The sequence below is a fragment of the Hippopotamus amphibius genome, chromosome 2 (genome assembly GCF_030028045.1).
Source record: "Hippopotamus amphibius kiboko isolate mHipAmp2 chromosome 2, mHipAmp2.hap2, whole genome shotgun sequence".
Classification (NCBI taxonomy): domain Eukaryota; kingdom Metazoa; phylum Chordata; class Mammalia; order Artiodactyla; family Hippopotamidae; genus Hippopotamus; species Hippopotamus amphibius.
Genome location: NC_080187.1, coordinates 118,554,325 through 118,698,503, shown reverse-complemented (window position 1 = coordinate 118,698,503; position 144,179 = coordinate 118,554,325). Strand labels below are relative to the sequence as shown.

General features: G+C 38.4%; 2 pseudogenes; one reads left to right on the top strand and one right to left on the bottom strand.

Annotated features, from left to right (window-relative positions):
• Window positions 1-10,150: 10,150 nt before the first annotated feature.
• On the top strand, window positions 10,151-28,543 carry LOC130844467 (F-box/WD repeat-containing protein 12-like; annotated as a pseudogene).
• Window positions 28,544-37,950: 9,407 nt separating this feature from the next.
• LOC130844466 (elongation factor 1-alpha 1-like) lies at window positions 37,951-118,734 on the bottom strand (annotated as a pseudogene).
• Window positions 118,735-144,179: the final 25,445 nt, after the last annotated feature.

Genomic DNA, 144,179 nt, shown 5'->3' with positions numbered 1-144,179 from the left:
TCTAATGTCCATAAAGGGTAGGATAGGTTGTTTATTTGACATTTTTCTTGTTTCTTGAGAAGGCCTGAATTCCTATAATCTTCCCTCTAAATACTGCCTTTGCTGTGTCCCATAGGTTTTGGGAGGTTTGGCCTTATTTACATTTGTCTCAAGTTATTTTCTGATTTCCTCTTTGATTTCTTCATTGACCCGTTGGTTTCAAAGTAGTGTGTTGTTTAGTCTCCATGTGTTTGTTTTTTCTATTTTTTCTTGTAATTAATTTCTAGTTGTATACTGTTGTGGTAAAAAAAAGATATAATTTCAATCTTGAAATTGAAATCTTGTGCCCTTGAAAAGAATGTTCTGCTGTTTTGGATGGAATGTTCTATAGCTATCAAGTCCAGGTGGTATATGTGGTTTAAGACCACAATTTCCCTACTGATTTTCTGTCTGAATTATCTGTCCATTCATGTGAGTGGGGTGTTAAAGTCCTCTGCTGTTATTCCATTATTATCAATTTCTTTTTCTATGTCCGTTAATATTTGCTGTATATATTTAGGTCCTCTTATGTTCGGTGCATGTATGTTAACAAATGCTATATCCTCTTTTAGTATTGATCTTTTTATCATTATATAATACAATTATTTGGCTTTTGTTTCAGACTTTATTTTAAAGGCTATTTTGATTCTTCTGTTTGATGTGAGTATTGCAACCCCAGCTTTCCTGTTGTTTCCATTTGCATGAAACATTTTTTCCATCTCTTTAGCTCTGAAGTAAGTCAACGGCAAGCAGCATATAGATCGGTCCTTTTTGAAATACAGGCACCCTAAATCTTTTGATTGGAACATTTACTCTATTTACATTTAAAATGATTATTAATAGGTACGTACTTATTGTGATTTTATTACTTGTTTTCTGGTCATTTTGTAAATCTTCTCTGTTCTTTTCTTTTTCTTTGAGCTTCTTCACTGTGATTTGATCATTTTCTTCAATGGGATACTTGCATTCTTTTTTCTCTGGTTTTTGTGTCTACTGTCAGTTTTTGATTTGTAATTGCTGTGGAATTACCATGTTCATCTATACCTACATCTTCCTGTTTTAATCTGGTAGTCATTTAAGTTCAAATACATTCTAAAAGATCTACATTATTTTCCTTCCCTCCCCTGGTTTGTTTTGTTCCTTTACTATATGATTTATGTAAAGAAAAGTGTTAATCCATGATAATATTTGTGAAAATATTAAACTTTCTTTTAATGATATTGCTTGAAATAGTTATTCCATTAGATGCACAGCAGTGAATTTATAATTCAGTCATTGTTTCTAGTTTTAGTTTTTATGTATACAAAAGAGCAGTTATTCATCAATTTGATCTCTGTAGTTACTCTCTTATGCAGTTATTAATAGCTATAATTAATATATATAATTCTATTAATATATTAATATGTTAACATTAAAACAACGTTCTATATATATTAACACTGACATATGTTAACATATTATATACTAATAATATATCAATTATATATTTATTAACATATCAATAGCCAATAATAATCACTATATTAATAATTAATTATTAATAATTACTAAATTAATTATATATAATTAATAATATTATATTATTAAAATTATTAATATATATTAAATTTATATGTAAATATATGTTATATATACATTAAAATTAAATATATTAATACATGATATATTATTATAAATATAATATATATTTGTATATATTAATAATATATAATAATTTATATATTAATAATAGTAATTATATATGATAATAATATAATAAAATATATTATATTATATATAGATAACTAATAATATGTGAAATATATAATATATATTCTATAACTATATAATTGTAATTATATAATTATATAATTACAATTATAATTAATAGGTATAAAAGCTTAATAATTCCCTTAACATTTTGTGGGGAACAATTTTAGATTCATAGAAAAGTTGCACAGATAGTACAAAGTGTTCCCTTCACGCAGTTACCCCTAAAGTTAGCATCTTTCATAGCTAGGGTACATTTGTCAAAACTATGAAATTAACCTTGGTGCAATGTTGTTAAGTAAAGTATAGGTTTTATTTAGGTTTCACAATTTTTTCACTGATGTCCTTTTTCTGTTTCAGGATTCTATCCAGTACACCACATTATATTTAGTCACCATATTTCTTTAGCCTCCTCTGATCTGTAACATTGTTCCAGTCTTTCCTTTTTTTCTCATAAACTTTAGACTCCACCTTGAAGAGTACTAATGACGTATTTTGTAGAAAGTCCTTAAATTTGGGTTTGCATGGTACTTTATTATGATTATATTTGAGTTATGAGCTTGGCGGAAGAATTCCACAGAAGTATAGTCCCCTTTTAATCACACATGAGGAATACGTGATAGCAACATGCCATTGCTGGTGATGTTAACTTTGAACATTTGGGTAAGCTTTCTCCCACCAAGTTTCTCCACTGTAAATTTGCTATTTTCCTCTTTCCATACTCTCTGGAATTGAGTTACTAAGTCAAACCTACACATAAGGGGAAGGGAATTAAATTCCATCTCCTAGACATAGGAATATCCATCCATTATTTGGAATCCTTTTTTAAGGAAAATTGGCCCCTTCTCACACGTTGAACTCTAACCATCTCATTGTGACATATTTAAAATTAGGCTTAGGGCTAGACTTAGGCTTAGAGTTAGGTATGTGTTTGAAGTTAAGGTTATGGTTAAGATTAAGATAAGGTCTGAGGCTAAACCTAGCACTAGGATAGAAGCCAATGTTAGGGTTAAGGTTAACATTAGTGTTATTGGTAGCGCTGGGACTAGGGCTAGAGTTAGGGTTATTTGAACCTCAAGTTTGGAAGTTCAAGATCTAGATCTATATGGCTGACCAGTTTTCTTTTGTTTTTGTTTTTTTTTTTTTGGGGGGGGTACACCAGGTTCAATCATCTGTTTTTATACACATATCCCCATATTCCCTCCCTTCCTTGACTCCCCCCTCCTCGAGTCCCCCCCACCCTCCCCGCCCCAGTCCTCTAAGGCATCTTCCATCCTCGAGTTGGAATCCCTTTGTTATACAACAACTTCCCACTGACTATTTTACAGTTGGTAGTATATATATGTCTGTGCTACTCTCTCGCTTCGTCTCATGGCTGACCAGTTTTTGAGGTACACCAGACTCACTCAGTTCTATTTATATATATATCACCATATCCCCTTCCTCCCATGACTCCCTCCCTCCCTCCCCATCCCGGCCCTCTAAGGCATCATCCATCATCGAGTTGATCTCACTTTCTTATATAGCAACTTTCCAATGGCTATCTATTTTACAGTTGGTAGTATATATATGTCTATGCTACTTTATCACTTCATCCCAGCTTCCCCTTCACCCCCTCCCCCCCCAACCTCATGTCCTCCAGTCCATTCTCTGCATCTGCATCCTTATTCTTGTCTTGTCACTGGGTTCATCACTACCATTTTTTTTTTCTTTTTTTTAGATTCCATATATATGAGTTAGCAAGCAATGTTTGTTTTTCTCTTTCTGGCTTACTTTACTCTGTCTGACAGACTCTAGGTCTATCCACCTCATTACATAGAGCTCCATCTCATTCTCTTTTTTAGCTGAGTAATATTCCATTGTATATATATGACACATCTTCTTCATCCATTCATTTGTTGATGGGCATTTAAGCTGCTTCCATGTCCTGGCTATTGTAAATAGTGCTGCAGTGAACATTATGGTAGATGTTTCTTTTTGGATTATGGTTTTCTCTGGGTATATGCCCAATAGTGGGATTACTGGGTCATATGGTAGTTCTATTTTTATTTTTTTAAGGAACCTCCAAACTGTTTTCCATAGTGGCTGTGCCAACTTACATTCCCACCAACAGTGCAAGAGAGTTCCCTTTTCTCCACATCCTCTCTAGCATTTTTTGTTTCTAGATTTTTGATGATGGTCATTCTGACTGGTGTGAGGTGATACCTCATTGTGGATTTGACTTGCATTTCTCTGATGATTAGTGATGTTGAGCATCTTTTCATGTGTTTGTTGGCCATCTGTATGTCTTCTTTGGAGAAATGTCTATTTAGGTCTTCTGCCCATTTGTGGATTGGGTTATTTGCTTTTTTGGTATTAAGCTGCATGAGCTGCTTGTATATTTTGGAGGTTAATCCTTTGTCCGTTGCTTCGATGGCAACTGTTTTCTCCCATTCTGAGGGTTGCCTTCCTGTCTTGTTTATGGTTTCTTTGGCTGTGCAAAAGATTTTAAGTTTCCTGAGGTCCCATTTGTTTATTCTTGATTTTATTTCTGTTATTCTAGGAGGTGGGTCAAAGAGGATCTTGCTTTGATGGATGTCATAGAGTGTTCTGCCTATGTTTTCCTCTAGGAGTTTGATAGTGTCTGGCCTTACATGTAGGTCTTTAATCCATTTTGAGTTTATTTTTGTGTATGGTGTTAGGAAGTGTTCTAATTGCATTCTTTTCCATGTAGCTGTCCAATTTTCCCAGCACCACTTATTGAAGAGGCTGTCTTTTTTCCATTGTATATTCTTGCCTCCTTTGTCAAAGATAAGGTGCCCATATGTGTTTGGGATTACCTCTGAGATGTCTATTCTGTTCCATTGATCTTCATTTCTATTTTTCTGCCAATACCATACACTCTTGTTCACTATGGACTTGTAGTATAGTTTGAAGTCAGGAAGCCTAATTCCACCAACTCCATCTTTCCTTCTCAAGATTGCTTTGGCTATTTGGGGTCTGTTGCATTTCCATACAAATCGTAAGATTTCCTGCTCTAGTTCTGTGAAAAATGCCATTGGTAAATTGATCAGAATTGCATTGAATCTGTAAATTGCTTTGGGTAGTACACTCATTTTCACGATGTTGATTCTTCTAATCCAGGAACATGTTATGTCCCTCCATCTGTTTGTGTCATCTTTGATTTCTTTCACCAATGTCTTAAAGATTTCTGCATACAGATCTTTTGCCTTCTTAGGCAGGTTTATTCCTAGGTATTTTATTCTTTTTGTTGCAATGGTGAATGGGAGAGTTTCCTTAATTTCTCTTTCTGCTCTTTTGTTGTTAGTGTGTAGTAGTGCAAGAGATTTCTGCGCATTAATTTTCTATCCTGCTACTTTATTAAACTCATCAATTAGTGCTAGCAGTTTTCTGGTGGAGTCTTTCGGGTTTTCTATGTAAAATATAATGTCACCTGCAAAGAGTGATAATTTTACTTCTTTTCCAATTTGGATTCCTTTTATTTCTTTTTCTTCTCTGATTGCCGTGGCTAAAACTTCCAAAATTATGTTGAATAATAATGGTGAGAGTGGACACCCTTGTCTTGTTCCTGTTCTTAGAGGGAATTCTTTCAGTTTTTCCCCATGTAGAATGATGTTGGATTTTGGTTTCTCATATATGGCTGTTATTGTGTTGAGGTAATTTCCTTCTATGCCCAATTTCTGGAGAGTTTTTGTCATAAATGGATGTTGAATTTTGTCAAAAGATTTTTCTGCATCTATTGAGATGATCATATGGTTTTTGTCCTTCAATTTGTTGATACGATGTATCACATTGATTGATTTGTGTATATTGAAGAATCCTTGCATCCCAGGGATAAACCCCACTCGATCATGGTGTATGATCTTTTTAATGTGCTGTTGGATTCTGTTAGCTAGTATTTTGTTGAGGATTTTTGCATCTATATTCATCAGTGGTATTGGTCTGTAATTTTCTTTTTTTGTGACATCTTTGCCTGGTTTTGGTATCAGGGTGATGGTGGCCTTGTAGAATGAGTATGGGGGTGTTCCTCCTTCTGCTATACTCTGGAAGAATTTGAGAAGGATAGGTGTTAGCTCTTCTCTAAATGTTTGATAGAATTCGCCCGTGATTCCATCTGGCCCTGGGCTTTTTTTTGTTGGGAGATTGTTAATCACAGCCTCAATTTCCATACTTGTGATTGCTCTGTTCATAGTTTATATTTCTTCCTGGTTCAGTCTTGGAAGCTTGTATTTTTCTAAGAATGTATCCATTTCTTCCAGGTTATCCAATTTATTGGCATATAGTTGCTTGTAGTAGTCTCTCATGATCTTTTGTATTTCTGCAGTGTCTGTTACTTCTCCCTTTTCAATTCTAATTCTGTGGAATTGCATCTTCTCCCTTTTTTACTTGATAAGTCTGGCTAATGGTTTATCAATTTTGTTTATCTTCTCAAAGAAACACATTTTAGTTTCATTAATTTTTGCAATTTGTTTCCTTCCATTATTTTTCATTTATTTCTGATCTGATCTTTACAATTTCTTTCCTTCTGCTCACTTTGAGGTTTCTTTATTCTTCTTTCTCTAATTGTTTTAGGTGTAAGGTTAGGTTGTTTATTTGATATTTTTCTTGTTTATTAAGGTAGAACTGTATTGCTATAAACTTCCCTCTTAGAACTGCTTTTGCTGCATCCCATAGGTTTTGGGTTGTTGTGTTTTCACTGTCATTTGTTTCTAGATATTTTTTGATTTCCTCCTTGATTTCTTTAATGATTTCTTGGTTGTTTAATAGTGAATTGTTTAGCCTTCATGTGTTTGCATTTTTTGCAGTTTTTTCCTGTCATTGATATCTAGTCTCATGGTGTTGTGGTCTGAGAAGATGCATGATATAATTTCATTTTTCTTGAATTTACCGAGGTTTAATTTGTGACCCAAGAAGTGATCTCTCCTGGAAAATGTTGTGTGTGCACTTGAGAAGAAAGTGTATTCTGTCATTTTTGGATGGAATATGCTATAAATATCCATTAAGTTGAGATGGTCTAATGTGTCATTTAAAGCTTGTGTGTCTTTATTTTCTGTTTGGATGATCTGTCCATTGATGTAAGTGGGGTGTTCAAGTCTCCCACTGTTATTGTGTTACTGTCAATTTCCCATTTTATGGCTGTTAGCATTCGCCCTATGTATTGAGGTGTTCCTGTGTTGGGTGCATAGATATTTTCCATTGTGATATGTTCTTCTTGGATGGATTCCTTGATCATTATACAGTGTCCTTCCTTGTCTCTTGTAATAGTCTTTACTTTAAAGTCTAATTTGTCTGATATGAGTAGTGCTATGCCAGCTTTCTTTTGACTTCCATTTGCATGGAATATCTTTTTCCATCCCTTTCCTTTCAGTCTATATGTATCCCTTGGTCTGAAGTGGGTTTTTTGTAGGCAGCATATAGAAGGGTCTTGTTTTTGTATCCATTCAGCCAGCCTGTGTCTTTTGGTTGGAGTATTTAATCCATTTACATTTAAGGTGATTATTGACATGTGTGTTCCAATTACCATTTTCTTAATTGTTTTGGGTTTGTATTTGTAGGTGTTTTCCTTTTCTTGTGTTTCCTACTTAGAGAAGTTCCTTTAGCACTTGTTGTAAGGCTGGTTTGGTGGTGCTGAATTCTCTTAACTTTTGCTTGTCTGGAAAGCTTTTGATTTCTCCCTCAAATCTGAATGAGATTCTTGCTGGGTAGAGTCTTCTTGGCTGTAGGTTTCTCTCTCTCAGGACTTTCAGTATATCCTGCCATTCCCTTCTGGCCTGCAGAGTTTCTGTAGAGAGGTCAGCTGTTATCCTTATGGATTTTCCTTTATATGTTATTTGTTGCTTTTCTCTTGCTGCTTTTAATAGTTTTTCTTTGTGTTTAATTGTCGTTAGCTTGATTAATATGTGCCTTGGTGTATTTCTGCTTGGGTTTATTCTGTATGGGACTCTCCGTGCTTCTTGAACTTTGTTAATTAATTCCTTTCCCATGTTGGGGAAGTTTTCCAGCATAACCTCTTCAAATATTTTCTCAGACCCTTTCTTGTTTTCTTCTTCTTCTGGGATGCCTATAATTCGAATGTTGGTGCACTTAATGTTATCACTGAGGTCTCTGAGACTGTCTTCTATTCTTTTTATTCTTTTTTCGTTTTCCTGCTCTGTGGCGTTTATTTCTCCCATTGTATCTTCCAACTCACTTGTTCGTTCTTCAGCCCCAGTCATTCTGCTGGTTATACCATCTAGAGTGTTTTTAATTTCAGTTATTTTGTTATCCATTGCTCTTTGTTTTTCTGAGTTCTTATGAACTGTTTCTTGTACTTTATTTTGTTATCGAGATTTTGTATCATTTTTACTATCATTACTCTGAATTCTTTTTCAGGCATTTTTCGTATTTCCTCTTCATTTATTTGGTCTTGTGGGTTTTTTTTCCTGCTCCTTTGTCTGCATGGTGTTTCTTTGTTTCCTCATGGTAGTCCAAACTTTTAGAGTTGCTTGTCCCGGCAATAGAGGGGTTTATAGAAGACTGTTCATGCCCCAAACTAATGTCCGAGTGTTGGATTAAACAAATACTAAGTCTAGGAAACACATACATGTATAAAACACATAATTACTGAATCCATTAGGACAGAAGTCTCTGGAAAGACCTGACAGAAGAATCCCAGTACGCTACCAGATATTCAAAGAGAAACCCCACGGAAATTCAAAACCAAAACAGAACAAAACAGAAACAAAAGCAAAAACAAACAAACAAATAACACCTTACACATACAAACGCTAATCCAGGGAGATTTTGTAGGCTAGGATCAAATATAAAAAAGAGCTAGAGTACCACCAGTCAGAATGGAGATTCTTAGAATGAAATTAGACAATTGTACTAAGAGCTAAGATAAAGACAAAAACCTAACATGAAACACCAAGGCGGTGTGTCATCTGGAAAATAGAGCAAGGAGTCTGAGCAGATTGATAGTGTTGCTTATAAGTATGTTAAGATAAAATAAACTAAAAATGGATGGAAGACAGGGGAACAGAAGAGCGTAGTGTGACTGGAAATATGCAAATAAAAAGAAAGGAATAGAAATGTATAAAAGATAGGATGAAAGGAAGCTATGAGAGATATGTTGTCCGTACTACCAAAAACTTAGCTAGAAATAGAAGTATATAAAAAGGCAAAAAATATAAAAATAGAATAAAAAATAGAATTAAGAAAATATGTTGTAAAACTTGTAGATCCCTTAGGACTAAGATTGTAATTATTAATGGAAAAATAAAAAAGGGAGAGAAAAAGAAAAAAAAAATCCAGAACTCATCCCAGAATGGACCAGTTCAGTAGAATTGATACTAATATTTCTGTTTCTTTAGAGTCTCAGCTGTAAGTGTCCTCCTACTCGCCTTGGGTTTTTTGTATTATTCTGTGACCAGCAGAGGTTCCTTTATTGTTCGTCTGTAAGTATTGGTGTGTGGGGAGGGAGAGGGTACAGTAGTGGCTCCTTCCCCTGGGAGTGAGTGAGCAGTGGCGCACTGTTGTTTCAGTAGGGCTTGGAAGTGGCTGTTGCAGACGGACGCCGGTGGCTCAGGTGTAAACAGAAAGTCTCAGAGTTGGGCCTTTCTCAGGGTTTTTTTGTTTGTTTATTTCTCGGCAGCCTCCCTGCTGCCAGTGCTCCAAGGGGTTTTAATCTAGCCCCGCCCGAGTGCCTGAGGGTGCTTGTTATTCCTGAGCGCCTTAGGTGGCCCACAGGGGGTCCCTCCACTGCTGCTGCAGGTGCCGAAAGAGAAAGAGAGGCTATGCCCATGGCTCCTCCCCTCCGCCCATGAGCCTGCAGCATCCAGCAGCCATAGTGGCCAGGCAGCTCTCAGGGGCAAGCACTCCTCGCTGTGGGCCTCTTCCCTCCTGTCCTCTCAGTCCGTCACCTTACTGGTAACAATTTTTCTCACTCTGAATCAGCTCTCCAGTTCCCACATTCCTACTCCTGGACCCTCTGTTCAGCTGTGAATCAACGTCTCAGTCCAGGAACGCTGAGCTGCGGTGTGGACCCTCCATGTGTTTCTCACTCCCTCCCATCTGCCACAGCTCTGCCGCTTCACCCTCTTTGAGCCATCATAGATGCCTCCCTACCGGTTATGTCAGGATCCTTACAATCCTTTCTGGTGTCCGAGGTCGTGTGCTGGTGTTCAGTTGGTTCTCTATGGGAATTATTGTGTCTTTTGGTACATTCCCAATGCATCTGTGGAGAGGGATGCATTCCACACCCTCTACTTCACTGCCATCTTTTTTTTTCTTCCTAATCTACCTCATTGTTCTAACTATCAGAATCCTGAGAGAGACTGTGTATCTGGGAATCAGCCCATCTTGGACCAGTTGTTTTCCTCTGTGCTAATGGCCGTGACAGGGCATGGACCTTGGCCAGGCCTGGCCCGTGGTGGCACTGCTGGGCGCACTGCTGGGAAGGGTGTGTTCTGAGCAGGCAGCTGCAGATATGCAACAGAAGCTGTTTACATCCACAGGCCCGAATGTGCTTATCTGTAAACCTGGGCTCCTTGGGGACCAAGTGAGATGCTCCAAGTGGGAGTTCTCTGTATGCAGCCCTGCACAGCCCTGGTTCTGAATACAGCCCAGGTCCCAAGCAGGGTGGGTAGTATTGGGTCCTGCCTCCCTGTGCAGCCTTCTTCAGTTGAGCTGTAGGTAACCACCAGGAATGCTTCAGACATGCTGTGCCCATGCTCACAAAAGACCCCACCGTCAGTCCCCCTGCAATGGCACAATGCCAGGCAGTGTCCACACCCATGCTCAGCAACTGCTTTCCTCCCAGATGCACCTGTCTCCTCTGTGGTGGAACATTTCTTCTGTGTTGTGTTCCCCACCATGCTGTGCATCCTGTGAGGATGGGGATCACACCCTTTCCACCTACACTTCCCCAGTGTGAGCTGGGTGATGGTTGAATGAATGAAAATAATACATGTTTAGGAAATGAATGGGGTCTATGTGAGTTGTTACGTTAATCTTGCTGTTGTCCAGGGCACGGAGATCTGGTCGAGCCCTCTGCAGCCTGTGGCTCTGCTGAATTTGGTGACCTACCCTCAGCTGCAACTGGTTGTCACCGTGGACAAGTGGGGACTGATCAAAGTATGGAAAGCAGAGGAAGGATGTGAGCAAGCCTCTTTCTCCCTGCCTACGTACTCGTCTTCATTGGAGGCCTGTGACATTCCAGAGGGCCCCCTCCTGCTGGTGAGTGACCCGGCTCCCAGGAGTCTCTGCTGTTTCCCAGGGTCTGTGGACCTGGCACCAGACCACTGTGCCGGGTGGCACCTTGCCCTGGGGGCTGGCTGTGATTTTTTATCCACGGGCTCCTGCTTTCCTGTTTCCTGGTCCTGCTCATAGTCATTCTTCCCCTTGCAGTTCCTTCTCCCTACTGCATTCTCACCCTTCTTTCCCCCTTTTCAAGTCTCTGTGAGGGCCCAACTCAAAGGAAAATTGAGGCATGTTTGACAGAATGCAAGCATTTGCCTGAGATGATGCAGGCCTCCTGTTGTCAGGACATTTGGTTTAGAGGTGATTCTTAGGCATTGGGAGGGAGCATTTGACCACAGAGAAATAGTGAAAGTGGGTATAAGCTGTCAGATGGAGGAAGTGGCCTCCATCCTGGAGGGAAGGAGGTCTTTGAAAGTATGGGCAAGCTGGCATCCCAAATATCAAGATGAACAGACATCCAGGAAAAGTTTCATATGTAAACAGAACTAACTCTGTAAATGAACTAAGCTTGTAAACAAGAAAAGTAAGACCTGATGAAACAGATTTCATATAAACAACTCTATAGTTGTTTAAAGAAGACTTTGGAATAAGTGTAATTAACATCTCCACAGCAATTTGCGAATATATTGTACAGATGAAGAGGAAGCCACTATGATTCTCTCCTGGGAATGGTAGAGCACATGATTCACACTTACTTGTTGGTAAAGGACAATTAGAAAAATTAGAATATATATCAGGTCAGAGAGTTAAAAAGAACAAATGGTTTCTAAGCCAAGATTCAGAAGGTGGCAGAAATCAAAGTGTTGAGCTTAACACTGGGGCTGCCTTTGTTCTGGAGATGTTTACTTCAAGGCTAAGGGGATGAGCAGAGCTTTAATAGCCAAGTAGAGAAAAGTTGGAGTGCAGGGCCACCAAGGTTTGGGGCCCTGTGAAGTCTCTTACTTTGGGCAGGTTATCAAGTTGCAACCTAAGGGTGAGGGTGGTCTGAAAGTAAACGGTCCCTGCACTGGCTGCAGCTGCCCAGTTACCAGGTAGGAGTGAGTGAAAATCCTTTCTGGAGGTTAACACCTCCCAAGGCCTCTCTGTTCAAATACAGTGTTCAGCACTCAGAGCTGAGTAGGCATGTGAGATGAGATAATGTGAACTACCCAAGGCAATCTGCAGATTCAGTGCAATCCCTATCAAACTACCGATGGCATTTTTCACAGAACTAGAGCAAAAGTTTTAAAATTTATATGGAAACACAAAAGATCCTGAATAGCCAAAGCAATCTTGAGAAAGAAAAACAGAGCTGAAGGAATCAGACACCCTGACTTCAGACTATACTATAAAGCTACCGTCATCAAAACAGTATGGTACTGGCACAAAAACAGAAATACATATCAATGGAAGTGGATAGAAAGCCCAGAAATAAACCCATGCACCTGTGGTCAATTAATCTATGACAAGGGAGACAAGAATATACAATGGAGAAAAGACAGTCTCTTTGATAAGTGGTGCTGGGAAAACTGGACAGCTATGTGTAAAAGAATGAAATTAGAACATTCTCTAACACCATACACAAAAATAAACTCAAAATAGATCAAAGACTTAAATGTAAGGCCAGGCACTATAAAACTCAGAGAGAAAAATATAGGAAGAACACTCTGTGACATAAATCGCATGATCCATCTGCTAGAGTAATGGAAATAAAAACAAAATAAACATGTGGGACCTATTAAACTTTTGTTTATAATAAAATGAAAAGACAACCCACAGAATGGGAGAAAATTTTTGCAAGTGATGCAACTGACAAGGGATTAATCTCCAAAATATACAAACAGCTTATGGAATTCTCTGTCAAAAAAACCACAAACAACCCAATCAAAATATGGGCAGAAGATCTAAATAGACAATTCTCCAAAGAAGGCATACAGATGGCCAAAAACCACATGAAAAGATGCTCAGCATCACTAGTTATCGGAGAAATGCAAATCATGATGCTAAAACATCAATGAGATATCACTTCATGCTCGTCAGAATGGCCATCATCAAAAAGTCTACAAACAGTAAATGCTGTAGTGGCTGTGGAGAAGAGAACCCTCCTACTGTTGGTGGTAATGTAAATTGGTACAACCACTATGGAAAACAGAATGGAGCTTCCTTAAAAAACTTAAAATAGAGCTACCATATGACTCAGCAATCCCACTCCTGGGCATATATCTGGAGAAAACCATAATCCGAGAGGATGCACACACCCCTATGTTCATTGCAGCACTATTTACAATAGCCAAGATATGGAAGCAGCCTAAATGTCCATTGACAGAGGAGTGGATAAAGAAGATGTGGTACATGTATACAAGGAAATATTACTCAGCCATAAAAAAGAATGAAATAATGCCATTTGCGGCAACATGAATAGACCTAGAGATTATCATACTAAATGAAATGTGTCAGACAGAGAAGGACATATACCATATGATGTCACTCATATGTGGAATCTAATTAAAAAAAAAAGATACAAGTGAACTTAGTTACAAAACAGAAGCAGGCTTAATAGATATCAAAAACAAACTTATGGTTACCAAAGGGGGAAAATGGTGGGGAGGGATAAATCAGGAGCTTGGGATGAACACATGCAACTGCTATATATATGATAGATAACCAACAAGGACCTACTGTATAGCACAGGGAACTCTACCCAATATTCTGTAATAACATATATGAGAAAGAATCTAAAAAAGAATGAATATATGTATATGTATAACTGAATCACTTTGCTCTACACCTGAAACTAACACAACATTGTAAATCAACTATACTCCAATAGAAATTTAAAAAAAAAGGAGATAATGTGAACTAGGACCTGCAGGATAAGCAGCAGACAATGTCAGTAGAGCCCCAGGGGCTTCAGATATTGCAGTTAGTAGCTCTAAACACTAGCAAGCATATAGTTGCTCTGCTCAGGGAGAGAAATTTCAACAGAGAACTTAAAGCCATGAAAAATGATGTTGTAGATTTGGAAAAGAACCAAGTAGAAGGAAATTCTAGCATAGCAGAACTGAATAACAAAGGTTAGGACTCAGTGGATGAATTTAATAGCAGGACAGTTGAATCACACAAAAGCCCGGGGAGGGTGAGGGGAGCTTGTGGGCCACTGGCAGTGTTCTACTTCTTTACTTTGGTAGCAACATGAACATTTATTTTGTAATAAGTTACTGAGCTTTTTTACGTTTATGTTTTGTGCAAGTTTCCATGTGTATTATATATATCAATTAAGAAGTTAAGAATATAAAAGAATAGTGAACTGGACTATCAAAGTAATTTTCTGGAATGGAATGGGGATACCAAGAGTGGTAAATGTAGAAGAGAGGCTGAGAGATGGAGACCACTGTTTCTCAGACTTGAATGGGACGTGAATCAGTGGGGGGTCTTGTTTAAATGAAGATTCTGATTCGGTGGGTCCCTGGGGATGCCTGAGATTTTTGAGTTTTTTAGAAGCTTCTTGAGAATATTGATGCTATCAGGTCACAGAACACACTTTGAGTGGTGAGGCCATAAAGGATCCATGAAAAATTCTACTATTCGTTTCTTTGATGTCCTAAGAGTAGGTGAGGCAGGGAGGCATGAGAAACATTTGAAGAGATGATGGTACATATGTTTCCAAACTAGACTAAGGACGTTAATCCATGGAATCAGGAAGTCCCCGCAAACCCCAAGCAGGGTAAATAAAAATAAATCTGCATAGAGACCCATCAGAGTGAACTGAGATCATTGAAGACTAAGAAAAATCTATTTAGTAGCAGCAAGAGGAAATAAAACTACCTTCAGTGTAATACTAATGAAACTGCTTCAATCAAAGGGAAAGTGACCACAGATGAAATTTCAGAGAAGCAGGAAAGATTTATGAGCAAAAACTGTGGGAAATATGAGGAAATCTAAATGAGTATCAACTGTATAAAACAGCAACAACAATCCCTTATGGACTTTTAACTATATATAGAAGTAAAATGTGTGACTTTAGCATTTAGGTTAGGAGCAGTTTATGAAGAATTGAACGGTCTAAGCTCCTTAAATTGTCCAAGAAGATTAAACATACCAATTAGCCTGCGTTAAATTGGCAGATGAAGGGAAGTTCTTTGGGGTGACTTGCTCAGGAGCTCAGTATTGTGTGAAATGAGAGTCTTGGTCACTGTAGGTAATGCCTGGGTCTGCAAAGTGGATAGAGGTGCCTGGTATATGTGGAGACATGTGTGACCGTCATTAATATTTGGGATGTCTGGGGGGCAGGAGGTCCTGAGGTCTTCATCCCAAAGGGGGAAACCTTGGATAAGAATTTAGTTTCTGCATTCACTGGCCACATGGCCACACCACATGGCCTGAGAGTGTAAACATGCATGTTCAGGGCTGGTTGTTGGCTGGGCATTGAGGGCTAAGCTGACTGCCTGGAGGTTAACCATTTGTGTGGACTGTTGGGTCCTTCCTCTATCAGGGATACCTGGTTAAGGTACAGGCAGCAGCACTGCTCTGGTGGACCACATGGCATGGGGTGGTGGCAGTGCTATCTATACAGTGTGAGAATTCCTTTTCTTATCTACTCAAAGCGTGGCCTACTCTAGTGTCATTGCCTGTGGCAAGGGTCTGAGGACAATGGGAAGCTGCTTCCTCCTGCACCAGATGACCAGGCCTGCCTTCACCCTGAAGGTGTCATTTCTGTCTTAGCAAGGAGGCTTTAGTGGCTTTGCAGAGCCTGCAGGATGCTACCTCCACCTCCTGAGGCACAATACCTACCTGACAACAAAGAGTCATGGGTTCTGGACCTGTGATCACCTCTGTCACCACAAGAGCCCAGATATAACTATAACTTTCACTTTGATCGTGTGTTGTGCATGGCCGAGGTTGGCAGATTTTATACCAGAATGACTGATTTTCTTGAGGTTGCCCTGTTGGAGGATGGGGCAGGATCAATCCCTAACCAAAATTTGGCTCAAATTTTGGAGACTGCTGACTACACATGTACCAACAGCGTACGGAAAAGAGTATTCCCCCAAAATTCAGGTCTGCCCAGGGCCTCAAAATGTGACCTTCTTCGTCCTTCCTTGGAAATGGTGCATTTGCCATATATTTAAGGATCTCAAGATGAAATCATCCTAGATTTAGTTTGGGCCCTTAATCTAACAAGTGGTATCTTTATAAGAAGAGGAGAGGACACACACACACACACACACACACACACACACACACACACACACACACACACACAGAAGCCATGTGTAGACACTACAGACATTGGGATGTGCTGTTACAAGCCAAGGAAAGCCCTAGAGCCTTCAGAGGAAGCATAGCCCTGCTGGCACCTTGATTTCAGACCTATAGCCTCCAGAACTGTGAGAGAATAAATTTTTGTTTTTATAAGTCACCTTGTTTTGTTACTGCACTCCTAGGAAACTAATGCAAGACTCATCTAAAAGAGAACACTTAAGGATGTCTGGAATTAAAAGAATGAGAAAATGATGGGCGTTGGAGATGCTAATCAGAAGCTAGCTAACACAGCTAGTAATGTTAGATGAGAAGACGAGATGATAAAAGTCTTTACTATATCTTAGCAGTCATTTCAGAATAATAATTAGATCAACCTCCCAGGAAGATACAGCAAGGCTAATTTTTGCTTTGTAGGTTTTTTTGTTTATTTTGGTTTTGGTTTTGGTTTTGTTTTTTGTTTTTTGCGTTTTGTTGTTGTTGTTGTGTTTTGTTTTTTTGTGTGTGTATGTTTTTGTTGGTGGTGGTTTTATTTATTTATTTATTTTGGCCACGCCATGCAGCACGTGGGATCTTAGTTCCCTGACCAGGGATTGAACCTGCGCTCCCTGCAGTGGAAGCTCAGAGTCCTAACCACTGGACTGCCAGGGAAGTCCCTGGCAAGGCTAATTTTTAATGCACCTCCAAAATATAGCCTAAAATATATATCAAGCAAAAATGTGTGGAATTTCAAACAGAAATGGCCAAAGCTATGAGCAGAGGAGAAATTTCTGTTACCTGGCTAAAGAGAGATGATCTGGGTGGACCCACACGCATTCCATGAGCACTTTAAAAGCAGACAGTTTTCTCTGGCTGGTCACAGAAGGGGAAGTCAGAGAAGCGAGGGCACAGGGGCCTTACGTGCTAGCTGCCAGGCTGTTAGTGGGCCTGGGAATGAGAATAATCTCTGCCAACAGCTAGCGGGCGGGGAAACCTCAGTTCTGCAGCCACAATGTCCTGAACTGCCAACAACCTGAATGGGCCCCCAAATGAGAAGCCAGCACCCTGCCACCTTGACTCGGCTTTGTGTGACTTTTTCTCTGTCCCAAGGGTTATTTGGAAGTTGTTCTACATGTAGGTCAGTGGCTCATTTCAAGTTAAATTCTATTTGTGTACAAGGTCCATTTACCAAACCCAGGCGGCAGTGGGAGTCAGGGGGACAAGATTGTAAAGTCGGAAAGAGTGTGATTTTATGCTGTGGTTTAAAATTAGAATTTTGGAATGACATGTTTTTTCTTGTCAGAGTAAGTCCTACAAAGTAAGGACAGGGCTGACAGATTTTATATTCCTCCTGGGTTATGGTGAGACCGCCGACCTCACAGCTGTCAGTTACTTCTCACGAGGTATGCAGTAAATTCAACCTCCTGTGACAGACATCTTACAATGAAAGAATACAATGCACCAAACTAATTATTTTGTTTTTTGAAAATTTTTTAAAGAAATTTTCTCTGTTTATTTACTGACTGCATTGGGTCTTTGTTGCTGCATGTGGGCTTTCTCTAGTTGTGGTGAGTGGGGGCTGTTCTTTGTTGTGGTGCACAGGCTTCTCATTGTGGTGGCTTCTCTTGTGGAGCACCGGCTCTAGGCATGAGGGCTCAGTAGATGTGGCTAGTGGGCTCTAGAGTGCAGGCTTAGTAGTTGTGGCGCATGGGCTTAGTTGCTCCGTGGCATGTGAGATCTTCCCGGACCAGGGCTCGAACCTGTGTCCCCTGCATTGGTAGGTGGATTCTTAACCACTGCGCCACCAGAGAAGTCCCTTAATATTAGTTTTTAAAATCAGGATTGAATGTTGAATTTTGTGAAAGGCTTTTTCAGCATGGAGATATAGGATTTTCTCCTTAGTTCTATTGTTATGGTGAAATATTGGATTTTTAAAATATGTCATCCATGCATTTCCTTTTAATGTACTGATGTATTTTAAATGCTGATATTTTATTAGGATTTTGGATCTGTGTATGTGAGATTGTTCTGTAGTTCTTCTTTGGGGACTTTCCTTTATCAGGGTTACATATAAAGGCTCTGCTTTCTTCATGAAAGAAATCTGAACATTTTTCTTCTTTTTTAATGCTTTGGAACAATTTAAGTTACATTGAAATTACATACTTTTCAGTTTGGTAGAATTAATCTTTGACATCATCTGGTGCTGGATACTTTTTTGTCTGGTAGTTTTCTCTCTCTCATCTATGGAAATTGGTCTGCTCAAGCCTTTCTGTCTCTGCTGGGATCAATTTTGATATATTGTATTTTTCTAGGGAACTGCCCAATATATCCAAGTTTTCAATTTTTTATGCACACAATTGTCTAGGATATTCTCTTAAGGTTTTTTTTTCTTTAAATTTCCTCTATTTGAACATTTGTTTCCCTCTTGTCATTTCTTCTTGTATATAAGACCTTTCTCCCATTTTTTTGTGATTATATTAGCTAGTGCCTTGTCTGTTTTATTTAATATTGCTATTGATTTCTAGTTTTATATCACTGTGATTAGAGAATATTGTTTGTATTACTTTGCCATACATAACTTATTAAGTTTTCTTTGTGACTCTATATTCAGTTTTTGTAAATGTCCGTGTGTGCTTGCAAGGGCAGTGTGTTCTCCATTATTGGGTGCAAAGGTCCAAATATAGTCATTTTTTTTTATTAGAGTATTATTGGTTTACACTGTTGTGCCAGTTTCTGCTGTACAACAAAGTGAGTCAGCTGTATTTATACATATGTCGCCATATCCCCTCCCTTTTGAGTCTCCCTCCCACCCTCCTCATCCCACCCCTCTAGGTCATCACCAAGCATCAAGTTGATCTCCCTGTGTTAGGCAGCAGCTTCCCACTAGCTACCTATTTTACATTTGGTAGTGTATATATGTCATTGCTATTCTCTCACCTCGTCCCAGCTTCCCCTCCCCGCCATGTCCTCAAGTCCATTCTCTACATCTGCATCTTTATTCTTGCCCTGCCACTGGGTTCATCAGTACCATTTTTTTTAGATTCCATATATATGAGTTAGCATACAGTATTTCTTTTTCTCTTTCGGCTTACACACTCTGTGTGACAGGCTCTAGGTCCAGCCACCTCACTACAAATAACTCAGTTTCATTCGTTTTTATGGCTGAGTAATATTCCATTGTATATATGTGCCACATCTTCTTTATCCATTCATCTGTTGATGGGCATTTAGGTTGCTTCCATGTCCTGGCTATTGTAAATAGTGCTGCAATGAACATTATGGTACATGTATCTTTTTGAATTATGGTTTTCTCAGGGTATATGCCCAGTAGTGGGATTGTTGGGTCATTTGGTAGTTCTATTTTTAGCTTTTTAAGGACCCTCCAAACTGTTTTCCATAGTGGCTGTACCAGTTTACATTCCCACTAACAGTGCAGGAGGGTTCTCTTTTCTCCACACCCTCTCCAGCATTTATTGTTTCTAGATTTCTTGATGATGGCCATTCTGACTGATGTGTGGTGATACCTCATTGTGGCTTTGACTTGCATTTCTCTGATGAGAAGTGATGTTGAGCATCTTTTCACATGCCTCTTGGCCATCTGCATGTCTTCTTTGGAGAAATGTCTATTTAGGTTTCCCGCCCATTTTTTGATTGGGTTGTTTTTTCAATATTGAGCTGCATGAGCTGCTTGTATATTTTGGAGATTAATCCTTTGTCAGTTGTTTCATTGATGAATATTTTCTCCCATTCTGAGGGTTGTATTCTTGTCTTGTTTATGGTTTCTTTTGCTGTGCAAAATCAATGAAGAAATAAAAAAATACCTAGAAAACAATAACAATGAAAACACAATGACCCAAAACCTATGGGATGCAGCAAAAGCAGTTCTAAGAGGGAAGTTTATAGCAATACAATCCTACCTCAAGAAACAAGAAAAATATCGAATTAGCAACCTAACCTTACACCTAAAACAATTAGAGAGAGAAGAACAAAAAACCCCCAAAGTGAGCAGAAGGAAACAAATCATAAAGATTAGATCAGAAATAAATGAAAAGGAAATGAAGGAAACAATAGCAAAGATCAATAAAACTAAAAGCTGGTTCTTTGAGAAGATTAACAAAATTGATAAACCATTAGCCAGACTCATCAGGAAAAAAAGAGAGAAGACACAAAACAACAGAATTAGAAATGAAAAAGGAGAAGTAACAACCGACACCACAGAAATACAGAAGATCATGAGAGACTACCACAAGCAACTATACGCCAATAAATTGGACAACCTGGAAGAAATGGGTAAATTCTTAGAAAAGTACAATCTTCCAAGACTGAACCAGGAAGAAATAGAAAATATGAGCAGACCAATCACAAGCACTGAAATTGAAACTGTGATTAAAAATCTTCCAACAAACAAAAGCCCAGGGCCAGATGGCTTCACAGGCGAATTCTATCAAACATTTAGAGAAAAGCTAACAAGTATTCTTCTCAAACTCTTCCAAAATATAGCAGAAGGAGAGACACTCCCAAACTCATTCTATGAGGCCACCATCATTCTGATACGAAAACCAGACAAAGATGTCACAAAAAAAGAAAATATAGATAGTTGTGTTTTCTTTTGTTCATCAATCTGAAAATCATTTTATTTGAATAAGTGAATTAAGCCATTTACACTGCACGATATCGCCTTGCGTTTTATCTCACATTTGCTATGTGATGTGGTTCATTACCAGGCTCCTTTCTCCACATCTGTTTTCTTCCTGTTTAATCTGTGTGTTGGGTTAGGGGGTGATATCTTTTGTCATATAGGCGGGTTTGTATTTTTGTTGTAGTGGTTTTCTTTATCTTAACATTGTCTCTCTCCTTTTTCCTTGGTATGGCCTGTCTCCTATTATATTTGTTAACTTTCGATGACACTCCTTTACTCCTACGGTAGTTGAATTATTCTATTTTGATCTTTCTTCTCATTTTTTAAGATGTATATTTCCAACTTTTTTGAGACCATACAGTATTTATACACTGTTCTTCCCTTGTGTCCACTTTTTTATTTAATAGCTCTTTGATCTACAGTTTAATATATTTCATAACCACAGCAGTTCTTTGGTGACCTTTTCCTTGTATCTTGTGGTTTGATGAAGCCCATCCCCTAGTCAGTTCCCGAGGAAGTGCTCAGGAATGCAGTTCTTGCATGTTTAACGCTGCTGTTCTGTAGCCTTGATGCTTGAAGGATGGCCTGGCTGGGCACTAAATCCCTGGCTCATGCTTTCCTTGAATTTTGTGGAAATATCATTCCACAGTGTATATTTCTGTTGAAAAGTCTACAGCCATCCTTATTTCTTTTGTTAGACACTGGACTTTTTAAATCAAAGGCCTAAAAGACTTTTTTGAAATATTTAAAGCGTAGTAGTTGTATTGTGACATGTCTGTGATGACCATCCCAGCTCAAATTCCCAGGATTTCTTTTATTTCCAAAAAAGTTTCATTGCACATGAATTTTAAATGTCTGTTAATTATTTAACTTTTCCTTTGTACGAAACTCACTTATGTGTTTATTAGATCTTTGCTTCTCTTCTTGGACACCTTCTCTTCGATTCTTTTTGGTTCTTGATTCCATTTTTGTTCTCTTGCTTGCAGGCCGCCTGTGCCGAAGGGGCACTCTACACGCTGATGGTGCCGCAGCTGCAGCCACTCTCCAGAGTGAACGTGTTTCCCAACAACCCCACCAGTCTCCTCTGCTCTCCTGACCGGCAGTGGGTGTTTGCATCAACCCAGAACTCAGACCTGGGCCCGAAGGTCAGTGGTGGGCTGTGTCCCTTGCCTGAGGGAGGGGCCTGGCTCTATGTATACAGGGTGACGGGTCCTGTGCCCTAGGCTTGTGGGGTGCATCTGGGGGCAGCTTCTCACGTAGGACCAAGTCCCATAGCCGTGAGGATGATGACGATGAGTCATCCGTGGCTGTTCACAGCAGTGAACCCCTTCTCAGGGCCACCAGCTGGGTTGATGGCTGTGCTGGCCTCTCCCAGGAGCCTCTACTCTTTCTAGGCTCCCATGTTGCCCACAGGTTGGAAGGGGTCAGCTGCCCAGCTGGAGACGGCAGAGTTTAGTTCTGAAGAGGTTTGGGGCCTTAGGGCCCTCCTGGTGGAAATGATCATGAGGTATTTGGTGGCCTGAGAACAGGCTTCCACAGGAGTGAGGAAGAGAGTTTCCAGGTCAGGCACAGAGGAGGTGCTGACAGCGTGGGGATAGTGTCCGTCACCTGCAGGCCCGCACACAGCTGGCCTGGGAGAGTGGCTGCCTCTGTGAGAGATTCTTGGACTCAGAGATGCTCAGCCTGGGTGCCAGGCTGAAAATTAGACCAGAGTAAAAAGTGGGCAGCTGGAGAGGGTCTTGAGACAAGGAAGGATAGAGAAAGAGAAGCAGTGGCAGAGCTGGACAGGATGGGCAGTGCTGGGACCTGGTAGCCAGGGGAGGCCAGTGGTCAGGGGGCAGCCAGAGGAGAGAGGCCACTGGATCAACAGGCAGCAACAGAGCAGTTCTGGGGGCTGAGAAGGGGTGTTTGGAGCCAGACTGCAAGGAGATAGGAAAGGAAGACAGAGGAAGACATGGGAAACAGAAGCAAGATGGTGAAATGCAGCTGCTCAAAAACAGAAAATCTGTTTATTTGATTCCCCCATTACACTGACCTCACTGGGACTGGTGTGCCAAGATGTTTCCAGCGGGGCCAGATGTGAGCTGGGGTTGACCTTGCTCCCTCTTGGCCAGATGTGAGCTGGGGTTGACCTTGCTCCCTCTTGGTCATTGTGGTCAGGAAAGGAGGGTCCACATGGGCCATCCTGTAAGACCCAGTAAGGTCACTGTGGGTGTGGGTCTGTGGAAGGGGCTTTCAGAGTGCTCCTGGGTTGAAGAAGTGCCCTCCCTCACTGGCAATGAGGAGACTTGCGGTGCTATTTTGCCAGGTGCTCCACACTCACTCCTTGCTCTGCCCGTCAGAAGACAAGCCTCCCGTCTCCGCCACTCTTCCCACCCGTCTGACACGCAGAGGCAGCCAGGCTAATGGTGATATACATAAGTGACAACGGTGTGCAGTTGGCTGTTATCACCTATGAGCTGGGGGCCAAGAAGTCCAGGGATAGAGCGGATGTTCTGGGTGAGGATGCCCATATCAGGATGGTCACCACCACTGCCTTATAGTGCTTCAAGCACAGGTTCCTCATGTTTCCTTTGGGGTACTTTTGCTTTCTTCTCAGTGAATCATAGTGACCCCACAGATGTTTTCTTGTGATTTTGTGTACTGGTGGAGTGGTTGAGTACTTGCTGTGTGTTGGGTCCTCTGCATGGCCCTGGGATTCAGACATTAGCTACTGTCCACTCTCCTCCCTTCTCTGCTTCCATTCATCCCTATCTCTTCTTTCACAATTTTATGTCAGAGTCACAGTTCTCAGCACTGAGTGCATACAGAGATGAATAAAAGCCACAACTCTCTCTTCCCTAAGGAGCTCCTAGTCTAGTAGGAAAGTAAGACCCACATCCCTCTCCTTTCCTACCACCTCTGTTTCCCAAACCCCAAATCACCCTGATAGGCCTTTCCTATGGTCCTTATCATTTTTTTCTTTTGTATTATATTCATTTGTTTTTGTGTCATCATTTGACCATAAATTTTACACTGAGCTTCCCAGCAGCCGAGGAAAAAAGGGAAATGGGATGGGTACTGTAACCCCTTGTCTGATATGAGAAAATGCATGAATTCTTCAGAAGAAGTAATTTTATTTTCCTGCTGCTAAACTCCATGAGGAAATGATCAATTTTTTTTTTAACAGGGAATGCTATACAGTATAAAAGACAGTATCTTCAACAGTAGTTTTGTCATAAATGTCACAGTTCTCATGTGGCCATTTCTTACATCAACGTGTTTTAGATGAGGAAGGGTAGAACACAGGGTGGAAGCCTCATCCCTGGATAGCGCTGTGTGCCAGATACTGTCACTTTCACATGCATATGGCCTTGAACCTTTACAGCCCCTGTGAGGCTGTAATCAGCATCAAAATCAGCAGTTTAGAGCCGATGACCGGGAGGCGATGACCGGGAGGCAATGACCGGGAGGCGTAGGGGAGTAAATGCATGGGTCCGGACTGAATGCAGGTGGGACCACAAAGTTGTTGTTGTTTTCATTATGCCACATCATCTTATGTGAGGCGTGTCTATTCCAGACCCCAGCTGCTCCTAAGAAATGACAGTCTGTGTGTTTTTATTTCAAAAAGTACAACAGATCGCAAGTTTCCTGCTGCCAGACACCATGATGCCTCCTCACCTCATGAAGGGCCATGGCTTTCAGGTGATCCTGCTCGTGTCCAGATCGGAGCTGGTTCTCTTCACCATACACAGCCTGCAGCTGGCAGCCTTTCAGGACCACCAGAGGCCTATCACGTCCACGTGGGTGGTGAGTGTGGTGCCCTGCCCGCCTGCCTGCCTCTCAGCTCCATGCTTTGGAGCCCACGTCCCTGCCTCACTTGGTTTTCCATTTCAAGGACCAGAGTCGAGTCGTCACCTCTTCCTTCGACCTCTCCTTGCGAGTCTACGTGTGGAAAAAGGAAAATAAATTTCCTGTCCTCAAGAGCTGCTATCATTTGCTTGGTGGGTCGCACAGATGGGCCAGGTAATTGCTTCTGATTTTTAAAATGTTACGTGTATGATGGCCTCTCCTGGCCTCCCAGCAGGAGGATGCCATTGGAAAGGATGTGAATGGGACTTGGCGTCTTGGCCCAGCCTGCCCCTCACTATCTGGGGACCTGAGGCAAGTCATTGCTGATATTCATCCACTGTTTTATAGAAAGAAGCTACGCTGTGCATCATCTACATTATCTCCTTTAATGTACAAAACCACCACCTGCAGTTAGCGTCACCCACATTTCCCAGATGAAACAGAGGCTCAGAGATGTAGCTGTTTTGCCCAAAGACCCACAGGGATGCATAGTGGAGCCCAGGGTGGGCTTTGATGCAGCCCTGCAGCCCGGCTCTTACCTCCCCTCCGTAACCCGCACAATCCCAGAGCCATTTACCATACCCAGGGGGAGTCAGTGGGGGCAAGATTGTAAAAGTGAGAAAGAATGCGCTTTTGTGTTGTGGTTTAAAATTAGAATTTTGGAATGACTTATGTTCCTTCTTGTCAGAGTAAGTCCTACAAAGTAAGGACAGGGCTGACAGATGTTATACTCCCCCTGGGTTATGGTGAGACCACTGACCTCACAGCTGTCAGTTACTTGTCACGAGGTATGGGGTAAATTCAGCTTCCCGTAACAAACATCTCACAGTGTTAAATGAAAAAATACAATGCCCCAAACTAAATATTTTTAAAATTAAAGATTTCTATAACAAACCTACCTAGTTTCTGAGTTTGCGAGCCCTAATGCTCCACCTCCACACTGCAGGCCGTGAAGTGCTGTATTTTTCCTACTTATCACCCCGATATGTTGCTACTTACTCTCCCCTGCACTCGGGATAGGTGGCCTTGCTGGGCTGTTTCTGCGTTTGGCCACAGGCCAGCCTTTGTGAAGCAAAGCCCTCAGGCCAGTGGCTACACTCCCCACAAGCACTCATGACTCCTCAGTAATGATTTTCTCCCTCCAGTGGCAGGAAAACCTTTCCTCTTCTAAGGGAGACATCCGTGCAGATACTTGTTGCCGCTGGAAAGAGGCCACTGAAGAGGTTGCCAGGGCCCTGGCCAGCTCACCCTTCACGGGTTTGTGTGCTGATGTTGGCCTCCAAGATGTGATTTTTTTTTCTTTCCTTTTTTATACATGTCTTTAAAGAATTCTTACATCATTACTGAATGGTTAGAATATCTTTTCACTGAAGTAACACTTGTCAACTTAACAAGGAAGGAGCACTTCTAGAAACTTCTTTCTTACATGTTGTTTTTTTTTTAAAGGTCTTTATTGGAATATAATTGCTTTACACTGCTGTGCCACCCTTTGAGGTACACCAGAGTGAAGCAGCTGTACTTATACATGTTATCCCCATATCCCCTCCCTTCTGCGACTCCCTCCTACCCTCCCCACCCCGGCCCTCTGGGTTATCACCCATCATCAAGTTTCTCTCCCTATGTTATGCAGCAGCCCGCTATCTGTTTTACATTTGGTAGTGTATATATGTCAATGCTACTCTATCACTTTGTCCCAGCTTCCCCTTCACCCTCCACCCCATGTCCTCAAGTCCTTTCTTCACATCTGCATCTTCATTCTTGCCCTGTCACTGGGTTCATCAGTACCATTTTTTTAGGTTCCATATATATGAGTTAGCATATGTTTACATGTGTTTTTAAACACTGCACTACATGCATTACGCAAAGCAAAACTTTCATTCACTGAAATTATACTCGTGGTGAGCATGTAGCAGAGTTAGAAACTTCTTTTTTACAGGTATTTGTAAACTGCACTACCTGCACTATAGGATGGTAAACTCATCCATTCACTGAAATGACTGTTCTCGATGTGAGTAGCACACTTAGAAGCATCTTCTGAGAAATGTGCTTTAATCAGAACCCTAGAATGGATTACAGTCTTGAATTACACTTTCCTGATTCATCACAGAGTCCTCGAGAAATCCTTAGTTGATTGAATGAGTGGTAATTTCTCTTTGGGAGTTTCATTTGGCAATCATAGACCCAGTGGTCTTGCTTCTTGCTGTTCCCTGCAAGACAGGCAGCCATGGACTGCATTTCCTCTCTCTTTTCCAGCACCTTATTGAATGCTGTAGGAGATAACGAGTACTTTTTAGGAGCTTTTCGGTTTCCTAAAGTGTTATCATCTGTGAACATGTATTCTGATTCTCCAAAGAAAACGGGTGTGTTAAACATAAATTTAACAACAACCTCGCAGCGTACCCCTGGGAGAAATAAAACATATGTCTGCATGTGGCTACAAAGACTTGACTGTTCTTAGCAGCTCTGTTCAGAATACCCCGAAAGTGCAGACAGTGCAAATGTCCATCAGCAGGTGAATGGATAAACCCACAGGGGAATGTTATTCAGCCATAAAGAGGAACGGTGCATTGACACACACTTGACATGGGTGAACTGCAAAAGCATGGTGCCAGTGAAAGAAGTCAAAGGTATAAGATCACGTATTGAATGATTCCATTAATGTGGTACATCCAGAAAATCTGTGGGAACAGAAGGTAAGTTACTGGCTGCCCGGGGTTGGGAGCCATTATTGCAAATGACTATGACAGATCTTTTTGGGCTGATGGAAATATTCTTAAACTGGTTTTTGGTGATAGTTACACAGTTCTGCAAATTTAGTAAAAATCAGTTGAGGGGGGAGAAAGACTAAGACGAAGTCTCTAAAGAGAAAAAGAAAGAAGACAGGTGCTAGTTCAACCTTCTGTGCTAACAAACCACAGAGACTTCTGGCTGCCGTACCATCTCAGGGAGCACCTGTCACCCTGCTTCTTGCTCAGCCCCACATAGACCAGCCAATGCTGCAGTTTTCTGACGTAGTCTGGAAACTGTCGTATTCCAGTCTTGATGTTAAATTCTAAATTGAATAGAACTTCAGTTGCTGCTTAAAGACACTCAGTAAATCAGCATAGAATTTACGTTGAAAGATATTTCATGAAAGCCAAAGCAGAAATATTTCAGAAGCAACCTATAGACAAAAACTGGGCTTCTGTAGGGAACTCAGGAAGTTCCTTCTCTAGTTTTTTTGTTTGTTGGTTTGATTCAGTTCTCTATACACTTGCTTCATTTTTCTCTTGTGCAATAGAACAGCATTGTATGTTTGTGGAAAAATGAGGGCCCCATTGGCTCCTGCATTTACGTCTCCTTCACTGAGACTGGTTAGGAAATGATAGTACTTCTAAATTCTGGAGAAATGACTCTGACTTGCCCAGATTGGATGAGGTGCCTTCCACTCCTGTATCAGGAGACGTTTCTAGAGTAGCTGGAATCATTGTGATTCAGGCAGCTACTATCAGGAGGACCTAGAACTGATCACGCTCAAGTACGTGGTGATTTTTGCTAATTCATACAAATGAACGTAAGTCCTCAAGTCAGAGCCCAGAGTAAACACGGATGGGGTGGACTGGGTGGAAAAGGTACGAGGTTACACTCCATCTTCCTGTAAAAGCTTTGACACTTAAACATTTGTCCTTTTCTCAAGTTAACACACAGCATGTCCCTTCCCTTCGCAGTGGATCTACTCATGTGGAAAGCAACAGTATGAGCATTGTAGGCGTGGAAGCCAGAAACATCGGAACGAGTATTCTAAGATCATATTACTTCAAAGTGCAGTGTGGCTGAGATGACTGCATCAACTGAAGATGATCAGGACATCTGATGAGGAACTTGTCTGCATACAAAGCCTAAAGTAATTAATGCATGAACATTGGGAAAGGAAGTAGTAATCCTCAAATACTATGGGCCACACACTGTGTGATGTGACTTTATTTTTAAATCCTGGCAAGAAGGCAACGAAATGGGTATTATTGTCTCTATTTTTCAGACAAAGAGCATGAAATATAACAGAAGAGTAGTTAACCCATTGTTATTCCATTTTCCAGCTATCAAGCAAGCTGCCCGGAGGTTATTCAGATATCAAGTAGCCACGAGGGGTGAGTGCAAGACTTTGGGTGCTAGAAAGCCCAGGTTTAAAGTACTGGGATTGCAACATAATTGTTTTTTGTTGTCCTAATATGTAACTAAGGAAACCTTTTTTATCTTCCTCGTCCCTGTTGTGCCCTAGACACACACTAGTGAACGGTTCTCACTGTCATACACGTGAGTGGTGTGGCGCCACGTTGCATAGCTGCAGGGATGCCGCTTTGTGTTTTGTGACAGTGGCGCCCCTGGATTTGGTCCACAAGGAAGCCCTGGCTAGTTTAGTGCATGTATCTTTAGAGTTCTTAATTGCAGGCAGCAGGAACAGCAAGCTGGCTCACTAACACCAAAAATGGAATTTATTGGAAAGAAATAGAGTACAGCACTGGGTCAGTGTGCAGGCTTGAGAAACAGACTTGACACCAAGGGAAGCCGGGCAGCAGGCAGCCACCAGGGCCTGCTTCAGCGAGGCCTGGCCTAGGCCGTCCCTGGCTCTGCCGCTCGCAGCACCATTTCCCCTCTGGCTCCACCGTGTTGCTGCCACTGTCCTCCCATCGCTGTCACTGAACAGGCATCACTGCCACCAGCTGGAAACTTCCCAGCTGCCCCTGAGGAAGTGTGATTCTTTGACACTGTAGCGGGGCGGGGTGTGTGTGTGTGTGTGTGTGTGTGTGATTTGCTGACCTGGGTCACATGCCCACATCATCAAGTCCAGGATGGGAGAGTCTGCCCCTTCAGCTCTAATAGTAGTTACTGCCAACCAAGACTCACACAATGAAAAATTCCTCAAAAATAGGAAATAAGGATTAAAAACCTCTTTATTACATTCTAATACTGTGGCTGCCCAATACCCAATATATGCTATTTCCTGTATTTGCCTTTTAACAACAGTTTTTTGGCCTAACAGTATCTATATCCTACGTAGCCAACTCCAGATGCAGTCATTTCCCCCAAAGGAGAAAATCTAAGGCTTTTTTCTTTCTTTCTTTCCTTTTTTTTTTTTAGTCTGAGGTGAGGTTTATTTTGGAGTTATTTTATTTTATAAATTTATTTCCTTATTTATTGGCTGCATTGGGTCTTCATTGCTGCACACGGGCTTTCTCTAGTTGCGGCGAGTCAGGGCTGCTCTTCATTGTGGTGCATGGGCTTTCTCATTGTGGTGGCTTCTTTTGTTGTAGAGCACAGGCTCTAGGCTCTTGGGCTTCAGTAGTTGGGGCACGTGGGCTCAATAGTTGTGGTGCATGGGCTTAGTTGCTCCTCAGCATCTTCCTGGAGCAGGGATCAAACCTGTGTCCCCTACATTGGAAGGCAGATTCTTAACCACTGCGCCACCTAGGAAGTCCTTGGAGTAATTTTAGATTTACAGAAAAGTTGCAAAGACAGTACAGAGGATTCCCATATGCCTTTTACCCGTAATGTATTAACCTTGCATGACCGTGATACATTTGAAAACTCAAGGTCTTTGTTAGCTCTGGAAACTGGCATCAAGTCAGAACTCTTAGGGGTGTGTGTCTCTCTTTTAGTTCTATCATAGTTTTGCTTACTGTTCCAAAGCAGTGGGGAAAGGGGAAGGAGATGAGAAATTAGCTGAAATAAATGCACACACACACACACACACACGACACAGCAAGAAAGGATATAGCTGTTCAGAAGGTGAAGGGAAAATTCAGGTAAATTGAGATATAGGGAGGTTTGCTGAAGACACAGGGGGAGGAGTTGGGGTGTCGGCAAGAGATTGGGGACCAGACAAGGGAATGTTGAGTGTATGGGTCCACCTGAGAAGCTTGGAGACACAATGGCTAGGAAAGCAGTTCTGGTCATTTCTTAGGGGAAGGCAACTAATCAGGTCCAGGCACTCTGTCCTCAGCTGCAACATTAGAGGGGTGTCATGTCTGGGGATGGCAGCCCTACCCAAGAACATGTGCAACTCTAGGGATCCCTGTTTTGGGTGTGTGGAGAGTCTTGGTAAGGGAGTCTTTATGGGAACACAGGAAGCTCTGGGGGATTTTGTGAATCTTGCTGAGGGTGAGTCCTGAGTCTGGCAGATGGGCTGTCATTAGGAAAACATGACCTGCTGAGGTGTGGTGCCATGGCTGCAGGAAGAGGCCCTTAGAAAGTACGCCATGCTTTCAAGCCTCTAGATCCAAGCCCTGAAGGCTTGTTCTCCAGCATGCAGGGGGCACTGTGCCACTGGAGGAGCGTGAGGACCTAAGTGGTCCTCCTTGAGTCCTTCAGAAGCAGGCACATCTCTGTGAGATCTTCCATGCATTCCTGGTGTAGCCCAAGATAGTCTGTATTAATTGGAAAAAAAGTTCCCTAGTATTTGGCCACAAGTCAAGTCTTAACAATTTGCAAAATACTAATTGCTAACCATAATTCAATAATTCCTTTTTAATCGAGTCCCTTTGAATACACACACACACACACACACACACGTGTGTGCACACACACGATTTAAAATAATTGACAAATTAAGTAGAAATTATAAAAATCTCAATAAAATAGAGATAGAAGATAGTTTTCTTAACTCAATAAAGGAATCTAAAAAAATTACAGCAAACATGCATAATGATCATGGGGAACACTTTCGCTGGTGTTAGGAGCACGGTAAGGGTGATATCACCAGCATAATTAAGTATCGCCCTGAAAGTGCTAATAAATATAATACTTTTAGAAAACAAAACTGAGTTCTAAAAGGATAAGAGGTTTATTTACCATAATTTCTAAACAGTACAACCTCCTTTAGAAAACTAAGAAAATCAGTAGAATTAGTAAGCACGGTTCTGCATGACTGGTGAAGAGGTTATCTACCTCTTAAAATCAGTGTACTAACAATTAGAAAATATGATAGGAACAGTATTCCATTCACAATAACAGCAGAAACTATAATATCCCAGAGTAATTTTTAACAAACTTTATGGAGAAAAAACAAAGCTTTTCTAAAGAATAAAGAGATACATCCATGTTGACAGCAACTGCCAAGAAATGTGATTTACAGAACAAACCAAACCAGATCCTGAAGTATGAGATAAAATGTTCAAAATCATTAATAATCACAAGCAAATAAAACAATAATGACCCATCACTTTATTAGGCTGGTTAGAAAAGGTTGGCGGCAGGGGATGGGGGCGGGGGAGAGGAAGATGCATGATGCCAAGTGTTTGCAGGCATATGGGGATACAGGACCCTAATGACGGAGGCTGTGTCAACCCTGTTCACAGTCTGAAGGTCTTTGGCCATTCCAGTAGTGCACATCCATCCAGTGCATGTTCATGGTCACAGTTTTTCAGCTCCCCACTCTGCCCCCACCCAGTTTCCTGCTCTGGTCAACACCAAGGTTGCCTATCTGTTACTCCCTGCAATTGGCCGGAGTAGGTTTAGATGCTAAACGCCTTTATTCTGAGAGGGTCCTTCTTTGAGGTCCTAGCTCATTGTGGGACTGACTCCTGTGCACTTCCAGTTTGCAGCATCCAACACTTCGATGGCTGAGGGAAGACCGTATCTGCCCTGCAGTGTGCCTCAACCAACTGCAGAAGTGGGAATAGCTTGGTGCAGGTGAGGTGCCAACCAAGGGAGAGAGGAGAATGGCTGAGGGAATTTGAGAAAGTGTACAAGTTTGTGTCCCAACTTAGTCCACGCTTTGTACCACTCACGTCCTCCCATTATATACAACCCTCCTACTGTAATGAGGCCTGCTGTCCCCCAGGCCCCCTCTATTGAGAATGGAGACATCCTTACGCTACAAGTCGGATTAGAGACCCCAAGCTGGTGACCATTTCTGATCCGGAAGCCTATGACAAGAGTGTTAGTGCAACAAGGTAGAGTCCCCTCTGCTGGATTTCCTCCACCCAAATGAGTGCTTTGGACAGTCTGGGTTGTTTGCTTGGTGTGGTGCCCCAGCCCTTCATCCCCAAGGTGTTGGTTGTGGTTGTTTCCCGTGCTCATTGAAAGTCATTTCTGGGTATAAGAAAGATAGCCCAGCTACTTACCTCAGTTCCAGACGCACGCCACCCTACTCACATTACACACCAGCAATCTAGTCCCTGATGTTTGTCAGTTATAACCCTAATCATGATAGTCATTCCTTTCTTTGCCTGTTGGGCCATGGAAAAAGAACAGAAAGTACTCAGGTGGTAATCACAGCTTCCACTGAAGGGGAACAATTTCAGTGACTCCTGAAAGAACCGTCTCCACTCCTACCTCCAGAGGAACTAGGGCCTACAACACTGAGAGCCTAAGGTGGCATGAATGGGAAACAAAAAATAAACAAGTGGGCTGCTGGGTGTAATAACAAAAGGGCCCACCGCTATACCTGTTGGTTCTCAGACTCGTGTATTCTAGCTATAGTCACACTGTCGATCATTGGTCATTGGTTCAGAGTACATACCACATCCTGCATTGGAAGATTGTGTCCAGACGTCACTGAGTGCTGTCTCCCCCAGCCAGCACCTTAGCTGAGCCTTCAGTAAGGCCATCCCACCATTGTATCAGGCAGTTACTTGATGATGGACAAGTGACAAAGTCAATGCATTCCATAGTCATGGGCTCATTGTCACACCTCTGATGTAAAATGGGTCCTTTTGTTCTGAGGCAGTACTGTGCAAGATAGCTGGATAAGGCATTCTGCAGGTTTGGGGGGTGATGCTGGCAGAAGTATGGGCAGGGTTCATGAGGCCAGAACACTGCCCTGTGGTTAATGGTGCCAAGTCAAGAGCTCAGCATCAGTCAGCAACTACGTCAGTGTTGACAGAGGAAGACGTTGTTGGGTCCATGCTGAGCTGTGACCCTTTACACTGTCCATGGTCCCTTTGCTCAAGGACTGGGTTGGTAAGAAGAGTCTGCCTAGCAGCCAGAGGACCACCATCCCATCCTCCTGACTACTGAGAGCTTTCTCTGAAATGCATTGGTCTCTGTTGATCTTTTAGGTAAAATAGATCTGCGTACTGTTCACCCACTTACATACCTCTTCCTCAGACCTTCAGTTTTGATCCTTGCAAGCCCTTGAGAAGCCAAAGCCATTAGCCACTGCCAAAAGCATATATCTGTACCTCCAACCACTTTTCTTTCCATATGAATGAATGACTGAGCCACTCTGATTTTGGCCCATGTGAAGGACCTCCTTTTATATGTCTTTCAGGGATATCCCCAAGTGGTGCTGAGATGAGGCAGCAGTGCAGCGGGCAACCATTTTCAGCAAAAGCCCACATAATGAGGCAACCTAGTTAGGATCTGCACCTGAGTCCTTTCCTCATGTGCTGGCTAGTTGTAGGGCCATGAGGCCTGGTGCTGGTCGAGGGAGAGGCAGCAGTGCAGCAGAGGCAGGTGATGTGGGAGTCTGGGTAATTTACTTGGGCCGTGTGGTCCTGTCCAAGCTCAGCTCCAAATGGGCCACTACTTTTGCACAATAGATCACTGCGGTGCACACCAAATCTTATGATTCATTGGAATAGATCACATCCAGCTCATGAGGTATAACTCGTATCAACTGTCACTTTGTGTCATGTGACGGGGTGGTTTGTTGCTACCAGGGCACAAGAGATGTTCTGTAAATGAAGACTGGTTTTCTTCTGTGGAGGGTGTAGATTTACTCCCAAATTATAATGGTCTTTTTTGTGGCTCCCTACTGAAACTTTCCCCTATTGGAACTTTCTAGATTCCTTCCCATTAGATATCTCTAGCATCATCTGACCTGCTGGGTTATATGACCAAGAAAGAGGGAAACTTGTGCCACAACGAGGATCTGGTTGTGGATCTGATTGTACAGCCGTCTCTTGCTTTAGGCCCCTAAAAATTTGGCAGCCTTTGGGGTTATTCAATAACTGAATCAGAGAAGTATTTCAAAATTTGGTACTTGTTTCCTCCAAATTCAAATGCCCAAGAGGCCCACCAGGTGCCTTCTGTTGTTTTTGTTTTACTGTTCAGATATTTGAGGTGCAGGAGCGTGTCCTTCACCTGAGGGGAAACATCCTGACATGCCCTAGACCTTGCTTGGGGCATGGTTACTCTGGCATATGGTCACAGGTTGTTCCTGTGAGAAAGGATTGCGGGGATATTCACTGCATATATTTGTGACGGAGTTACAGGCACTTGACTCAAGTGGAACTGACCTTTTCAATCAGGTGCTCTGGATCTGTACATTTAGGTCTGGAAACTGGGTGTGGGGCCTTAATTTTCCATTGAGGTGGAAGACAGTTCACACATTCTCACTTTTCTCTGTTTATGTAAGTATACTAGTGCCCTAGTTGGCTCTCCATTTAGGGAATTGTGATGTATCAACCACCACTTCAGATCCTGCAGGTCAAACCACCTTGATTGCCACTCCAAGCCTGCTGGTCCTTAGCTTGCCAGGATGGCTTCAGGTGTTTTTACCCCAGTAAGAATCCTCAAAGATGAGTGCCCTATGTCAGTGTCGTCTCCAGTCTTAAATTCTGCCTTCCATTGTCCTACACCAAGATCCACTTTTACGCATGCTCCCAGGTCCTATTATTAGGCAGGTCCTATAATTATTTTGCTATGAAGGCATTTTTTTTTTTCTGAGGCAGGGTTTGTATTTCTCAGTCTGGGCTTTGCTGGTACCTGGCTCTTGATATAACCCTAGAAGTAATGAGGAGTAGGCCCTGAGAAGAACCAACATCATCTTGCAAGGCATCCACCTCAGGTAAGGCTGATCATCCCTGATAATGTGGAAGGGGCTGTTTCTGCCATCAGGAAGAGCTCAGGGAAATTTGGGGGTGGGTTCAAGATTCTCAGATTGTTCACTCAAATATCCCAACTCCAAATCTTAGGGTCTTATTCTTTCCATGTCTGAGCCTAATTTTTATATGAGACCTGCTGAGACTGTACATTTAGTCTCTTTTGCAGCTCTGCCACTTTTATAATCAGATCCTGAGCCCGATTTTCAGCAACCTGCCCTGTGGCTGCAGAAGATAAGGTTCTCTGGTTTTCAGAGAATAGCTTAAGTTGAAAGGTGGCTGTCATCTACTTTTTGTAAAATGACAAGATATTGTATTTCATCCAAGTACTAGAGGGGAAATTAATCTCAGGTACGTCGTTGACCAAGAGAGAAAGAAGCAGGAGTTATAGAGAATCTAAGAAGGTACACAGAGTTTCCATCCCAACATGGACATCACTTCTACAGCTACAGAATATATTTTCTTTGCAAGTACACAGGAAAACAAGAAAGAAAGGAAAAAAGAAAAGAAAGAAAAAGAAAATATATACTTGGAAATAAACTCTCAATAAATGTCAAGGAACTAATATTACATGAATTATGTTCTCTGGCCATAATAAAATTATTTTAGAAGTAAATGACAAAAATATAATCAGAAGTTCCCATATGTTTTGAAATTAAGAAGCATACAACAAAATAACCATGTCTAAGAATACACTGAAAGAGAAATTTGATAATTTTTGAACTAAATGATGAAAAAGTATTATCAAAATCTGCAGAATGCAGCTAAACTAGTATTATGTAAATTTTATAGTCTTATGTGTCTATATTCAGAGGGAAAAAAAGGCTGAAAATTAATGAGCCTCCATCCATCTAAAACTGTTAAAAAGAAAGAAAAGGAAAATAAATAATAAAAGAACAGGAAATGAAATCATAAAAACAATAAGTTCATAAAATAGAAAAAGTACATAATAAAATGAACAACAAAGGTTAAAATTTTGTTCTTTGACAAGACTAACAAATTGACAACTCCCTAGCAAGATTAATGAACATGTTTTTAAAAAATCACAAAAAGCCAATTTTCGGAAAGTAAGGGACATCATTAAAGATACTATAATAATAGGAAAAACAGAAAATATGAATAATTATATGCTAGTAAATTTTTAGTTTGGATGACATGGATAAATTCTTAGGAAAGGATTACCCACCAAAAGGAACAGGGAACTTGAATAGTCCTATATTCATTAAAAACAGAATTGAACAGAGTTGAGAGTTTCCACAAAAATTAGCAGAGAAGATATATAGATGGCAAATAAGCACATGAAAAATGCTCAGGATCACTAGTCACTGGGCAAATGAAAATTAAAACCACAACTACTAATATAGGTAAACATTTTAAAGGAAAAAAAAATCCCCAAAATGACAAACGTTGACAAGGACGTAGAACAACAGGAACTCTCATACACTGCTGGTGTGGATGCAAAATGGTACATCCACTTTGGAAAAGAGTTTGCTAGTTTCTTATGAAGTTATACATGCACTGTAGGAGTCTAACTTTTTGTTGTTGTTCTTTTGATGTTTGATAGCTTTTAAGCCTAACACCTCTCTCCTCCCCTCTGTCCACATCTGAGCAAGAAGACAAGACCTCAGCTCAGGTGCTCTCTCCCTTGATCATGGGAGGCTTAAACCACAAAAGCCCCTGCCCATGCTTGGAACTCTCACCCTTGCCCCACCCAACAACCACCATAAAAACTCCAAGCTTGGCTCCTTTCCTTCGTCTTTCAAGCCATTTTTAGAATGGTTTCGTAGCTATCCTGCTCTCCCCAGGAAACCTCATAATGTACTCAGTCTTTCCTTGGTGTATGGGTGGCATTATCAGTCTCGACATCCAAAGCAAACTTGGCAAATATACCTTTGCAGGGTGACCACCATATCCACCCAAAGGCTTGAGCAAGGATGTTTATAGAAACTTTACTGATAATAGAGACTAGGAACAACCCAAATGTGTATCAACTGGGGAGTGGATAAACAAATTGTGGTTCATCTACACAGTGGAATACTACTGAACAATAAAAAGGAACAAAATTCTGATACACGCAAGCATGAATGAATCTTAAAAGTATTAAGTATTATGCTAAGTGAAAGAAGCCAGTCACAAAGGCTACATATCTATGATCCCACGTATAGGACATTATTGAAAACACAAAACTATAGGAACAGAAATGAAACCAGTGGTTTCTTGAGTCTGAGGGCAAGGAGAGGGGATCAAATACATGGTGGCATGAGGGAACCTTATGGGTTGAAAACAAATGGTCCACAAAACATTCTCTTTTCCTTCTGAAGGCTTTACAATGCATTGTTATCATTAACCAGTCTTTTACTATTAAACTTAAATGGCCAATTGAGACAAACAGTTCTGGGACCATTCTTTCACCTCTGATTAAGACTGAAGTAGCAGTATTGAGGGTAATATTCATTTAGCCTTCTGACCTTTCTGGGCACAACTGGTGACCTTGCCAGCTCCAGCTGCCTTCTTGTCCGCTTCTTTGATGACACACACAGCAATCGTCTGTCTCATGTTACAAACAACAAAACAGCCTGGGGGCGGGGAATAGTCAGAGAAGCTCTCAACACACATGGGCTTGCCAGGAACCATATCAACAATGACAGCGTCACCACATTTCAAGAATTTGGGGCTATCTTCCAACTTTTCTCCAGATCAATGATCTATCTTCTCCTTCAGCTTGGCAAACCTGCAAGCAATGTGAGCTGTGTGGCAAGCCAGCACAGATGCATATCCAGCACTGATTTGACCTGGATGGTTTAGGATAATCACCTGAGCTGCCTTCATTGGCGGGTCATTTTTGGTGTCATCAGCCGCACCACCATGATGAACATCTTTAACACACATCTCCTTGGCATTGAAATCCACACTGTCCCCGGGAAGAGCTTCACTCAAATCTTCATGGTGCATTTCAACAGACTTGACTTTAGTTGTTATTTTGATTGGAGCAAAGGTGACCACCGTTGCCAGATTTGAGAACACCAGTCTCCACTCAGCCTGCAGGAACGGTATCAATACCACCAATTTTGTAGACATCCTGGAGGGGCAGAAGCAAGGGCTTGTCTGTTGGACGAGTTGGTGACAGTGCAATCCAGAGCTTTAAGTAGTGTGGTTCCACTGGTATTGCCATCTTTACATGTGAGTGTCTATCCTTTGAACTAAGGCATGTTAGCATTTGTCTCCAGCATCCTGTCACCATTCCAACCAGAAATTAGGACAAATGCTGCTGTATCAGGATTGTAGCCAGTTTTCTTTATGTAGGTGCTGACATCTTTAATGATTTCCTCATATCTCTTCTGGTTGTAGGGTGGCTCAGTGGAAGCCCATTTTGTTAACACCAACAATTAATTGTTTCTCACTCAGTGTGTAAGCCAGAAGTGCATGCTCATGGGTCTGCCCATTCTTGGAGATACTTGCTTCAACTTCACCATCACCAGCAGCAACTATCAGGACAGCACACTCAGCCTGAGATGTGCCTGTAATCATGCTTTTCATAAAGTCTCTGTGTTCTGGGACGTCAGTGGTGGTCACGTAACACTTGCTGGTCTCAAATTTCCACAGGGAAATATCAATAGTAACACCATGCTCACATTCAGCTTTCAGTTTATCCAAGTCCCAGGAATACGTGAAGGAGCACTTCTCTATCTCAGCAGCCTCCTTCTCAAATTTTCTGATAGTTCTTTTGTCAATCCCACATTTGTAGATCAGATGGCCAGTAGCAGTAGACTTGCCCAAATCTATGTGCCCAATGATGATGATGTTGGTATGTCTTTCTCATTCCCATTTTAGTTTAGGTTTATCAGTGGTTTTCATGACACCGGTGCAAAATTATTGTGAAAGTCCAATAATATAGTTTAAAAATAGACAATATATCATAGTCAAGACAAATTTATCCTAAGAATATAAGGTTGGTATAAGATTAGAAAATCTATCAATGTAAGTCACCACTTTAATGGATAAAAGGATAAAAATCATATGACCTCAAAGGATCCAGAAAAATGACTTACTAGAATTCATATCCATTTATGTTGATAGAAAGTCTTAGCAAACAAGAAATAAAAGGTAACTGTTAATTTCATAAATGTTCCTATAAAAAAAGCTACCACAAAGCATCCTTACTGATGCAACATTGAAATCTTCCCCTTTGCAACCAGGAACAAAACAATCCACTATTACTTCTGTTGTTTAACATTTTTATTGGAAAACTGAGCCTGAGCAATAAGGTAAATAAAAATAAATGCATAGTGATTGGACAAATGAGAGAACAGTATATCCTTTCTGGAAATAAGATGACAATGTATGTACTAAATTCAAAATGAGCTTACAATAAACTACAACATTGATAAGATATTTTAGCAACTTTGCTGGATAAAAAAATGAAAAGATAAAAGTCTGTGTTTCTACATACCAGCAATTTATAAAATAAAATAGATATTAATTATAATGGAATAACAAAGTTAAAAGTACCTGGAAATAAGTGTACCAAAGTGTGTACAATCTTTTCAGGTAAAATTATAAATCTTTACTTAGATCTATTAAAGAAGACCTAAGTAAATACAGAATTTGTTTTGTTTTTGATCGAAAGGCTCAATGGTGAAGATAAATAACTATATTTAATGTAATCCCAACAAAATCTCAACATACTTTTTCTCTGGAACTTGACAATCTGATTCTAAAATTTATATGCCAATACAAAGAGCTAAGACCGGAGTGATGTCAGCACAATGGCTGAATAAGATATCTCTTACACATACCCCCTCCCACAACAAAAACTTGACATCCATTCATGGATGAAAGTACCCTTGTTGTTGCTGTGGGATCCAGCACCATGTGCAAAGGACCTGAGAGGAGTCTTGCTCACTGTGGTCTCAGGTAACAGGAGTACAGAACTCAGAACCACCTATGGATCTTGCAGTGGCCCATAAACTGGCTCCAGCTCCATCTTGGCCATAATACAGAAGGCCTTGGAGAACCCTAATGACCTTGCAGAGGTCCAGGAGTCCAATGGAGAAGTTGTAGCACACCATTGGAGCAAGAGAAATCTGAGACTGGGTGCATCGGAGAGAGTAAGAGGAACCAATTGATTTTACTCACATAAACCTTCTCCCAAGACAGCACAGCTCAGTTTCGAGACAGATTTTCTCAGCCCATGATTTCTTCTATGGGGAAAGTGGGAGCATATGAGTGAGCACCTGGCTTCTCCAGCTATGCAGGATGCTGCTAAAGAGGTCCATTTCTCTCTGGCCCCATTCAGGGTACTGAATAGTGAGCTACATAACTTGGGGGCTAGTAGAGGAAAACTGGACTTTCAGTGGGCAGTAAAGGGATGTAGATCCTATTAACTGCATTGTGAACTCCAGCAAGAAACCTGCCCTGAGCCACTGAGAATGCCTTGCCCATGGATCCCCCAGACTGGCCCACAAGTATCCCCAGCACACCATGCATCTCACCCATACCCTGTGGCTTGCTCCCTGTGTGAGCTTCCAATGGCAACAAGCAAACTTTGACAGGCAGCTGGTAAGCATGTGCAGAAAGCCAGCCCAAATCTGTGGGCAAGGGAGAGATCACAAATTAGAGCTTTAGCACTGCTTTTGGGAAACAAAAGAGAAGCCATCAACACCCAGCCTGGTGTGTTGCAGGATCAAAGGAAGTCACCCAAGTTGAGAATTCTGCCACAATGAGGGAGCAAGAAGTGCAGAGCAGCTATATCCTAGAAGGTCTGAGAAAACCTCAGTACACTAGCAGGGCTGATGGAAGTTATTTATCTTCCAAAGTCAAACAATAAAGACTGGAGGCATGGCTGCTACTTTAAATGTGAAGACAGTAATACAAGACTTCAAGGAACATGAAAAATCAAAGAAACATGATATCAACAAAGGATCAAAATAATCTTCCAGTGACTGACTCTAAAAATGTGGAGATCTGTAACTTACCTTATAAATAATTTTAAATAGCTGTTTTCAGGAAGCTCTATGAGCTACAAGAAAACACAGAAAGACAATTCAGTGAAATCAAGAAAACAACATGAACAAAACGAGAAGTTTAACAAGGAGCTAGAAATCAATTTTTTTTAAAATTCTGGGGCTAAAGAATACAATAAATGAAATGAAACATGAAATTGAGAACACTGACAACAAAATAGATCAAGCAGAAGAAAGAATCTGATTTGTGAAGGAGAAGACAGGATCTTTGAAATTATTCAATCAGAGGAGAACAAGTAAAAGTAAAAGATAAAAAAGAGTGAAGAAAGCACACATGAATTCTAGGATACCATCAGGAGAAGCATCTGAGCATTACTGGAATCCCAGAAGGAGAAAAGAAGGAGAAAGGGTCAGAATGCTTATTTAAAAATATAATGGCTGAGAACTTCCCAAATCTTGGGAAGAGATTTGGCCATTCAAGTCCATGAATATCATAGGTCCCCAAACAAATTCAACTCGAAAAGGTCTCCAAACACATTATAATAAAACTGTCAAAAATCAAAGACAAAGAGAATTTTAACAGAAGAAAGAGAAAAGAAGTGTATCACCTACAAAGGAACTCCTATAAAGCTACTAGCAGATTTTTCAGAAACCTACAGGCCAGTAAAGAGTAGGACAGTATATTCAAAGCATTGAAAGAAAAAAACCTACCAATCAACACTACTTTATACAGCAAAATTATCCTTCAGATATGAAGGATAAAGATGTTCCCAAACAAGAGCTAAGTGAGTTCATCACCACTAGACCTGCCTTACAAGAAATACTAAAAGGAGTTCTTCAAGCTGAAATGAAAGGATGTTAGTGAATAATAAGAAAACATATGAATATATGAACACGCTGGTAAAAATAAGAGTATAGTCAAATACAGAATACTCTAATACTGTATTATGGTAATGTGTTAACAACCACTTAAATCTAGTATAATGGTTAAAGGATAAGAATATTAAAAGTAACTAGAGGGACTTCCCTGGTGGTGCAGTGGGTAAGACTCCATGCTCCCAGTGCAGAGGGCCTGGGTGCGATCCCTGGTCGGGGAACGAGATGCTGCATGCATGCCGCAACTAAGAGTTCACATGCCGTAACTAAAGATCCTGCACATTGCAACAAATATCCCGCATATTGCAACTAAAAAAAAGATCCCACATGCTGCAACTGAGACCTGGTGCAGCCAAATAAATAAATATTTTTTTAAAATAAATAAAAATAACTATAACTACAACAATTTGTTAATGAATACACAATATAAAAATGGGTAAATTGTGACATCAAAAACAAAAGAGGGGAAATAAAAGGTAGAGTTTTTCTATGTGCTTGAACTTAAGTTGTTACCAGCTGAAAGTATATTGTTACATCTATAAGATGTTTTATGTAGGCCTTCATGATAATCACAAAGCAAATACCTGCAGAGATATACATAAGCTAAAGAGAAGAAAATCAAAGCTTATGCAGGACTTCCCTGGTTGTCCAGGGAACTAGAAAATCACAAATATGTGGAAATGAAAAAACATAATAATGAACAACCAGTGGATCAAAGACAAAGTCAAAAGGAGCATGAAAATGTATCTTGAAACAAATGAGAATGGAAACAGCATACCAAAACTTGTGGGATACAGCATAAGTAGTTCTAAGAGTGAGATTTATGAGGTTATGGTTTACACTTACATTAAGAAAAAAGAAATAGCTCAAACAACCCAACTTTACACCTCAAGGACCTGGAAAAAGAACAAACCAGCCCAAAGTTAGCAGAAGGAAGGAAATAACAGAGGTTGGAGCAAAGATAAATGAAATAGAGAGCAAGAAAATAATACAAAAAATTAATAAAACTAAGAGGTGATTTTTAAAGATAAAATTTACAAACCTTTAACTAGATTAAAAAATTTCAAGGAAAGGACAACTTTTTAAATAAATAGTGCAAGGATAATCAGGTATCCTTATAGAAGAAAAACTGTATTCCTTCCTCAAACCATAGGCAAGAATTAATTCCATGACATGTGTGAAGTAAACTATAAAACATTTAGAAGAGGGAACATATAGAGTAATATAATTTTATTTTATGTTTTTCACTTTGTGGTATGATTGCTTAAATCAGTAATAAAATAACTACCCATAAAGAACAGATTTATAATTTACATTAAAATATAAAAGTTCTGTACATTAAAACGCTTTAAAAATTGAAAAGATAAAGTAAGGAGTGTCAGAAAATATTTTCTAAGGATATAAACAACAAAAGATTAAAATGTATATACATATATATATTCTAAATTTAAACATACAATTTTAAATCTCTGATTCAATAAGAAGGCAGGCAACGAATAGAAAATAGGTGGTACTTCATAATAGAAGAAATAAAAATAGCCAAAATGATATGAAAATTTACTTAAAATCATTATTATTCAAGGAAGTCCATATTAAACCATGGGGAGATACCACTCTATCCCCTCAGATTGGCAAACATTCAAAACCTTTAGAGTTATGAGTGTTGTTGAGGATATGTCACAACAAGAACTCATTCAGCATTGGAGGCAGTGCATATTAATCCATCCCTTTGGAAAACAAGTTGTTATTAAATGGTAAAGTGGTGATATCCATATCATTACTCCCAGGAATATATAACTTTGAGAAGCTCTTGCACGTGAGAACCATGACAATATGAACAAGATTGGTCATGAAAGAAAGCAGAGTAGTCCCAAATTAGAAAACACCCCAAGTATTCATAGTAGTAGAATGGATAAATATACTGCAGTAGAGTCATACAGCAGAAATGTTCTACAGCAATGCAAATAAACTACAGTTACGTGTAACAACACTGATGAATGTTACAAAAGGTTGAATAGAAGAAGCAAGACATAAAAAAGTAAATCTATGATTCCAGAGATTCCATTTTCTGAGATATAGTTGACATAGAGTATTTATTTATAAAATTGTATTTATTGAGATATAGTTGACATACAATAAGCTGCATATATTTAAAGTGTACAATTTGATATTTTTTTTCTTATTAGTAATGTATATATGGCAATCCCAATCCCCCAATTCATCCTGCCCCAACCCACCCCCCTGCTTTCCCCCCTTGCTGTCCATATGTTGGCTCTCTACATCTGTGTCTCTATTTCTGCCTTGCAAACCAGTTGATCTGTACCATTTTTCTAGATTCTGCATATATGCGTTAATATATATTTGTTTTTCTCTTTCTGACTTACTTCAGTCTGTATGACAGTCTCTATGTCCATCCATGTCTCTACAAATGTCCCAATTTCATTCATTTTTATGGCTGAGTAATATTCCATTATATATATGTACCACATTTTCTTTATCCATTCATCTGTTGATGGACATTTAGGTTGCTTCCATGACCTGGCTATTGTAAATAGTGCTGCAATGAACATTTAGTGCATGTATCTTTTTGAATTATGGTTTTCTCTGGGATTTAATGCCAGTAATGGGATTGTTGGGTCATATGGTAATTCCATTTTTAGTTTTTTAAGGAACCTCCATACTGTTCTCCATAGTGGCTGTATCAATTTACATTTCCACCAACATTGCAAGAGGGTTCCCTTTTCTCCACATGCTCTCCAGCATTTATGGTTTGTAGATTTTCTGATGATGCCCATTCTAACTGGTGTCAGGTGATACCTCACTGTAGTTTGATTTGCATTTCTCTAATAATTAGTGATGTTGAGCTGCTTTTCATGTGCCTCTTGGCTACCTGTATGTCTTCTTTGGAGAAATGCCTATTTAGGTCTTTAGCCCATCTTTTGGTTGGGTTGTTTGTTTCTTTGATATTGAGCTGAATGAACTGTTTATGTATTCTGGAGATTAATCCTTTGCCTGTTGATTTGTTTGCAAATATTTTCTCCCATTCTGAGGATTGTCTTTTCATCTTGTTTGTAGTTTCCTTTGCTGTGTAAAAGCTTTTAAGTTTCATTAGGTCCCACTTGTTTATTTTTATTTTTATTTCCATTACTCTAGGAGGTGGAAAGATCTTGCTGAGTGTTCTTCCTATGTTTTCCTCTAAGAGGTTTTATAAACTCTTACATTTAGGTCTTACATTTAGGTCTTTAATCCATTTTGAGTTTATTTTTGTGTATGGTGTTAGGGCATAGATTCCATTTATATGCAGCTCAGAAATAAGCAAAACTAAAATGTATTGTTTAGAGATGTAAACATAGGAGACAAAATCATAAAGCTAAGCAGAGAGATGATCATCATGAAGATCAAGATTGTGATTGCACATAAACTGGAACAAGAGGGTTTTAATCATGAAAGAACATTCATGTGCTTTTCGGGGATCTGTAACTTTTTATTTCTTAAACTGGGTAGTAATTACATCAATGCTTGCTTTATAATAATTTGTTAAATTGTACATCTATGTTTTGTTTACCTCTTTGCACATATTGTGTTTAACAATGAAAATTTTTAAAATGTGTATTACTTACCTGTTATAAAAATATTTACCACAACATTCAAAAGTTTAAGTAGGCAAGTATTTATCTCACATATCTTCTGAAGGCCAGGTTTTGGGAGTGTCTTAGCTGGGTGGCCTTGAGGTCAAGCCATTGGCCAGGACTATAGTCACATGGCTTGACTGGGGTCAGAAAATCCACTTCCATGAAAGTTGACACACAAGCTTGTTGGCTGGGGGCCTCAGCTCCTTACCATGTGGACCTCTTCACAGGGCTGCTTGAGTTTCCTTACCACATGATAGCTGACTTCCTCCAGTGTGAAGGATTAAAGAGAGGAAGAGAAGGGTGCAATGCCTTTCATAACCTAGTATCAGAAGTCATACACTGTCACTTTGCCACATTCTATTCATTAAAAGGAAGTCATTAAAGTCCAGTCCATGCTGAAGGATAGAGGAATTAAACTCCATCTCTTCAAGGGAATCGTACTGGAGTATTTGTGGACATATTTTAAATCACCATAAATTTTATCAGAAGTCTAACTATAAACAAATTCAATGTAGAGTAGCTATATTAGGAAAAGTATTTGCAACATATAGGAAAGCAAAATGACAATCAATTGTAAGTGAAGATAAGAACTCAATATACAAACTGAAAAAAAGACACAAAAAATTCTAATAAGAATATAAGAGGAAAAATATAAACATTGCTAGTGAAAATGAAAATCTGAGTTTTTACAGCTTTTTTTGAAAGAAATATCACAATATATATTAATGTGGAGACTTCAACCACTGAATATATGAAGGATTTATTTTTTAAAAGGAGACCAATATGTATAAAACATATGGAGATGTTTATTTAACATTATTTATAGATGAAAAAAGCTGAAACAAATTGAATGACCAATAAATACACAAATGTTTGAATAAATTATGACACATCCATGCTGTGAAAACATTTTTTTTAACTTTCTATTGACAACTAGTGTACATACAGAAAAGTGCAATATTGCATGCATAAAACCTAAAGAAATACCAAGATCTGGTCATACTCATGAAATCAGGATTCCAATCAAGAAAGAGAACAATGCCGGGACCCCCAAAGCCCTCTCAGCTTCATTATAGTCTTGAACCTTTCAGGGTAATCACTATCCTGACATCTGAGAACATAGATTAGTGTTGCTTTTTTTTTTTTTTTTTGTACTTTGCATGCATGAAATCATATAGTATGTTATATGGTGTATTATACAGTTGACCCTTGAACAACACTGATTTGAACTATGGGTTAACTTATATGCAGATATTTTCCAATAGTAAATAGTATAGTACTACACAGTCCGTGGTTGGTTGAATCTGCAGATGCAGAGGAACCATGGATATAGAGGGTCACCTATAAGTTATACATGGGTTAACCCCCATGTTGTTCATGGGTCAACTATAGTTTTATTTTCCTTTATATTGTATTTGTCAGATTCATCCATACTACATATAGTTATAGGTAATTGATTCTCATTGTTGCACAGTATTTTATTGTGTCTCATCTTATTTAGCCACACCACTTTTTTGCATTATTCTGTGACCAGCAGAGGTTCCTTTATTGTTTGTCTGTAAGCGTCAGTGTGTGGGGAGGGAGAGGGTACAATAGTGGCTCCTTCTCCTGGGAGTGAGTGAGCAGTGGCGCACTGTTGTTTCAGTCAGGCTTGGAGGTGCCTGTTGTAGAGGGACACTAGTGGCTCAGGCATAAACAGAAAGTCTTAGAGTTGGGCCTCTCTCGGGGTTTTTTGTTGTTGTTGCTGTTGTTGTTGTTGTTGTTGTTTTCTCTCGGCAGCCTCCTTGCTGCTGGCGTTGCAAGGGGTTTTAATCTAGCCCCACCCGAGTGCCTAAGGGTGCTTGTTATCCCTGAGCGCCTTAGTTGGCCCACAGAGCATCTCTCCACTGCCTGTTGCAGAGGCACCGAAAGAGAGAGAGAGGCTATGCGTGCGGCTCCTCCCCCCCCTGCCTGTGAGCCTGCAGCCTCCAGCCGCCATCATGGCCGGGCAGCTCTCTGGGACGGGCACTCCTCTCCGCGGACCTCCTCCCTCCTGTCCTCTCGGTCCGTCACCCTACCGGCAAAAATGTTTCTCACCCTGAACCAGCTCTCTGGTTCCCACACTCCCGCTCCCGGACCCTCCGTTCAGCCACGGATCGATGTCTCGGTCTGGGAACGCTGAGCTGTGCTGCGGACCCTCCGTATGTTTCTCACTCCCTCCCATCTGCCACAGCTCCGCCGCTTCACCCTCTTTGAGCCTTCGTAGATGCCTCCCTACCGGCTGTGTCGGGCTCCCCTCGGTCCTTTCTGGTGTCTGAGGCCGTCTGCTGGTGTTCAGCTGGTTCTCTGTGGTTATTACTGCGTCCTTCTGTGCATTCCCAATGCATCTGTGGAGAGGGATGCACTCCACGTCTCTCTACTTCGCCGCCATCTTTTCTCTCCAGTCCTCCATGCTCCGCCACACCACTTTTAACAGGTATTTAGTTTCCAGCTTGGGACTATTATGATTAGCGCTATGAATATTCTAGCATGTGTTTTTTGGTGAGTATATCTACACATTTCTCACAGATATATATGTAGGAGTAGAATTGCTGGGTCATAGGATATGCATGTGTTTGGCTTTAGTAGACTCTGCCAAACAGTATTCGAAACAAAGTGGTTGGACCAGTTTATGCTAACATCAAGAATGTATGAGATTTGCTGTTGCTCCACATTCATGCCAACACATGCTTTTTCCATCTTTTTTTGCATGGGTCATGAAATGGTTCTCATGTTTCTTCTAGAAGGCTAATTGTTTTTTCTTCACATTTAGGTATGCAATTCATATGGAATTAATTTTTATGTATGGTATGAGGTAAGTGTCAAGTCACATTATTTTCTCATATGGATATTCAATTGACCTGGAACAATTTATTGAAAAGATCATCCTTTACTATACTGTTTTGATGATGGTAGCTTTTTAGTATAGTTTGAAATCAGGGACCATGATACCTCCAACTTTGCTCTTCTTTATCAGGATTGTTTTGGCTATTCAGCTCTTTTGTGTGGAAAGATACACTGTGTTCATGAACTGGAAGAATTAATGTTGTTAAAAATGACCATACTACCCAAGGCAATCTGCAGATTCAGTGCAATCTCTTTCAAAATACCAAAGACATTTTTCACAGAACTGCAATAGATAGTTCTAAAATAAAAAACACAGAAGACACAGAATAGTCAAAACAATCTTGATAAAGAAGAACAAACAGCTGGAGGTATCATGCTCCCTGATCTCAAACTATACTATTACAAAGCTACAGTCATCGAAACAGTATGGTACTGGCACAAAAACAGACACATAAATCATTAGAACAGAATAGAGATCCCAGAACTAAACACACACTTTTATGAGCAGTTACTCTATGACAAAGTAGGCAAGAACATACAGTGGGGAAAAGATAGTGTTTCCAATAATTTGTGTTGGATAAACTAGAGAGTTCCATGCAAAAGAATCAAACTGGACTACTTTCTCACACCATAAAAAAAAACTCAAAATGGATTAAATGTAAGATCTGAAAACATAAAACTTCTAGAAAAACGTAGTCAGTACACTCTTTGGTCTTAGCAATATTATTTTGGATGTGTGTCTTCAGGCAAGGAAAACAAAGGTAAAAATAAACACACAGGACTACATCAAACCAAAAAGCTTTTGTATAGCAAAGGAAACTTTTAACAAAATGAAAAAACAGCATGCTGAATAGGAGAAGGTATTTGCAAATAATATCCAATAAGGGGTTAATATCTAGTATATACAAAGAACTCATATAACCCAACACCAAAAAAAACTAACAATCCAATTGAAAAATTGGCAGAGGATCTGAATGGACATTTTCCCAAAGACATACACACAGCCAATAGATACATGAAAAGACTAAATATCAGGGAAATGTAAATCAAAACCACAATGAGATATCACCTCACACCTGTCAGAATGGCTATTACAAAAAGACAAGAAATAACAAATGTTGGTAAGGATGTGGAGAAAAGGGAACCCTTGTGCACTGTTTGATGGTACAAACTGGAAAACAATGCGGAGTTTCCTCAAAAAATTAAAAATAGAACTACCATATGATCCAGCAATTCCACTTTGGGTATTTTTCTAAAAACAAAAACACTAATTAGAAAAGATATATGCATCCTTGTGTTTACTGCAGCATTACTTACAAGAGGTAAGATATGGAAACAACCTAAGTGTCTGCTGATAGATAAATGGATAAAGATGTGGTATAGTATACACAGTGGAATATTACTTAGCCATAAAAAAGAATGAAATCTTTTGAGATTTTGATGTGACAACATGGATTGACCTAGAGGTTATTATGCTAAATGAAATAAGTCAGGCAGAGAAAGAAAAATGATGTAAGATTTTAACTTATATGTAGAATCTAAAAAGCAAAGCAAATGAAAAAATGGACAAAATAGAAACAGACTCAGATACAAAGAAGAAATAGTGAGAAGAAATAAGGTAGGGAGTGGTAGTTTGAGTGAAATAGGTAAAGGAGATCAAGAGGTATAAACTTCCAGTTACAATATAAATGAGTCATGAGGATGAAATGTACAGCATGAGGAATATAACCAGTAATATTGTAATATCTTTGTATGGTGATATATCATAACTAGACATATCATAGTAAACATTTTCTAATGTACAAAGATATCAAATCACTATGTTGTGCACCTGGAACTAATATAGTGTTGTAGGTCAATTATGCTTCAATTAAAAAAAAAAAAACTAGTTCTTTGAAAAGATCAATGGAGTTGATAAGCCTCTAGCCAGTCTAACTAAGAACAAAAGATAGAAAACACAAATTAGTAAGACCCAAAATAAAAGAGGGACATTACTACAGATCCCATGGATATTAGAAGTAGAGTCAAGGAATACTATGAACAACCCTATGTCCACAAATTTGATAACCTAGATTAAATGGAGTAATTCCTTGAAAGACACATCTGCCAAAACTCACACAAACAGAAAAAGACTCTGAATAGGCCTGTATCTATTAAAGAAATTGAATCAATAATTAATAACATTTCAAAACAGAAAGCAGCACGTCCAGATAGTTTCACTGGTGAATTCAAACATTTAAGGAAGAAATTAGGCCAATTCTATACAATCTCTTCCAGAAGATACGTGCAGAGGGGAAACCTCCTAACTCATTATATGAGGCCAGTACTACCCTAAAACCAAAACCAGATGGTCTTTAAAAGAAAACTACAGACTAATATCTCTCATGAGCACAAACGCAAAAATCCTCAACAAAATATTAGCAAATCAAAACCAAAAGTGTGTAAAAATAATTATACACCATGACCATGTGAACTTTATCCCAGGTATGCAAAGTTGGTTTACCATTTGGAAATCCATTAATGTAATCTATCACATCAACAGGCTAAAGTAGAAAAATCACATAATCGTAATCAATAGATACAGAAAAAGTATTTGACAAAATCCAATACTCATTCTGATCAAAACTTCTGGCAGACTAGGAATAGAGGGGAACACTCGCAACTTGATAAAGAACATCTACACAACATCGACAGCTAAACCTTATACTTAAGGATGAGAAACTAAGCTTTTCCACTAAAAGCAGCAACAGGGCAGATGTCCTCTCTCACCGCTCCTTTTCAACATCATACCAGAAGATCTAGATAATTCAATAACACCAAAAAAGGGAAGTAAAAGTTATACAGAATGGAAAAGAAGAAATAAAACTATCTTTGTTCATAGATGACATGATTGTCTATACAGAAAATTCAAAAGAATTAACAAAAAAATTTCTGGAACTAAGGTATTACAGCAAGTTTGCAAGATATGAGGTTAATGTACAAAGGGTTAACACTTTCCTTATCCCAGCAATAAACAAGTAGAATTTTAAATTAAAAAGATATTACCATTTACACTAACACTCAAAAAATTTAAATCCTTAGGTGTAAATCTAACAAAATACATACAAGATCTATATGAGGAAAACTACAAAACTCTGATGAAACAAATAAAAAAGAACTAAAGTGTAGAGATATTTCATGTTCATTGATGGGAAAAACTCAATTTTGTCAAGATGTTGGTTCTTCGTAACTTGATCTATAGTTTCAATGCAATCCCTGTTAAAATGCCAGCATGTTATTTTGTGGATGTCAACTGAGAGATTCTAAAGTATATCTGGTTTCTTTCATTGTGCAAAAGCTTTTAAGGTTCATTAGGTCCCATTTGTTTATTCTTGATTTGATTTCCATAATTCTAGGAGGTGGGTGAAAAGGATCTTGCTTTGATGGATGTCATAGAGTGTTCTGCCTATGTTTTCCTCTAGGAGTTTTATAGTGTCTGGCCTTACATTTAGGTCTATAATCCATTTTGAGTTTATTTTTGTGTATGGTGTTAAGAAGTGTTCTAATTTCATTGTTTTACATGTTGCTGTCCAACTTTCCCAGCACCACTTATTGAAGAGGCTATCTTTTTTCCATTGTATATTCTTGCCTCCTTTGTCAAAGATAAGGTGCCCATTAAAAGCTTTTGCACAGTGAAAGAAACCATAAACAAGACTAAAAGGCAACCCTCAGAATGGGAGAAAATACTTGCCAACGAAGCAACAGACAAAGGATTAATCTCTAAAATATACACACAGCTCACAGCTTAATACCAAAAAAGCAAATTACCCAATCCACAAATGGGCAGACGACCTAAATAGACATTTCTCCAAAGAAGACATACAGATGGCCAACAAACACATGAAAAGATGCTCAACATCACTAATCATTAGAGAAATGCAAGTCAAAGCCACAATGAGGTATCACCTCACACCGGTCAGAATGGCCATCATCAAAAAATCTAGAAACAACAAATGTTGGAGAGGGTGTGGAGAAAAGGGAAGTCTCCTGCACTGTTGGTGGGAATGTAAGTTGGTACAGCCACTGTGGAAAACAGTTTGGAGGTTCCTTAAAAAACGAAAAATAGAACTACCATATGACCCAACAATCCCACTACTGGGCATATACCCTGAGAAAACCATAATTCAAAAAGATACATGTACCACAATGTTCACTGCAGCACTATTTACAATAGCCAGGATGTGGAAGCAACCTAAATCCCCATCAGCAGAGGAATGGATAAAGAAGATGTGGCACATATATACAATGGAATATTACTTAGCCATAAAAAGGAATGAAACTGAGTTATTTGTAGTGAGGTGGATGGACCTAGAGTCTGTCATACAGAGTGAAGTAAGCGAGAAAGAGAAAAACAAATACCATATGCTAACTTATATATATGGAATCTAAAAAAATGGTACTGATGAACCCAGTGACAGGGCAAGAATAAAGATGCAGATGTAGAGAATGGACTTGAGGACATGGGGTGGGACGTGAAGTGGGAAGCTGCTGCATAACACAGGGAGATCAACTCGATGATTGATAATGACTTAGAGGGGTGGGATAGGGAAGGTGCGAAGGAGTTGACGGAGGGAGGGGATATGGGGATATATGTGTAAATACAGCTGATTCACTTTGTTGTACAGCAGAAACTGGCACAACAGTGCAAAGCAATTATGCTCCAAAAAATAGCTTAAAAAATGCTCATCATTATATGTCATTAGGAAATTGCAAATTAAAACAATAGTAAGAGTATGGTACTGGCACAAAAATAGAAAAGAAGATCAATGGAATAGAATAGAGAACTCAGAAGTAAGCCCAAACACATATGGGCACCTTATCTTTGACAAAGGAGGCACGAATATACAATGGAAAAAAGACAGCCTCTTCAATAAGTGGTGCTGGGAAAATTGGACAGCTACATGGAAAAGAATGAAATTAGAACACTTCCTAACACCATACACAAAAATAAACTCCAAATGGATTAAAGACCTAAATGTAAGGCCAGACACTATAAAACTCCTAGAGGAAAACACAGGCAGAACACTCTATGACATCCATCAAAGCAAGATCCTTTTTGACCCACCTCCTAGAATCATGGAAATAAAATCAAGAATAAACGAATGGGACCTCATGAAACTTAAAAGCTTTTGCACAGCGAAAGAAACCATAAACAAGACTAAAAGGCAACCCTCAGAATGGGAAAAAATAATTGCCTATGAAACAATGGACAAAGGATTAACCTCCAAAATATACAAGCAGCTCATGCAGCTTAATACCAAAAAAGAAAATAACCCAATCCACAAATGGGCAGAAGACCTAAATAGACATTTCTCCAAAGAAGACATACAGATGGCCAACAAACACATGAAAAGATGCTCAACATCACTCATCATCAGAGAAATGCAAGTCAAAGCCACAATGAGGTATCACCTCACACCAATCAGAATGGCCATCATCACAAAATCTGGAAACAACAAATGTTGGAGAGGGTGTGGAGAAAAGGGAAGTCTCCTGCACTGTTGGTGGGAGTGTAAGTTGGTACAGCCACTATGGAAAACAATTTGGAGGTTCCTTAAAAAACTACAAATAGAACTACCCTATGATCCAGTAATCCCACTCCTGGGCATATACCCAAAGAAAACCATAATCCCAAAAGAAACTTGCACCATAATGTTTATTGCAGCACTATTTACAATAGCCAGGACATGGAAGCAACCTAAATGCCCATCAACAAATGAATGGATACAGAAGATGTGGCATATATATACAATGGAATATTACTCAGCTATAAAAAGGGATGAGATCGAGCTATATGTAATGAGGTGGATAGAACTACAGTCTGTCATACAGAGTGAAGTAAGTCAGAAAGAGAAAGACAAATATTGTATGCTAACTCACATATACGGAATCTAAAAATGGTACTAATGAACTCAGTGACAAGAACAAGGATGCAGATACAGAGAATGGACTGGAGAACTCGAGGTTTGGGAGGGGGCAGGGGGTGAAGGGGAAGCTGAGATGAAGCAAGAGAGTAGCATAGACATATATATACTACCAACTGTAAAATAGATAGTCAGTGGGAAGTTGTTGTATAACAAAGGGAGTCCAACTCGAGGATGGAAGATGCCTTAGAGGACTGGGGTGGGGAGGTTGGGGGGGACGCGAGGAGGGGGGAGTCAAGGAAGGGAGGGAATACGGGGATATGTGTATAAAAACAGATGATTGAACTTGGTGTACCCCCCAAAAAATAATAAATAAATAAATAAAAGTTAAAAAAAAAAAAAAACAATAGTAAGGTACCACTACACACCTATCGGAATGACCAAAATCTATAACACTGACAACACAAGTGCTGACAAGGATGTCGCGCAAGAGGAGCTCTTATTCATTGCTGGTGAGAATGCAAAATGGTATCGCCACTTTGGAAGACAGTTAAGCACTGTCTTACAAAATTAAACATAGTCCTACCATATGATCCAGCAATTGCACTCCTTGGTGTTTACTCAAAGGAATGAAAATTTATGTACCTGCACATGGATACAAAAACCTGCACACGGATGTTTACAGCAGCTTTATTCATAATTGCAAAAACTTAAAAGCAACAAAGTTGTCCTTCATTAGGTGAATAAATAAATAAACTGAAACATCCCAGCAGTGGCATATTGTTCAGCACTAAAAAGAAATGATTTTTCAAGCCATGAAAGGACATAGAAAAATTTAAATGCTAAGTGAAAGAGAATCTGAAACGGTGACACACTGTATGGTTCCAACATATGAAATTCTAGATAAGGTAAAATTATGCAAACAGGACTTCCCTGGTGGCGCAGTGGTTAAGAATCCACCTGCCAATGCAGGGGACACGGGTTCGATCCCAGATCTGGGAAGATCCCACTTGCCAAAGAGCAACTAAGCCCATGTGCCATAACTACTAAGCCTGCACTCTAGAGCCCACAAGCCACAACTACTGAGCCCATGCGCCTAGAGCCCATGCTCTACAACAAGAGAAGCCACCAAAATGGGAAGCCTGCACGCCACAACTAGAGAAAGCCCGCATGTAGCAACAAAGACCCAATGCAGCCAATAAATTAATTAATTAATTAATTAATTAAAAAATATGCAGACAGTAAAAGAACAGTGGCTTCCAGGGGTTCAGAAGGAGGGAGGAATAAATAAATTTGTAGAGCACAGAGGACTTCTAGGGCAGTATAACTGTCCTGTATAGATACTGTAATGGTGATACATGTCATTATACATTTGTCAAGACCATTGAGTGAACCTTGATGAACTTTTGGTTATAATGACTTGTCAATGTAGGTTGATTATCAAATAACCTACAAATGTACTCTCTGGTATGAGACATTGGTAGTGGGGGAAGGTGTGCATGTGTTGGGGCAGGGGGTAACTTTTATACTGTCTGCCCAATTTTACTATGACTATAAAATAAATAAATAAAGCTTCTTATGAAAGTATTTTCAAATTAAAAAATAGAAAAGATTTCCTAACTCATTTCTGAGGCTAATATTAATCTTAAAAGGCCTTGTAAGAAAATTACAAATCAATATCCCTTATGAAAATAGACATAAAATTTTCTAATAAAATTATAGCAAATTAAATCCAGAAATTTATAAAAGGAATAATACATCCTAACCAAGTGGGGGTTTTCTTGTGATGCAAAGCTAGTTAAACAGACAGAAAGCATTGATGCAATCCCCTATAGTAATTGACTAAAGGATGATTTGGCAATTGTTTTTTAGTAAAGAACCAGATAGTAAATATTTTAGGCTTTGCTGGTGACAGTTTTTAAAGCACATTCTTCTTCTTTTTACAATACTTTAAATGTATGCAAAAACTACTTTTTAGCTTGTGGCCTCTATAGAAACAGTCAATGGGCAGGATTTGGCCTGTGAGTCAAAGTATGCTGACCCCTGGACTAAAAAAATCAAAACCACATAATTGTACCAAATGATACAGAAAAGGAATTTGAAAAATTGAACATCCATTCATCATAAAAACCCTAGTAGATTAGGAATAGAAGGGCATCTGCAAAAAATCTATAGCTAACATCATAGTTAGTGGCAGAAGATTTAATGTTTTACCCCAAGATCAAGAACAAAGCAAGGATATACATTTTTTAACCACTCCTATCCAACACCATAGGTTGACTAGCCAGTACAATAAAGCAAGGGCAAAAAAGCTTAGAGATTGGAAAGGATGACATGATTGTTAAAGTAGAAACCTCCAGAATCTATTTTAAAAGCTACTGGAATGAATAAATGAATGTAGCGAAGTTGCATAATAAAAGGTCAACACACAAAAATTAAAATGTAATTTATATAATATTAATGAAAATTAGAAAACCAAGTCTTTAATGTTTAAAATAGCTTTTTTTAAAAAAGGAAATACTTTAAATCTAACAAACATGTGCCAGAGCTGTATGCTTAAAACTAAAAAAAGCTAATGAAAGAAATCAAAGGATGTCTAAAAAATCTAAATAAATGGAGAGATATATCATGCTTATGGATTGAAAGACTCAATATAGTTAAAATGTCAATTCTTTGACATTGTCAAAAATGATCTATAGATTAACACAATTCCAACAAAAATCCCAGCATCACTCATTGTATATATTGACAGTTTAACTTTAAACTCTTTATAGAAAGTCATAGGAATTGGAGTAGCCAAAATAAATTTGAAAACAAAAAAATTTGATTTTAGGACTTACTATAAAGTCACAGTTATCAAGACACTGTGATAATTCTGAGAGGATAGACACATAGATCAATGGAACAGAACAGAGTCCACACAAATATAGGAAAATTTACATGACATGAAGTTCATCATTTTAGCCATTTTTATTTATTTATTTACTTATTTATTTATTTATTTATTTTATTGGCTGTGTTGGGTCTTTTCTTTTTTGCTGTGCATGGGCTTTCTTTTAGTTGCAGTGAGTGGGGGCTACTCTTTGTTGTGGTGTGCAGGCTCCTCCTTGCCACGGCTTCTCCTGTTGTGGAGCACAGGGGTCTAGGCACACAGGCTCTAGGCGCACGGGCTTCAGTAGTTGTGGCACATGGACTCAATAGTTGTGGCTCACGGGCTCTAAAGCGCAGGCTCAATAGTTGTGGTGCATGGGCTTAGTTGCTCTGAGGCATGTGGGATCTTCCTGGAGCAGGGATCAAACCCATGTCCCCTGAATTGGCAGGCGGATTCTTAACCACTGCACCACCTAGGAAGCCCCATTTTAGCCATTTTTAAGAGTACAATTCAGTGCTATCTTTAGCACTAGGGTCTGTAGTAACTTCCTCACTTTCATTTCTGGTTTTAGTAATCTGTCTTTTTTTTGGTCACTCTAGCTAAAGGTTTGTCAATTTTGTTGCTCTCTTAAAATAACTTTGGTTCATTTATTTTCTCTTGTTTTTCTATTCTCTATTTACCTCCCCTCTAATTTTTATTATTTCCTTCCTTCTACTAGTTTAGTGTTAGTTTGCTCTTCTTTTTCCAATGCTTTGAGATGCAAAGTTAGGTGACTGATTTGAGTTACTTTTTAATGTAGGCATTTAAAGCCATAAGTTTCCCTCTGGGCTTACCCCACTGCATTACATAAAGTTTTGGGATAGCATACTTATGCTTTTGTTTTCATTTGTTTTAAGGTATTTTCTAACTTCTCTTGTGATCTCTTCTTTGGTCCATTGGTTGTTTAAGAGTGTGTTGTTAACATGTGCATATTTGTGAACTTTCCAGTTTTCCTTTCATTAGTGTCAGAGCAATTTCATAGGAATTTCTTTACTTACTTGGGCAAGGGAAGAAATTCATGAGTAGACCAGAAGATGCAGAACTTTTGTGGAATGGATTCTGGCAATCTACTTTTCACAGGGCGGCTTTTTTCAACATTTACTAAAATAAGGTTATATTTTATTGAAATGAACTCCAGCACTGACAGTGACAACTACAGGGAAACTTAAGTTCTGATCCTGAGATGGGGGGAGGAGAAAAGTTGAGTAGAGGCCTGCCTTCTTCCACAAGAATGAGAGACGATAATAAAGATGCTCATTCCTTCTACTCCAGCAATAAGATTTAAACCTCACATTTGGTATGGTCTGGAAATAAAGCACTTTGTTTCGTCAAATATTTCTGTTGGGAGAAAGTTACTTTCTTTTAAGATGCCAACGTTTCTACATTTCACAATAGTAAAGGCACACTTAAATTGATTTTATTTATAACAGTCATGAGATAATGATAGATTCACAGTTCATTTCACTGCATTTTTAATTCCTAGAAATTCCACTTCATAGAAATGCCCAGTGAACAACTGACTTGTAGCAGTTTAATGATTCTCCTGTGAAACCTCTTAGAACTGATTTCCAGATTGGAAGTATTGCTACAGTGAGAAGTGAATTATTGTAATACCACCCTTTTTTTTTTTTTTTTTTTTTTTTTGGCTAACATTTTCTCAACTTTACAGATTCTTCTCTGAAGGGTTTCACAGATGTGACTTCAGGATGGAGTTGGAAAAGTAAGAGTCCACTGCTGCGGAAGAAACAAAAAGACAGGTTCCTTTCCAGGTATATGATACCATAAATAAATGAGCACATTCATCACTTTTTGAAATTACAATGACTGTCCTCAAGGAGAAATTGGAAGAGATGAATTTCAAATTGCCAAAATATCTTGGCCTCTTTAGTTTCCTGAACAAGGTGCTGAGCTAGATGATCTCTGAAGTCCATTTCATCTCAAGGTTTTTATTCTCCCTGACCACAGAGCACAAGGGAAGCTGGCAGCCATTTCAGGACTGATGGAGGTGCGCTCTGTTTACAGATGCCAAGCTGGCAAGCCCCAAGTTGGCTCCATGGGGTCAGCCTCTACTCTCAGGATATGCTGGAAGCTACCCCCAATTAGGAAATAACCTGCACTGAGGTTAATGACTGAAGATATGGGTACCCTGTGGATATTTTCAGAAATGCCAAAGTTCACACACTGTGGTTGGTAGACTATAATGGCTAATAAACTTTAACAATAATGTTTTTGCAAGGAACTTGATGACAAATATCATATGAGGTGCTGATTGTATGGTATGGTTGATGGTGTCTTCGTGAAATTTATTACATATGTTATTTACTCATGAACTGTTAATAATTCATGGAACATCATATTTGCTTTGTAATCTTAGTGATATTCTTTCCTACCAGAACAAAAAATTAATTCTATGTCAAAGAAGCCTTGGTTCAATTAGATTCCTGTGGAAATACTCAATATTGATAATCCTCTAACAGGTGTATTCTCACCAATTTTTCTTCTGTTATGAAAATATTTGTCACATTTTATATTGATATATGTGTATATGGTGTGTGTGTGTGCACGCGCACATGTGTGTGAGTGTGAGTGAAGAGAGAGAGAGAACTTGGCTTTCAACTTTCAGAAGTGACCTAAATTTGTTTTTATTCTCTTGTTTTGTGTTATACAGCTCCAAGCCATTATTAATATTTTACTTCATTTTAAAGTAAAAATAAAATGATGGTGTTGGTTTTGAGGCTTCAGGTTGTTTCAAGGATGATGATGTTTTATCAAACATTCTTTTCACATTAACAGGTTTAAAAAATTGCTCAATGTCAAAATATTTCTTCAAATCAGTCTTTAAGAAATTAGTTTTCTGCACAAATGCAGAGCTTTCAATTCCAGTATATAATTTATTAAATTCTCTTTTCATACTTGAAATAATCACAAGAGTTGGTGGATGCCACATTTCTGAAGCCCCAACATTAACTTAAGGAATTAAGCTGGAAGGATATTTCCTAGGCTTATGGTTTCAGGGAATTGAAGGTGAAGTAATGTCAACAATTCACAGGACTCTCATATAGATCACCAAAATAGAAAAACTTGCTATGTGGCCCTTCGTTGGTTGCTCTAGTAAAGCAATTTAAGTTTTGCTGACCTAAAGTAGGTGAATGGTTTATACAAGCTTTAAGTATTGGTCATTTGAAAGACTTCTCTTGTTTCTGAGTATTGTGCCTTTTATGTTTCTGATGATACTTGCTTGGAATTCCTAAAAAATACAATTATTTTTACTTTTGAATGTGTTAAAATATAGGCTACAGTATAGGATAGATATGTGGTATGAAGTTTGTTATTTAATTTCCTTCATTTAGGGTTGTTAATAATTTTCCTGAATCAAACCATTTCATTTGTACACTGCCTTTGTCATGATTTTGGAAATACACTAGGTCTTATTGTTATTATTATTCATGAAATTCTTTAGGAATTTACATTCTTTCTTAGATTGGGCTGTGCAAATGGAAGCCACTTTTCTTCCTGCCATATACAAATTTATCCAGCCCACCATAGATATATAAAATTGCATGAGATTTTTTCAAAGCAAAATAGTTAATACACATCTTTCTTTTTTCTTTTTTGAAGGATGATTAGCGGACTGAAGGAGAGTGATGTGATAACTGCTTTTCTTGCTGAACTTCAGAAAATAAAAAAAACAAAGAGGTGAAGAACAGGTTAGTGAGGTAAGATTATATTTTTGTTATTTCCATGCTATCGAACCTCGGTATTAAAAATACTTCAAGTTAAACATTATCTTCCTTAGGATAGCAATTATACTGCCCTTGTGAATGTTTTATTATACCATTAGGGCTATGAATCTGAGATTATAAGTCTCCATGTCATGATACCTGTTACTCATCGGTACTTTTATCCAACTCTTTCCCATTTTTCTGCCATGTTGCCTGTTTTTCATTAATTTGCCAGAGTTATTTACATATTCTTGCAATGAGCCATTTGATACTGACAGTGTAAACTGATCACTTTTTTAATGGTGGTTTTTGATAAACAAGGTATTCCATTTTAACTTCTTTAAATATTCTCTTTTAAAGCTTAGAGCTATCCATTTTTTTGTGACACATTACGATTTTATTTCATTTTCTTACTTTTTACAGTTGAGGTAAAATTCATATAAGTTACATAAAATTCACAAAAAACAAACCATTTTAAAGCAAACAATTCAGGGACATTTAGTATTTTCACAATGTTGGGCAAACACTATTTCTATCTAGTTTCAAAACATTTTCATCACCCCAAAAGAAAACCCCATATTCATTGAGCAGTTGCTCCCCACCCCCCTTATTATTATGCCTGAATAACATTCCATTGTATGTATACACCACAAATTGTGTATCCATTCATGTGTTGATGGACATTTGGGTTGTTTCACTTTTTGATTACTGTGAATAGTGCTGCTATGAACATTCAAGTACAAGTTTTTGCGTAGACAAATGTTTTAAATTCTCTTGGGTATACACATAAGAGTGGTCATGTGGTAACTTCATACTTTCCAAGTTGGCTGCACTATTCTACATTTCCACTAGCAATGAATGAGGATTCCAATTTCCCCACATTTTTGCCAACACTCGATACTGTCTGCCTTTTTAATATATCCATCCATATAGATGTAAGGTGTTATCACATTAGTTTTTTAAATTTGTATTTCCTTAATGTTTGCTGTTGTTGAGAATCTTTTCACGTGCTTTTTGGCCATTATTTAGGAGGAATGTTTACTCAGATCTTTAGCCCATTTTAGATTGGATTATTTATTTATTATTGATTTGTAAGAGTTCTCTATATATTCCAGATACACATTCCAAAAGATAAAAGATTTGAAAAAAATTCCTATTGTGTGCATTTTCTTTTATCCTTCTTGATAGTGTCTTTTGAAACCCAAAGCTTTTACTTTTGTTTGATGAAGTACAATTTATCAATTCTTTTCTTTGGTTGCTTGTGCTTTAGTTGTCATATTTAAAAGAACATTGCCCAATCCAAAGATTTACACTTGTTTTCTCAAAGCTTTATAGTTTTACTTCTTACATTTATGCCTATGATCTATTTTGACTTAATTTGTGTGTATGCTGTGAATTAAGGGTCCAACTTCATTCTTTTGCATGTGTCTATCCAACTGCTCTTAGCACTATTTATAGAAAAAGACTATTCCTCCATTGAATTTTCTTGGCACCCTTCTTGAAAATCAACTGACCATAAATGTATGACCTTTTTTCTGGATATTTAATTCTATTTCACTTACCTCTATGTCTGTTCTTATGCCAGTACCACAGAAACTTCATTACTGTAGCTTTATGATATGTTTTGAAATGTGGCAGTGTGAGTCCCCCAACTTCTTGGGTCCTTAAGACTTTCCTCAACAGCACGAAGAGCCTTGGCACTCTTGCCAAAAATCATTTGACCCTGTACCCTATGTGTGAGTTGTCTATTCTGTTCTATATATGTATATGTGTATACACACACACACACACACACACACTCTAGTACCACACTGTTTTGATTATTGTAACTTTCTAGTATATTTTGAAACAGGGATGGTGATTTATCTAGTTCTGTTCTTCTTTTTTAAGATTGTTTTGGCTATTTGGGATCCCTTGAGATTCCATATGAGTTTTATTTCTGCAAAATCTCTGTTGGGTTTTTGACAGGGATTGCATTAAATCTATACATCTCTTTAGCAAGTATTGATACATTAACAACATTAAGTTTTTCAAGTCATGAACATAGCATGTCTTTCTATTTATTTTGTCTTCTTTAATTTCCTTCATCAATGTCTTATAGTTTTCAGTGTACTAGTCTTTCACTTCATTAATTAGGTTTATCTCTAAATATTTTGCTATTTTTGTTGCTATTGTAAGTGGATTTGTTTCTCAATTATCTTTTCAAATTGTTCATTGTTTGTCTTCTTTGACCTCTCTTGGATACTACCTGGAAGATTGATAGAAGGTGCTTGTCTCTTTCACCTAATTTGGAATTCTCTCAGGCCAAAAAATTCGCTACACAGATGGCATTCCTCAAAAACATTGCAAGGGAAATGAACAAATTTCTTCAGCTTAAGGCAAAGGATTACAGTTGAGGAAAATAATAAACATGCCAAAAGCCTGGGAAGAAAAGTTAAGGAAAGAGTTTCTTTAGGAAATTCAGGCATTCAAAATTACCTGTGTATAGTGGGTAATTTGGAAAGATATACATATAACCTAGGCATGACACATGCTCAGAGAAGACCTGAGAAGATTCTGACCTTTCATCTCTGGCTGATCTCTAGACTCAGCACAAACAAGAAGTGAAGGTGAAGGCAAAGTTGTAAATGGCCTGGCTATGCAATAAGGAGTGCATAAACACAAAATAAATCTGAGAAAACTGGGAGGGGGTCTAATTTTCCTTTTTTTATTCTTAGGCATTAGTGGACTTTCAGCTTCCAAGCAACTTTTCAAAGGCCCTATGAACATCTCATTACCCAGTTATTCCTTTTACACTATTTGGCTGCTCTGTTGTTTGCCCCCACTATTATTCACTGCCTCAGATCACTGCAAATTTAAACAATTGCCTGTAATTGTTCTTGACAAACACCCCCAAAGAAGGCTTTTCACACTGAACTCTCTCTAAAGGTCAAATAATATTAGCCCTCAAAGCAGGGTTGCCAGGGAACCACTGGTCAGATCAAATAATGATAATTCTCTGGTAATGGAGCTTTGAAAAAATCTCCAACCTTGTTCTGACCCTTCTAGTGGCTGGCAGGCTGCTTGTTTTTACTGTGATTGGGGGCTATTAGTTTTCAAAGCTACCATGGATCTGGAGAGTGGAGGATGGAACAAGTGCAAGTTAAAGCATAAGGAAACAAACTTAAGAGTTTTTGCACAGGAGGAAAAATATGGCGGCGAAGTAGAGGGACGTGGAATGCATCCCTCTCCACAGATGCATTGGGAATGCACCGAAGAACACAATAATTCCCACAGAGAACCAGCTGAACACCAGCAGACAGCCTCGGACACCAGAAAGGACTGCAAGGAGCCCGACATAACCGGTAGGGAGGCATCGGCGAGGGCTCAAGGAGGGTGAAGCGGCAGAGCCGTGGCAGATGGGAGGGAGTGAGAAACATACGGAGGGTCCGCAGCGCAGCTTAGCATTCCCGGACCGAGACGTCGATCCACAGCTAAACAGAGGGTCCGGGAGCAGGAGCGTGGGAACCGGAGAGCTGGTTCAGGGTGAGAAACATTGTTGCCAGTAAGGTGACGGACCGAGAGGACAGGAGGGAGGGGGTCCACGGAGAGGATTGCCCGCCCCTGAGAGCTGCCAGGCCATGATGGCTGGAGGCTGCAGGCTCACAGGTGGGGGGGGGGGGGAGGAGCCGCAGGCATAGCCTCTCTCTCTCTTTCAGTGCCTCTGCAACAGGCAGTGGAGAGATGCCCTTGGGCCACCTAAGACACTCAGGGATAAAAGCACCCTCAGGCACTCGGGTGGGGCTAGATTAAAACCCCTTGGAATGCCAGCAGCAGGGAGGCTGCTGAGGAAAAACAACAACAACAACAACAACAAAAAAAAAATCAAAAAACCCTAGAGAGGCCCAACTCTAAGACTTTCTGCTTACGCCTGAGCCACCGGTGTCCCTCTGCAACAGGCACCTCCAAGCCCGACTGAAACAAGAGTGTGCCACTGCTCACTCACTCCCAGGAGAAGGAGCCACTATTGTACCCTCTCCCTCCCCACACACCAACACTTACAGATGAACAATAAAGGAACCTCTGCTGATTACAGAATAATGCAAAAAAACCCAAGGCGAGGAGAAGGACACTTACAGCTGAGATGCTAAGGAAACAGAAATAGTAGTATCAATTCCTATTGAACTGGTTCGTTCTGGGATCAGTTCTGGATTTTTTTTTTCTTCTCTTTTTCTCTTTCTTTTTTTTTCTTTATTAAGTATGATCTTAGCCCTAAGGGATCTACAAGTTTTATAACATAATTTTTTAAAGATATTTTTATTTTATTTTTTATTTATTTATTTTTGCCTTTTTATATACTTCTATCTCCAGCTAAGTTTTTGGTAGTACGGACAATATATCTCTCATACTTTCCTTTCATCCCTATCTTTTATACATTTCTATTCCTTTTTTTTTATTTGCATATTTCCAACCACACTATGCTCTTCTGTTCCCCTTTCTTCCAGCCATTTTAACTTTATTTTATCTTAACATACTTATAAGCAACACTATCGATCTGCTCAGACTCCTTGCTCTATTCTCCAGATCACGCACCGCCTTGGTATTTAATATTAGGTTTTTGTCTTTATCTTACTTCTTAGTACAGTTGTCTAATTACATTCTGAGAATCTCCATTCTCTCTGGTGGTACTCTGGCTCTTTTCTATATTTGATCCTAGCTTACAAAATCTCACTGGATTAATGTTTGTATGTGTAAGGTGTTATTTGTTTGTTTGTTTGCTTTTGCTTCTGTCTCTGATTTGTTCTGTTTCAGTTGTCAATTTCTGTTGGGTTTCTCTTTGAATATCTGATAGCACACTGGGGTTCTGTCAGGTCTTTCTAGAGCCTTATGTCCTAATGGATTCAGTAATCGTGTGTCTTATACATGTATGTGTTTCCTAGACTTAATATTCGTTTAATCCAATACTTGGACATTAGTCTGAGGCTTGGACAGTTTTCTATAACACCTCTATCGCCAGGACAAGCAACCCCAAAAGTTTGGACAACCATGAGGAAACAAAGAAACACCATGCAGGCAAAGGAGCAGGAAAAAAAAACCCACAAGACCAAATAAATGAGGAGGAAATAGGAAAAATGCCTGAAAAAGAATTTAGAGTAATGATAGTAAAAATGATACAAAATCTCGATAACAAAATAGAGAAAGTACAAGAAACAGTTCATAAGAACTCAGAAAAACAAACAGCAATGGATAACAAAATAGCTGAAATTAAAAATACTCTAGATGCTATAACCAGCAGAATGACTGAGGCAGAAGAAGGAATAAGTGAGTTGGAAGATAGAATGGGGGAAATAAATGCCACGGAGCAGGAAAAAGTAAAAAGAATAAAAAGAATAGAAGACATTCTCAGAGACTTCAGTGACAACATTAAGCGTACCAACATTCGAATTTTAGGCATCCCAGAAGAAGAAGAAAACAAGAAAGGGTCTGAGAAAATATTTGAAGAGGTTATAGTGGAAAACTTCCCCAACATGGGAAAGGAAATAATTAACCAAGTCCAAGAAGCACGGAGAGTCCCATACAGAATAAACCCAAGGAGAAATACACCAAGACACCTATTAATCAAACTAACGTCAATTAAACACAAAGAAAAACTATTAAAAGCAGCAAGAGAAAAGCAACAAACAACATATAAGGGAAAACCCATAAGGATAACAGCTGACCTCTCTACAGAAACTCTGCAGGCCAGAAGGGAATGGCAGGATATACTGAAAGTCCTGAGAGAGAGAAACCTACAGCCAAGAATACTCTACCCAGCAAGAATCTCATTCAGATTTGAGGGAGAAATCAAAAGCTTTCCAGACAAGCAAAAGTTAAGAGAATTCAGCACCACCAAACCAGCCTTACAACAAGTGCTAAAGGAACTTCTCTAGGTAGGAAACACAAGAAAAGGAAAACACCTACAAATACAAACCCAAAACAATTAAGAAAATGGTAATTGGAACACACATGTCAATAATCACTTTAAATGTAAATGGATGAAATGCTCCAACCAAAAGACACAGACTGGCTGAATGGATACAAAAACAAGACCCTTCTATATGCTGCCTACAAGAAACCCACTTCAGACCAAGGGATACATATAGACTGAAAGGAAAGGGATGGAAAAAGATATTCTATGCAAATGGAAGTCAAAAGAAAGCTGGAATAGCAATACTCATATCAGACAAATTAGACTTGAAAGTAAAGACTATTATAAGAGACAAGGAAGGACACTACATAATGATCAAGGGATCCATTCAAGAAGAACATATCACAATGGTAAATATCTATGCCCCCAATATAGGAGCACCTCAATACATAAGGCAAATGCTAACAGGTATAAAAGGGGACATCGACAGTAACACAATAATAGTGGGAGACTTGAACACCCCACTTACATCAATGGACAGATCATCCAAACAGAAAATCAACAAAGACACACAAGCTTTAAATGACACATTAGACCATCTTGACTTAATTGATATTTATAGGACATTCCATCCAAAAACGACAGACTACACTTTCTTCTCAACAGAACATTTTCCAGGATAGATCACATCTTGGGTCACAAATCAAACCTCAGCAAATTCAAGAAAATTGAAATCATATCAAGCATCTTCTCAGACCACAATGCCATGAGACTAGATATCATTTACAGGAAAAAAACTGCAAAAAATACAAACACATGGAGGCTAAACAATATGCTATTAAACAACCAAGAAATCACTAAAGAAATCAAAGAGGAAATCAAAAAATACCTAGAAACAAACGACAATGAAAACACAACAACCCAAAACCTATGGGACGCAGCAAAAGCAGTTCTAAGAGGGAAGTTTATAGCAATACAGTCCTACCTTAAGAAACAAGAAAATTATCAAATAAACAACCTAACCTTACACCTAAAACAACTAGAGAAAGAAGAACAAAGAAACCCCAAAGTGAGCAGAAGGAAAGAAATCATAAAGATCAGAGCAGAAATAAATGAAAAAGAAAGGAAAGAAACCATAAGAAAAATAAATAAAACTAAAAGCTGGTTTTTTGAGAAGATTAACAAAATTGATAAACCACTAGCCAGACTCATCAAGAAAAGAAGGGAGAAGATGCAAATCAACAGAATTAGAAATGAAAAAGGAGAAGTCACAACGGACACCTCAGAAATACAAAAGATCATGAGACTACTACAAGCAACTATATGCCAATCAATTGGATAACCTGGAAGAAATGGATACATTCTTAGAAAAATACAGTCTTCCAAGACTAAACCAGGAAGAAATAGAAACCATGAACAGACCAATCACAAGTACAGAAATCGAGGCAGTGATTTAAAATCTCCCAACACACAAAAGCCCAGGACCAGATGGGTTCACGGGCAAATTCTATCAAACATTTATAGAAGAGCTAACACCTATCCTTCTCAAACTCTTCCAAAATATTGCAGAAGGCGGAACACTCCCAAACTCATTCTATGAGACTACCATCACCCTGATACCAAAACCAGGCAAAGATGTCACAAAAAAAGAAAACTACAGACCAATATCACTGATGAATATAGATGCAAAAATCCTCAACAAAATACTAGCTAACAGACTCCAACAGCACATTAAAAAAATCATTCACCATGATCAAGTGGGGTTTATCCCTGGAATGCAAGGATTCATCAATATATACAAATCAATCAATGTGATACATCATATCAACAAAATGAAGGATAAAAACCATATGATCATCTCAATAGATGCAGCAAAAAGCTTTTGACAAAGTTCAACATCCATTTATGATAAAAGCTCTCCAGAAAATGGGCATAGAAGGAAATTACCTCAAGATAATAAAAGCCATGTATGAAAAAACCAAAAGCCAACATTGTTCTCAGTGGGGAAAACTGGAAGAATTCCCTCTAAGAACAGGAACAAGACAAGGGTGTCCACTCTCACCATTATTATTCAACATAGTTTTGGACGTTTTAGCCACAGCAATCACAGAAGAAAAAGAAATAAAAGGAATCCAAAATCGAAAAGAAGAAGTAAAATTGTCACTCTTTGCAGATGACATGATATTATACATAGAAAACCTGAAAGAATCTACCAGAAAACTGCTAGCACTAATTGATGAGTTTAGTACAGTAGCAGGATACAAAATCAATGCACAGAAATCTCTTGCATTCCTATACACTAACAACGAAAGAGCAGAAGAGAAATTAAGGAAACTCTCCCATTCACCATTGCAACAAAAAGAATCAAATACCTAGGAATAAACCTGCCTAAGGAGGCAAAAGATCTGTATGCAGAAAACTTTAAGACACTGATGAAAGAAATCAAAGGTGACAAACAGATGGAGGGACATACCATATTTCTGGATTGGAAGAATCAACACAGTGAAAATGACTGTACTACCCAAAGCAATTTACAGATTCAATGCAATCCCAATCAAATTACCAATGGCATTTTTCACAGAACTAGAGCAAGAAATCTTATGATTTTTATGGAAACGCAAAAGACCCCGAACAGTCAAAGCAATCTTGAGAAGGAAAAATGGAGTTGGCGGAATCAGGCTTCCTGACTTCAAACTATACTACAAGGCCATAGTGATCAAGACAGTATGGTACTGGCACAAAAATAGAAAGGAAGATCAATGGAATAGAATAGAGAACTCAGAAGTAAGCCCAAACACATATGGGCACCTTATCTTTGACAAAGGAGGCACGAATATACAATGGCAAAAAGACAGCCTCTTCAATAAGTGGTGCTGGGAAAATTGGACAGCAACATGTAAAAGAATGAAATTAGAACACTTCCTAACACCATACACAAAAATAAACTCCAAATGGATTAAAGACCTAAATGTAAGGCCAGACACTATAAAACTCCTAGAGGAAAACATAGGCAGAACACTCTATGACATCCATCAAAGCAAGATCCTTTGTGACCCACCTCCTAGAATCATGGAAATCAAATCAAGAATAAACAAATGGGACCTTATGAAACTTAAAAGCTTCTGCACAGCGAAAGAAACCATAAACAAGACTAAAAGGCAACCCTCAGAATGGGAAAAAATAATTGCCTATGAAACAACGGACAAAGGATTAACCTCCAAAATATACAAGCAGCTCATGAAGCTTAATACCAGAAAAGCAAATAACCCAATCCACAAATGGGCAGAAGACCTAAATAGACATTTCTCCAAAGAAGACATACAGATGGCCAACAAACACATGAAAAGATGCTCAACATCACTCATCATCAGAGAAATGCAAGTCAAAGCCACAATGAGGTATCACCTCACACCAATCAGAATGGCCATCATCACAAAATCTGGAAACAACAAATGTTGGAGAGGGTGTGGAGAAAAGGGAAGTCTCCTGCACTGTTGGTGGGAGTGTAAGTTGGTACAGCCACTATGGAAAACAATTTGGAGGTTCCTTAAAAAACTACAAATAGAACTACCCTATGATCCAGTAATCCCACTCCTGGGCATATACCCAAAGAAAACCATAATCCCAAAAGAAACTTGCACCATAATGTTTATTGCAGCACTATTTACAATAGCCAGGACATGGAAGCAACCTAAATGCCCATCAACAAATGAATGGATACAGAAGATGTGGCATATATATACAATGGAATATTACTCAGCTATAAAAAGGGATGAGATCGAGCTATATGTAATGAGGTGGATAGAACTACAGTCTGTCATACAGAGTGAAGTAAGTCAGAAAGAGAAAGACAAATATTGTATGCTAACTCACATATACAGAATCTAAAAATGGTACTGATGAACTCAGTGACAAGAACAAGGACGCAGATACAGAGAATGGACTGGAGAACTCGAGGTTTGGGAGGGGGCAGGGGGTGAAGGGGAAGCTGAGACGAAGTGAGAGAGTAGCACAGACATATATATACTACCAACTGTAAAATAGATAGTCAGTGGGAAGTTGTATAACAAAGGGAATCCAACTCGAGGATGGAAGATGCCTTAGAGGACTGGGGCCCGAGGGGGGGGACTCGGGGTGGGGGAGTCAAGGAAGGGAGGGAATACGGGGATATGTGTATAAAAACAGATGATTGAACTTGGTGTACCCCCAAATAAATAATAAATTTAAAAAAAGAGTTTTTGCATAGCAATGAAACCATAAACAAAACAAAAAGACAACCTATGGACTAGGAGAAAATATTTGCAAATGATGAGACTGACAAGGGCTTAATTTCCAAAATACACAAACAGCTCATACAACTCATTAACAAAAAAAACAAACAACCCAATTAAAAACTGGACAGAAGATCTAAATAGACATTTCTCCAGTGAAGACATACAGATGGCCAGTAGGCACAAGAAAAGATCCTCAGCATTATTTATTATTAGAGAAATGCAAATCAAAACTACAATGAGGAATCACCTCACACCAGTCATAATGGCCATCATTAAAAACTCTACAAATCGGGACTTCCTCGGTGGCACAGTGGGTAAGACTCCTCCTGCCAATGCAGGGGACATGGGTTCCATCCCTGACCCAGGAAGATACCACATGCCGCAGAGCAACTAAGCCCATGCGCCGCAACTATTGAGCCTGCGCTCTAGAGCCCATGAACCACAACTATTGAGCCCATGTGCCGCAACTACTGAAGCCCACGCACCTAGAGCCCGTGCTCTGCAACGAGAGGCCACTGCAATGAGAAGCCCATGCACCACAATGAAGAGTAGCCCCTGCTCTCAGCAACTAGAGAAAGCCCGTGTGCAGCAATGAAGACACAATGCAGCCAATAAATAAATAAAATAAATTTATAAAAAACAAAACAAACAAACAAAAAAACTCTACAAATAATAAATGCTGGAAAGGTTGTGGAGAAAAGGGAATCCTCCTATACTGTTGGTGGGAATGTAAATTGGTGCAGCCACTGTAAAACAGTATGGAGGTTCCCTAAAATAGTAAAAATAGAATTACCATATGATCTGGCAATCCCATTCTTGGGCAAATATCCAGAGAAAACTCTAATTTAAAAAGATGCATGTAACACAGGGAGATCAACTCGATGATGGGTGATGACTTAGAGGGCTGGTATAGGGAGGGTGGGATGGAGTCAAGGGAGGGATGGGATATGGGGATATATGTATAAATACAGCTGATTCACTTTGGTGTACAGCAAAAACTGGCACAATAGTGTAAAGCAATTATATTCCAATAAAGAGCTTAAAAAAAGTAACAAATTAAAAATTTTTAAAAAGCATGCACCTCAACATTCACAGCAGTGCTATTTACAATAGCTGCAACATGGGAGCAACCTAAAGGCCCATTGATGGGTGAATGGATAAAGATGTGGTATGTACATATACAATGGAATATCACTCAGCCATAGAAAAAGAATGAAATAATGCCATTTCCAGCAACACGGATGGGTAGGGCAAAAGGGGAAAAAAAAGAATAATACCCACACTTCTCAAACTCTTCCAAAATATTGCAGAAGGAGGAACACACCCAAATTCATTCTACGAGGCCACCATCACCGTGATACCAAAACCAAACAAAGATGTCACAAAAAAATAAAATTACAGGCCAATATCACTGATGAATATAGATGCAAAAATCCTCAATAAAATACTAGCTAACAGAATCCAACAGCACATTAAAAAGACCATACACCATGATCAAGTGGGGTTTACCCCTGTAATGCAAGGATTCTACAATATATGCAAGTTAATCAATGTGATACATCATATTAAAAAACTGAAGGATAAAACCATATGATATCTGAATACATGCAGAAAAAACTTTTGACAAATTTCAACATCCATTTATCATAAAAACTCTCCAGAAAGTGGACATAGAAGGAAATTACCTCAACATAATAAAGGTCATATATGACAAATCAACAGCCAATATCATTCTAAATGGTGAAAAACTGAAAGCATTCCCCCTAAGAACAGAAACAAGACAAGGGTGCCCACTCTTACCACTATTATTCAACATAATTTTTGGAAGTTTTAGCCACAGCAACCAGAGAAGAAAAAGCAATGAAAGGAATCTAAATTGGAAAAGAAGAAGTAAAATTGTCACTCTTTGCAGATGACATGATATTATACATAGAAAACCCGAAAGACTCTACCAGAAAACTGCTAGCACTAATCCATGAATTTAGTAAAGTAGCAGGATACAAAATTAATACACAGAAATCTCTTGCATTCCTATACACTAACAAAGAAAAATCAGAAAGAGAAATTAAGGAAACACTCCCATTCACCACTGCAACAAAAAGAATAAAATACCTAGGAATAAACCTGCCTAAGGAGGCAAAAGAGCTATATGCAGAAAACTATAAGACACTGATGAAAGAAATCAAAGACGATACAAACAGATGGAGGGACATACCATGTTCTTGGACTGGCAAAATAAACATTGTGAAAATTTACAGATTCAATGCAATCCCTATCCAATTACCAATGGCATTTTTTGCAGAACCAGAACAAGAAATCTTACGATTTGTATGGAAACGCAACAGACCCTGAATAGCCAAAGCAATCTTGAGAAAGAAAAACAGAGCTGAAGGAATCAGGCTGCCTGACTTCAGACTAACTTCCCTGGGAGAATGCATGGCATGCCTCAGGCTGTTGCATCTTCATGCCATCCTCTGCCTCTGTAGGCACTCCCAGCTCATCCCAGTTGTGACTGCCATATCCCTCCATCTTCCCGGCCTGAGCAAGCAAGTGAGCACTAATCAGCCGCTGCTTTCACCCCCTCTTGTCTGGGTGGGGAGCAGACGCAGAGGGTGGCCTACACACAGAGACAGGGCCAAAACGAAAGCTGAGCTCCAGGGGGCAGTGTGAACAAAGAAGAGAAAGAGAAATCTCTGCGCAGCTGCAGGAGCAGTGGATGAAATCCCTGCAATTGGCTTGATAAACACTGCATCTGTCAAATACCTGAATACACGGTGAGCATTCTCACAATCGAGGCTGTGGACTTTGCAGGCAACTGTGGACTTTGGAGGAAAGTACTTGTAGTAGTAAGGTCAGATCAGAGTCTGAGCTGGCCCCACAGTGCCCACAGCAGGTCCAGAGACTGACCTAGAAGTATTGGAGGATTTTCTTGGTAGGCAGGGACTGGCTGTGACTCACTGTGGGGGCAAGGACACTGACAGCTGAGGCCACAGGAAAGAATTATTACTAATATATATATATATATTCTGTTTTGTTCTATTTTTTTATTATTCTTGGAATGTTTATTTTTTATTTACTTTTTCTCTTCTATGCTTTCATTTTTTAAATATTTTAAATTTTTCCTGTTTATACTGTATTTTTTAATAAATTTATTTATTTGTTCATTTATTTATTTATTTATTGGCTGTGTTGAGTTCGTTGCTGTGCATGGGCTTTCTCTAGTTGTGATGAGCAAGGGCTACTCTTCATTGTGGTGCATGGGCTTCTCATTGCGACGGCTTCTCTTGCTGCGGAGCACAGGCTCTAGGTTCATGGGCTTCAGTAGTTGTGGCACATGGGCTCAGTAGTTGTGGCTCACGGGCTCTACAGCACAGGCTCAGTAGTTGTGGTGCACGAGCTTAGTTGCTCCCTGGCATGTGGGATCTTCCCAGCCCAGGGATCGAACCTGTGTCCCCTGCATTGGCAGGTGGATACTTAACCACTGCACCACGCAGGGAAGACCCTTTAATGTACGTTTCCATTATATTGTGTTTTTTCCTTGTTTTTGCTTTTTTGCTTCTTTGCTTTGTTTTTATTTTTAGCTGTATTTAATATTTTTCTATTTTAACTTTACTTCTTTGTTGTTTTGTAGTTTTTCCTTTTTTCTTCTTTGTTTTTACATTTTTTATCATTTTTTTTTGTTTGTTTCATGCTTTCTCTGCCTTTTTTTCATTTGCTTTCTGCATTTAATTTGTTTTTAGTTTTTTGTTTTTGTTAGATTAGTTGGTAGTATTTGTTTTCATTTTGGGGTTTGTTTATTGGTTTGGTTGCTCTCTTTTTTTTCTATCTTTTTTCTCTTTTCTTTTTGTGATTGTGTGTGTGAGCTTCTTTGTGTGTTATCTGTTTTGTTTTGTTTTTACCAATTTGTCTTGGGCTTTTGTTTGTTTTCCTTCTTTTTTTCCCCTCCTTTTCGTCTATTCCCTGTGGCTTGTGGGATCTTGGTGCTCTGGCCAGGGGTCAGGCCTGAGCCTACAAGATGGGAGAGACAAGTCCAGGATGTTGGACCACCAGATAACTCCTGACCCCATGGAATATTGATCAGCAAGCGATCTCCCAGAGGTCTCCATCTCAACACTAAGACCTGGCCTCTACCCAAAAGCCAGCAAGCTCCAGTGCTGGATGCCTCATGCCAAAGAACTAGCAAGACAGAAACACAATCCCACCCATTAGCAGATAAGCTGCTTAAAGTCATACTAAATTCACAGACACCCCAAAGCATACCACCAGACGTGGCCCTGCCCATTAGTGGAATAAGATCCAGCTCCACCCACCAGAACACAAGCACCAGTCCCCCCACCAGGAAGTCTACAAACACCATTGGACCAATCCCACCCACTGGAGGCAGACACCAGAAGTAAGAGGGACTATGACACTACAGCCTGTGGCACGGAGCTCCCACAGGAAGTTAAACAAAATGAGAAGACTGAGAGATATACAGCAGGTGAAAGAGCAAGGTAAAAACCCACAAGACCAAAAAAATGAAGAGGAAATAGCAGTGTACCTGAAAAAGAACTCAGAGTGATAATAGTAAAAATGATCCAAAATCTCAGAAATAGAATGGAGAAAATACAAGAAATGTTTAACAAGGACCTAGAAGAACCAAAGAACAAACAGTGATGAACAATACAATAACTGAAATTAAAAGTACTCTAGAGGGAATCAATAGTAGAAGAACTGAGGCAGAAGAATAGATAAGTGAGCTGGAAGACACAATGGTGGAAATAACTGCTGCAGAGCAGAGTAAAGAGAAAAAAATGAAAAGAATTGAGGACAGTCTAAGAGACCTCTGGGATAATATTAAACACATGAACATTCAAATTATAGGGTACCCAGAAGAAGAAGAGAAAGAGAAAGAGTCTGAGAAAGTATTTGAAGAGGTTATAGTCAGAAACTTCCCTAACATGGAAAAAGAAATAGTCATTCAAGTCCAGGATGTTCAGAGAGTCCCATACAGGATAAACCCAAGGAGAAACACACTGAGACACATATTAATCAAACTAACAAAAATTAAACACAAAGAAAAAATATTAAAAGCAGCAAGGGAAAAGCAACAAATAACATATAAGGGAATCCTCATAAGCTTATCAGCTGATTTTTCAGCAGAAACTCTGCAGGCCAGAAAGGAGTGGCAGGATATATTTAAAGTGATGAAAGAGAAAAACCTACAACCAAGAATACTCCACCAAGCAAGGATCTCATTCAGATTCGATGGAGAAATCAAAAGCTTTACAGAGAAGCAAAAGCTAAGAGAATTCAGCACCACCAAGCCATCTCTACAACAAATGCTAAAGGAAATTCTCTAAGCAGAAAACACAAGAAAAGAAAAGTACCTACTAGAACAAACCCCAAACAATTAAGAAAATGGTAATAGGAATATACATATCAATAATTACCTTATATGTGAATGGATTAAATGATCCAACCAAAAGACACAGACTGGCTAAATGGATTTAAAATGACCCATATATATGCTGTCTACTAGAGACCAACTTCAGACCTAAGGACACATACAGACTGAAAGTAGGAGGTGGAAAAAGATATTCCATGCAAATGGAAATCAAAACAAAGCTGGAGTAGCAATATTCATATCAGATCAAATAGACTTTAAAATAAAGAATGTTACAAGAGGCGAGGAAGGACACTACATAATGATCAAGGGCTCAATCCAAGAAGAAGATATAACAATTATAAATATATATGCACTCAACATAGGAGCACATGAATACATAAGACAAATGCTAACTGCTATAAAATGGGAAATCAATAGCAACACAATAATCGTGGGGGATTTTAACACCTCACTCACACCAATGGACTGATCATCCAGACAGAAAATTAATACGGAAAAATGAGCTTTAAATGGCACAATAGATCAAATAGATTTAATTGATATTTATAGGACATTCTACCCCAAAACAGCAGATTACATTTTCTTCTCAAGTGCACATGGAACATTCTCCAGGATAGATCACATCTTGGGTCACAAATCAAGCCTCAGTAAATTTAAGAAAATTTAAATTGTATCAAACATCTTTTCCAACCACAACACTATGAGATTAGAAACCAATTACAGAAAAAAAAAAACTGTGAAAAAACACAAACACACAGAGGCTAAACAATATAATACTAAATAATTAAGAGATCACTGAAGAAATCAAAAAGGCCATCAAAAAATACCTACAGGCAAATAACAATGAAAACACAATGACCCAAAACCTATGGGATGCAGCAAAAGCAGTTCTAAGAGGGAAGTGTATAGCAATACAATCCTACCTCAAGAAACAAGAAAAATCCCAAATAAACAACCTAACCTTACAGCTAAAGGAACTAGAGAAAAGAACAACAACAAAAAAACCAAAGTTAATAGAAGGAAAGAAATAATAAAAATCAGAGCAGAAAGAAATGAAATAGAAACAAAGAAAACAAAAGCAAAGATCAATAAAACTAAAAGCTGGTTCTTTGAGAAGATAAAATTGATAAACCTTTAGCCAGACTTATGAAGAAAAAGAGGGAGAGGACTCAAATCAATAAAATCAGAAATGAAACAGAAGAAGTAACAATGAACACCACAGAAATAAAAAGCATCGTAAGAGACTACGACAAGCAACTATATGCCAATAAAATGGACAACCTGGAAGAAATTCACACATTCTTAGAAAGGCATAACCTTCCAAGACTGAAGCAGGAAGAAATAGAAAATATAAACAGACCAATCACATGTAATGAAATTGAAACCATGATTAAAAATCTTCCAACAAAAAAAGTCCAGGACCAGATGGATTCACAGGTGCATTCTATCACACTTTCAGAGAAGAGCTAACACCCATCATTCTCAAACTCTTCCAAAAATTTGCAGAGGAAAGAACACTCCCAAACTATACCAAAACCAGACAAAGACATTACAAAAAAAGAAAATTATAGATCAATATCACTGATGAATATAGATGCAAAAATTCTCAATAAAATACTAGCAAACAGAATCCAACAACACATTAAAAGGATCAAACACCATGATCAGGTAGGATTTATCCCAGGGATGCAAGGATTCTTCAATATATGCAAATCGATCAATGTGGTACACCATATTAACAAATTGAAGAATAAAAACCATATGATCATCTCAATAGGTCCAGAAGAAGCTTTTGATAAAATTCAACACTGATTTACAATAAAAAAATACTCTCCAGAAAGTGGGAATAGAGAGAACTTACCTGAACACAATAAAGGCCATGTATGACAAACCCACAGCAAACATCATTCTCAATGGTGAAAAACTGATAGCATTTCCTCTAAGATCAGGGACAAGACAAGGATGTCCACTTTCACCACTATTATTCAACATAGTTTTGGAAGTCCTAGCCACAGCAATCAGACAAGAAAAAGAAAGAAATGGAATCCAAATTGGAAAAGATAAAGCAAAACTCACTGTTTGCAGATGACATGATACTATACATAGAAAATCCTAAAGATGCCACCAGAAAATTAATTGAGCTAATCAATGAATTTGGTAATGTTGCAGGATACAAAATTTACACACAGAAATCTCTTGCATTTCTATACACTAACAATGAAAGATCAGAAAGAGAAATTAAGGAAACAATTCCATTCACCATTGCAACAAAGAGAGTAAAATACCTTGGAATAAACCTACCTAAGGAGGTAAAGGACCTGTACTCAGAAAACTATAAGACACTGATGAAAGAAATCAATGATGCCACCAACAGATGGAGAGATATACCAGGCCCTACATTAGGGCTCAAAACAGCCTGGCAGATCATCCGTGGAAGATGTTAGCTGAGGTCAAAGATCTTCTCTGCCAGTTGGAGACACTGGAGTGGGTCTGTCAGGCAACAGATGATGGTGTATCATGTTGATTTGGCAAGTCAAAGAGGCTGAATTGAGTCCTGAGTCCATCCAGTTGTTTCTTAAGTGGCCCCCTCACAAATAAAAGTCCTCTTTATACTCTTTGCTGACATGGCAGTAAATGCTGAAACAATTCAAGAGGCCATACCAGTCCTGGACTTAATAGAAACTTTTGAAAGGCAAACTCAGAGTCAAGTGCCTGTTAATTCTACAATATCCTGCCTGGCCTAAATCAAAATTGCACGAACCGTGAAGCTGCCCTGCTTCCAGGCCAAACAAGCCACCTACAACCATACCTAAATGTGAACCACAAGATGACAAGAAATGTTGTGTTGGAACTTAAGGGACAGGGTTGTCAGTTCAGATGATCTCTAGAAAATCAGTAAGCAGGTACAATACTAAGTTTAGGTTACAGTCCATGACAGGCATCACCTTTGGGGTCATCCCAACCTTCTGTGCCTGTCCCTAATCTCTACCAATGGCAGGGACCTACCCCACATAGGGATCCCACCATCATGGAAGCAGGCCCCTCTGCCAAACAAACACCTTTTTACATTAACCATGGTTTGGGCTCAAAAATGAACAATGCTTATGGCTCTGTTGGACAGAGATGTCCAAATCTCCCTAATCCCAGGAGGCACTCTTGCCTAAAGGGACACCTTGAGGAGGTGACAGCCTTGGGAGGGGGAATGATAATGGTTAATTACCAACTTTATTAAAATTGGCTCAGTTTTGCTAAAAAGATATTCCTGTTCTTGTTGTTTCCTCTGAGACTCTCCATTTTCCCATTATTAGCATACACCTCCTCAGCAGCAGGTAACCTCAGGAAACAAGCCTAAGGCTTTTATGCTATTGGTTGGTATCATTCAGTGGGAAAAATTAATCTTCCCTACCAGTATAGGTGGTAAATATGCCACAGTACTAGCTAGCTAAGGTAAGGAACTGAAGGACTAGGGCCTATCAGAGCTGACCTAGGTACGAAGGGATATTGATTCTTACCATCTCATTTTTCAATTACGGCTTGTATGGCCTGTGCTTAAAGCCAGTACTGATGACTGGAGGTGAAGTATAGGTTATAGAAAGTTAAACAAGGCTATTCTCTTTATTAGACTAACTCTACCATCCTGGCCTTGATGACATTCATAACAATATGGGTAAATTGTTTGGAGTTATAGACTTGGGGAACAGTCTATCAGTAAAAATTTTGCAGGAGAGTCAACCACAATTCACCTTCACCTTTGAGGGTCAAGAATATACCTTTACCTGATTACCGGTCAAGTTCTTAAGTAGCCCTGTAATTATACAAGGGGTTTGCAGCCAGGGCTTGGATGCCTGCCCCATACTTCCAACAGAAACTCAGCTTTGGCAGTTTATGGATGGCATCCTCCTCACTGGACCTGACCAAGGCTATGTCTCATAGGCCAGTACAGCCATGACTGAACAACTCACTGAGAGGGGATGGACCATTATCCCCCTAAGGTACAAGGCCACTCCCAGTCTGTTAAAATATTTGGTTACAATTCAGAAGAATAAACTATCCCCAATCCAGTAAGAAATAAGCTCCTAGCACTTTAATTTCTCACACTGGTAAAGGGATCCAACCAACATTTGATAGGAATGTTCATTCTGGCACCAATGCATTATTTCCTCCAGTATTTACTGTCCCCTGACTGTAAGGTTTTCACTTTTCAATGATCAAAGCTGAAGTGCTTACTGGGGCAAAGCAAATTGCCCTATGAACCAAGACTTCTGTTATGAGCTGTGTAGTGGAAAAAGCTCCCTGTAGAAGTGGATCTTTATCAGAAGCCTCCTTGTTAAAATGGAAATGGTATCTAGGGTATTTGGCTAAACTCAGACCTACTGTAGTGTCATAATCCACGAGGAAACAGCCATATATTCTGCCACTCAGTTTAACTTGCCAAAATTGCAGAAATGCCTCCACTCTACCCAAGGAGAGCTAGAGGGAAGATGGTCAGCACTCTCAAAACAAGAAAACCAATGGTCTTTCTTTACCAGTGGAGTGAACAGGGGATTTAAGGGAGCCAGACAATGGACAGCTCCAGCCTATTTCCCCTATTCAAATACTCCAATTTCCATATATGCAATACTCCTAGCAATGGAGTATTCCCTTGACAAACATTTTCCTAAGGTTTGTATTTTCACAGATATATTTCTGGTTGGTGGCTAATGGGCTAAGTACTTGATTGGGACTTGGGACTTTGGAAAAATCAGGGCTGGAAAATACAAGGCCAAGACATTTGGGGTAAAGAGATATGAGGGGGAAATAGCTGCACTGGTTCCCATTCTACCCAGCTGGGTGCCCCGTACCTTGGCTCATACCAAACAAGACATGAAAGAGGCACAATACAACAGCAAACCTCACAAACTAACCAATTCACCAAAACAGAAGGGAGAGTTCTGGAATGTTGTCCCTTCTACCAGTGGGGACATGAGAGATCAGGGCATTTGGGCATCATGGAGTGAGAAAAATGGATTGTTAACAGAAAAGCTGACTCAAAAGAGAGGCATTTATAAAAAAAAAATTGGATGTTGTACCATATTCCAGTAATCTAAATCCTGGGCCTATCACGTCAGAGGAAAAGTTTGCAGAGAAGGGCCACACCAGAACCTGCAAATCAATTTCATTGTGCCTCTCTCAGCAGCATCAGGGGCCATTTAATTTGCCTTAACAATGGTAGTTACCTACACAGGCCTTCTATTGCCTTACCCATGCAAGGCATCAACCTCTGTTAATGTCATGGAGGTGTGAACAAAGCAGCTTTTACAACCTTCGGGAGTGCCACAAGCTAAAAAGTCAGATCAAGGCTCCCACTTCACCACAAAGCAAATGCAATAATGAGCATTATGAAATGACATTACAAAATAACAGTGGTAGGTATCACATACATACATAATGGGCTTTTAAAACAAGGGCTATTGAGAGAACAGTTGTCCCCCAGGTGGTCAAAAAAGCTACCCATCGTCCTCATTACATTACATTAAATCCACACTCTCTGATTACATTAAATTCATGGAAGCTATGGCATAACTATACCATATTTAAACTCACAACAACTGACAGAGCCACCAACAGACACACTGCAACCTCTGCTGGTGTATATACATCCATACCAGACACAACACAATGACCATTTTTCATGGATATGGTAGCTCTAACATTTCTGCCCACTGCAAAGAAACATCCCACTCAGTACCTTTACTGTTTCCTTCTCCCTCATAGAAAATACAGCGCCTCACCACTACCCCCTTGATCTTGATAAGGGACTGAGGTGGACCACTGGCTCTGGGGCCATCCTCAGCCTGCATTTGCTTATCATCAGTGAAAGCCAAGCAAACCACCCACACCACTTGGATAGGCTGCCTACATACTTTGTGGAACCAACATGGACCTGATCCTGACACCCAGGAGATGGAACTCATCATCCTCAGACTGGATACTAGCATTTGGGCAATACTCAGGGGACCGTCACTATCCTATAGCTAGCTGGCTGCAGACGACCTCTGACTTTAATCCCTACTCTAGTGCTGTGTCCCTTCCTTACCTGAGAAGTTCCTACCCAAACCCACTCCATGTCCTTGGCATGCACATTACAGAAAGACACACAACATGGGCTAGACTAGGGGAACTATGCCATTGGCTCGTTGGGTTGGTCAGTCAGCACTGAGGCTGGCACTCCTCCTCCTGTCTCTACTACTGCTGGCAATACTTCTCTAGGTAAGCTAGACTCTGTGTGTGATACCACTTGTGAATTATAGGTGCCACTAAGCCCTATAGGCCAACTTTAACTTCAAATCAGATGAAACCCATTATTAATTTTTAAGAACTTTTATTGAGATACAGTTAACAGACAGTAAACAGCATATATTTAGAGTGTACAATTTGGTATCCCAATCTCCCAATTCATCCCCCCCCCAACCCTCCCCTCTTTCCCCACTTGGTGTCCATGTGTTTGTTCTCTACATCTGTGTCTCTGTTTCTGCCTTGCATTTCCTCTTTCATAGTTGTTAGCATTTGCCTTATGTATTGAGATGCTCCTATATTGGGTGCATATATATTTAAATTGTTATCTCCTCTTCTTGGATGGATCCCTTGATCTTTATGTAATGTCCTTTCTTGCCTCTTGTAACATTTTTTATTTTAAAGTCTATTTTATCTGATATGACTATTGCTACTCCAGCTTTCTTTTGTTTCCATTTGCATGGAATATCTTTTTCCATCCCCTCACTTTCAGTCTGTATGTGTCCCTAGGTCTGAAGTGGGTCTCTTGGAGACAGCATATATATGGGTCTTGTTTTTGTGTCCATTCAGCCAGTCTGTGTCTTTTGGTTGGCGCATTTAGTCCATTTACATTCAAGGTAGTTATTGATATGTATTTTCCTATTACCATTTTCTTAATTGTTTTGTTGTTGTTTTTGTAGGTGCTTCTCTTGTCTTATGTTTCCCGCTTAGAGAAGTTCCTTTAGCATTTGTTGTAGGGCTGGTTTGGTGGTGCTGAATTCTCTTAGCTGTTGCTTGTCTGTAAAGCTTTTGATTTCTCCACTGAATCTGAATGAGATCCTTGCTGGGTAGAGTATTCTTGGTTATAGGTTCTTCCCTGTCATCACTTTAAATATATCGTGCCACTCCCTTCTGGCTTGCAGAGTTTCTGCTGAGAAATCAGCTGTTACCCTTATGGGAGTTCCCTTGTATGTTATTTGTTGTTTTTCCCTTGTTGCTTTTAATAACTTTTCTCTGTCTTTAATTTTTGTCAGTTTGACTACTATATGTCTTGGAGTGTTTCTTCTTGGGTTTAGGCTGCCTGGGACTCTCTGCACTTTCTGGACTTGGGTGGCTATTTCCTTTCCCATGGTAGGGAAGTTTTCAACTATAATCTCTTCCAGTATTTCCTCAGGTCCTTTCTCTCTCTCTTCTCCTTTGGGGACCCCTATAATGCGAATGTTGGTGCATTTAACATTGTCCCAGAGGTATCTTAGGCTGTCTTCAGTTCTTTTCATTCTTTTTTCCTTATTCTTTTCCACATCAGTGATTTTCAACATTCTGTCTTCCAGGTCACTTATTTGCCCCTCTGCCTCAGTTAATCTGCTATTGGTTCCTTCTAGTGTATTTTTCATTTCCGTTCTTGTGTTACATATCTGTTTGTTTGCTCTTTAATTCTCCTAGGTCTTTGGTAAACTTTTCGATCTTTGCATCCAGTCTTTTTTCAAAGTCCTGGATCACCTTCACCATCATTATTCTGAATTCTTATTCTGGAAGGGTGCCTATCTCCTCTTCATTTAGTTGTTTTTCTGGGGTTTTATCCTGTCCCTTCATCTGGTACAAAGTCCTCTGCTTTTTCATTTTCTCTTTCTTTCTGTGGCTGTGGTTTTCAGTTCCACAAGACAAAATACTGCTGATACTGCTTGATACTGCTGTCTGCCCTCTTGTGGAGGAAGCTATCTAGGAGGCTCATGCATGCTTCCTGATGAGAGGGACTGATGGTGGGTAGGGCTGGGTGGGCAGAGCTCAGTAAGACTTCAATCTGATTTGGTGGGCAGAGCTCAGTAAAACTTGAATCTGCTTGTCTGCTTATGGGTGGGGCTGTGTTCACACCTTGTTGGCTGTTTGGCCTGAGGCTACTTAGCACTGGAGCTTACAGGCCCTTCGGTGGGGCTAATGGTGGACTCTGGGAGGGTTCACACCAATGAACACTTCCCAGAACCCTTGCTGCCAGTGCCCCTGTCTCCTCAGTGAGCCACAGCTACCCCCCACCTCTGCAGGCCACCCTCCAACACCAGCACCTAGGTCTGGTTCAGTCTCCTGTGGGGTCACTGCACCTTCCCCCTGGGTCCTGGTGAGTACACTTTTTTCTGTGCCTTCCAAGAGTGGAGTCTCTGTTTCCCCCAGTCCTGTGGGGGTCCTACAGTCAAATCCTGCTGGCTTTCAAAGTCTGATTCTCTGGGGATTCCTCCTCCTGGTGCTGGACTCCAGGTTGCGAAGCACGACGTGAGGTTCAGAACCCTCCTTTAGTGGGTGGACTTCTGCAGTATAACTGTTCTCCAGCTTGTGAGTCACCCACCCAGCATTTATGGGATTTGATTTTAACACGATTGCACCCCTCCTACCATCTCATTGTGGCTTCTCCTTTGTCTCTGGATGTGGGGGTGTCTTTTTTGGTGAGTTCCAGTGTCTTTCTGTCAATGATTGTTCAGCATTTAGCTGTAATTCCGGTGCTCTTGCAAGAGGGAGTCTGAAACCCATTATTATTAACTAGCGCCATTGAAAAATAGAGCAATGGCCATTACCTATCAAGTCTCATCTAAGGAATGACAAGATATAGCACGCACTCAAATTACAAACAAGGATGCTCATGACTGGTACAATCAAATGAAAAGCTCTGTAATTCAGAGACTATACTAACAAACCTTATGGGATTGTGGAGATAAAAGTGTACCTCCTGCTAATCCCTGAGATGATGATGATAAATATAAACCCTGCCAACAACGTACACCCGAACAATTGCTGGCCTCTCTTCCTATTCTTTACAATGCTCTCTCTTCCTTTCCAGTGTGAGCCTCACTTGTTGAGCTGGAAAGAAATTGCACTAACCAAGTGACCATGGGCACATTACCACAGACCTCTTGCCTGGATACTAATCACTATATTCAACGAAGGCAATGTGTACAACATGTTACCTAAGCTAAGGCATGTCTAAGCGATTAGGAGCTGGCTTGAGGATTCTCCCTAACGTAACCTCCTCACATACCAACTGCAAATTTTATATAACACTCAGTAGGGATGGGCTCTACAATAATTGCAACACTGCCTTACCACAGTGAATAATCATAACTCTTGGGCATTATAGCAGAAAATTCTTATGGAAAACATATTTGATCATATTGATGGAGAAATCTAACTGCTCTCTGCACGGGAGTTTCTCCACCCAACATATTTCTATCCAACTACCTGCTTACAGCTATTACAAAATTTTCTAGACTGATCAAAACCATCATTAATAAGGACTTGGGAAACATTTGAGGGTGATTGCCACCCAATGTTATTGTTCTGGGAGCTTATTTAAAAAACCTACATAAAGGCTTCCAGTCAGACAAGAAGTAAAACTGTTTCTATTTGCAGATGACATGACATTATGTTTAGAAAACCTAAAGACCCCACCAAAACACTGTTAGAATGAACAAATTCAATAAAGTTGCAGGATACAAAATCAACATACAAAAATCAGTTGCATTTCCATACACTAATAATTAGCTATCAGAAAGAGAAATTAAGAAAACAATCCCATTTATAATTGCATCAAAAAGAATAAAATACTTAGGAATAAATATATTCAAGGAGATAAGAAATCTGTACATGGAAAACTATAAGAAACTGATGAAAGAAACTGAAGAAGACACAAATAAATGGGAGCATATATACTCATGGATTGTAAGAATTAATATTGTTAAAATGCCCATACTACCCAAAGAAATCTATAGACTCAATGCAACCCAATCAAAATCCAATGGTCCTTTTTTCACAGAAAGAGAACAAACAATGCTAAAATTTGTATGAAATCAAAAAGACTGACTATCCAAAGCAATCCTGAGAAGAAATAACAGAGGTAGGGACATCACACTTTCTGATTTCAAACTAAATTACAAAGCTATGGTAATCAAGACAGTGTGATATTTGCAAAAAAAAAAGATAGATGCATGCACCAATAGAACAGAATAGAGAGCCTAGAAATAAACCCACATATATATGATCAGTTAACTTATGAGAGATGAGCCAAGAATATACAGTGGGGAAAGTATAGTCTCTGCAGTAAATGGTATTGGGAAAACTGGACAACCACAGGCAAAAGGATGAAACTGGACCACACTATCTTATGCCATACACAAAAAATAACTCAAAATGAATTAAAGACTTGAATATCAGACCTGAAACCATAAAAATCCTAGAAAAAAGCATAGGTGGGAGGTAACTTCCTTCATATAGGTCAGCATTTTTTGTGGATCTGAATGGAACTAAAAATAAAAATAAACAAATGGGACTACATCAAACTAAGACCCTTCTGCACAGCAAAGGAAACCAACAACAAAATGAAAAGGCAACCTAACGAATGGAAGAAAATATTTGCAAATCATATCTACAAAGGGATTAATATTCAAAATATATAAAGAACTCATATAACACTATGAAATAATATGAAACAAGAACAAAACAAAAAAATCCAATTTAAAAAAATGGGCAGAGGACCTGAATAGACAGTTTTCCAAAGAACACATACAACTGGCCAACAGATACATGAAAAAGTGCCCAACATCATTAATCATCAGGGAAATGCAAATAAAAACCACAAAGAGAAGAGTTAAGATGGTGGTGGAGAAGAAGTATGTGGATTTCATCTCTCTCCATGGATGCATCAGAAATACATCTATAGATGCACGATTCTCACAAAAAACTGGCTGAACACTAACAGGTGACCTTGGACACTGGAAAGGACTATAAAGATCCATGTATAACTGGGTAGCACAAAAAAAGAAGGGAGAAAGAGGAGGAGAGGAAAAGGAATGGGACCTGCACCCCGGGATGGGGGAGCTGAAGGAAAAGAGAGATACCTGAATTCATGGAAACCCCAATCTGATGGGAAAATCCTCTCTCTGATGGGAATTCAATTGGAACAGAAGGGAGGCATTTGGGGCTGTCAGAAGAGGGCAAAGTGGCCAATCTGTAGCAGACAGGACGGAGTGAGAAATACGCAGAAGGTCCATACAGTGGCCCTGCATGCCCCACATTGAGACAGGTGTTCACAGATGTACAAGTGGGCTGGGAGCTGGAGCATGGGGACTGAAGAACAGGCCAAGGATGAGAACTGCTGTTGGCTGCAGGGAGACGGACTAAGGGGCCAGGAGGGAAGAAATTCTCAGCAGGGAATGTTTACCAGGAAAGACTGGGCTGCCATGGAAGCAGGGCAATACTGCTGAGTCACATGCAGGGGGAGGAGACACTACTGTAGTCTCTTTCTTGGCACCTGTGACATACGATAAAGGAAGACCTCCCTAGGGCTGGCTGTCATGCACTGGTTGACAAGTAATAGAAAAAGCCTCAAGGACTGGCCCTATCATGCCTGCTGCCGAGTGCCAAAAGAAGACTGGCCAGGGCTGGGCATCACTAGGACCACATCTCTTACACCCATGGCCGCTGGCTTCCCTGTGCATTTGGTGCTACTGCCTGTGCTCCCGCAATCCAAGCAGGGTCCTACTGCTGATTCACATGCAGGGGGAGGAGTCACTATTGTACCCTCTCTCTCCCCACATGCCAGCACCTGCAGACCAACAATAAAGGAAGCCATCTCCAGGGCTGGCTGTCGTGCGCCAGTCACAGAGTACTACAAAAAGCCCCCTGAGGGCTGGCCCTCATGCGCCTTAAGCCAGGCACCAGAAAAGGCCCTCACTAGGGCCATAGTTCTTATTCCCATGGCCACCGGCTTCCCTGTGCATTTGGTGCTGCCAAGGTTCCCACGATCCAAGCAGTCATACTACCTATGCACCCTGTCCTCACTGAGGCAGACCCAAGAGCTCCAAGGCAGCCTCAGAACCAGACTCCTGTGGGTGGACCACACGCAGAGGGGGTGATAAAACCAAAGCTAAATGCCATGGACAGAGAGACTAAGGAAGAGGATCAAAAATCTTTCCATCAGCTGTACAAGCTGCAGATTAAATCCCTGTGATCAGCAAGGTAGACCCTGTGTCTGTGGAATCTCTCAGTAGATGATGAGTGTTCCCAGAAATGGAAATGTCTAGCTCTGGCAGCTGTGGACTTTGGGGTCAAGCACACACAGGAATTAGGCCAGATCAGAACCTAAGTGGATGCCACAGGGCCCACAGCAAGTCCAGAGTACAACCCAGAGGCAGAAGAAGGCCTCTTGTGGAGGTGGTAGTACAGATCAACCGGTTTGCAAGGCAGAAATAGAGACACAGATATAGAGAACAAACATACGGACACTAAGGGGGGAAATTAAGGGTGGGGGTTTGGGTGGGATGAATTGGGAGATTGGGATTGCCATATACATTACTAATAAGAAAAAAATATCAAATTGTACACTTTAAATATGTGCAGTTTATTGCATGTCAATTATATCTCAATAAAAGTTCTTTAAAATTTTTTTTTAAAAAGGCAGCCACAGTGAAATGAACAGCAACAACAAAAAAGATTATACACCATAATCAAGTGGGATTTATCCAGGAATGCAAGGATTCTTCAATATATGCAACTCAACCAATGTGATACAACATATTAACAAATTGAAGGATAAAAACCATATGATCATCTCAATAGATGCAGAAAAAGCTTTTGACAAAATTCAACACCCATTTATGATAAAAACTCTCCAGAAAGTGGATATAGAAGGAAACTACCTCATCATAATAAAAGCCATATATGACAAACCAACAGCCAACATCATTCTCGATGGTGAAAAACTGAAAGCATTCCCTCTAAGAACAGGAACGAGACAAGGCTGCCCGCTCTTACCACCGTTATTCAACATAGTTTTGGAAGTTTTAGCCACAGCAATCAGAGAAGAAAAAGAAATAAAAGGAATCCAAACTGGAAAAGAAGAAGTAAAATTTAAAGATGCCACCAGAAAACTAGAGCTAATCAATGAATTTAGTACCAGGATACCAAGTTAATGCACAGAAATCTCTTGCATTCCTATACACTAACAAAGAAAAATCAGAAAGAGAAATTAAGGAACACTCCCATTTACCATTGTAACAAAAAGAATAAAATAGCTAGGAATAAACCTACCAAAGGAGGCAAAAGACCTGTTTGCAGAAAACCGTAAAACATTGATGAAAGAAATCAAAGACGATACAAACAGATGGAGAGATATACCATGTTCTTGGACTAGAAGAATCAACATTGTGAAAATGACTATACTACCCAAAGCAATCTACAGATTCAATGCAATCCCTATCAAATTACTAATGGCATTTTTCACAGAACCAGAACAAGAAATTTTACGATTTGTATGGAAACACAACAGACCCCAAATAGGCAAAGCAATCTTGAGAAGGAAAAATGGAGCTGGAGGAATCAGGCTCCCTAACTTCAGACTATACTACAAGTCTACAGTGATCAAGACAGTACGTTATACTGGCACAAAAACAGAAATGTAGATCAATGGAGCAGGATAGAGAGCCTAGAGATAAACCAACACACATATGGTCACCTTATCTTTGACAAATGAGGCAAGAATATACAATGGAGAAAAGACAGGCTCTTCATTAAATGGTGCTGGGAAAATTGGGCAGCTACATGTAAGAGAATGAAATTAGAACACTTCCTAACACCATACACAAAAATAAACTCAAAATGGATTAAAGATCTAAATGTAAGGCCAGACACTATAAAACTCTTAGAGGAAAACATAGGCAGAACACTCTATGACATAAATCAAAGCAAGATCCTTTTTGTCCCACCTCCTAGAATCATGGAAATAAAAACAAAAATAAACAAATGGGACCTAATGAACCTTAAAAGCTTTTGCACAGCAAAAGAAACCACAAACAAGACAAAAACAACCCTCAGAATGGGAGAAAATATTTGCCAGCGAAGCAACTGACAAAGGATTAATCTCCAAAATATATAAGCACCTCATGCAGCTCAATATCAAAAGAGCAAATAACCCAATCCAAAAATGGGCGGAAGACCTAAAAATACATTTCTCCAAAGAAGACATACCAATACCTAACAAACACATGAAAAGATGCTCAACATAACTAATCATTAGAGAAATGCAAATCAAAGCCACAATGAGGTATCACCTGATACCAGTCAGAAGAGCCATCATCAAAAAACCTAGAAACAATAAATGCTGGAGTACATGTGGAGAAAAGGGAATCCTCTTGCACTGTTGGTGGGAATGTAAATTGATACAGCCACTATGGAGAACAGTTTGTAGGTTCCTTAAAAAACTAAAAATAGAACTACCATATGAGCTAGCAATCCCACTACTGGGCATATACCCTGAGAAACCATAATTCAAAAAGATACATGTACTACAATGTTCATTGTAGCTCTATTTGCAATAGCCAGGACATGGAAGCAACCTAAATGTTCATCACAGATGAAAGGATAAAGAAGACGGGGCACATATATAAATGGAATATTACTCAGCCATAAAAAGGAATGAAATTGAGTTATTTGTAGTGAGGTAGATGGACCTGGAGTCTGTCATACAGAATGAAGTAAGCCAGAAAGAGAAAAACAAATACTGTATGCTAACACATATATATGGAATCTAAGAAAATGGTACTGATGAACCCAATGGCAGGGCAAGAATAAAGATGATGCAGATGTAGAGAACGGACTTGAGGACATGGAGGTGGGGGAGGGGAAGCTGGGATGAGGTGAGAGAATAGCTTTGACATATATACACTACCAAATGTAAAATAGATAGCATAAATAAAATAGATAGCATAAAACAGATAACATATATACGGTGGAATATTACTCAGCCATAAAAGGGAATGAAATTGAGTTGTTTGTAGTAAGGTGGACGGACCAAGAGTCTGTCATACAGAGTGAAGTAAGCCAGAAAGAGAAAAGCAAATACTGTATGCTCGTGCATACATATGGAATCTAAAAAACACCAAAAAACAAAAACAAAAAACAGTACTGACGAAACTAGTGGCAGGACAGAAATAAAGACGCAGACATAGAGAATGGTCTTGAGGACACAGGGAGGAAGCTGGCATGAAGTGAGAGAGTAGCATTGACATATATACACTACCAAATGTAAAACAGAAAGATAGTGGGAAGTTGCTGCATAACATAGGGAGATCAACTTGACCCTTGTGATGACCTAGAGGGGTGGGATAGAGAGGGGAGGGAGGCTCAAGAGGGAGAGGATATGGGGATATATGAATAAATACAGCTGATTCACTTTTGTTGTACAGCAGAAACTGCACAACATTGTAAAGCAATTATACTCCAATAAAGTTTTGAGAAAGAAAAAAAACACAAAGAGATAGCACATCACACCTGTTAGCATGTCTATTATCAAAAAGACAAGAAATAACAAATGTTGGTGAGGATGTGGAGGAAAAGGAAAACTTGTGCACTGTTAATGGGAATGTAAATTGGTACAGCCACTGTGGGAAAAAAGTATGGAGGTTCCTCAAAAAGTTAAAAATAGAACTGCCATATGATCCAGCAATCACACACTTCAGGGTATTTATCTGAAGGAAATGAAATCACTAATGAAATCACTATCTCAACGAGATAGCTTCACCCCCACGTTCACTGCAGCATTATTCACAATAGCCAGGATGTGGAAACAATCTTAGTGTCTATTCAAGGATGACTGGATAAAGAAAATGTGATATATATATATATATATATATATATATATATATATATATATATAATATATATAAAATGTGATATATATATATACACACACATATATATGAAATGTAATATAAATATATATGTATATATATCTATAATGGAATATTATTCAGTCATAAAAAAGGAAGGAAATTCTGCTATTTGCAACAATGTGATTGGACCTTGAGAGCATTATGCTAAGTGAAATAAGTCAGAGAAAGATAAATACTATATAATCTCAATTACATGTGGAATCTAAAACAAAAACAAAAACCAAAAACCCCCCAGAACTCATAGATAACAGAAAACAGATTGGCAGTTGCCTGAGGTGGGGCGTGGGGGTGGGAGTAGGGAACCTGGGTGAATGTGGTCGAAAAGTACAAACTGGAAAGTTATAAATAAAGTCCTTGGAATGTAATTTACAGCATGATGAGTTAGATTACAATAGTCTCTTGTATATTTGAAAGTTGCAAAGACAGTAAATCTTAAAATTTCTTATCACAAGGAACAAAAAACTGTTGTTTGATGTTAAGTAAATTTGTTGTGACTATCATTTTGTAATATATACATATATCAAATCATTATGTTGTACATCAGAAATGAATACAATATTATTGTCAATTATATGTAAATTAAAAAAAAAACCTACAAATCCCACCTTACAGAATATAGAAACAATAATGAAAAGACAAGTAGCAAAACTAACCTGGGAGGAAATTTATTGCTGTAGTCACAACACCACCTGCCAAGGGGCCACCCCTAAGGCTTTGAAAGCTGGTTTAATGCCCTAGAAAAGTTTGCATATCATGGAGCAGAGGATCCCACAGTGAAACACAGCAACCTTGTAGTAAATAGGGATAGAAACGGGACAAATGTATAATAAAATTGATGTCTGTTTTAGAAATAATTTGGCCCACCTGGGAGGATCCCACCTGGGAGTGCCCCATGGTTCAGGAACTAATTTGGTGCATGTCTAAGTTAACTTTTTATCAAACTGCTGAGAGTATCTGTGAAACCCATCCCACATCCATGGGCGCACACTGATACTATTGACAGTCAGCAGGAAACTCAGTCACTAATGCTTACCAATCTGAATGAGAAGAAATATACAATTGCCCACCAAACCAAACCTGCATATAGCCTTAACCACAGCAATACATATCTATGCAGATGTAACTGCATGCTGGGCTAGATTCCTACAACTTGATTTTAGTACACAGCTTAATGGCCAAACTCTCCTATAAACCTCACTCATCAAGATGAGTCTCTTCCCTCCACCATTGACACCCAACAACAGCATCAACATCCAACATATTTACATGAGGCTTGCCATACAAATGTGTGGACAATGGTGGGCTGAGCATATAATTCATTAGTTGACCCAGGTGCTGAATGCAAGGTGGAGACCATCCAAGCCTGTTGACTATAACATTATGTGCTCCTATTTACACCACTTGGAATTTCACTACGCCACACAAATGTACCTTTCCTACAAACACAGAGCATATAGGCAGCAGAGGGAGACTGAAGGACCTCAAAGAGCATCAAATGGCCTCCCCTATCACAAGCATCCTCCAACCCAACAATGCAGTTTTCCCTGCACTTGGATTTGGCTCAAAATTCCAATAGATTTTTACTCAGCAGCAGGACAACCCAAGTCCTTGTTTTCACAAACCACACTAGCCACAGCTCTCCAATGACACAAATGAGCTCTCCTAATAGTCCCCCTGGCACTAATCACTCTAGGGTCACTAACTCTTAGAAATAGAACAGCATATATGTGGGACGCTTCACAAAGAAACACAGATAGCCATGCCCAAGGAATTATCCACAGAAATGAAACAAACAACCTTGGGGACTAGAACTCTTGGCTGAATCTCAGTACTTTAGGGACCATGGTGTTAGATTAACTGCCTAGGTTACTTATTAGCTGTTAAAGTGGGGGGGGAGGGGTGCACTTGTTCACATATCTTGCTGCATGTGAGTCAATAACACTCACCAAGTTTTAAAGATAGTCAGGGGGACTTCCCTGGTGGTGCAGTGGTAAAGCATCCGCTGGCCAGTGCAGGGAACATGGGTTAGATACTTGGTCCGGGAAGACCCCACATGCCATGGAGCAACTAAGCCGGTGCACCACAACTACTGAGCCTGTGCTCTAGAGCCTGTGAGCCACAACTACTGAGCCCACACGCCACAGCTATTAAAGCTTGTGTGCCTAAAGCCCATGCTCAGCAACAAGAGAAGCCACCACACTGAGAAGCCCATGCACCACAATGAAGAGTATCCCCCGCTCACTACAACTAGAGAAAGCACGTGCACAGCAATGAAGATCCAACACAGCCAAAAGTAAATAAATAAAAATTTAAAAATAAAAAAGATAAACTCACATAAAAAAAGAGCAATTGCGAAATAAAACATTAAGAAAAAATAAAATAAAGGTAGCCAGGGACATGTATCAAAGGAATCATGGCACTCTATTAACTAAATTGACTGAACAAGTCAAAATCTTCTTTTCTGATCTATTCTCCTGATTGCCCCCCACTAAGTAGGCCAAGTGGCAGCAAATGGGCTTTGAAATGGGCTTTATGCCTTTGTAGGATTTGGGGCATTTAGAATGATTTATCACTATCTCCAAACTCAGGCATTACAGAGGAACATACAATTTAGATTATAAAACAGCGTGAAGCCAGGGGATATTGTATAAGTGAGCCAAAGATGTCCCTGTATATTGATCCCTATGCTGTTTACTTCTTAACAGCAGGCTGAGACCTCTAGCTCAAAGAGTGATGGTATCAAACTCAAAGTTTTACAAATTGAATTGCTTAATTTGTTTTTTGTTTTTGTTTTTTGTTTTTGTTTTTGGCCACGCCGCATGTCTTGCAGGATGCTAGTTTACTAACCAGGGATCTAACCCAGGCCCTCAGCAGTGAAAGCGCCAAGTCCTAACCACTGGACCGCAAGGGAATTCCCCCAACGGCTTTAAATATAGTCCAAATAAGCCCATTCTTAGCTACTTACAGTCTGCCTTCTTCATAAAACCCGTGAAAATACACCCAACATGTGCTAGCCATAGATAAGATAAGTCTTGGGACTGTAAAAGACGCCAAGCTGCTGCTGCTCTTCAGAGCTCTCTGATCCAGAAACTCCCTGTTATGAGCTGAGTCCTGACCCCTCAGATTTCTGTGTTGAAGTCCTAACCCTCAGCATCTCAGAATGTGACTGTGTTTGGAGATAGGGCCTTTTAAGAGGCGATTAAGTTAAAAGGAGGTCCATATGTGTGGGTCCTAATCCAATCTGACTGTTGTCTTTGCAAGAAGAGGAAATAAGGACACAGACATGCACAGAGGGAAGCCCATGTGAAGACACACAGAGATGTCCACCTGCAAGCCAGAGAGGCCTGAGGAGAAACCAGCCTGCTGACACACGTGGATCTCACACTTCAAGCCTCCAAAACTGAGAGAATGAATGTCTGTTGTTTAGCCACCCAGCCTGTGGAATGTTGTCACAGTAGCCCAAGCAAACCAATACACTCCTCATCTTGCTGCTGAGCAACATCACCTACACACATAAGCCCCTCTCCAATTCCCCTCTCCCCCAGGAGTTCATTGGCCCTGTTTCTCTCCTGGGTGGTGGTCCCATGCCACTGCCTCCAGCAGGCCTCCTGCTGTGAGGAACTTTCCCTTCTCATGCAACCCATCAAGCACTGCCCAAATAAAGCTCATTGTGTGCTACTGCTATCCTGTGGTCATGTCTTTCATCATCCTCTAAATCTCTGAGTTGACCTCTATCTCTACCTGTCTCTATCTCTCTATCAGCTTTCTTGAATACACAAATATACATTTCTACTGCAGGTGGTTGAAATCTAGCTAAGCAGATCATCACACCTGGGAACCAAGAGTAATGACTCATCCTACGAGTGTTGAGATACTCCAAACAGTCATTTCTTAGCCCAGAAGCTCCACCTGTTGCCTATTCCCAGTAATAGTAACCACAGCAATTGCATGTAATGAATGCCTACAGTGTATTAGATATTGTGCTAACAGATTTACATGTGATATCACTGGAAGACATCACAACAGTCTTCTGAGTTAAGTACTATTATTTCCATTGTATAATTTAAAAATCTGAGCAACTTAACATATACATGAAGGTATACAAATGTTAGCTACCTTGCCTAGTATTAAACAGAAATATCTGGCAGAATCCATGTCTGTTTGACTGTAGAGCCTAAACAAGTAATAAAGACACGCAACTTAATCCCAAGGGCTTTCAAGAAGTGAGTTGTAAAACAAAACAAAACAAAACAAAACAAAACAAAAAAACAGTGAGTTGCATTTGCTCTGCAGTCACCCAGCAAATATATCATGAGAGGCTGCTAAGAATATATCATATTTAAAATAGCATGTGTCTTTAAACATGAGATTTGTAGGTTAGTCATGGCCACATAGGAATATATAGCCAACCCATAAAGTCACCTTGATATGTATTCTGATTCCGGGATCCTTTCTCTGTCCTTGCAAGCACATTTCAAAGTAGAATTATGGAGTTTTAGTTTCAAAGAATTTAAAGCTGTAAGGGGCCTTAGAGATGATCTAGTCCAGTTCTCACATTATAGCCTTGCAAAAATCAAGGCCTAGGAATGGAAACAGACTTGCCTAGAGACCTAGAACATTAGTAGAAGAGCTAGAAACAGAATCTGAGCTCCATTACATAGTAATAAAAATAATAATTAAAACAAAATTGATTACAATACTAGCTATTACCATTTGGGGGTGCCTGCAATATGCCCTGTACATATATTGTTTTATTTGATCCTTAAAGTAATCTTTTGATATAGGTGTTTTTATCTCTATCTTGATTCAGAGAAAAGAGTTTCTAAATCCAGGATCACACAGGTAATACATGGTAAAACCTAGATCTGAATTAAGTTCCCTTATAAAATCAAGATTCTAAGTTTTTCCTACTATAACATTCTTTTCAAACTAACTTTTGCCTCAACTTTTATTCATGTTATTAAAACTATAGAAAAATTAACTGAAAATGACATCAATGAGAAAAGAACAGGATTAATATATATATATATATATATATATATATATATATATATATATATACACATCATCAATATCAGATATCAGAAAGATCTCTACAAATGGGTAAGCTTTATTCTGGTCTCAAGGAAAATTCGAATGGAAATAATGTATGCACTGCATATTACCATTTCAAGGTGTAAAGATATGGAATCATCCAGAAAAAACTACGCCTTAGTCTCTCTTTTGTAGGAGCTATCTGTTGATTATCTTCTCGACATTTCATTTTTATCTTCAATTGTACAGTATTTTTTCTTTTTTGACTTGTCCCAGTGATTTTTGTAATAATGCTTTCTTGGATCATATAGAGATAAAGAAGGAAACACAGATGTGTTTTGTATTGAAACTTTTCCAGGAACTCCTCACCTACGATGGTGTTGGCCACCAGAAGGACATTTGAGGAAAATAGCCAGTTGTCTTCTGAAGCTTTACCAAAAAGTTCCTCAAGGCTGCTTTCTCTTTATCAATCTCCCTGAACCAGATGTTTAAACCCTTCTGGAGTTTTTGAATGTGGAGCCTGGTCCTCTTCTCCTCTCCAAGGTTTTACACAAGAGCCTTCCGCAGGTATACAGGATCTCCTGCTTTTATGGTGCTCTTCTTCATTGTGTAGCTCATTCCTCCCATGTTCAGTCGCTGGCAGAGAAGGTTCAGGACAGGAGAGTGGAACTGCCTGTAAATGGCTCAGTAAAATGATTCGCCTGTGGTTTGGAATATTAGAACCATGGCACCACAGGAACAGAGACTCACAGAATCTTGGAGCTGAATGGCATCAGAGATCCACTTTAGCTCAAACCATTATATTTATTGACCAGAAGAAGTTTTTAAGCTTGCATATATTCTTAGTTTAGAAATAGAAATGAATATTTCAATAGACCAGAATGGCATCAGGATGACTGACTGCTGCCATTTTGTGTTTATACTTCAGTTGAACGGTAAGTGGCTTTAGGTGCTCATAATCAAGACCACAATGTTTATGGACAAAGAAAAAAAGTAGATTCAATAGTTCACTTTAGTTTTTGAAGCTTTTCTTCATTTCTTTATATATCCACTTGAAGTTGCTATATAACTGAGATTTTGTCATTTGTCTAGGTGTTAAGTTAGACTTAAAGATCAGAACTTCCTCATGAAGTATCTACTTTTCATTAAAGAAAGGACAGGAAACAGGAAAATATACATGTGTGCCAAAAAAAAAACACAGAAAATATAAACTAATAACTAATGAGATGACAGAGATAGGAAGGGGCAAGGAGAAAGAATGGGGAAATGAGAACAGAGGAAAAGGAATAGGAATAGGAAAAGGAACAGGAATACTTCTTTGAGTATAACATTTCATTGTTCTTACATTTAGAAATATGTTAATTTTTATGTGTTCAAGAATAATTAAAATCAAAAAGGATTGGGGGTGGTACCCCCCACTTTTCTATGTGTATTCTAGGGTTGAGTAAGGAGTGAGTACATTATAGATAGTGAGACCCACATTCTCTCTGTTGGAGAAAGAAACTACAAATAAAGGAAGAAGGCCCTCATGTACTCTGTGGTGCTGGATTACAGTTAGAGATGACAGTATAAATTATGGTTCTATCAATCAGTGTGGATTAATGGTTCTATGAATCAGATGAATCCATGGTTCTGTGAATCAATATGAACTCTTATGAAGAATGACCCATTAGAAATTCTGGTCTCCAAACATGTCTTAGAGAGTTGGGACTTTGCGACTCTCCCCAACATGACTTGAGCCACATTTATTCCTGGCCTCAAAATTCTGGAATTTGCAGATCATAGGTTTAATGTCCCCCTCTTTCAGTTTTACCTATGGTTTTCACCTACGCCTTGATTATTTTATTCCTTTTAACCTCATTATGAGTAAACACATATATAATTCTTCCAGACCTCTTTAGTCAGCAGCAGAAAACCTGAACAATGTGGAATGTTCCTAAGTAGCACATTTTTTTCCTAATAGGAGAATTTTACTAATTTTCTTTTTTAAATTGAGGTATAATTGACATATAACATTATATTAGTTTTAGATGTACAACATAATGATTCTATATTTGTATATATTGTGAAATAACCACAAGTCTGGTTAATATCCATGTCCATACATAGTTACAATATTTTTTTCTTGTGATGAGGACTTTTAAGATCTACTCTCTTATCAACTTTCAAATATGCAAAACAGTATTATTAACTATGTCACCATGCTGTACATTACATCTCCATGATTTATTTATTTAATAACTGGAAGTTTGTACCTTCTGACCCCCTTCACCAATTTCACCCCCCCCGAACCCCCTGCCTTTGCCAACCACCAACCTGTTCTCTGTATTTATGAGCTCAGTTTTTTGTTATTGTTTTTTGTGTTGTTTTGTCTTGTTTTTAGATCCCATATATAAGCAACATTATATAGTATTTGTCTTTCTCTCCCTGGCTTATTTCACTTAGCATAATGCCTTCAAGGTCCATCCAGTTGTCTCAAAGGGCAGGATTTCCTTCTTTTTATGTCTGAATAATATTTCATTGTATATACATACCACATTTTCTTTACCCATCCGTTGATGGACACTTGTTTCCATGTCCTGGCAATTATGAATAATGCTGCAATGAACATGGGTGTGCAGATATCTCTTTGAGATAGTGATTTCATTTTCTTTAGATAAATACCCTGAAGTAGGATTGTTGAATCATATGGTAGTTCTAGTTTTAATTTTTTGAGGAACCTCTAGATTGTTTTCTATAGTGGTTATACCAATTTACATTCCCACCAACAGTGCACAAGGGTTCCTTTTTCTCCACATCCTCACTAACACTTGTTACTTCTTATTTTTTAATTAAAAAATTTAAATTGAAGTATAATTGACTTACAACATTATGTTAGTTCCAAGTGCACAAAACAGTGATTCAATATTTCTATATATTACAGAAAGATTACCATAATAAATCTAGCTATCATCTGTCACCAAAGATATTACAACATACTAACTATATTCCCCATGCTGTATATTTCATCATCATGACATTTATTTCATAACTGAAAGTTTGAATCTCTTAATCTCCCTCAGCTATTTCACTCATCCCCCACCCCCTGCCACGTCCCCCCTCTGGGGGACAAACCACCTGTTTGTTCTCTGTATCTATAACTCTGTTTCTGTTTTATGTTTGTTCATTTGTTTTATTTTATAGATTCCACATACGAGTGTAATCATTACAGTATGTCTTCCTCTGTCTGACTTATTTCACTTAACATAATACCCTCTAGGTCCATCTATGTTGTCACAAATGACAAGATTTCATTCTTTTTATGGTTGAGGAATATTCCACTGTGTATATATACCACATCTTCTTTATCTATTCATCCATTGATGGACATTTTGGTTGTTTCCATACCTTGGCTATTGTAAATAATGCAGCAATGAACACAGGGTGCATATGTCTTTTTGAATTAATGTTTTTGTTTTCTTCAGAAAAATACCCAGAAGTGGTATTGCTGGATCATATGATAGTTCTGTATTTAAATTTTTTGAGGAAACTCCATACTGTTTTCCATAGTTGTTTTACCAGTTTACATTCCCATGAAGGTTCCTTTTTCTCCACATTCTTGCCAACACTTCATATTAGCCATTCTAATAGATATGAGGTGATATCTTGTGGGGTTTTGTTTTGTTTTGTTTTGTTTTTGTATTTCCCTACTAATTAGTGATGTTGAGCACCTTTTCATGTATCTGTTGGCCATTTATATGTCTTCTTTGGAAAATTGTCTATTTGGGTCTCTGTACATTTTTAAATCAGATTATTTCTTTTTTGCTATGCATAGTTGTAGGAGTCCCTTATATATTTTGGATATTAACTCCTTATTGGAAAGATGGTTTGCAAATATTTTCTCCCATTGTATAAGCTGCGCTTTCATTTTGTTGATTGTTTATTTGGCTGTGCAGAAGCTTTTTAGTTTGATGCAGTCCCATTTATTTATTTTTGTTTTTGTTGCCTCTGCTTTTGGTGTCAAATCAAAAAAATCATCACCAAGACCAATGTCAAGGAGCTTACTTACCACCTATGTTTTTTTCTTAGGAGTTGTTATGGTTTCAGATCTTACTTCAAGTTTTTAATCCATTTTGAGTTAAATTTATGTTATGGTGTAAGAAAGAGGTCCAGTTTCACTTTTTTGCATGAGGCTATTTGTGCTATCCAACACCATTTATTGAAGAGACTGTTGTTTCCACATAGTATGTTCTTATATCCCTTGTCATAAATTAATTGACTACATAAGGGTGGGTTTATTTCCGGGTTCTATTTTGTTCCATTGATATATGCATCTGTTTTGATGCCAGTATCATACTGTTTTGGTTACTATAGGTTTGTGATAAAGTTTGAAATCGGAACATGTGAGTCCTCCAACTTTGTTCTTCTTCCTCAGGGTTGCTTTGGCTATTCAGGGCCTTTTGTGGTTCCAAACAAATTTTAGAATTGTTTTTTCTAATTATGTGGAAAGTACCATTGGAATTTTGAGAGGGCTGACACACAATCTATAAATGGCTTTGGGTAGTATAAAAATTTTAACAATTTTATTTCTTTCCATTAGAGGAAGAGATTTTAAACTTTCACCATTGAGGATGATGTGGGCTTTTCATATATGATCCTTATTATGTCTATACTCAATTTGTAGAGAGTATTTTTTTAATCATGAAACGGTGTCAGATTTTCTCAAATGTTTTGTCTGTATCTATTGATATAGTCACTAACTTTATCTTTCATTCTAGTAAGGTGACGTATTACATTAACTGATTTCCATAGGTTGAACCATCCTTGCATCCCAGGCAAAAATCACACTTGATCATATGGTATGATCCTCTTAATGTGTTGCTGAATTTGATTTGCTAATTTATTTTGAGAATTTTTGTATCTATATTCATCAGGGAAATTGGCCTATAATTTTCTTTTCTTGTAGTATCTATGACTAGTTTTGGTATCAGGGTAATGGTGGGCTTGTAAAATGAGTTTGGGTTGTATCCTCCTCTTTAAATTTTTTGGAAGAGTTTGAGAAGTACTGGCATTAATTCTTTAAATTATTGGTAAAATTCACCAGGGGAATCTGAGCCTTTATTTTGGAGGAGGTTTTGGATTACTGATTTAGTCTCCTTACTTGTTATTGGTCTGTTCAGATTTTCTATGTCTTCATCATTCATTCAAAATGGCTTCATCTTAGTTGGCTGTATGTTTCTAGGAATTTATTTCTTCTGGGATATACAAAACATTGGCATATATTTATCCATGGTAATCTCTTTTGATCCTTTGATTTTCTGTGTTATCTGATTTTCTGTTTTATTATCTGTATTATAATATGTTATAATGTCTCCTGTTTCATTTCTAACTCTTTGTGTCTTTTATTTTCTTAGTCTAGCTAAAGGTTTGTCAATTTTATTTTTAAAAAACATTTCTTAGTTTTATTGAGCTTCCTATTGTTTTACTGGTCTACATGTCATTTATTTCTGCCCTAAACCTTGTTATTTCCGTCCTTTTGCTAACTTTAGACTTGGCTTGTTCTTTTTGTAATTCCTTGAGATGTAAAGTTAAGTTGAGATATTTTTATTTGAGAAGCAAGTATATTCTGTCGCTGTTGGATGGAATGTTCTGTATATGTCTATCACATCTAAAGTATAGTTCAAGTCTAATATTTCTTTATTGACTCTGTCTGGACGATCTATCCATTGTTGAAAGTGGTGTATTGACATACTCTACTATTATTGTATTGTCTGTTTCTCCCTTCTGATCTGTATTATTTACTGTATATATTTATGTTGGGTGCATATATATTTGTGATTGTTATACCCTCTTGATGAGTTGGCCTCTATGTTTATACAATGACCTTCTTTGTCTCTTGTTACAGCTTTTTTTTTCTTATTGAAGTATAGTTGATTTACAATATTGTGTTTCAGGTGTACAGCAAAGTAATTCAGATAATAAGTTTTTTCAATTATTTTCCATTATACATTACTATGAGATATTGAATATAGTTCCCTGTGCTATATAGTAAGTCCTTGTTGTTTCTTGTTATAGCTTTTAAACTTTGTTTCATGTTACAGTCTATTTAGTCTAATGCAATTATAGCTATCCTGCTTTCTTTTGCTTTCCATTTGCATGGAGTATCTTTTTCCATCACTTCAATTTCAGTATATATGTATCCCCCCCTTTTTTTTTAACCAATCACAAGGGCGTTTTATTTTTTATTTTTTTATTTTTTAATAATTTTATTGAGATAAAATTGACTTAATTGCATATATTTAAAGTGTACAATTTGATTTTTCTTATTACTAATGTATATACACCAATTCCAATCTCCCAATTCACCCCACCCCAACCTCCCCACTTTCCCCTCTTGGTGTCCATATGTTTGTTCTCTACATCTGTGTTTCTATTTCTGCCTTGCAAACCAGTTGATCGGTACCATTTTTATAGATTCCACATATATGTGTTAATATACTATATTTGTTTTCTCTTTCTGACTTACTTCACTCTGTATGACAGACTCTAGATCCATCCATGTCTATGAATGACACAATTTCTTTCCTTTTTATGGCTGAGTAATATTCCATTGTATATATGTACACATCTTCTTTATCCATTCGTCTGTTGATGGACATTTAGGTTGTTTCCAGGACCTGGCTATTGTAAATAGTGCTGCAATGAACATTGGGGTGCATGTGTCTTTTTGAATTATGGTTTTCTCTGGGTATATGCCCAGTAGTGGGATTGCTGGTAATTCCAATTTTAGTTTTTCAAGAAACCTCCATACTGTTCTCCATAGTAGCTCTGTCAATTTACGTTCCCACCAATAGTGCAAGAGGGTTCTCTTTTCTCCACACCCTCTCCAGCATTTACTGTGTGTAGATTTTATGATGATACCCATTCTAATTGGTGTGAGGTGACACCTCACTCTCGTTTTGATTTGCATTTCTCTAATAATTGGTGATGTTGAGCAGTTTTCAAGTGCCTCTTGGCCATCTGTGTGTCTTCTTTGGAGAAATGCCTATTTAGGTCTTCTGCCCATTTTTGGATTGGGTTGTTTGTTTTTTGATATTGATCTGCATGAGCTGTTTATATATTTTTGGAGATTAATCCTTTGTGTGTTGATTCATTGGCAAATATTTTCTCCCATTCTGAGGGTTGTCTTTTTGTCTTACTTATAGTTTCCTTTGCTGTGCAAAAGCATTTAAGTTTCATTAGGTCCCATTTGTTTATTTTTGTTTTTATTTCCATTACTCTACGAGGTGGGTCAAAAAAGATCTTGCTGTAATTTTTATCAAAGAATGTTCTCCCTATGTTTTCCTCTAAGAGTCTTATACTGTCTGGCCTTACATTTAGGTCTTTAATCCATTTTGAGTTTATTTTTATGTATGGTGTTAGGGAGTGTTCTAATTTCATTCTTTTACATGTAGCTGTCCAGTTTTCCAAGCACCATTTATTGAGGAGGCTGTCTTCTCTCCGTTGTATATCCTTGCTTCCTTTGTCATAGATTAGTTGACCATAGGTGCATGGGTTTATCTCTGGGCTTTCTATCCTGTTCCACTGATCTATATTTCTGTTTTTGCACCAGTACCATATTATCTTGATTACTGTAGCTTTGTAGTATAGTCCAAAGTCAGGGAGTCTGATTCTTCCAGCTGTTTTTTTTCCCTCAAGATTGCTTTGGCTATTTGGAGTCTTTTGTGTCTCCATGAAAATTTTAGGATTTTTAGTTCTAGTTCTGTGAAAAATTGCATTGGTAATTTGATAGGGATTGCACTGAATCTGTAGATTGCTTCAGGTACTATCATCATTTTCACAATATTTATTCTTCCAATCCAAGAACATGGTACATCTATCCATCTGTTTGTGTCATCTTTGATTTCTTTCATCAGTGTCTTATAGTATTCTGAGTAAAGATTTTAAACTTCTTTAGGTAGGTTTATTCCCAGTTATTTTATTCTTTTTGTTGCAGTGGTGAATGGAACTGTTTCCTTACTTTTGCTTTCTGATCTTTCATTGTTAGTGTATGGGAATGCAAGAGATTTCTCTGTGTTAATTTTGTATCCTGAAACATTACCAGATTCATTGATTAGCTCTAGTAGTTTTCTGGTGGCATCTTTAGGATTTTCTATATATAGTATCATGTCATCTGCAAACAGTGACAGTTTTACTTCTTTGAGAATTTGGATTCCTTTTATTTCTTTTTCTTCTCTGATTGCTGCAGCAAGGATTTCCAAAATTAAGTTGAATAGTAGTGGCAAGAGTGGTCATCCTTGTCTTGTTTCTGATCTTAGAGGGAATGCTTTGTTTTTCACCATTGAAAATGATGTTTTCTGTAGGTTTCATATATGGCCTTTATTATGTTGAGGTAGTTTCCCTCTGTGCTCACTTTCTGGAGAGTTTTTAATCATAAATCGGTGTTGAACTTTGTCAAAAGCTTTTTCTGCATCTATTGAGATGATCATATGGTTTTCATTCTTCAATTTGTTAATATGTTGTATCACATTGATTGATTTACATATAATGAAAAATCCTTGCATCCCTGTGATAAATCCCTTAACCATAGTGTATGATCCTTTCAATGTATTGTTGGATTCTGTTTGCTAGTATTTTGTTGAGGATTTTTGCTTGTATATTCATCAGTGACATTGCTCTGTAATTTTCTTTTTTTGTAATATCTTTGTCTGGTTTTGGTATCAGGGTGATGGTGGCCTCGTAGAATGAATTTGGGAGTGTTCCTTCTTCTGCAATTTTTTGGAAGAGTTTGAGAAAGATAGGTGTTAGCTCTTCTCTACATGTTGATAGAAGTCACCTGTGAAGCCATCTGGTCCCGGACCTTTTGTTGGAACAATTTTAATCACAGTTTCAATTTCATTACTTGTGATTGGTCTGTTCATATTTTCCATTTCTTCCTGATTTAGTCTTAGAAGGTTATACTTTTCTAAGAATTTGTCCATGTCTTCCAGGTTGTTCATTTTTTTGGCATATATTTGCTGGTAGTAATCTCTTATGATGCTTTTTATTTCTGTGGTGTCCATTATAACTTCTCTTGATTCATTTCTAATTTTATTGATTTGAGTCCTCTCCTTTTTCTTGACAAGTCTGGCTAAAGATTTATAAACTTTATCCTCTTAAAGATCCAGCTTTTAGTTTTATTGATCCTTGCTATTGTTTTCTTTGTTTCTATTTCATATATTTCTGCTCTGATCCTTACCATTTCTTTGCTTCTAGTAACTTTGGGTTTTGATTGTTCTTATTTCTCTTGTTTCTTTAGGTGTAAGGTTAGATTGTTTATTTGTGATTTTTCTTGTTCCTTGAGGTAGGATTTTATTGCTATAAACTTCCCTCCTAAAAATGCTTTTGCTGCATATCATAGGTTTTGGATCATTATATTTTTTTTTGTTGTGTGTCTCTAGGTATTTTTTTATTTCCTCTTTGATTTCTTCAGTGATCTCTTGGGTGTTTAGTAGTTTATTGCTTAGCCTCCATGTGTTTGCGTTTTTTATGGGTTTTTTTTCCTGTAATTTATTTCTAATCTCATAGTATTGTGGTCAGAAATGATGCTTGATACAATTTCAATTTTCTTAAATTTACTGAGGCTTGATTTGTGACCCAAGATGTGATCTATCCTGGACAATGTTCCATATGCACTTGAGAAGAAAGTGTAATCTGCTGCTTTTGGATGGAATGTCCTATAAATATCAATTAAAATAGCTGGTCTATTCTGTCATTAAAAGCTTGTGTTTCCTTATTAATTTTCTGTCTGGATGATCTTTCCATTGGTGTAAGAGGGGTATTAAAGTCTCCCACTATTGTTGTGTTACTGTCAGTTTCCTCTTTTATAGTTGTTAGCATTTGCCTTATGTATTGAGGTGCTCCTATATTGGATGTATATATATTTATAATTGTTATATTTTCTTGGATTGATCCCTTGATTATTATGTAGTGTCCTTCCTTGTCTCCTGCAACATTCTTTATTTTAAAGTCTATTTTATCTGAGATGAGTATTGCTACTCCAGCTTCCTTTTGATTTCCATTTGCATGGAGTCTTTTTCCATTCCCTTACTTTCAGTCTGTATGTGTCCCTAGGTTTGAAGTGGGTCTCTTGTAGACAGCGTATATATGGGTCTTGTTTTTGCATCCATTCAACTAGTCTGTGTCTTTTGGTTAGAGCATTTAGTCCATTTACATTCAAGGTAATTACTGATATGTCTGTTCCTATTACCATTTTCTTAATTGTTTTGGGTATTTTAGGTCCTTTTTTTCTCTTGTGTTTCCCATTTAGAGGAGTTCCTTTAGCATCTGTTGTAGGGCTGGTTTGGTGGCGCTGAATTCTCTTAGCTTTTGCTCATTTGTAAAGCTTTTGATTTTTCTGTCAAATCTGAATGAGCTCCTTTCTGGATAGAGTATTCTTGGTTGTAGGTTCTTCCCTTTCATCTCTTTAAATATATCATGCCACCCCCTTCTGGCTTGCAGAGTTTCTGTTGAGAAATCTGCTGCTATCCTTACAGGAGTTCCATTGTATGTTGTCATTTTTCCCTTGTTGCTTTTAATAATTTTTCTTTGTCTTTAATTTTTGTCAATTTGATTACTATGTGTCTTGGTGTGTTTATCCTTGGGTTTGTCCTGCCTGGGACTCTCTGCACTTCCTGGACTTGGGTGGCTATTTCCTTTCCCATGTTAGGGAAGTTTTTGACTATAATCTCTTCAAATATTTTCTTGGGTCCTTTCTCTCTCTTCTCCTTCTGGGACCTCTATAATGCAAATGTTGGTGCATTTAATGTTGTCCCAGAGGTCTCTTAGGCTGTCTTCATGTCTTTTCATTCTTTTTTCTTTATTCTGTTCCACAGCAGTGATTCCACCATTCTGTCTTCCAGGATACTTATCCATTCTTATGCCTCAGTTATTCTGCTATTGATTCCTTCTAGTATATTTTTTATTTCAGTTATTGTATTGTTCATCTCCGTTTGTTTGTTCCTTAATTTTTCTAGGTCTTTGTTAACCATTTCTTGCAGCTTCTCCATTCTTTTTCCAAGGTCCTGGATCATCTTCGGTATCATTATTCTGAATTATTTTTCTGGAAGGTTGCCTATCTCCACTTCATTTAGTTGTTTTTCTGGGGTTTTATCTTGTTCCTTCATCTGGTACAAAATCCTCTGCCTTTTCATTTTGTCTATCTTTCTGTGGCTGTGGTTTTCATTTTGCAGGCTGCAGGATTATAGTTCTTCTTCCTATAATCCTGAGTTCTTCAAACTCTGCTGTCTGCTCTCTGGTGGATGAGGCTATCTAAGAGGCTTGTGCATGCTTCCTGATGGGAGGGACTGGTGGTGGGTAAGTCTGGGTGTTGCTCTGGTGAGCAGAGCTCAGTAAAACTTTAATCCACTTCTCTGCTTGTGGGTAGGTCTGAGTTCCCTCCCTGTTGGTTGTTTGGCCTGAGGTGGCCCAGCACTGGAGCTTACAGGCTCCTTGGCAGGGCTAATGGTGGACTCTGGGAGGGCTCATGCCAATGAGTACTCCCCAGAACTTCTGCTGCCAGTGTCCTTGACCCCACCATGAACCACATCTGCCCCCTGCCTCTGCAGGAGATCCTCCAACGCTAGCAGGTAATTCTGGTTCAGTCTCTTATGGGGTCACTGCTCCTTCCCTCTGGGTCCTGGTGTGCATACAACTTTGTGTGTGCCCTCCAAGAGTGGAATCTCTGTTTCCCCCACTACTGTGGAAGTCCTGCAATCAAATCCCACTGGCCTTCAAAGTCTGATTCTCTGGGGATTCTTCCTCCCATTGCCAGACCCCCAGGTTCAAAAGCCTGATGTGGGGCTCAGAACCCTCACTCCAGTGGGTGGACTTCTGTGGTATAATTGTTCTCCAGTTTGTGAGTTGCCCACCCAATGGTTATGGGATTTGATTGTATCACAGTTGCACTCTTCCTACCGTCTCACTGTAGCTTTTCCTTGTCTTTGGATGTGGGGTATCTTTTTTGGTGAGTTCCAGTGTCTTCCTGTCTATGATTGTTCAGCAGTTAGTTGGGATTCTGGTGCTCTTGCAAGAGGGAGTGAGTGCATGTCCTTCTACTCCACCGTCTTGAACCAATCTCTATATGTATTCTTGAAGCTGAAGTGATTCTTGTAGCAGCATATAGTTGGGTCTTTTTTTTTTTTAATCTATTCAGCCATTCTTATGTCTTTGATTGGATAACTTAATCCATTTAAATTTAGAGTAACTATTGATGGCTATCCCATCTTATTAATGTTTTCTTGATGCTTTGTAGTTCCCTTGTTCCTTTCTCCTTCTCTTGCTGTCTTTCTTTGTGAAATGATTTTCCATAGTGTATGCTGTGATTCTCTTTGTGTTTTGTGTATCTACTGTAGGTATTTGCTTTGTGGTTACAATGAGGCTTTCATAAAACATCTTATAGATAAAAATGGTCTGTTTTGAGCTGATAAAAGCTTAAGTTTGATCACATATAAAATTCTACCCTTTTACTCTTTCCTCTTTTATATTTTCAATGTCACAATTTACCTTTTTATATTTTTTGTTCACTAATAAATTATTGTAGTTATATTTTCAATTCCTTTGTCCTCTAATCTTTTTACAAAAGTCATTAATACACTACCTTATTATAGTGTTAGAATAGCCTGAATTTCATCATATATTTATCTTTACCAGTGTTTTGTATATTTTCATGTGACTCACTAGCATCCTTTCATTTCACTTTGAAGAATTCCTTTCAGCATTTCTTGTAAGGCAGATCTGGGGCTAAAAAGAATTCTTGATAGAACTGTCTTCAGGCTGATCTGTCCCCTGCTTCTTTTGGCCACTGGATATGAAGCATATCCAGGGAGAGGTGAGAATTTGGCAGGACACTGTATAGCTAAAGCAACATCCTAAGGGACCAGCAGCCAAAGCTGTCTTCCAACAGCACATCAGCAACTGGTAAGATAGGTACTTTGTCAAGGCAGGATCTAGGTTGCAGACACTAGTATTCCAGAGTGCACCGATACAGTTTGAATCCTTTAAAAAAAAATACTTATGAATTATTTATTTATTCATGGAAAGGTATTTTATTTTATTTTTTTATAAATTTATTTATTTATTGGCTGCATTGGGTCTTTGTTGCTGAGCACAGGCTTTCTCTATTTGCAGCAAGCAGGGGATACTCTTGGTTGTGGTGTGCAGGCTTCTCATTTTGGTGGCTTCTCTTGTTGAGGAACAAGGGCTTTAGGCTCACAGGCTTCAGTAGTTGTGGCACATGGGCTCAATAGTTGTGGTTCATGGGCTCTAGAGTGCAGGCTCAGTAGTTGTGGCACATGGGCTTCATTGCTCTGCAGCATGTGGGATCTTCCCAGAGCAGGGATCAAACCCATGTCCCCTGCACTGGCAGGCAGATTCTTAACCACTGCACCACCACGGAAGTCTAGGTATTTTATTTTAAATATAGCAGTGTATACATGTCAATCTCAAACTCCCAATCTGTCCCTCTCCCCCCACCACTTCCCCTCTGGTAACCATAAATGTATTCTTTAAGTCTGGGAGTGTTTCTGTTTTGGAAAGAAGTGCATTTGTATCGTTTTTTAAAGATTCCACATATAAGTGATATTATATGATATTTGTCTTTCTCTGTCTGACTTACTCTACTTAGTATGATAACCTCCAGTTCCATCCATTTTAATTTTCATCCTGAGGGTGGGAGGAAGTTGTGTATGTTCAGGTTGTGGGAGTTGTGTGTCAAAGATAGTGTGTCTGTTTATGTGCACACTTCAGGTTGATATGTGTGAAATCAAGGGATGTGAGGGGCTATGCATACATTAAGGAAGCTTGAAATCTACTGTGTTTGTGGTGGGGTTGAGGGTATGTGTATATATGTGAAGGTTCTTGTGGGTTATGTTGCATGCTAGAGTTTGGGTGGTTTACGTGAATATTTAGACTGTAGGGAGAGTGCATGTGTATCTGAGGAGGGTAAGGCTATGTGAATTACATGTTGAATTCTGCTGGGATAGGGTATGTGTGAATTCAAAACCTGTGAAGGTTTTATGCATGTATTTGAGAAGGCTGGGACATCATATACATGTATTTGGGATGGAGATTGGTGTGTCTGCATGTATTGGGGTCATGGAAGGCTCTAGGTGTGTGTGTTTGTAACTATAAGGAGTTGAGGATGCATATTTTGTGAGTTTTGTGTGTGTGCATATATTTTGGGGGCTGAGTGGTTGTATATATTCTGAGTCCAGCAGGGTGTGATAGACATTTTTTCCTGAGTATTAAAATATTGTATGTTTATATTGGTGGGGTTTGGAGGTGTGTGTGTGTGTGTGTGAGCATGTGCATGTGTGGAATGTAGTGTTTTCTATGCTTTGGTATGTGGCATATGCTGGATTATCTGATGTAACAAATAATTCAGTGACTTCCAACAACAAAGGTTTGTTTCTCATTTATGTTTCATATCCTCCATTGGATAGTTTTAGATTGGTTCCCTGCCCTCTTCACCTTGGATCCAGATGGATGAAGCAACCCCATCTGGGACAGAAACAGAGGGGAATGTGTCTTCTCAGAAGTTATACATGGCATTTTCACTCACATTTCATTGGCCAGAGTAAGTTATATGGCTACATCTGAGTTCAACAGGGTTGTATTATATACTCTCTTAGACAGAAACACTAGAGAAAGGGACAGTACATATTCTTCTTAATGATACAATCTACCACATTGTGTGTGTTTGGAGCCTACTCTCTTTTGATTTTTGCATGGACCATCTTTTTAACCTATTTGTGTCTTTAGATAGGTGAGTCTCTTGCAGAAAGCATGCAGTTAGATCCTGTTTTGTTTTTTTTAAATCCACTCTGCCAATCTATGTCTTTTGATTGGAGAGTTTAATACATTTACATTTATAGTAATTAGTGTTAGCAAAGGACTTAACTGTTGCCGTTTTATTTGTTGTCCTTAAGTCTTATAGATTTTTTGTCCCTCATTTCCTCCACTAATGCCTTCCCTTGTGTTCAGTTAATTTTACAAAAATTACTACAAGTAACACATTTTGATTCTCTTCTCATTCCCTTTTGTGTATATTTGATAAATATTATCCTTGTGGTTAACATTCTAAAATTATACCAATCTATTTAAAATTCATACCAACCCAATTTTGATCACATAAAAAAACTTTACTCCTTTACATCTCTGCCCCTCCCCCTTTATGTTATTGATGTTATAAGTTGTATCTTTATATATTATGTACCCACTAAACATGTATTTATAAACATATTTTATGCTTTTTTCCTTTAAATCCAGTAGAATAAAAAGTGGAGTTAATAGGCTCAAATGACAATATAATGAGTTTTATATTTTCCATATATTTACCTTTATGGGAGAAATTTATATTTTCATATGGCTTCCAGTTACTGTCTAGGATCCTTTAATTTGATCTTGAATGACTTTAGCATTTTTTATAGGGCAGGTCTAGTGGTAATGTATTCTCTCAGGTTTTGTTTATCTGGAATGTCTTAATGTCTCCCTCATTTCTGAAGGATAGTTTTGTCAGATATATAATTTTTGGTTCACAATTTTTCTTTCTGCATTTTTTCAGCATTTTATTAAATATATAATCCCACTACTATATGGACTGTGTAATAGTTCTGCTAAGAAATCTGCTAATATTCTACTGAAGATCCCTTGTATGTGCTGAGTCACTTTTCTCCTGCTGCTTTCAAGATTCTCTTGTTGCCTTTGTCTTTTGACAGTTTGATTATAAAGTGTCTCATTGTGAGTCTCTTTTTGTCCTATTTGGAGTTGGTTGAGACTCTTGTATTTCTATATCCATGCGCTTTCTCAAATAATTTCTTTGACCCTTTTTCTTGTCCTTCTCCTTTAAGATTCCCATAATGTGTATATTAGTCTGTTTGATAGTATCCCATACATACCTTACACTCTGTTCCTCTTTTTTTTTTATTATTCCTCAGATTCAATAATTTCAAGTGATCTGTATTCCAGTTCACTGATTCTTTCTTCTGCCTGTTGGCATCTGCTTTTGAACTCCTTTAGTGAGTTTTTCAATTGAACTACTGAATTTTTAGAACCAGAATTTGATTTTCTTTCTAATTTCTATCTCTTTGTCAATGTTCTCATTTTGTTAATATACTGTTCCCCCACTTTCCTTTAGTCCTTTATCCGTGTTCTCCATTTTGCTCTTTGAGAATATTTAAGACAGTTATTTTCAAGATTTTCAGGGGCAATTTCTGGATATTTACTTTGTTTTCTTGAATGGGCCATGTTTTCCTGCTTCTTTGAATGTCTTGTTATCTTTTGGTGAGAACTGGCATTTGAAAAAACAGCCACCTCTCAGTATTTACAGGTTGGCACTGTACAGGGAAAGACCTTCAGGGAAAGTCAGGGAAGAGTTAAGATCTTTTCAGGATTCCTCTGGGCATGCAGCATTCCTGAGCCTGTGTACTTCCCCCCTGCCCCAAGTCCCCCATATACACAGCTGCTTTTACAGACTTAATTTCTCTGAGTATCACCCCTGTTTCTTCTCAGGACCTTAGATATTCTATTGTATTTCTCAATCAGTAATCTCTTGCCTCAGGTATATGCAGATCTGCACTCCTCCTGCAGACTTAATGAACCATGCCTGCTGCTTCCCACAGCTTTTATTAGCCTGAGATCTGAGTTGTACAACATTTGGGCATGGAGCTCCAACCTGGGTGAAATGGAGACCAATCAGGCAGTCCCTGAACAGGTTAGAATGTTGCAAATTTGGTCCACCCTGCTCTTTCTGGTTCATGGAAGGGAACTGGGGATGAGACTACCATTTCTCCCAAGCCATACTGCACAGCACCAGGAGGAGGGTGAGGCAAGGGTGAGTTAACACGCCATGAAATTTTCTCTGTTTTGAATGTGACTTTCTTGACTGGGCATTCACTTGGTTGCTGTACATCTCTGACTGATTTCTAGAGCTCCTATCCAGTTATTTTAGCTAGTCTCTAGTTATTTGTTTAATGTTGCCATGGGGGAATGAGGGCCTGGAGCTTCTTTTCTGTAAATCTTTGCTTATGTCATTCCTCTAATCTCCTTGTTTTAAAGTCAGCTCATTAGCAACCTCAATTCCATATGAAACCTTAACTTCTTTTTACCGTGTAACATAACATATAGACAGTTTCTGGGAATTAAGACATGGACATATTTTAGATATGACTAAATTTAATGTGGTATCCTGGATCAGATCCTGGACCAGAAAATGAACAGTAGGGAAAAACTAATGAAATTTTAATAAAGCATGGAGTTTAATTAGTAGTAATATACCATTGTTGGTTCATTAATTATGACAAGTGTACCTTGGTAACGTAAGATGTAAACAATTGCAGAAATTGGATGTAGAGCATATAGGAACTATCTGTACTATCCTTGCAACTTTTCTGTAAATCAAAATTTATTCTAAAATTCAAACTTTAAAGTAAAAAAGAATAACAGTAAGATGTAATAAAGCTTATATAGTACACCAGGGCTAAGAGAGAGTGCTCAAGAAAGGGCAAATTTAGAAGAGGGACTTGTTCTCAAGGTTGGGGTTCAGACCATATTGGAGAAGTAGCTGCAGCCCACTGGAAAGCAGACATTTTTGCTGATTTTCCTATACTAAGCTTGACCACAGTTTCTGAGCAAGCAGGAAGCAACTCTCTGGGGGTGCAGGCAGGAGCAAGCAAGCTGCAGTGACCAGGCATGTAGGTTCTCAGAGGGAGTAGGGGGAGCCAATTATAACCCTCTGCAGTGCAGGGGGGTGTGGATGAGCAGAAAGTGGGAATATTTGGGGTATGAGAGGAACAGGGTATACTATGTCTGTGCCTAGAGGGCAGGAGATAGGCTGGGACTGTGAAATTGGAGATACTTTTGGTTTGGCTTTAGTAGGGTATATTTATGTACCTCCCAGTCACTTTGTGAGTAGAAAAGTTATTGCCAGTTGTCCCTGTGTAGGAACGTTTTCTCTGAACACTGCTGAAGAACCCTGCTGACTCACCTGGTATTACAATAAGACTGTGACATGACTGCCCTTATAGTTCCAGGAACTGAGAAAGTATGTTGGTACTGAAGGAAAACGAGTTTGAAATCTGAGGAGTGAAAAGCTTACCTGTGGGAAATTCTCCCAAATATTGGGTCATCAGATGTGTAAATCTGTAAGCTGCATATTTGGTTTGAATATCTCCCCAGTCAAAACTGGAAGTTTAAGCCTGTACTTATTAATGCAATAAACACACACACACACATACACACACTTACTTTTTGAAAATCAGAATGCCTATGTTTGTAGGATAAAGTGACTCTGTGTATGAAGTCACACATTTCATAAACCCCACATAATGGACTCTATCTTAGGGTATCTGATATTTGCTATCATAATGAATTCTAATGGTTTCATATAAAAGAACAGAAAATTGACCACATATGAAATTAGCTGAAATCCTGTAGCTCATAAATGAAAAAAGTTTGATAGGGCTTTTCTTAAATTTGACAACAATCCTAAAATTTTCCATAACTTTACCACCAATGGTTTGTGAAGCCAATGAAATTTTCTATGCCACCTATAATAAAGACAGCCAAGCATGATATTAGAAAGAACCTATTTTCTCTAGAGAAAAAAACCCTGCAAACTTACTTTCAAATGAGAACAAATCAAATAATAAGGGGCCACTGAAGTATAGAAAAATATATTACAGAATACACTGGACAATTAATATAAACATGGTATTTTAGGTACTTTGTGATATTTCTGTAGTATTTTTTTACCTTTCTTCCACATGTAGTTCACTGTGATTTATTTTCTTGTTATAGACATTCATAAGCAGAGGTAATTTTGTACTTATTTTGTGTTCTTTTATTTAAAGGGTTTCCCTTAAAACTCTGTAAGCACCAAGGCTTGTAAAGTTTTGGACATCACTGACATGTTCCTTGGACTAAGATAGTTTGCCCATGTAATCCTAATCCAATGAGGAGGTGGCTTTCTTGAAGGAACAACCCTGCAATACCCATCCCTGCCATGGGAACATGAACTCACTGAGGTTAAGGAGAACGGCAATAGCTGCTGGCCCACAGTAGCATATATTTACTAAGACTTTCTACTGTTTAAATGAATTACCTACTGCTGTGTAATAAAGTACTACAAACACTTGATGGTCAAAGCAACAACCATTTATTTAGCTCCTGTGTGGCTCTGTTGATCTAGGCCAGGTCCAGCTAATTTTGGATAAGCTGCTGGTGCTTCTGCATCAGCCATCCAGTGGGCCAAAAGCTGGCTGGTTTAGGATGGTCTCAGCTGTGATGACTCATCCACTCATCTTTCAGGTAGTTAGTCTTGCATCCTCTAGGAGGCTAGCCTGAGTGTTCACCTGGCAGTTGGGTAGGTTCCAGGAGCTAGAACGAATCACATGGGGCTTCTTGAGACCTGGATTCAGAACTGACCATCACTTCTGCTGCATTCTGTCAGCCTAAGTAAACAGATGTCTCTCCTTCCCCTAAAGCAGTTAAGGCACACCCTGGTAAAGGAGATTTTAAGAAATTTGATGGTGGCTCTTTGCTACTGGCCAGAACTGACAGTGGGAGATACTACCATGGTGATACCAATGAGGATGTAGAGATTCCAGAATGGCAGAGAACGGGAGACAGTACTTAATTATCAGCAGGAAGGTGGACATAATTACATAATCCACAGCAATGCAAGGGTGGTTACCAAGTACCTTGATTTTTGCATTGTATAAGAGTGGCTACTTTATCATGATGTCCCTAGGGGCAAGGTAAATGCAGAGAACACTAGCATTTCTTTAATTGCATAATACTGGCTCCTCCTCTAGTGTATAGAATTCATGTCAGTTCACAGACACACAAACCAATCATTGAGGGGACTGTTGAGTCTATCTGAAGAAAAACACAGTAATACTAGCATGTGTGTGTGTGTGTGTGTGTGTGTGTGTGTGTGTGTGTGTGTGTATTCTCCTATTTCCCAAAGGTAGTTGAAGCTATTATTCAGAGTATCTGTGGGGATGGGGAATATGGAGACTCTTCAGAGCACCATAAACCCAATCTGTGTAGAGCCCCAACTCCACAGTCTATAATTGGGATAGATGTGGGAGTAGATGTTGCAAAATCCTCACACTGATCTTCAGTAAGAGTTATTTCAATAGAAAGAGTCAAGTAGAAACCCTGGAAACTGACATTTTAGCCAAAATAACAATTCAGAAAGAATAATGCACTTCAGGAGGATTTATTGAGATTAACACATAAGAGTCATAAAAGAGTCATAAAAGATGCAGTGGTAGTAGTCTCCATCATATTCCTTTTCCATTTATGACCCTTGCAAAACCAGAAGCATCATATTGGATGACAGTAGTCGGCTATAACAAAGTATGGTAGCCTCAATTTATAACTTCTATGCTGAGTGTTGAATCGTTGCTAAAAGATACCTACCAAATTCTGACACTTAGTATGTGGTATTGATCTGGTGATCATATTCCTTTTCATTTTCATTAACAAAAAGGCTCATGAGCAGTTGGCTTTTTCTTGGGAAAACAGAAGTATACATTCATTGTCTTGCCGGGGGCCCACGTTAACATTCCTGCTCTTTGTCACATATAGTTCACAGGGACATTGACTTTCTGCAGAAATATCACAACAGTCCACAATAATATCAAAATCTTGATTGGACCTGGTGAACAAGAGTAACAAGCAACTTACACGCCCTAGTAATTTACATTTGAGTTTAGCTGACTGGTGGTGCTGTCTCTCAGCTGACGTCACTGCTTCTCTCAAGGCAACTTTCTGCACATGAATTTCACCTTCCATGTTCCAGCAACCCTCGGTGCTCCTCCTCACTTTTGACTCAGAGTTAGCAATAGCTCCACAGGTACGAGTTTTGGGTGTATCACTACCTCTTGTTTGTGATTTCCCTACCTCCTGCTCACACATTTAAAAGTTCCTGTATTGGGACTTCCCTGGTGGCACAGTGGTTAAGAATCTGCCTGTCAGTGCAGAGGACATGGGTTTGATCCCTGATCCGGGAAGATCCCACATGCCGAGGAGCAACTAAGCCCATGTGCCACAACTACTGAGCCTGAGTGCTGCAACTACTGAAGCCCGAGCGCCTAGAGCCCATGCCCCTCAACAAGAGAAGCCACTGCAATGAGAAGCCTGAGCACCACAACCAAGAGCAGCCCCTGCTGGCAGCAACTAGAGGAAGCCCATGCACAAAAGCAAAAGACCCAACGCAGCCAAAAATAAAAAAAACACACTTATAAAAGTTTCTGTATTAAATCCTCATAAGTTACCTGAAGTTTCCCATCTTCACCCTGCTAGGACCTTGGTGGGACATGTCCCAGTGGTTGGAAATTCTCAGGAGAGAATATTTTCTAATTCACCTATAAGGATGACAACTTTCCAGGCAATGTGAATCCATGTATGTCTCTCTCTTGGGCTCCAATTTCACACAGGTCTCAGTGTTAGTACTGTGTCTTTTTGTACTGAAGTCTTTTAAATTTCAGCTGTGGGGTTCTAAAGTAAAATGCTTTCTTTGGTTTTTGCTTATTTTCATGGCGTCATAATCACAGGTGATTTTGACTATTTGCAGTACTCTGAAGGATTCAGAGGATTTTCCTCTCAAACCAGCCCCAATCTGAATTCACAATACTACTACCCCCCCATATACTCTCAGATTGCTTAGATTGAAATTCTATGACAATATATTTACTTGATATCTTTACCTCCATCTAATTAATACTCTGCCCAGGATTAGACTGAATGTTTCTTATTACTCTTACCTCACAATGCCAGCTGAAGTGTCTTTTTCTGATCCATAGAAGGCAGTAAACTTTTAGTCTTTTCCTAACAAGGTTAACATAATTCTTGTGGGCTTGCCAATCAAAATCTACTATACCTAGACTGATGAGGCAAAGTTTACTTCATTTGTTACCATAACACATTTTCAAAGAGTACATCACCAGAAAACTGTGTCCAGTTTTTCTTGACATAGCACACTCTATGTTCACATCATCATGTCTGGCTTTGGCTATGTAGCTGCAGACAGAAGGGACATCATCACCAATGGGCAAATAGGAATGCAGCTGGCTCTATCACCAACATATAAAGCAACGGTTGGACAGAGATACATCTAATATTGGAAAAACCTGACAAGCCTATGCTTAATTGGGTCATTCTTGGATTTAGATTTGAATACATGAATTATCTGAGAGGGTATCGCTATATTTTTCATCTCAGGAGTGACTGAGATAATAAAGGCACCCAAGTTATAACTCTGCCAGAAGTGTTGAGTTCTGTCTAATTTGAAAGGTTCTCTGGTTCATCAATTATGAAGGAGGGTTTTCACCAAAAATGGCTTTCTGTTTGCATCAAGGCTATTCAGAGAATGTTACAATTATCTATTTTCCAAAACTACTCAATTGATAAGTGGAACAACTAAAACCGAATATTTTTGTTGTCCAAGATTGTTTTTAAGTTTTAAATTTATATATTTTCCTAAGAACATTTATAACTATGCTATGGAGTATAACACAAGAAAATTATTTTTAATCCCTTAAAAATGTACATTATCAGGTATCTAGGACCCAAACAAAAATGTAGGCCAAATATACACAGTCGTGTAATTTTAAGTGATATTTAAAGAACTGCAGTTAGTTGCAAATTATACATAAAGTCAGGATGATCAAATATGCCTTTCTTGGGTCTCATGGATATACAGGCCTAACATTAGGTCTGTTGTATTATTTTGTAACATTTCCCCATGGTGCTTTAATATTCACAAGGTATGATCATAGCACTTCCCAGTATGAGACACTGGCCCTAAAGGTAAGTGACAGATATGTTCACATTATCCCCATGCTAACCTTCCGACTGCCAACTGGCAAGTGGTGGTAAGAGCTAGAATGTAAACCCTGGCTCCAGCACTCACTTGCTGAGTGACTTCAGACAAATTATTTCCATCTGAGGCTCAGTTAAAATATTAAATACATACCTTATTTTTTGCAGAGCTTTTGAATGCCTAGTATGGTACTAAGCTAGGTGCTGGGGTTCCACACAAAAGTCTTAGTTTTGCCTTTATGAGGCTTGTAGTAAAGGAGAAAGAAACAAATAATCACAGACACACATAATTACAATACATGATTGGTTCTATAAAAGCAAAACATAGCATGCCATGTGAGACTATAACAAGCAGGGTGAATTATAACTGTGGGTGCCATGGAGAAAGTCTTCTAAGAAAGTCATAACTAAGCTGCAGCACAAAAAATAAGGAAAAGTGAGACCGGCACAGTGGTCAGGAGCAGTAGTCCAAGCAGAGACCAGAGATGTGAAGGGCCTGATGGGAACATCATGTTCTTGAAGGAACTGGAGGGAGGTCAGTGTGACTAAAGCACAGAGAACAAAGGAGGATGCTAAAGAATAAGGCTGTAGACATTGACTGGGCCTTATCAGCCATTATTAGGATTTTTAAAGAATCTTAAATGCAAAGGAAATCCTTCCTGGGCTTTTAAGCAGGGGTGTGAAATGATTTGAATTGCACTTTAAAAACCTCACTCTGGGCCCTGCATAAAGGATAGATGGCAATGGAAAAGGAAGGACTCTGGGAAAAACTGTAAAGAGCCTGGGAAAGCAGCATAACTCCAGGTGAGAAGTGAAGACTGAGAATTTTTCACAGTATATGAAAATACACGAGTCCTTGAGAAAGAGCACAAAAATTATCAAAAATGTGAGATAAAAGTTACACATCTTATTAAGATTCAGAGCACCAAAGACCATGGAGATTTTTTTTAAAATCGAAGAAAGCATACAAGTAGTAATTAATTGCATTCTTATATACAGCAAAAAGTTAAACTAAATAGGTTTTTTAAATGATAATATTTATAATGGCAAACACGTTATCAATATATTCATTATATACATGACAGAATAAGTTTAATAAAACTTGTGAAAAAATGTATAAAACTTTAGTGAGAGGTACTGAATAAAAATTAGATAATGGATGGGAAGAAAATGTCATAAAGATGTCAACTCCCAAATATAACCATATATGCAATACAATTTCAATAAAAATAATGACATTTTATGGAAATTCCAAAGCACATATTAAATTTCATATGAAAGATAAAGAAGCCAAACATAGCCCAGACAGTTTTGAAGAAGAGCAAGGCAAAATTCAGTGTAGAAGGGGCATGATTTAAATTTTAATAAGTTTTGGTAGGCAATAATGTAGAAAGATAGGGGTGAGATAAGAGAATAAAAGACAAGGAACATAATCACAATCATATGGAAATTTAATATATGACCAAGGTGACACTGAAGACAATTTGGCAAAAGAATGGATATGCTGTATTTGGAATTATGTCTTCCTAATGAATTGATCCTTTTATCATTTGAATTATATCTGTTTATTTTTGGTAGTACTCCTTAACTGGAGATTACTTTTTCTAATAAAGCACTATAATTTTCTAAGGAAAAAAATAATGGATATGCTAGGGGTTTTAAACACTTGCTATGCATTTAATTCAACTGGGGGAGTTTATAAAGTAATTTCAAGGCCTCCATTCAAAACCACAGACCATGAGATAAAGAAAAGACTGAAGGCTTGGGTTATAAGAAAAATTTAATGCAGTTATTCAGCCAAAGGCACCATTTTCAAACGTGAACACAGAAGCCATGAGTTCAACTTCCAAAAATGGTGGAGGAGCAGGTAATTTTAAACAATAGACACACTGAAAATGACTAAAAACAATCGATACACAATATTTTAAAATCTGTTGTAAAGCAGAAGAATGTTTTAGAGCTATAATTCAAGGACCTAACATTTGCTGGTTTTTTTTTTCTCTAGAACAAAAGAACTTACCAATTCTATAAATGGCAGCAGAAAACCTGAGAAGAGAAGCTGAGGAACTGATATATTAATGGAACTAAGATTTAAAAACTGATGTTCAAAGCTTCACAAAGGAGAAGGCCCCTGTAAACCATGGAATGGCTACACACAGTGGGTTAGGGTAAGTGGAAAACAAACTGGTTTACATACAGATTGAAACCCAGCTTTTAATCATTTCAATCTCTTAATGGATTAAGGAGATTGGAGGTTACTAGTGCCTAATTATCTTTCCAGAATCAACTATAAATCCAAATTACCTACTCAACTTTTCAAAAACAATTTCCAGTAGTCAAACAAAAATAGCCAGGTACATGAAAAGACAACATCCAAATAACTCCCGAACAAGGAAAAAGACCTTTGAAACAAAATCAGAAATACAAATAATGAAATAACTATACATATATACAAAGTAAATATCCTTAATATTACTCAAAAATTAAAATGTAAGATTGTAATATTCCATCATGTATATGTACCACATCTTCTTTATCCATTCCTCTGTCTATGGACGTTTAGATTGCTTCCATGTCTTGGCTCTTGTAAACAATGCTGCAGTGAACATTGGGGTGCATGTATCCTTTTGGACCATGTTTTTCTCTGTGTGTGTGTGTGTGTGTGTATATATATATATATATATATACATACACACAATGGAATATTACTCAGCCATTAAAAAGAATGAAATAATGCCATTTGCAGCAACATGGATGCACCCAGAGATTGTCATACTGAGTAAAGTAAGTCAGACAGAGAAAGAGAAATAGTGTATGATATCCCTTATTTGCAGACTCTAAAAAGAAATGCTACAAATGAACTTATTTATAAAACAGAAACAGACTCATAGACTTAGAAAACAAATTTATGGTTACTGGGGTGAGGGGAAGGGATAGTTAGGGAATTTGGGATCGACATGCATACGCTGTGATATTTAAAATGGATAACCAACAGGGACCTACTGTATGACACAGGGAACTCTGCTCAATGTTATGTGGCAGCCTGGATGGGAAGGGAGTTTGGGGGAGAATGGATACATGTATATATATGGCTGAGTCGCTTTGCTGTGCACCTGAAACTATCACATTTTAATCAGCTATACTCCAATATAAAATAAAAACTTTAAATAAATTAATTAAATTTACATGAAAAAGTAAAAAAAAAAAAAAGTAAGACTGTAATCTAGGGCAAAGAATCAAGTAGAATTTCCAGGCTTGAAAAATATAACAAATTACAAACTCATTAAATGAGTCTCACTGCAGATCAGATACTGCCAAAGGGAACAGTGATGCTCAAAGATTGGGCAAATCACAGCAACATAAGCATCACCAAAAAGCTAAAAAGAAATGCACATTGTAAGGCCCCACCTCAGAAGTACGAACTGAGAATTCTGAAGGTGGACCCAGGAATAAATTTTATCAAGCCCTGCTGATGAAGGATTCTGGGAAGGTTTTGGATAGGAAATTGTGCTTAACTTTAGCCAATTTCAGCTCTTAGCATAGTAGCAATTACCCATCCCCCACCCCGCTGTCACATGCCAGGCAACTGTGAACATCTCCTGGAGCATCTTATACACAGTTTATGGGAGCCAGGGTGGGAGAAAAAGGACACTATGCTCCAAATATTAGAGACCTGTGTTCTGATTTCTGATTGCTGCTTCTGATCACAGAGATGTAGTCAAAGAAGTCAGTGGCCATTTTTGTTGTACCTACCCTCACTGTTGCAAACCCCACCCACTCCAGGTAAAGTAACTTCCATGGGATTTAAAAAGCCAGTACCTTTTCTTTCCCCCTCTTCATTTTTCTACTTTTCCCTTTTTAGGAGTCAGACATTAAGACATTCAAAAAAAAAAACCTTCAAATATGGGGAAAGCTGGCAATGCCCAGGAAAAGTTGCAGGCAAGGACAAGACCTGAGAAGAACTAAAGTTTACACCTCAGGCTCATCCTTGCCACAGAGACAGTCTACAACAATAAAATAAATAAATAAACAATAATAAAAAAGCAAACCATGGGAGAGGGAGAGAATCTGATATTCTGAGTTACCACCTTATTAGATTCAAATATCCAGTATTCAATAAAAAATCAAAAGTCATTCAAAGAGACAGGAAAGTATGGCTCATTCGAAGGAAAAAATACAATAACAGAAGCTGTCTCTGAAAATGACCTGATAGCAGATTTACTAGAGAAATACTTTTTAAAAACTGCCTTAAAGATGTTCAAAAAACTAAAAGACATGGGGAAAGTCAAGAAAATAATGTGTAAACAAAATGGAAACATAAATACAGAGAAATGAAACCTAAAAAGAGACCAAAACTAAATCTAGAACTAAAAAGTAAAATAAATGAGATGAAAAATTCACTAGAAAGACAGACTCAAAGGCAGATTTGAGTAAACAGAAGACAGAATCAGTGAACTTGAATATAAGACAATGGTAATTATTGAGGCTGAGGAACAAAAAGGAAAAATATTTTAAAAAGCAAACAGAGCCTAAAAGAACTGTGAGAAACCAACATATGCATCATGTGAGTCCCAGAAGATGAGAGAAAAAGGGGCAGAGAGAATATTTGAAGAAATAATGATGAAAACTTCCCAAATTTGATGACAGTCATGAATATAAGCATTCAAGAAGTTCGATGAACTCCAAGAGACTCACAATGAAATAAAAAAGACCCACATTGAGACACATTATAATCAAATATTTGAAAGACAAAGAGCAAATCGTGAGGGGAGCAAGAGAGAAGTGAATCATCAAATACTAGGGACCCTCAAGAAGATTATCTGCAAGTCTCTCATCAGAAACTTTGGAGTCCAGAAGACAGTGGGCCTGTATTTAAAGTGCTAAAAGAAAAAAAAAAAGGACAATTCAGAATACTATTTCAGGCAAAACTGTCTTTCAAAAGTGAGGGATAAATCAAGATATTCCCAGATAAACAAAAGCTGAGTGAGTCTGTGACCATTAGACCTGCTTGAAAAAAATGCTCAAGGGAGTCTGCAAGGTGAAACATAAGGACATTGGACAATAATTGGAAGCCATATAGAGATCTCTTTAAAGGTAAATACATGGGCAATTGTAAGAGCCAGTAGCATTCTTTTTTTAAAAAAATTTCTTGGCTGCACTACACAGCATGCAGGATCTTAGTTCTCTGACCAGGGTTTGAACCCAGTGGAAGCGCAGGGTCTTAACCACTGGATTGCCAGGGAAGTCCCAAAAGGCAGTATTTTAACAATGGTTTATAACTGTGTTTTCTGTTTTCTTAAAAAAAACATTAAAAAATTAATACATACAGATTTAAAAGATGTGGTTATCACAAGTCTGTTGAGGGGGAAAACTACTGCATAAAATAACTAACTTGGAATAAATAGTTTGCATCAGTAAAAAAAAATAAAAAAATTAATACATTTAAAGAAAAAAATTATTAATAATAGCTATTATTACTGTATCTTGTTTTCTATATAATTCAGGAGACTAATGCATCTGAATCATTTGTTTGGGAGTACACAATATATGAAGATGTAATTCTGTGATATCGACAACCAAAAGGGATGGGGTTGGAGCTATAAAGGAGCAGAGTTTTTGTACATTATTGAAGTTGAGATGCTACAAATTCAAATGTTGTAACTGTTTTTTAATAAATTTATTTATTTTATTTATTTATTGGCTGTGTTGGGTCTTTGTTGCTGCACACGGGCTTTCTCTAGTTGCTGCGAGCTGGGGCTACTCTTCATTGTGGTGCACAGGCTCCGCATTGTAGTGACCTCTCTTGTTGTGGAGCACGGGCCCCAGGCACGTGGGCTTCAATAGTTGCAGCACATGGGCTCAGTAGTTGTGGCTCACGGGCTCTAGAGCACAGGCTCAATAGCTGTGGCACACGAGCTTAGTTGCTCCGTGGCATGTGGAATCTTCCCAGGGCAGGGCTCGAACCCATGTCCCCTGCATTGGCAGGTGGATTCTTTACCACTGCGCCACCTAGGAAGTCCTCAAATGTTGTAACTTTATGATGTTAAATGTAATCCCCATGGCAAACACAAAGAAAATACCTAGATTATAAACAAAAGGAAATTGATAAGGAATTTAAACATTTCACTACAAAAAAAATCAACTAAAGACAAAAGAAGTCAGGAATGCAGTAAATGAGGAATACAAAGCTGTAGCACATATAGAAAACAGTACAATTACAGAAGTAAGTCCCTCCTTATCAGTAATTAAAGGTAAATGGATTAAATTCTCCAATCAAAAGATAGAGAATGGCACAAGAGAAAAAAATACATTACCAAACGATATGCTGTCTACAAAAGACTCATCTGCGATCAAAAAAACAAACAAGCTGAAAATGAAAGGATGGAAAAATGATAATCCATGCAAATAGTTACTAAAAGAGAGCAGGAGTGGCCACACTTACATCAAACTAAATATACTTTAAATCAAAAAAGTTTACAAGAAATAATGAAGGATATTATATATTAATAAAAGGCCCAATATAACAAAATGTAATAATTATAAATAATTAGGCACCTAGTGACAGACCATTGAAATACATGAAGCAAAAAACTGCCTGAATTGAAGGGAGAAATAGACAGCACTACAATAATAGTTGAAGATGTCAATCATGCTCTTAAATAAAGGATAGAACAACCAGACAGAAGAGAAGTAAGGAAATAGAGAATTTAACACAATAAACCATTTAGTCCTAATAGACATATGCAGAACACTCCATCCAATAACAACAGCACACACATTTTTCTCAAGTGCACATGGGACATATTCCAGTATAGACCATATGATAGGCAACAAATCAATTCTCAAGATTTTAAAAAGATAGGTAGTATACAAAATATCTTCTCTGAACACAATGGAATGAAGTTAGAAACCAATAACATCAAGAAAACTGGAAAATTCACAAGATTGTGGACCTTAAACAATACACTTTAAATAATCAGTGAATCAAAGAAGAAATCACAAGGAAATTAGAAAAAACTTAGCGATACATGAAAACAAAAACACAACATACCAAAACTTATGGGATGCAGCAAAAGGGGTGTTAAGAGGAAAATTTGTTAAATTAAAAAACAAGAAATTTCTTGAATCAATCTAACTTTACAGATTTAAGGAAATATAAAAAGAACAAACTAAATCCAAACCTAGCAGAAGGAAGGAAATACTAAATATGAGAGCACAGGTAAATAAAATAGAGAATAGAAAAACAGTCTGAAAAGATCAGCCATGATGGTGGAGTATAAAGACCCTGAGCTCACCCACTCTCCTAGGCACACCAAAATTTAAGCTATTTAAAGAACACCTATCAAAAAGACCAAAATCTACCTCAAAATGAGCTTCTACAATTAAAGATATGAAGAAGGAACCACAACTAGGTAGGTAAAAGGGGTTAAGTGGTGGTATAGTCAAGATCCATACTCCCTGGTGGGTGACCCACAAACTGGAGAATAATTACAATTGAAGAGATTCTCTCCAAGGAATGAGGGGTCTGAGCCCCACATCAGACTCCTCAACTCAGGGGTTCCAGAGCATTTGGCTTTGAAGGCCAGCAGGGCTTAACTTTGGGAGACCCAGCAGGCTATGGGAAAGAGACTTCATTCTTAAAGGGCACACACAAAATCACATGCTATAAGATCCAAGGCAGAAGCAGTAATCTGAAAGAAGCCTGGGTCAGACCTACCTGCAGATCTTGGAGAGTCTCCCAGAGAGGCAAGAGAAAAGTGTAGCTCACCCTGGGGATACAGACATTGGCAGAAACTAATTTTGAGAGCTCATTCTACTATGTGGACACCAGTACTGATAATGGAATATGCCCTCTAGCTTATTAGCCTCAGGAACCGATCCCCAGCTCCACCCCCCCACCCATCCAACAGCATGTAGGCACCAGCATTGGGATGCCTAAGGCAAAGTACTAACTGAGCAAGACACAGCCCCACTCACCAGCAGAGAGGCTGCCTTAAGAACCCCATGGCCCATAGCCACCACTGGACACAGCCCTGCCCTCCAGAGGGCCCAGAACCTGGCTTCACACACAAGAACACAGGCACTAAACCCAGTACCCCCAGTGCCCTGCAGTCAGAGACTCTGGGACCCACCTGTACCCACCAGGAGGCAGGCACCAGCCATAGAATTCCCAGCCCTGGCCATTGGCAAGTCTGCTTTAGCTTTGGGACCTTCCTCATCCACCAGCAGATGGACACTGACTCCATGACAACTGTACTCCTGCAGCCTATGGACCCAGCTCAAATACCAGCAGGCCTGCACCAGCCCTGGGACTGGCTGGGCCCTAGCTCCATCCAGCTGCAGGCCACTACAAGCTTCAGGACACCTGAAATCAGCTGTGTCAGGAATCAGCTCCACCCACCAGCAGTCCACTACCAGCTCTGGGAACCCTGGGCCCTGCAGCCGGACCTCACATCCTGGCACTAACACTAGGAGCTGGCTTCACCCATCAGAGGGTAAGCACCAGGCCCAGCATCACCTGGACACTGACTCAACCCACCAGGAAACCAGCACTAGCCTGGAATCCCCTGGGGTTCAGCAATTAGCTGCCTCCTGACCTGGCAGCCTCCACACAATGGCAACCAACCATCCTAGGGGCCAGCCAAGCCTACTAGACTGCCCATTAGTAGTCAGCCCACCACAACAGAAGGACCTACGCAGCCCATATAGGCAGCAGCCCTAGAGCATATAGCTCTAGTGACCAGAGGGGAGTGCACCACTGGGATGCATAGGATGTCTCTTACAAAAGACCACTTCTCCAAGGTTGGGAAATGTAACCAACTTACCAGATAAACAGAAATAAAAACAGCAAGTTAAGACAAAATAAGGTGACAGAGGAACATGTTCCAAATGAAGGAACAAGATTAAAAACACTGAAGAGAAGCTAAGTGAAGTGGAGATAAGTGATCTACCAAAGAAAGAGTTCAATGTAACAATCGTAAAGATGATCAAAGAGAAGAGAAAAATGGATGAACAGAGTGAATAGAAATTTTTAACAGAATTAAAAAACATACAGAATAACCAAAGAGAGATGAGAAATACAGTAACTAAAATGAAAAATATACTAGAAGGAATCAGCAGTAGGCTAAATGATACAGAGGAATGGATCAGTGAGCTGGAAGACAGAGTAGTAGAAATCACTGATGCCGAACCAAGAAAAGAAAAAGGAAAAAAAAATTAGGCGGTCTAAGAGATCTCTAGAACAACATCAAGTGCAATAGTATTCACATTATAGGGGTCCCAGATGGAGAAAAGAGAGAGAGAGAGAGAGAGAAAGGGGCAGAGAATGTATTTAAAGACATAACAGCTGAAAACTTCCCTAACCTGGGAAAGGAAACAGACATGCAAGTCCAGGAATCACAGATCCCAAACAGGATCAACCCAAAGAGGACCCCACCAAAACAAATTGTAATTAAAATGGAAAAAAATGAAGATAAAGAGAGACTACTAAAAGCAGCAAGGGAAAAGCAACAAGTTACATACAAGGAAACATTCATAAAGCATTCATAAACATTCATAAAGGTGAATTCAGCAGAAACTCTGCAGACCTCAAGGGGAGTAACATGTTATATTCAAAGTGATGAAGGGAAAAATCCACAATCAAGAATACTCTACCCAGCAAGGCTCTCATTCAGATTTGATGGAGAGATCAAAAAAGTTTCACAGACAAGCAAAATCTAAGAGTTCAGCACCACTAAACCAGCTTCACAAGAAATGTTAAAAAGATTTCTCTAAAAAAAAGGCTACATTGGAAACAAGAAATTATGAAAGGAAAATCTCATAGGTTAAGGCAACTAACTATACAGGAAAGGTAGCAAATCAACCATGTACAAAGCTAGTAGAAAGGGTAAATGAAAAGAGTAGTAAAACCATTTAGATCCACAATAAGAAGTTACAGGATACACAAAAATTTAGATGTAAAACATGACTTCAAAAACAGTCATTGTGAGAAGAGAGTAAAAATGCAGAGTTGTTTAAATTCATTTGAAATTAAGAGATCAGCAAATTTTTTAAATTGTGCATACATATAGATTTCTACACACAAACCTTGTGGTAACCACAAGCCAAAAATCTATAATAGACACATGCACAGAAAAGGGAAAGAGATCAAAATAGGACATTAAAGAACACTATTTGATGAGTTCCTTGTATGTAACTCATCAATTAACACAAGAAGAAAAGAAAATAATAATTAAAAAAAAAACTGCAAAACAATTTTACAAAATGGCTATAAGTGCATACATAACAACAATTACTTTAAATGTAAATGGCCTAAATGCTCTAATCAAAATATATAGAGCAACTGAATGGATACAAAACCAATACCCATGTACACACTGCCTGCAAGAGACACTTAGATTTAAAGACACACAGACTGAAAGTGAAAGGATGTAAAAAAGTATTCCAGGCCAATGGAAACCAAAAGAAAAATGGGGTACCAATACATATCAGATAAAATAGGCTTTAAATCAAAAACTGTTACGAGACAAAAAGGGACATTTCATAACTATCAAGGGTACAATCCAAAAAGAAAAAATAACAATTGTAAATATATACGCACCCAGTATGAGACAACCTAAACATGCAAAGCAAATATTAACAAACATAAAGGGAGAAATTGACAATAATACAATAATAGTAGGGGACATTAACACCCAGTTACTTCAGTAGATCATCCAGACAGAAAATCAATAACAAAATCCAGGCTATATGTGGCACATTACACTAGATGGACTTAATGGATATATATAGAGTATTCCACCACAAAGCAGCAGAATACACATCCTTTTCAAGTGCACATGGAACATTCTTCAGGGCAGATAGATCACATGCTAGACCATAAAACAAGTTTCAGTAAACTTAAGAAAATTGAAATCCTATCAAGCATCTTTTCACACCATAATGCTAGGGCACTAGAAATCAACTGTAAGAAAAAAATGCAAAAAACACAAACATGAAGGCTAAATGATATGCTATTAAATAACCAAAGGATCTCTGAACAAATCAAAGAAGAAAATTTTTAAAATACCTAGAGGGGACTTCCCTGGTGGTGCAGTGGTTAAGAATCTGCCTGCCAACGCAGGGGACACAGGTTTGAGCCCTGGTCCAGGAAGATCCCATTATGCTGTGAAGCAACTAAGCCCGTGCACCACAAATACTGAACCTGTGCTCTAGAGCCCATGAGCCACAACTACTGAGCCCATGTGCCCCAACTACTGAAGCCCACATGCCTAGAGGCCGTGTTCTGCAACCAGAGAAGCCACGTCAAATGAGAAGCCTGTGCACTGCAATGAAGAGAAGCCCCTGCTCACCACAACTAGAGAAAGCCTGTGTGCAGCAACGAAGACTCAATGTAGCCAAAAAAATTAAAAAATAAGTAAAATAGTAAATAAATCTTTAAAAAAAACTAGTAAAGAATATTTTTTTAAAAATTAAATAAAATAAAAATACCTGGCAACAAATGAAAACAAAAACACAATGATCCAGAATCTATGGGAGGCAGCAAAAGCACTTCTAAGAGGGAAGTTTAGAACGATACAAGCTTACCTTGGAAAACAAGAAAAATCTCAAAGAAAAACCCAACCTTACGCCTAACAGAAATAGGAAAAAGAAGAACAAACAAAACCCAAACTTAGTAGAAGGAAAGAAATCATAAAGATCAAAACAGAAATAAGTGGAATAGAGACTAAAAAAAAAAAAAATAGAAAAGATCAATGAAACTAAGAACTGGTTCTTTGAAAAGATAAACACAATTGATAAACCTTTACTCAAACCCATGAAGAAAAAAAGAGGGCCCAAATCAATAAAATCAGAACTGAAAAAGAAGACATTACAACCAACACCACAGAAATAAAAAAGAATCTTAAGCAATTACTACAAAAACTTACATGCCGATAAAATGGACAACCTAGAAGAAATGGAAAAATTCCTAGAAATGTACAATCTCCTAGAAAATATAAACAGACCAATTACCAGTAATGAAATTGAATCAGTAATTTTAAAACTCCCAACAAACAAAAGTCCAGGAACAGATGGCTTCCCAGGTGAATTCTACCAAACATTTAGAGAAGAGTTCACACTTATCCTTCTCAAACTGTTCCAAAATCTAAGGAGGAAGAAAGGCTTCCAAACTCATGCTATGAAGCCAGCATTACCCTGATAATAAAACCAGATTAAGATATCATACACACACACACACACACACACACACACACACACAAATTACAGACCATTATTACTAATGAACATAGATGCAAAAATCCTCAATAAGATTTTAGCAAACCAAATCCAATGACACATTAAAAGGACAATACACCATGGTCAAGTGGGATTTATCCCAGGGATGCAACAATGGTTCAATATATGAAAATAAATCAATATGAGGCACCACATTAACAAATTGAAGAATAAAAAACATATGGTCATCTCAATTAATGTAGAAAAAGCTTTTGACAAAATTCAACATCCATTTATGATAAAAATCCTCCAGAAAGTTCACATAGAGGGAACATACCTCAACATAATAAAGGCCATATATGACGAGCCCACAGCAAACATCATACTCGACAGAGAAAAGTTGAAAGCATTTCCTCTAAGATCAGGAACAAGATAAACTGCCCACTCTCACCACTTGTATTCAACATAGTATTAGAAGGCCTAGCCACAGCAATCAGAAAAGAGAAAGAAATAAAAGGAATCCGAACTGGAAAAGAAATAAACCTGTCACTGTTTGCAGATTACATGATACTAAAACTAGAAAATCCTAAAGGTGTCACCAAAATATTACTAGAGCTTATCAATGAATTTAGTAAAAGTTGCAGAATACAAAATCAATATATAGAAGTCTGTTGCTTTTATATACACTAATAATGAACTATCAGAAAGGGAAATTAAGGAAACAATCCCATTTACAATCACATCCAAAGAAAAGTACCTAGAAATAAAAGTACCTAAGGATGTAAAAGACCTGTACTTGGAAAACTGTAAGATACTAATAAAAGAAATAGAAGATGACACAAACAAATGGCAAGGTATACCATCTTCATATATTGGAAAAATTAATATTGTGACAATGACCATACTACCCAAGGCAATCTACAGATTCAATACAATCCCTATCAAAGTATCAATGGAATTTTTCACAAAACTAGAACAAATAATTTAAACATTTGTATGAAAACACAGAAGACTTCTAAATAGCCAAAACAACTGTGAGAAAGAACAAAGCTGGAGTTATCACACTCCCTGACTTTAGAATATGTTATAAAGCTACAGTAATCAAAAGAGTATGATACTGGCACAAAAACAGACACAGAGATCAATGGAACAGAATAGAAAGCCCAGAAATAAATCCATATACTTATGGTCAATTAATCAATGACAGAGGAGGCAAGAACAATTAATGGAGAAGAGACAGTCTCTTCAATAAGTGGTGCTTGTAAAACTGGACATCTACATATAAAAGAATGAAATTAGAACTTTTTCTCACAACATATACAATAAATTCAAAACTAATTAAATAATGAAACATAAGACCACAAACTATAAAACTCCTAGAAGAAAACAGGCAGAATACTCTTTGACATAAATTGTAGCAATATTTTTTTGCATATGTCTCCTAAAGCAATGGAAATAGAAGCAAAAATACAAATGGGACCTAATTACACTTAAAAGCTTTTGCACAGCAAAGGAAATCATTGACAAAACAAAAAAGGCCAAAAAAAAAAAAACCCCACAAAAATACAACATATTGAATGGGAGAAAATATTTGCAAATGATATGACTGACAAGTGGTTAATATCCATAACATATAAACAGCTTGTACAACTCAATACTAAGAAACCAATCTGGTTTAATAAATGGACAATAACTCAATAGACATTTTTCTAAAGAAGATATACAAATGGCCAATAAGCAAGTGAAAAGATACTCAAAGTCACTAATCTTTACAGAAATACAATCAAAACCAGAATGATTTCCAAAACTATGTTAAATAAAAGTCGTGAGAGTGGGCGTTTTTGTCTTGTTCCTGATCTTAAAGGAAATGCTTTCAGCTTTTCACCACTGAGTATGACATTAGTGAGTTTGTCATATATGCCCTTTATTATGCGAGGTATGTTCCCTATATGCCCACTTTCTGGAGAGTTTTTATCATAAATGGATGTTGAATTTTGTCAAAAGCTTTTTCTCCATTAATTGAGATGACCATATGTTTTTTTTTAATTCTTCAATTTGTTAATATGGTGTATAACATTGGTTGATTGCAGATATTGAAAAATCCTTGACTCTTTGGGTAAATCTCACTTGATCATGGTGTATGAACCTTTTAATGTATTGTTGGATTCAGTTTGATAGTATTTTATTAAATGTTTTTGCATCTACATTCATCAGTGATATTGGCCTGTAATTTTCTTGTATTATCTTAGTCTGGTTTTGGTATCAGGGTGATGGTGGCCTCATAGAATAAGATAGGAAGGCTTCCTTCTTCTGCAGGTTTTGGAATAGTTTGAGAAGGATAAGTGTTACGTCTTCTCTAAATGTCTGGTAGTATCACCTGTTAAGCCATCTGGTCCTGGACTTTTGTTTGTTGGGAGTTTTAATGTTACTGATTCAACTTAATTACTGATAATTGGTCTGCTTATATTTTCTATTTCTTCCTGGTTTAGTCTTGTGAGATTGTACATTTCTAAGAATTTGCCTACTTCTTCTAGATTGTCCATTTTAATGTCCACTTTAATAGTTGTTTGTAGTAGTTTCTTATGATCTTTTGTATTTTTCTGGTATTGGTTGTAACTTCTTTTTCATTTCTGATTTTATTGATTTTGGTCCTCTTCCTTTTTTCTTTTTTTTTTAATTTATTTAATCATTTATTTATTGGCTGCATTGGGTCTTCATTGCTGCAAAGACGTTTTCTCTAGTTGTGGTAAGCAGGGGCTACTCTTCATTGCAGTGCGCAGCCTTCTCACTGCAGTGGCTTCTTTTGTTGTGGAACACGGGCTCTAGGCGCATGGGCTTCAGTAGTTGTGGCACACGGGCTCAACAGTTGTGGCTCACAGGCTCTAGAGCACAGGCTCAGTAATTGTGTCACATGGGCTTAGTTGCTCTGCGGCATGTGGTATCCTCCAAGATCAGGGATCGAACCTGAGTCACCTGCACTGACAGGTGGATTCTTAACCACTGTGCCACCAGTGAATTCCCCCCTTCCTTTTTTCTTGTTGAGTCTGGCTAAAGGTTTATCAATGTTGTTTACCTCTTCAAAGAACCAGCTTTTAGCTTCATTGATCTTTTCTGTATCACCTTGCATCTGCCAGAATGGCTATCATCAAAAAGAACACAAATAACAAACGTTGGAAATGATGTGGATAAAAGGGAACCCTTTTATACTGTTGGTGGGAATGTAAGCTGGTGCAGCCACTGTGGAAAATAGTATGGCAGTTCCTCAAGAAATTAGAGATAGAGCTACCACATGATCCAGCAATTCCACTCCTGGGTATACATCCCAAGAAAAGGAAAATACTAATTTTAAAAGATAACATGCACCTCAATAATTGTAACTGCATTATCTACAATAGCCAAGATGTGGAAGCAACCTAAGTGTCCATCAACAGATGAATGGATAAAAAGATGTGGCATATATATACAATGTAATATTACTTACCCACAGAAAAGAATGAAATCTTGCCATTTGCAACATGTATAGACCTGGAGTGTATTATGCTTAATGAGGTAATTCAGACAGAGAAAAACAATACTGTGTTATCACTGTTATGTAGAATCTAAAAATAAAACAAATGAAAGAAAATAACAAAACAGAAAATACGCACAGATATGGAGAAGAAACTAGTGGTTACCTATGGGGAGAGAGAAGGGGGGAGGGGCAAGATTAACATAGGGGATTAAGAGATACAAACTAATATGTACAAAACAAATAAGCTACAAGTATATATTGTACAATACAAGGAATATAGCCAATATTTTATCGTATCTATAAATGGAGTATAATCTGTAAAAATGTTTAATAACTATGTTGTATACTTGAAACTAATATGATATTGTAAATCAACTATACTGCGATTAAAAAAAGAAAAAAAGGGAGGGTTCCCTGGTGATCTAGTGATTAGGATTCACTGCTCTCACTGCCATGGCCCAGGTTCAGTACCCGATCAGGGAACTGAGATCCCACAAGTGCACAGCACAGCCAAAAACAAACCAAAAAAAGGTATCTAGAGATAAATTCATGCTCCTCCCTAACCCCCCCATAAAAGATAACAATCAGAATCAAACTATAAGTAGTAAGGAGATTGAATCAATAATCAAAAATCTTCCAACAAAGAAAAGCCCTGGACATGATGGCTTCACTGGTGAATTTTACCAAACATTTAAAGAAGAACTAACACTAATCCTCCTCAAACGTTTCCAAATAATTGAAGAGGAGGAAACACATCCTAATTCATTCTGTGAGGCCAAGATATCCCTGATACCAAAGCAAGACAAACACTATAAGAAAACTAAAGACCATTATCCTTTACAAACATTGGTGCAAAAATCGTCAAGAAAATACTAGTGAACAGAACTTAGCATATTTTGAAAGAACTTTACCCCATGACCAATTGGGATTTATTCATGGAATTCTAGGATCATTCAACAAACAAAAATCAACCAATATGGCACATCAACAAAATGAAGGAAAAAAACACATGCACATTTGAATGAAGCAGAAAAATCATTTAACAAAATTCAACAACCTTTCATGATTAAAATCCTCAATAAAATAGGAATAAAAGGAAAGTACCTCCACATAATAAAAGCTATGTATGAAAAAGCCACAGCCATCATAATTCTCAATGAATTATGATGAAATCATAATTCTCAATGAATTATGATGAAAAACCGAAAGCTTTTCCTCTAAGATCAGGAACAAGGTCCAGAATGGCCACTTTCACCACATCTATTCAACACAGTACTGGAAGTTCTAGCCAGAGCAATTAGGCAAGAAAAAGAAACGAAAGGCTTCCAAATTGGAAAGGAAGAAGTAAAATTATCTTTGCTTGCAATTAGTATAATCTTATATCTAGAAAACCCTAAGATTCCACACCAATAAAGTTAGAACTAATAAATAAATCCAGCAAAGTGGCAGGATATAAAGTCAATACACAAAAACCAGTTGCATTTTTATGCACAGTGAACAATTTGAAAAAAGAAAATTCTTTAAAAAATCCATTTACAACAGCATCAAAAAAGAATAAAATACTTAGAAATTAGTTTAAGCACAAAGGTGAAAGATTTGCAAAATGGAAACTACAAACCATTGCTAAAAGAAATAAAAGAAGACATAAATAAATGGAAATACATCCCATGTTCATGGATTGAAAGACCTAATACTGTTAAAATGTCACTATTATCCCAAGTGATCCACAGATTCAATGCAATATCTATCAATATCCCAAAGATACTTTTGAAAAAATAGAAAAAACCTAGCCTAAAAAATTTATATGAAATTTCAAGGGACCCCAAATAGTTCAAAATTCTTGAAAAAGAAGAACAAAACTGGAGGATTCACACTTCTTGATTTCAAAACCTATTACAAAGCTACAGTAATCAAAACAATATACAATTGGCATAAAGACAGACATACAGAGCAATGGAGTGGAATACAGAGATAAGAAATAAACACTCACACACACAGTCAAATGATTTTAGACAAGAGTATCAAGACCACTTAATGGGTAAGGGGTAGTCTTTCCAACAAATGGTCCTGTCAAAAAATGGATATCCATATACAAGAGAATGACACTGGATCCTTATCTAACACCATATACAAAATTAACTCAAAATGGATCAAGGACATAAATATAAGACCTAAAATAATAAAACTCTTAGAAGAAAACACAAGACAAAAGCTTCATGATATTTGATTTGGTAATGAATTCTTGGAAATGACATTAAGTACACAGACAACAAAAGATAAAAGACAAATTGGACTTCATGAACATTTTAAAATTGTGTACATCATGAGACACTATATACCAAGTAAAAAGGCAACACACAGAATGTGAGAAAACATGTAAATCATACATATGATAGGGGATTAATATCTAGAATATAGATTTTTTATTGCAATTAAAAAACAAACTACCCAATTCAACAATGGGCAAAGGACTTGAATAGACGTTTCTCAAAAGAAGATATACAAATGGACAATAAGCACATGAAAAGATTCCAAACATCACTAATCATTAGGCACATGAGATCAAAACTAAAATGAGAATCCACTTTACACGCATTAAGATGGTTGCTATCAATAAAACAGAAAACAACACATGCTGACAAGGATGTGGAGAATCTGGCACCCTTGTGCATTGTTGGTGGGAATTTAACATGGTACAGCTACTGTGGAAAAAAGTATGGAGGTTCCTCAATAAATTAAAAATAGAATTATGATATTACCCAGCAATTCCACTTCTGGGTATATATCAAAAAAAGGTAGGGCCTTGAAGAGATGTTTCTACACTCATACTCAGAGCAGCATGATTCATAATGTTTAAAACATGGATGCAACTCAAGGGTCCATCAAATGATGAAAGAATAAGCAAAATGCAGTATACACTTACAATGGAATATTTTGCTGCTTTTTTCTAAAAACTTCTCTTTTCGGAAGGAAATTCTGCAATATGCTACAACATGGACAAATCTTGAAGACACTATGTTAAGGGAAATAAACCAGTAACAAAGACAAAAACTGTATGAGTCCATTTATATGAAGCATTTAGAGTAGTCAAAATCAAAAAGACAGAAAATACAATGGTGGTTGACAGAAGCTGGGGGAATGGGAAAGTTGAGTTGTTTAATAGGTATACAATTTCATATTTACAATGAAAAGAGTTAAGAGGATGGATGGTGGAGATGGTTGCACAACAATGTGAATGTATTTAGTACCACTGAACTGAATGCTAACAAATTATTAATATGGTAAACTTTACGTTATGTGTATTTTAATTCAATAAAAAAGAAAGAAAAATTTTTTAAAAAGAAAGGAAAAAAAGACGTAACTGAGAGATACCAGGAAACAAAGCTGTGTCTGGGTCCCACTCTGCATCCTGTCTGGGTTTAATGGCATCACAGAAACCCACCTGGGTACTTGGCAAGTTTGAGAATAGGACTTGGGCACCTGTATGAAAGTTCAGTGTGCAGGTGACAAAGCCATCCCAAATGCTACCCTATCACTTAGAAGGGCACCTCACGTTGGGTATAACGAATTAAATGGGGACGCCACTGGATATGTCCATGTTCTAATCCCTGGAACCTGTTAATGTGGTATTATTTTGGAAAAGGGTCTTTGCATGTGTAATTATGTGTAATTATATCAAAAACTAATTTGCAATCATCCTAGGTTATCCAGGCATGCCCTAAATCTAATGACGAGTGACCTTATAATAAGAGGAGAAGACACAGACAGAAAGGAGGAGAAAGACCATGTGAAAATGGAGGCAGAGATTGGAGTGAGCATCTACAAGCCAAGGAATCCCAACTGCCATCTGCTAAAGTTGGAAATTGCAAGGAAAGGAATCTTTCCTAGAGTCTCTGGAGAAATTTTGGCCCTGCAAACACCCTGATTTTGGACTTCTGGCCTCCAAAACTGTGAGAAAATAAATTTCTGCTGTTTTAAGCCAAAAAAGAAAGAAAGAATGGCTGATAACTTCCCTATCTGGGGAGAGACGATTTGGACATACAAGTTCATGAAGCTAATAGGTCAGCCCCAAATATCAAACCAAAATGATCTTCTCAAAGACACACTATTAAAAAACTGTCTAAAATCAAAGGCAAAGAAAGAATTTTTAAAACTGCAAGAGAAGAAAACCCTCACATATTAAAGGAACCCCCAATAAAGCTATCAGTGAATACTCAGCAGAAATCTTGCAGGCCAGGAGAGAGTGGGATGAACAATTCAAAGTGCAAAAGGAGAAACACTGCCAAAGAAGAATACTTTACCCAGTAAAGCTGTCTTTCAGAAATGAAGCAGCAATGTTTGTTCTCAAACAAACAAAAGCTGAGGGAGTTATTCTACACTAGACCTGCCTCACAAGAAATGCTGATAGGATTTCTTCAAGCTGAAAAGAAATGATGGTAATTACTAACATGAGAACATATGAGAATATAAAACATTCTGGTAAAGGTAAGTATATAGACAAATTCAGAATAATGTAATACTAGTAATATAGTACTGTGTTAATCACTTTAGCATAAGGGTTAAAGGACAGAAGTATTAAAAATAACAATTAACAATTTGTAAAAATATGCAATATAAAAAGAGGTAAATTTTGACATAAAAAACATAATATGTGGTGTGAGGGAGTAAAAGGGTAGCATTTCTGTATCCAATCGAAGTTGTTGTCATCAACTTAAACTTATACTTATGTTTTATGTAAACATCATGGTAACTACATAGCAAAAACCTACAACAGATAGATAACAAAGAGAAAAGAATCAGACCTTAAACTACAGAAAATTATCAATTCACAAAGAAAGTGAGAGGAAGAAAGAATAATGGAACTACAAAAGTCAGAAAAATATTAATAAGATGGCATTAGTAAGTCCTTACCCACCAACAGTTAACTTTAAATGGAAATGGATTAAATTCTCCAGTCAAAAGGCAGAGGAGCTGAATGGATTTTCTTTAAAAAATATCCAACTAAATGCTCCCTACATGAGACTCACTTCAGATTCAAAGACACACAGACTGAAAGTGAAGGGATAAGGAAAAGATTTCCTGCAAAGGCAAACAACATGAGACCATGGATAGCTATACCTATACCAGACAAACAGACTTTAACTCAAACACTGTAACAAGAGACAAAGAAAGTCATTACATAATGATAAAGGGGTTGATTCAGCAGAGAATACAACAATTGTAAATTCAAATGCACCCAACATCAGAGCACCCAAATATATTCACAGTGAAAAAGGGAGAAAAAGGCAGAAATAGAGAACAATACAATAATATGGAAGATTTTACTATCCCACTTTCAACAATGAACACACCATCTAGACAGAAAATAAATAAGGAAATACTTTAGGCCAAATGGCCCTAATAGACATATGCAGAATATTCCATCCAAGACCAACAAAATACATATTCTTCTCTAGTGCACATGGAATAGTCTCCAAGATAGATCATATGTTAGCCCACAAAACAATTCTCAGCAAATTTAAGAAGACTGAATTGATACCAAACAACTTTTCAAACCATGGTGGTATGAAACTAGAAATTAATTAACAGGAGAAAAACTGAAGGACTCAGAAATATGTGGAAATTGAACAGCACACTCTTCAATAAACAATGGGTCAAAGAAGAAATCAAAATGGAAATAAAATATCTTGAAACAAATGGAAATGGAAACACAACACACTAAACCTTATGGGAAGAACTTTATAACAATATACGCCTACATGAAGAAAAAAGAAAAATCTCAAACAGCCTAATGTCACACATCAAAAAATTTAAAAAAAGAACAAACTACATCCAAAGTTAGCAGAGGAAAGGAAACAACAAATATCAGAACATAATCAGGAAGGACACTATATAATGATCAAGGGATCAATCCAAGAAGAAGATATAACAACTGTAAAGATCTATGCACCCAACATAGGAGCACCTCAATACATACGGAAAGTGCTAACAGCCACAAAAGGGGAAATTGACAGTAACACAATAATAGTAGGAGATTTTAACACCCCACTTACATCAATGGACAGATCATCTGACGAGACCAGCTCGGCGACTTGAGGTGAGTGACGGGTGCTGCGAGCTTGAAGAAGACACAGACACAGACTGAAGAGAAAAGTGGGACCGGGGGGCTCAAGACCTCTCGGATCAAGAGCCCTGCTGACTCATCCCAGGTTGCTTTTATTGAGTTCGTGGGCTAACATTCTCAGGTTACATTCATAAACAATCAAAGGCCTCACATGACTGAGGCAATTATCTTTGTTTACTTCCTGGGTCTGAGTTGAGCAGGTGTGGATTTGAGCTGGGGGTGGAGAGCAAAACAGCCCTGGGGGCAGGAGACCTCTCTCAAAAGGATTAAGTGTCTGTGCCCCACCCGTGTGGGCCCCTCTGGGACTGTGCCTGTCTTAGGTTGTTCCTCCCTTGAGGAATCTTACCCGTCTCTGGCTAACCAGTCATCCTCCAGGGCCAAACACGGTGATATAAGGAAGGTTCTATGCACCACCCCTGTTGGCCCCTCTACGGCTGTGCCTGTCTTAGGTTGTTCCTCCTCTGAGGAATCTTACCTGTCTTTGGCTAACCAGCCATCCCTCAGGACCAAACACGGTGATATTAGTCTCCACGCCCCACACCCTCAGCTCCTCCACTGCTCAAGCAGGACATTCTGAATCCCATCGCTCGGCCCACATACTTCAACATTTTCAATGTTTCAAAAAGGTTCCAGAATGTCTTCCCACAATCATCCACACAGAAAATAAATAAGGAAACACAAGCTCTAATTGACACATTAGAACATCTCGACTTAAGTGATATTATAGGACATTCCATCCAAAAATGACAGAATACACTTTCTTCTCAAGTGCACATGGAACATTCTCCAGGATAGATCACATCTTGAGTCACAAATCAAGCCTCGCTATATTCAAGAAAATTGAAATCATATCAAGCATCTTCTCCAACCACAACACCATGAGACTAGATATCAATTACAGGAAAAAAGCTGTAAAAAAATACAAACACATGGAACCTAAACAATACACTATTAAACAACTAAGAAATCACTGAAGAAATCAAAGAGGAAATCAAAAAATACCTAGAAACAAATTACAATGAAAACACGATGACTCAAAACTGATGGGATGCAGCAAAAGCAGTTCTAGGAGTGAAGTTTATAGCAATACAATTCTACCTCAAGAAACAAGAAAAATCTCAGATAAACAACCTAACCTTACACCTAAAACAATCAGAGAAAGAACAAAAAAACCCCAAAGTGAGCAGAAGGAAAGAAATCATAAAATCCTATCAGAAATAAATGAAAAAGAACAAAGATCTATAAGACTAAGAGATGGTTCTTTGAGAAGATAAACACAATTGATAAACCATTACCCAGACTCATCAGGAAAAAAAGGGAGAAAAAAAGGGAGAAAGTGAAAATCAAAAGAATTAGAAGTGAAAAAGGAGAAGTAACAACTGACAATGCAGAAATACAAAAGATCATGAGAGACTACTACAAGCAACTATATGCCAATAAATTGGATAACCTGGAAGAAATGGATAAATTCTTAGAAAAGTACAATCTTCCAAGACTGAACCAGGAAGAAATAGAAACTATGAAGAGAATAATCACAAACATGGAAACTGAGACTGTGATTAAAAA